We start from the raw sequence: 144,179 nt of genomic DNA, 5'->3' as shown, positions 1-144,179 counted from the left end.
GTAAACAAACAGGGGTTTGCCAGGGGTTGGAAAATACTGAACAACTCAGAAAAAGTCCCTATGTATTGACTGTGGCCTCCAGTATTTTTAATGGTGTTCATCGTCAAGATCTTGGTTGCCATGGTGTCTTTTTTGCTTTTGCTAGTTCCGCCTCTGAAAAATTGAGTTGGTGCTCACTTTGTTGCTCAATTGCGCCAGGGCATTTTTAGTTCATTTGCGTTTATCAACTCAGCTTGTTGGTTAGGATTCCCAAAGATCAGCATTTGACCCTTTGCACTGTCACACCGCACCCCCTGCTGTGTATCTTGTGCCGGATCATACCTGTCTCAGGACTGGATTGCTGCTTTTTCTTTTCTTTCCCTGTCTCACCTTGCCAGTGTGCTGAACTCTGCATTGAGGTGCAAACGACAAATCAACTGCGTTTTCCCTATGCATCACCCTGGGGAAACTCCGCATAATAATTCCATTCAAGAGAGGTTATTAAAATATTATATAATTAAAAAATAAAAATGTACTATTTTTGTATTTTTGAAACATCAGTTTATATTTATTTATAGTTTATACTGTCTTAAATAATTTAATTTCATGTTACATTATTTCCTATGGGGTTTTGATAGAAGTTCCTACTTCCGGTATTTTCTATGGGAGGGTGTTGCAGTACCAGTGGCTGGCCATGTGTAGTGCTGGACTTACTATTGCTTTGTAGGTCTCGCTGAGTCAGCGCGCATGCACTGCTCGGAGAGACTTTAGTAGGTGAGTTTTCAAAGTGCTGCTGGCTGGCCACAAGCTTGCGTTCTAAGAGATGAGCGCGTCTCTGCGATTAGCACACCCTCCGAGGGCTTTGCGAGGTCTGAGAGAGCAGATGGTTTTAGTGCCCGCTCCCTCGCGCCTTAGACGGCGAATTGTGTTCGGGCTGCCAGCTGTGCCGACGGCCCCACGCTGGGCCGGCGCTCATCTCCTAGCAACCTGATGCTACCCCGTTCGCGGCTGCCTTGTTTACAGCCAGTTTCTACTTTTCCAATACGCGCAGCCGGAGTGACGGATGACTTCGTTTTTCCGTGCGCAGCTCTGCGTGTTCACCGCTCCTACATATTAAATATTCAACGCCTCGTCAGGGGTAGTAAGAGCTATGTAAATACAGTTACAATATCGAAATCAGCTTTGTAATGTCTCCAGGTCAAGCTTATAATGTACAGCAAAACCGCAGAAACCTGAAAACAATAGGTTGCAGTCCGCTTTAACACAGCTATTTTCCATACCGGCTGCTTTTAAACTATAGGTAATGCTCAATGCTGTTAGGGCATATCTCACTTAATGATTTCTAGGTTGTATGCACATGTAGGTTCATAACGGGAGGTATAGGGGAAAAGAAGCTTAAGAAACTTTATCAGCGCAAAGAGTGCTCCTTGGGGGTCGCTTTGCGGCTATTTACTTCTCGTGCGCAAAGCTTGCATTGTGCGCCATACAAGAGACATGTATCTTTCCAAGCATTACTGTGTGCACGAATGGGCCGAAGACAGCGGGTACTCACCGGTGTCCTCGGACAGCAGGCAGGCAGTGAGCAAAGAAATGAGCAGCAGAAACTGGCAGGTGAAGAGGCCAGGCACGTTACTCAGCGCCCCGGGTTTATTGTATGATTCCATTAACTTAGACATAAATAGGACATTACAAGTGGGCCATACAGTGTACACCTGTGCAATCGCTGCGCGAGACACAATTATTTACACAACCACACACACAAACACAACAACACACACAACCACACACACACAACCACACACACAACCACAACCACACACACAACCACAACAATACACACAACCACACACAACCACACACACAATCACACCCAACCACACCCATACCCATAACCACACCCACACACAACCACACACACACACACACAACCACACACACAACCACAACCACACACACACAACCACGCACACAACCACAACCACACACACAAAGGGAGGAGACAACTGCAGCAGGACCTTCGGCTTGATCAGGACAGCCGAACCACCGGAAAAGGAACCCCTCGGCACGACCTGCGCAGCAAGAAGTTATCACTGGAGACATCGTGATCCTATGAACAATAGTGTCATCAATAATCTAATCCAAACTGTAAACTGTGACAAATAACATCCTTATATATTGCAGTACCACAAAAACAGCAACAAGCATTGGCATAGCCAATAGGTCTCGCTTTTGGGACCTTATAAGTGTTTTGCCATGCAACAGTTGTTACACCAAGGATATTGTGCTGCATAACTAAATACTTATAAGGTCCCAAAAGCAAGACCTATTGGCTATGCCAATGCTTGTTGTAGTAGTAACTCACTAGGAGTTTGTGAATATCAAAAATTGTACACTTACTCAAAAGCGGCACTTATTTTCTGAATCAGGCCCCCGTTGTGTGTGGAGGAAGGGTGGTGGCACTTTGATCTCTAATAAGCCAAACCACACGGTGAGATCCTCAAATATTATGGCTACCTGGTACTATGCCTGTAATTGTAGTGCTGGCTGCGATGAAGTAGGTGTTCGAGTACGAGTCTGAGTTTGTGTTTTCTCGTGTGTCTGTATTAATCAGCTCATTTGAATACGTTATCAAGCTGTCCCTTTCCACCACCCTGTTTCCGTTGATTCTGTTGTACTTCAGGTGGAGTATGTCAGGCCATTGTCAGAAAACCTAGTTTCGGTGAGGCCAAGAATGCGGAATGTATTGACCATTTATTTTATTTAGCAGTATTTATAAAGTGCAAACAGTCCTCCCAGAATGGATATCACATCGCTATCAGAAGCTACACATTCAATTACTATCTTACGGGGAGGAGAATAGAGGTTAAGATGATCACTCAGGGAATAGCCACGTTTTGAGCTTCTTTCTGAAACTGAGATAATCGTCTGTGTGGCGAAGGTCCACGGGTAACAAATCCCCGTGTGCCAAGTAAGTGAAAGAGTGACCCTGGGTCTGACTCTTCTGGGCTGTGTAGTCTTAGCCAAAGCTAGATTGATGCATCTCAGATTTCTGGAGGGAGTGTGAAAAGATCAGACCCTTTTTAATACTCTCTACACAGTGTGGTGCATGTTTATTCTGCACTGAGGGAAAGGTCAGTGTTGGCTGGTGTTAGTTTGTATTGTATTTAACCTGTTTCCCTGGTGTAGCCCGTATAGTGTATGATCTATCATGTATCCTGCATTTTACGTAATGTGTTTCTAGTTGGAAACTATTTTAAGTGTTTGTCCCATTGCAACCTATACCATATTTGATGTGTTTGTCTTTTCGTAGCTCGTTCAGTATTGAATGTGTTTCCTACTTGAGTTTGTATTCTAATATTTAACAAGGTTGTCCAATTGTAAGTATTATGTTTAGCATAATTGCCTAGCTTTAGCCTGCATAAAAGTTCATATATTTACATATAGTTGTTGTGAATCTGTCTTTTCTCTGGGGCCACACAATTTTTTCCACCTTTAATAGACCCTTTTTTGCTGTTATTAGGACTCTGTCCTCCTAATTGGTACAGTTAACTTTCACATAAGGCCTTTGTGGGTTGACACAGAACTTGCACCAGTGGTGTGGAAGTTAAGTGTCGTATGTGATCTGTAGTGCGTACTGACACAACAGACATATGTTGGGATGGAAATGTCCTCTGCATGGTAACGGACATGCACCCCTGCCCTGAGTGCCCCAGCTGTACTGACATCTGGATCCCCAATGCTGAATTTGTTGTGAGAGGCAAACACGGATATGTGTGTGTGCCATGACATAGGCCTGTCTCACGGACTGCAGCCTTGTTGGACTGGGAGGAATGCCCAAAGCACTATCCTGGTAGTGGTCAAAGTCTACTGCCTCACCAGAAGCTAAGCAGCATGAGCGCTGTGGTGGCAGCACGCCGTGGAGTGATCAGTAGGAGTGAATAGGTCCTTGTTAACCTGTGTCACTGGATTTAGTCCTGCAGGCGCACTCATTCACAGTTCCGCCGCTGTGTGCTTACCTCACCACTTGGCCTCCATCGGTTTGTTGTAAAATGCTACTCAGCCCATGAGTGATGTATCTGCACTGGGGGTGTGTCTGCCTGGGAAGGGTACAGGGCACGGATAATACAGTACTGTGCAGTGTGCATGTTGAATGCATGTGCTGGATGTATAGGTGTCTGTCAGTAGTACAGTACATGGAGGATGTAATGCCATACAGTGTGTGCCTATTGAATGCATGTGCTGCATGGATGTGTGCCTGTGAGCGCTACAGTACATGAAGGGTACAGTGCTGTGCATGTGTGTTAAATGCATGTACTGGGTGGATGCGTACTTGTAAATGGTACAATGACTCTCAACTGCTACAGTCCGTATTCGTGGTCCTAACGGCGTCCGCCGGACGAATACTGACTGTAACGATGAACAGACCGCATTATGATTTAGCAGTTGAGAGACTGTTGAACCTGTACGCCCATATTTTTGAATTGAAGAACAGTTATGAACTAACTGTAAGCCCTGAGGAAGCCCTGGTCCGAATGACCATATAGGGGCGAAACACGTGTTGGCTTTGTGAAGGCTTTGTAAAAATCTCTCTAAATTTTGAACAAAGAACCGAGATCTAAAACCACAATCAGAATCCTGGAAGCACTTTTTTTCTCAAGAATGAACGAAAATAAGATGGAGGAGGTACTCGCTTACTCTTGACATTTCCCAGGAACAGGCCCGGTTACTAAAAAAATACATTTTCGTTTACATCTAGGCATTAGAAAATTCTAAAGCTGTTATTAAAAGTTCTTTTCCACATAGTTTTAAAAATCGAATTACTTGCGAAAGTAGACTTTAGTAGAAAAGTAACATCAGGAAATTGTATTTTATGCTGCCAAATAGTACGCTGGTTTATAACTGTTTTGCTGACAAACGACTGCCCCAAACAACTGACTTGGTTGTAGCAGGAGGTGCGGTGAGATTCCAGCATGGGAGATTACTGACGCTGCCCTGACCTCCCAGCCTCTGTGAGGCAGACACCTTTGCTGGTAACTTTTCTCTGTCTTCATTTCTGGGGCACGAGCAGCCTCCGAAGGATGTTTTTGGGTAGTGCAGATAAACTGCAAGAGCTCTTCGGATCTCCAGTGTTCCCATGAACGTGTCTGACCATTTCGCCTTAAAACATTAATAATCTCTATAGCTGATTCTCCATATTCAATGTTAGCCATGTTTGGGCCCTTTATCTTTTTATTGTTTCTTTATTTGGCCAAATTGGCTTGTGAGATGTGTTAATTGTGTTGTTAACTTCAATGTTGTCTGGTGATGACTGAACAGAGATATGATTTGTAACAGGTGCTGCATTGGGACGCATTTGGGTCTGGCTCCTGAATATTGATCATCAGAATTTCGCTGGCAAAAAAATTGTAAACAGAACTTTTAGAAACAAAACATTGAACGGTGCGTCCAGACTTTCTATAACAAACTATAAAAAATAGATATCTCCAAGGTACATAGAAGTGCAATTGAGAATATTAAATCTATACTTCCCCAGATGCACTCACCTTCTGATGTTTTGTCTCTCGATAGAGAATCAAGGCTCCGGGGAGTCCGGGCCCAGGAGAATCTAGGCACAGGAGAAAGAAAGCACAGGAGAATCTAGGCACAGGTGAATCTAGGCACAGGAGAATCTAAGCCAAGTAGAATCTAAACCCAGGGAGGTGCAGAAGAATGGAGGTGCAGAAGAATCTAGGCACAGGAGAATCTAGAGCACAGGAAAATCTGGGAACAGGAGAATCTAAGCCTAGTGGAATCTAAACCCAGGGAGGTGCAGAAGAATCTACGCACAGGAGAATCTAGGCACAGGTGAATCTAGGCACAGGAGAATCTAAGCCCAGGGAGGTGCAGAAGAATCTAGGCACAGGAGAATCTAGAGCACAGGAGAATCTAGGCACAGGAGAATCTAAACCAAGTAGAATCTAAACCCAGGGAGGTGCAGAAGAATCTAGGCACAGGAGAATCTAGAGCACAGGAGAATCTAGGCACAGGAGAATCTAAACCCAGGGAGGTGCAGAAGAATCTAGACACAGGAGAATCTAGGCACAGGAGAATCTAAGCCAAGTAGAATCTAAACCCAGGGAGGCGCAGAAGAATCTAGGCACAGGAGAATCTAGAGCACAGGAGAATCTAAGCACAGGAGAATCTAAGCCAAGTAGAATCTAAACCCAGGGAGGTGCAGAAGAATCTAGGCACAGGAGAATCAAAGCCAAGTAGAATCTAAACCCATGGAGGTGCAGAAGAATCTAGGCACAGGAGAATCTAAGCCAAGTAGAATCTAAACCCAGGGAGGTGCAGAAGAATCTAGGCGCAGGAGAATCTAGAGCACAGGAAAATCTGGGAACAGGAGAATCTGGAGCACAGGAGAATAGCGTTTCTCCAAGCAAAGTGTAATGAAGATCAAGATTTCATTAAAGACACTGAGGCTAACATTATGCATTATATCTTTGAATGTTACTCCCTGCAGCATCTTTAAAGAACCTTAGAACAATTAAAAAACACTAGAACCAGTCCGCTGGGGCCCATAAATATTTCTTTCACTGAACATTCCTCCTCTTTTAATTTTGCAAACATCCTTTCTCCTTTCCATGGATGTCTTCCTATCCACCAAGAAGCCTTCCAAAGCGTCCTTCTTGCTTGGTTTCACATAAGATATCACTAACTGACTCTCCCTATGCTTTCTGTATTCCAAAACTCTGCTCTCATATTCACTCATACATTCCACTACATACACTTCCTTTCCTCTGGCAATCTTGGACAATAAATTGACTCTGACATTGTCTTTGTCTTCTTTCAGATCTCAAAATACACCCATCCACACCTTTTATCTTGTTCTTACCTCTAAGGCTTTCACATCTGAAACCCTGTGTTGGAAAGTAGGATCTGCTTCTTATGGTTACTGTAGGAGAGTAGGGTCTGCTATCCTATGGTCACCCCAAATTTTTGCTTTTTGCTTCACTGGTTTTTGCATATTGAGGCTGTGGGCCTGCTAATCAGACCCCCAGCCTGCTGTTCTCTCTAACTAAATTGACACTATGCACCCTAGGTGTATTACCCATTGGAATTGGATCACCCTGTGAGCCCCTGTACCAGTGTACACTAGGTACCCAGGGCATTGGTGTATCTAAGGCCTACCAGGGGCTGAAGCATGTATTGTGCCACCCCTGGCCTGGCCCTAACAATTTGACACAACTGGCTGATCACTCAGCTGGGGTAAGTTGGTGTAACCACCTCTTACTTAGGTGTAGTATACCTATACCTAACCTTAAATGGGACACATGTTAACCTATAAGTCACTCCTATGGCAGGCCTTAACAATCCTGAAGGCAGAGTGCTTGGTTCCATGTGAGATGGTGCTCTGGCATGAGCTGAGCCCGTCTGCAGTGGTCGGAACAACTTCCTTCTACCGTTTCCAAGTATCGTCATACCATATACTCTTAAGTGCGTTATGAACCTCGCGGTTAAATGCTATCTTTGGTTTGGCTTTACCAAAACATGTCGAGTAAGGTGTCATACGAATTGGAATACTAACCCCTCGCCAATTCTGGAGACGGGGTTAGCATTCCACCCTTCTAGAGGGACACGACATGTACAGTACCTGAAACCCGGGTAAAATCAGACATAGCCTCAGCTCCACAAAATGGCTGCTGCCACCACAGACACAAGTCTGCCCTCCTGCTGCTGGGAGTCCTTCCAGCTTGGGAGACGTGGACAAAGGGTTTCCTGCCAGGGGAGGTGTGAGCACCACCCCAGACAGGATTTTGTGTATTGGTCAGGTAGGGCTTGAATGGAATCAGACATGCCTGAGGCTCACAAGGAGCCTCGGTGCATATGCCAGTTCAAACCGGTCCTGGGTGCACACCAGCCCCGGACCTGGGGCGAGCTGGACAAAGGATTGGGGGTGTAACCACCCCCCTTCCTGGTCCCACCCTTAGGGAGGGACCTAGCAGGTAGTCCGGCCCCTAGAATCCGCTTAAAGGTAGGAGCTGTGTCCTAAGACTTCAGACATCCTGGAATCAACTTACCACAAAGAAGAAGACGGGAACTTCAATGCTCTGCTGCACAGAGGACAGAAGGAAATCTCCCCTATGGTCAGGGAGTGACCATCTTGCTAACGCAAGCACCAACCAGCTACTCGATGTCTGCTTTGCCGCTGCCTCCTGCCAGAGCCCGAGCCCAGAGCCTGACAAGACCTGGACCTCCAGACCTCTCACCGCCTGATCCACAGTCCCTGAAAAGAAGGAACCCGTGGAGGCACCGAGACACGTGGAGCCAGCCATCTTGAAAGACCCACGACAAGCTGCAAGCGCGACAACAGAGGCTCTCTCCAAGTTGTGCTTTGGGTCCTGAGAAGCCCAATATCTGAGCAGCATCTGCACCAAAGGTGAGCCCTCCAGCATCTCCACGATCTGCGTGGGGCCCCTCTGCACTTTGCATCTTGACGCGCCTGCCCAGTCACTGGCCCGTTGGCTAGTGGCCATTTTGGCAACGAACCTTGAAAACTACGATGCTGGTCTGGTTGCTCCAGACTGGCCCCTGCTGCCCTCCAAAGGAGCAGCCCCTCTGACCTTGCTGGTCAGAACAATCAGCTTTCTTTACTTTCCACGACTCCTGCCTTTGCCAAGGCTTGTTTGCTTCCTTCGAGTTGTCGACACCGCCGACAGCGAGAGCCTGCATAGGACAGCTCGTGAACCGACTCCTGGATGTCGTCAACCTTCAGGGACCACGTGGCTGTGGAGACAAGCTACCCCTCATCACCTGTTTGCACCCGACATCGCCTAGTACCTACCTGGTGCCACGCCGGTCACTGGCTAGTGACTGGGAACACTGTCCCCTCTGCTTTCAGGTCTTCTACAACTCCGATCCACCCTTGGATCCACCGCATCTCTTCTGGACCGACCGCCTGCAGCATCTTTGTCATCAGGCTCCATTGAACAGATAGACGAAACCCGACGCACTTCGAGACCTATGCATCCGCTTCCTGTGGGTGAGGTAAAGCTGGCACTCCGGTGCCCAAGTGTAGAGAAACATCTCTAGTGTCTGTGTTTTAAGTCTTAAGTTCGTAGTCCATCCAGAAGACCCTTCTAGCAGTAACTTTTGAACTTTTACGCACCCATTGAAAACCTATGGGAGCCCGCGTGTAACTTTCCTCACTGCACATGCGACCCGTGGACCTCCTGGTCACTAACTATCGTTAGCTCCTTGTAGGCCCAGCGATTCTAGAGGCCCTAGGCCTTTTCCCTTTCCTAGTCGTGGTACTTATACCACTATTTTAGTATATGGTTTGAGTGGCCACCAGGGCCCATCCATATAACGTACAACTTCTGTATATTGTAATACTTTCTTGTTTAACGATTTGTGCTCCTGTGCTCATAAAGAGTCTAGGGGATGCTTTGAGTAATAAATACATATATATTTTGACTATATATCTGTGTGGTGTCCTTTCATTGGTATAAAGGGGGGTTACATATGGTAAAATAGCCTGCTTTACACGCTTTTTACGAGTTTAGCCTCAAAGACTGCTTAGCCTACGCTACCACTAGGGCAGCTAGTCCGAAAAGGTTGACTTACAACCACACCATAAGGGTTGCTTGGCATGGTACAAGGTGGTCACTTTAACTAGTGAACATCATATACCAGGCCAACTTCTCACATTGGTGGCAGCGGTGGGATTTGAGCTTGCTGTGTTTTACCGTTGTAATCTCTTTGTTACCAATTGAAAGATCACATAGGTACCTGTAGGTACATATAAAACAAGATTAGATATACTTAAGTTCTACTGAACTTAGTTGTTGTAGAGCAAAGGGAGTAGCACACCCTGACTACAACTACTAGATAGGTTTAGTAGGAAAACCCAAGTGTAGGTAGTTGCAACACATTCACCCACACTTAAGAGCAATGGCTGGGGCAGAGGGGTCCAATGTACCCATCTCTGTCGAGAGTGACCCCCAGAGGGCACCAACCATCTTTGCTACCCTAAACCAAAATGAGCTCAGGCAGTTGGCAAATATCAGGGGCCTTAAACAGCCCAAGAACCCTACCTCTGCTGAACTCAGAGAACTCTTACAAGCTGATGAAGATCAGAGAGCTCTCAAGAAAGCCTCCCAGTTAGGCCCCTTAGGGACTGGAACAGGAGGCCCCCCTTCTGAAGATGCTACTGTGGTACCCCTTTCCAATAGTCACCCCTTAGATGAGAATCATACTACAGAGGATGAAAGTGAGAAGGGTACTGATACAGATGGTAGTGGGGATGAAGGGAGAATTAGCCCAGTGCCAAGTGTTATACGTGGCCCAGCTAACTTAAGGCTACTGGGGACTGACAATGGGATCACCCCATTGGATCTCCCTAGTGGACTTAACCAGGGGCTTGGGAGGCAGAGGAATCACTCAGGTGACTCTAATGCTTCTCATGCCTCTAGAGGCTCTCAAGGTCGCCCCAGAAGGGGGATGACCAGCCCTCAGAGGAGGGAGCATGAGGCCAGAATGAAGGAAGCTCAGCTGAGGATCAGGAGACAGGAGCTAGAAGTAGCCCTGATGGAAGAAAAACTGAACAAGGCTAGGCAACCTAGAGAGAGTGGGTCTATACCCACTGGTGGCAGCATTGTCCCTAAGGACAAAGATAGGGTCTTTGACAATAGGAACCTGTCCAAGGTTGTGCCCCCCTACAAAAGTGGGGATGATATCTACAAGTGGATGACTGCTCTTGAGAGAGCCTGCAAAGTGCAGCAGGTTCCTGAAGACCAGTGGGCAGCAATCCTATGGCTCTCCTTTGAAGGAAGAGGCAGAGATAGACTCCTCACTGTTAGGGAGGAGGATGTCAGAAACTACAGAGCCCTGAAGAGTGTCCTAGTTGATGGGTTAGGCTTAACCACTGAACAGTACAGGTTAATGTTCAGAGATACCCAGAAGACACAGACTCAGGACTGGTCTGAATACATTGAATGTGCCACTAAGGCTTTGGAGGGTTGGTTGCTGGGAAGTAAGGTATCTGATTATACAGGATTGTACAATTTGATGATGAGAGTACAGATTTTAAATAACTGTCAGAACCAGCAACTGCATCAACACTTGGTTGACTCAGATCTGACCTCTCCCCAAGAATTGGGAAAGAAGGCAGACAAATGGGTCAGAACCAGGGTTAAGCAAAAGAACCAGAACCAAGGCCAAGGGGGTGATCAGAAGAAAACAGACCAAAAGGGTGGAGATCAGAAATCTAAAGACCAGAAGTCTTCAACAGGGCCCCAAACTAGTACTAACGAGGGTGGGTCCCAACAACCTAAAGGGAAGAAGAAAGAAGGTCCAAAGAAACCCTGGTGCAAATCTTGCAAGAATACAACTCACTGGACTAGTGATTGTAAGAAGGGTGGAGCCCCCAACACTGTTGCCCCTAAGGCACCTGCTCCCAGTACTACTGTTAGCAGTGTTGGTCCCCAGACAAAGGGTGTAGTGGGAATCACTATGGGAACTGAAGGAGATTCTGACTTAGACAGAACCCTGACACAGGCAGTCTTGATCTGTGATGGGGACATGGATTTGTCCCTGACTGTGAGCCCCAGTAACCTGGGCAAGTACAGACAGACTCCTTTAATAAATGCAAAAGTGGCTCAAGCCTACAGGGACACATGTGACAGTGTCACTATGGTGACACCAGGCTTTGTGGACCCTGGACAGTACATATCAGGTGAGAATTACCTGGTGACCAATGCCAGCAATGCCACTACTTCACATAGTGTGGCTATTGTTAACTTCTCATGGGGAGGGGTAACTGGCCTCAAAAGGGTTGTGGTTAGTGCAGACCTCCCAGTAGAATGTTTGTTGGGCAATGACCTAGAGAGTTCTCTATGGTCAGAAGTGGAGTACAGGACACATGCAGAGATGTTAGGTATATCACCACATGTCCTTGCTGTGACCAGGTCACAGGCCAAAAAGTGCCTCACTGAACCACAGGTCTTGGATCCTGGAACAATGGACCAAGCACCTACCAAGAAGAAGAACAGGAGGGTTAAGGCTGTGCCTTCCCCCCTGCCTCCAAGTGATGATCAGCCTTCCCAGGAAGATGATCTAGAGAACCCTGAAGGAACTGTCCCTGAGGAGCTTGAACCTGATCAGGTTGAGTTTCTGGGGGAAGGGGGACCTTCCAGGGCTGACTTGGGGCAGGCTCAGTTAACCTGTCCATCTCTTGAACCCCTCAGACAGCTGGCTGCTGCTGAGGCTGCTGGGAATGCTCAAGGTACCCATAAAGTGTATTGGGATGATGGGCTCCTTTATTCAGAGGCTAGAGACCCAAAACCTGGTGCAACCAGGAGGTTGGTTATACCTCTGCAATTTAGGGGCTTCCTTCTAACCTTGGCCCATGATATTCCTCTAGCAGGACACTTAGGCCAGAACAAGACTTGGGACAGGCTTGTCCCTCACTTTCACTGGCCTCACATGAATGAAGATACCAAGGAGTTTTGTCGCTCCTGTGTAACCTGCCAAGCCAGTGGCAAATCAGGTGGCACAACAAAGGCCCCCCTAATACCACTACCTGTGGTGGGGGTTCCCTTTGAAAGAGTGGGAATAGATATAGTGGGTCCCATGGATCCTCCCACTGCATCTGGGCACAGATTTATACTGGTGGTAGTGGATCATGCCACCAGGTATCCAGAGGCAATTCCCCTAAGGACCACTACAGCTCCAGTTGTGGCCAGGGCCCTGCTAGGAGTATTCTCCAGAGTGGGGTTTCCTAAGGAGGTGGTTTCTGACAGAGGTACCAACTTCATGTCAGGATACTTGACAGCTATGTGGAAGGAATGTGGTGTCAACTACAAGTTCACCACACCTTATCACACACAATGCAATGGGCTTGTTGAGAGATTCAACAAGACCCTAAAGGGTATGATCAAAGGATTACCTGAAAAGCTCAGGCGAAGATGGGACATCCTTCTACCCTGCCTTCTGTTTGCTTACAGGGAGGTCCCACAAAAAGGAGTTGGCTACAGCCCCTTTGAATTGTTGTTTGGGCACCCTGTAAGAGGCCCACTGTGTTTAGTGAAGGAAGGATGGGAGTTACCTCTCAAAAAGCCTAAACAAGACATAGTGGACTATGTACTTGGTCTCCGCTCCAAGATGGCTGAGTATATGGAGAAGGCATCCAAAAAACTTGAGGCAAGCCAGGCCTTACAGAAAGCTTGGCATGACCAAAAGGCTGTCTTGGTTGAGTTTCAGCCAGGACAGAAGGTATGGGTGTTGGAGCCAGTGGCCCCAGCAGCACTCCAAGACAAATGGTCTGGACCCCATACAATCCTGGAAAAGAAGGGAGAGGTTACCTACTTGGTGGACCTAGGAACTCCCAGGAGTCCCCACAGGGTACTCCATGTTAACAGGTTAAAAGCATATGTTGACAGGGCAGACATGGGCTTGCTCATGGCTACAGATGAGGGACAGGAGGGAGAGAGTGACCCTCTCCCAGACTTGTTGTCTCAGAACCCTGAGGATGGTTCAGTTGAAGGAGTGACCCTTGGAGGCAACCTCACTGATCATCAGCAGATTGAATGTAGACAGGTTCTACAATCATTTCAACATATGTTCTCACTGATACCTAGTCAAACTGACTGGTGTACCCATGTGGTGGACACTGGTAACAGTCTGCCTGTGAAGAACAAACTTTACAGACAACCTGACCACGTCAGGGACTGTATAAAGGCTGAGGTACACAAAATGCTGGAACTGGGTGTCATTGAGCCCTCAGAGAGCCCCTGGGCTAGCCCAGTGGTTCTGGTCCCCAAACCTCACACCAAAGATGGCAAGAGAGAGATGAGGTTCTGTGTGGATTACAGAGGACTCAATGCTGTCACTAGGTCAGATGCACATCCTATTCCAAGGGCAGATGAGCTCATAGATAAACTGGCTTCTGCTAAGTTTTTGAGCACATTTGATCTGACAGCTGGCTATTGGCAAATCAGATTAGCTGAGGAGTCTAAGGCCAAAGCAGCATTCTCAACCCCAGGTGGGCATTATCAATTTTTGGTGATGCCCATTGGTCTGAAGAATGCACCTGCCACCTTCCAAAGGTTGGTGAATCAAGTCCTTACTGGGTTGGATGACTTTTGCGCAGCATATCTTGATGACATTGCTGTCTTTAGCTCCACCTGGGAGGATCACCTGATCCACCTGAAGAAGGTACTTGAGGCTCTGCAAAAGGCGGGCCTCACTATCAAGGCTACTAAGTGCCAGATAGGGCAGAGTAAGGTTGTGTATTTGGGCCACCTTGTAGGTGGTGGCCAAGTTCAACCACTGGAGAGTAAGATACAATCCATCAAGGACTGGTCTCCTCCAACCACCCAGACTCAAGTTCGAGCTTTCTTGGGCTTGACTGGGTACTACAGGAAGTTTGTTAAGAACTATGGGTCCATTGTGACTCCTCTTAATGATCTGACATCCAAGAAGATGCCCAAAAAGGTTCAGTGGACAGTAAGCTGTCAAAAGGCATTTGATGACCTGAAGAAGGCCATGTGCTCTGCACCTATCCTGAAAAGTCCTGACTACTCCAAAGAGTTTATTGCCCAAACAGATGCTTCTGAGTTGAGTGTGGGAGCTGTGCTGTCACAACTTAATGTAGATGGTCAAGACCAACCCACTGCTTTTATTAGCAGAAGGTTGACCCCCAGAGAGAAGAATTGGTCAGCTATTGAGAGGGAGGCCTTTGCTGTGGTGTGGGCCCTGAAGAAGCTGAGGCCATACTTGTTTGGCACTCACTTCAAGATTCAGACCGACCATAAGCCCCTCTTGTGCCTAAATCAGATGAAGGGTGAAAACCCCAAACTGCTTAGGTGGTCCATTTCCCTACAGGGGATGGACTTTACAGTGGAGCACCGGCCAGGTACTGACCATGGGAATGCAGATGGTCTCTCCAGGTACTTCCACTTAGGACATGAAGACGAGACTGGTCAAGGCTAGTTTAATGTCCCTGCGTTTGGGGGGGGTTGTGTAGGAGAGTAGGGTCTGCTATCCTATGGTCACCCCAAATTTTTGCTTTTTGCTTCACTGGTTTTTGACATATTGAGGCTGTGGGCCTGCTAATCAGACCCCCAGCCTGCTGTTCTCTCTAACTAAATTGACACTATGCACCCTAGGTGCATAACCCATTGGAATTGGATCACCCTGTGAGCCCCTGTACCAGTGTACACTAGGTACCCAGGGCATTGGTGTATCTAAGGCCTACCAGGGGCTGAAGCATGTATTGTGCCACCCCTGGCCTGGCCTAACAATTTGACACAACTGGCTGATCACTCAGCTAGGGTAAGTTGGTGTAACCACCTCTTACTTAGGTGTAGTATACCTATACCTAACCTTAAATGGGACACATGTTAACCTATAAGTCACTCCTATGGCAGGCCTTAACAATCCTGAAGGCAGAGTGCTTGGTTCCATGTGAGATGGTGCTCTGGCATGAGCTGAGCCCGTCTGCAGTGGTCGGAACAACTTCCTTCTACCGTTTCCAGGTATCGTCATACCATATACTCTTAAGTGCATTATGAACCTCGCGGTTAAATGCTATCTTTGGTTTGGCTTTACCAAAACATGTCGAGTAAGGTGTCATACGAATTGGAATACTAACCCCTCGCCAATTCTGGCGACGGGGTTAGCATTGCACCCTTCTAGAGGGACACGACATGTACAGTACCTGAAACCCGGGTAAAATCAGACATAGCCTCAGCTCCACAAAATGGATGCTGCCACCACAGACACAAGTCTGCCCTCCTGCTGCTGGGAGTCCTTCCAGCTTGGGAGACATGGACAAAGGGTTTCCTGCCAAGGGAGGTGCGAGCACCACCCCAGACAGGATTTTGTGTATTGGTCAGGTAGGGCTTGAATGGAATCAGACATGCCTGAGGCTCACAAGGAGCCTCGGTGCATATGCCAGTTCAAACCGGTCCTGGGGCACACCAGCCCCGGACCTGGGGCGAGCTGGACAAAGGATTGGGGGTGTAACCACCCCCCTTCCTGGTCCCACCCTTAGGGAGGGACCTAGCAGGTAGTCCGGCCCCTAGAATCCGCTTAAAGGTAGGAGCTGTGTCCTAAGACTTCAGACATCCTGGAATCAACTTACCATAAAGAAGAAGACGGGAACTTCGACGCTCTGCTGCACAGAGGACAGAAGGAAATCTCCCCTATGGTCAGGAAATGACCATCTTGCTAACGCAAGCACCAACCAGCTACTCGACGTCTGCTTTGCCGCCGCCTCCTGCCGGAGCCCGAGCCCAGAGCCTGACAAGACCTGGACCTCCAGACCTCTCACCGCCCGATCCACAGTCCCTGAAAAGAAGGAACCCGTGGAGGCACCGAGACACATGGAGCCAGCCATCTTGAAAGACCCACGACAAGCTGCAAGCGCGACAACAGAGGCTCCCTCCAAGTTGTGCTTTGGGTCCTGAGAAGCCCAACATCCGAGCAGCATCTGCACCAAAGGTGAGCCCTCCAGCATCTCCACGATCTGCGTGGGGCCCCTCTGCACTTTGCATCTCGACGCGCCTGCCCGGTCCCTGGCCCATTGGCTAGTGGCCATTTTGGCGACGAACCTTGAAAACTATGACACTGGTCTGGTAGCTCCAGACTGGCCCCTGCTGCCCTCCAAAGGAGCAGCCCCTCTGAACTTGCTGGTCAGAACAATCAGCTTTCTTTACTTTCCACGACTCCTGCCTTTGCCAAGGCTTGTTTGCTTCCTTTGAGTCGCCGACACCGCCGACAGCGAGAGCCTGCGTGGGACAGCTCGTGAACCAACTCCTGGGCGTCGTCAACCTTCAGGGACCACGTGGCTGTGGAGACAAGCTACCCCTCATCACCTGTTTGCACCCGACATCGCCTGGTACCTACCTGGTGCCACGCCGGTCACTGGCTAGTGACTGGGAACACTGTCCCCTCTGCTTTCAGGTCTTCTACAACTCCGATCCACCCTTGGATCCACCGCATCTCTTCTGGACCGACCGCCTGCTGCATCTTTGTCATCAGGCTCCATTGAACAGCTAGACGAAACCCGACGCACTTCGAGACCTATGCACCCGCTTCCTGTGGGTGAGGTAAAGCTGGCACTCCGGTGCTCAAGTGTACAGAAACATCTCTAGTGTCTGTGTTTTAAGTCTTAAGTTCGTAGTCCTTCCAGAAGACCCTTCTAGCAGTAACTTTTGAACTTTTACGCACCCATTGAAAACCTATGGGAGCCCGCGTGTAACTTTCCTCACTGCACACGCGACCCGTGGACCTCCTGGTCACTAACTATCGTTAGCTCCTTGTAGGCCCAGCGATTCTAGAGCCCCTATGCCTTTTCCCTTTTCTAGTCGTGGTACTTATACCACTATTTTAGTATATGGTTTGAGTGGCCACCAGGGCCCATCCATATAAAGTGCAACTTCTGTATATTGTAATACTTTCTTGTTTAACGATTTGTGCTCCTGTGCTCATAAAGAGTCTAGGGGATGCTTTGAGTAATAAATACATATATATTTTGACTATATATCTGTGTGGTGTCCTTTCATTGGTATAAAGGGGGGTTACATATGGTAAAACAGCCTGCTTAACACGCTTTAACGAGTTTAGCCTCAAAGACTGCTTAGCCTACGCTACCACTAGGGCAGCTAGTCCGAAAAGGTTGACTTACAACCACACCATAAGGGTTGCTTGGCATGGTACAAGGTGGTCACTTTAACTAGTGAACATCATATACCAGGCCAACTTACCCCCACGTTTTGCTAAATGTGATACTGTTTTGACTATTCTGACTGGGATCCTGCTAATAAGAACCTAATCTATCTGCTTTCTCCTTCAACGGTTATGCTTTGTATTTAGGTACACTCCAGATTCAATGCTGGAGTACCCTTGTCAGCCCCTAGTATATGGTACCCATGTACCCAGGGCATAGGTACCCCAGAGGCCTCCCATGGGCTGAAGCATGTAGTATGCAACCCATGAGACGCCATGCAAAATGGAACTACAGGCCTGCCATTGCAGGCTGTGTAAGTTGGTGCATGCACCACTTACTTAAGATATAGGTTTACTATATCTAAGGGTCACTGCACTTAAAACCTATAAGTCACCCCTATAGCAGGCCTTAACAATCCTGAAGGCAGGATGCTTGGTTCTAAGTGAGAGGGTGCCACTGCATGAGCAGGACACCCCTGAAGCCTATGGAGTGCATTATCTCGGGTTGTCAGTGAGTCAGCCATTTATGACATATAGAGTAGCATTATGCGACCGCGTGATGACCAAATCTGAAACGGCTGAAACAAACCCTATTTATTTTTTGTGTTTGGTGTCAAACATGTTGGAAACATATGTGGGAGGTATGATTCCACCCCTCAGAAGCGAGTTTTGTGGGGTCCCTGGTGTTCACGGTACCAGCCTTCTAGTCCCGGACAGCACAAAATGGTTGCTGCCGACCAGAGACACATTTCTGCCCTCCTGCTGACGAGCCAAGCTCCAGCAGGGGAAGGCAGAACAATATGTATCCTGTCACAGGGAGGTGTGACCACCTCCCAGACAGGATTTAGTGTATTAGGGCTGGGTGGGTGCGCTTTCCAGTCTGCATGAGGGGCACATTTGGTGTCCCTGTGCATAGTCCAGTTCAAATCAGTCCTGGGAGCTGTTGGCTCCCGCTCTGGTGCGAAACTGGACAAAGGACATGGGAGTAACCTCCCCACTGTCCAGACCCTCCCTTGGGAGGGTACCCTGAATCTTGCCAATCCTCTTCCTTGGGTACTTAAGGGCTTACCTGGCTGTAGGAGCTTAGATTCGACGTGGACAAGATTCTGAACCAGAAACCACTGAACTTCGACCGTCTGGGCACTCTGGACTTTGCTGGACTTCATTTGCGCCCAACTTTGTCTCCCTCTCAGGACCTGTGGAGCATCAAGGACAACCAAAGATATCTCCCTTGGAGTGAAGGAGTCACTCCATTGCATTCGCAGACACCGCAATACTGCTGTCTGGTCTGCTGATCCTGAGCTCCTATGGACTTCAAAGGCATCGGCAACACAGGAGGTGGGTTTATACATTTCCCGAGGCCCGAGCTGCCCTCTCACCAAGTTTGAGGTCAGAATCCCTTGTGGGGGCTGCAATACCTGAACCCCTGTGGACAGCATACATTTGCAAGTGCATATGCTTGTTGGCATTTCCCAAACAAGTGCATTGGGCTCTGAGTAGCCCCAACCTCTGGCACCATTTCCTACCAACAACTTTGACCTCCTTGTACCGAGTGCTCTGTGGAGCTGTTGTTTGGTGAAATTGCTCAAGGTCCTCTCACAACTCCTGTGCCTCTGGCCTGTGGGTCAACTTGAGGGTCAACTTTGATTTTCTTGGGCTCCCCTGAATGCTCCAGGCCTTCCCGGACTCTCCTGTGTTTGGTGAGTCTACTGGATCTTGCTGATCAGAACCGTATACATCCTTGACCTTCTGCCTGGGTTTCCGTTGCCAAGGCTTGTTGGTGCTCCCACCGGACAATGACCCCTTAGTACTCGACATCCTTTGGGGGACAGCTCATATCTGGCTCCTAGTTATCCTCGACATCTCCTGGTCCCAGTAGCTGCAGAGTCAAGTACTCCATCAACCAACCTGAAGCACCTGGCATCGGTGGGCATTTGTCTACCGAGCCCGTTGTCACTGCTAAGTGACCCAGACTTTCAGGTATGCTTCGACATGAATACACCTTTGAATTCCAACAGACACTTTTCTTTCTTCCAGCAGTGGCTCTTCCTTGAAGTCCTCCATTGGGTTTGACAGCGGTTTCTGACGCCACTTCAGACTTATGCACCCGGCTTCCCTGGGTAAGGTAACTTGGGTAACTCGGTATCCACGGGTGGGGTGGCTCTCCAACCTCCTATCTTCCACAGCTTTTCTTTGAACTCCACTGGTGAGGGTCCTTAAACTCTAAAACCTCAACCGCAACTTTCCCATAGAATTTTACGGAGCATGCGGTCATGTTCCCACACTGAACCCGTCCTCTGTGGGGTCACTATCTACTCACCCTGGGTGGTTCCTTGGGGTCCCAGTGAGTCTATGTCTGTGTGGTTCTCCTTTCATTTAACCAATACTATAAGGTTGCATTCTGGTAAAACAAGCTGCTTGACATTCCTTCAAGACTTAGCCTGGAGGCTGCTCTCCACAGCTCTAGCTTGGATAGCTTTCTAAGGCTATCTTTGACCTCTTAAATCACCATAAGGGTTGTTTGGACTGGTGCAAGGTGCCCATTTAAATTAGTGGACAACATATACCAGGCCATCTTCTCACACCCTCCTGTATGACACCAAACATAACAAAGTTGCCAACTTCTCAGAAAGTGTCTTTAAATCCAAATACCTATTTGCAGGCCAACACCAAGAACAGTGCCAACACTGCATTGACATCTCGCAGCACACTGTGACGTGCTTTAGGAAGTCTTTTCAACCTCATACTCTTTAGAATTCTACACACCATAACATGTATGCCCACACTTCTATCAACAAGTACATGACCTGCAGATATTGCTGAACTGTAGCAATTAATTGTCTGATATCCTAACCCCTCTTCAAACCTCTCCAATAACCAATCCTTCTCCATCAACAGATCTCGCAAACAATGAATACCCTCCATCTTGAAATGTCTGTATATTAAATACCTGTTCAGTTCTCAGAGATTTATGACCGGCCGACATCCTTTGTCCTTCTTTACTAAAAATATATTCCTCACTAACCCTCCTGCAGACTCTTTATGCGCTCTATTGCACTTTTTTGAATCAATGATTCTATTTCCAAATCTACGATTAACTCCTGTCCCTTTGACATTTTTATTTCCCCTATTTCTTCTCCTTGATGAGGACAATCCATTAATTCTATCACATTCACTTGTATTACTTCTAATTCCCAAGGATGCTGCAATATCTTTTTCTATTCCTCTGTGAAAAATCTCAGTTGTCCCCATACTTTTGCTCAGATGGAACGAATAAATGTCTCCGTATCCACCTTGCAACTGGCCTCGTCCTCTCAAAAATCTTCCTTGGCCTAGTCTACCCAATCTTCCTCTGTTTGGATAAAATCCTGTGGCTGACTGGAAACCTCTTCCTCTAAAAGAGTTGCCATACCGGGAATAATATTGAGAACTATACTGAGACCTTAAACCCCTTGGCCAGTAGTATGTCCCCTCCTACTGGCCCTCCCCAAAACACCACTGAACACCTTACTCATGTTTCCTTGTGCCTTATTCAAGGCAGTGGAAGTACTCACATACTTTCCAATAATCTTTACAAGACCGTTTCCAAAAAGCGACCCTTTAGCATCTTTGCTAGTCTCCTTCTGTGCCATGCCCCCCAGTTTGGAACATAAGGATTGCCCTTCTCTGCCAACAACCCGGCATTAGCATTCCCTAGCATGCCCACAGCTTCCTGGCTCCAACCTATAAGTAAATCCATATTAACTGCTTCCTCATTGTGTATGCTTCCTCTGCCATATCCAATATTCTGGCCAAGGGAACTATATCATCTAAAGGCTTGCCTTGGCAAATCTTTAATGACCTTTCCAGGTCTTTCCTAAGATCCCTGCCAAGGCGGAACAAAAAAAATAATGAAATGCGGATCTAAATTTGGTGTAATGCTTACTTTTTCATCTATGACTGGCCTTGCACACTTGGCCCACATCACTCTCCGCACTTCACTATCCAAGGGTTTGCGGATCCATGATGAAATACATTTTCCAACGTGATCCACAGGCCACCAATCACCACTTCGCGGGTGCCTAATATTCAAAGGAGTGAACATGTCTCCTCCAAACAGACCCTTAATTGCATCAGTTGAGCATGACCCTTCAACATCTGCAAAATCCTCATTAAAATCATCATCCTGGTGCAAATCGAAAATATACTCATCCTATAACTTCTCATTACCCATACCAGTCATGTTCATTTCCCCTTCGAAGTCTTCTTCCTCTTGTGTGCCGCTGAGGGCAACCTTCCGTACGTGCCACCACGGGCACTCTTCTTTGTAATGCATACAAGCCATCCTTTCCCCCCTTTGATACCACAATGTCCTCTACATGCCTTGTATTTTTTGTTCTCTTTCTTCCTACTTCATCACTTGCACCTTCTCCTTCAGAAAGGGAATCATATTCTCCCTCACACTCAAACTCTCTTTTCCTGTTCTTCAGAACGCCATGCACAGCCTCCTTCACATGTTTCCTCATCTCATGCTATATCAGCCTCTTCACTACTTCCTCATTCATCATCTCACCTGTACTGCGTAGCCACTGCCCTGCTCTTCTGTCATACTTCCTTAAATCCTAGAATCCAAACCCATTCACTACTTAAAAGCTAACTAGCACCAACTATAAGTCTTTCTAGTGCTCCTCAATCACTTTCCTGCCTCTTTCTATGCCAAAGAGGGCACCTGACAAAGTTTGTTATGTCTTTGGCCATTCAGCAGTTTCCATGCTAGCGTGTTTTTACTTCTGTTAACCTATTACAGCCCATTCTTAAATGGCTGCCTACCTCTCACAAGAAATTGTAAGTTACTATAACCATTCACACGCGCTGCCCATGTGTGTCCGGCTGCTTTCCATGCTCTGCTCGCGACGGAGCTCTGAGCCGAAATTAAAGCTGCCTAAAACGAGCTGCGCTTGCAGCGGCTGATGGCAACAGCACAGGCAAACTCGTGCCAAACCAGTGGCTGTTTCCTTTTTAGGTCTCGCCTAGCGTGGCAGCGCATGCGCTGTACGCTCGGCAAGATTTATTGCTAAGGAGGACTTTCAGAAAAGGGCTTGAAGCCCTGCCCCTCATTTCCATTGGCTGGCGTCACCGTTTATGCTAAACGGTGGCCTGCCATTGGAAATGAGGGTTTTGGGTTCACACCCTTTAGCCTCCGATCTGGACTTGGTAGCCTGCTTTGCTGCTGTCGCAAAGCACTTTCTTATCTTTATGGGGCCATGTGTTTCTAAAACACATGGCCCCATAAAGACAAGAGATCCCCATGCTCCGGCTGCAATGCAGTCCTCTTTCACTTTCAGGACCGCGCTTGCTTTATTAGGGGGGGTTATAGTGTAGGAATAAGGTAGTCCAGGCTCAGCTGAGAGGAGAAATCCGTGTTTGAAGAGTCCCCAGCGTTTAAAGTACTTTTCCATACAAGGAAGCGGCAGTGTTGTAGGTGTAATGTTACTTGCTTTATCAGTATTATATATCTGTATGCAATGACAGAAGCTGCAAAATACAAGTTCTCGTACACAACCACCATCAATGCTCTGCTTAATGGCGCTGTGCGTCTTAATCTCCATGTCTGTCCAGATGCAGGGTTGACTGTGGCGTTACAACCAGAGCTGCAGAATTTGGAATTTGAGAACAATGATTGAATCTCGGCATGCTCAAAATCCTTTGATTCTGGGCACATCACTTCTCCCCGTGCCTCAAAACATGAATGTGATCTTGTGTAATTTAACCGGTGCTCATGCACAGTAATCCAATATCTTTTTGTGGAGTTCACGCTATCTAAAACTGCAATAAACGCTACCCCATCATGGTTTTACATTTGTTTTCATCTTGTTGGTTGGCCTGATGGGGTTGCCTTCCGTCCTACCTAATCTTGCTTGTAGTAGCGTGCGCAGAGCTCTGGGCCTCTGTGTGAACTGACCTGCACCAAAACTGACTCAGTGTCGCCGTTAGTTATCTAGTCCCCTACAGATGCAGGGGCACAGCTGGCTAGGACATGCTTTTACTGCCAGTGTTGTGTGTGCTGCGTGATCACAAGTGCATCAGGAGCTGTGGTCCCTGCTGGGTTCCATCCTCCTACAGGTGAGAGCCAGGGCTTTAAGTGGGCCGGGCCTATAAAGCAGTTGCCAAACGTGGTCTCTATCGTGCTCTCCATTTTTGCCCTCGGGGTGAAAAAAATATCATACCTCTGCAGCAGTGCCACTCGTCACTGCTTTTGAGGTAACTTCAAGGAGACTCGTTATAGTTCTTTCAGTCTCATCATTTCAGAACCAAAGCATTTTCAATGTTATATACAAGGAAGCCGTAGTTGTTGCGGATTTATCTTACACAAACAACAACCATTGGCTAAGCCAATAGCCCTGGTTTGCTGTAGGTGTAATGTTACTTGCTTTATTAGTATTATATATCTGTATGCAATGACAGAAGCTGCAAAATACAAGTTCTCGTACACAAACACCATCAAGGCTCCGTTTAATGGCGCTGTGCGTCTTAATCTCCATGTCTGTCCAGATGCAGGGTTGACTGTGGCGTTACAACCAGAGCTGCAGAATTTGGAATTTGAGAACAATGATTGAATCTCTGCATGCTCAAAATCCTGTGATTCTGGGCACATCACTTCTCCCCGTGCCTCAAAACATGTATGTGATCTTGTGTAATTTAACCGGTGCTCCTGCACAGTGATCCAATATCTTTGTGTGGAGTTCGTACTGTATAAAACTACAATAAACGCTACTCCATCATGGTTTAACATTTGTTTTCATCTTGTTGGCTGGCCTGCTGGGGTTGCCTTCCGTCCTGGCTAACTTGCTTGTAGTAGCGTGCGCAGAGCTCTGGGCCTCTGTGTGAACTGACCTGCACCAAAACTGACTCAGTGTCGCCGTTAGTTGTCCTAGTCCCCCACAGATGCAGTGGCAGAGCAGGCTAGGGCATGCTTTTACTGCCAGTGTTGTGAGTGCTGCATGATCACAAGTGCATCAAGAGCTGTGGTCCCTGCTGGGTTTCATCCTCCTACAGGTGAGAACCAGGGCTTTAAGTGGGCCGGATCCAGACGCTGCTCTGCACTGGCAGTTCTATAAAGCAGTTGCCAAACCAGGTCTCTATCGGGCTCTCCATTTTTGCCCCCGGGGTGAAAAAAAAAATCTTACCTCTGCAGCAGTGCCACTCATCACTGCTTTTGAGATAACTTCAAGGAGACTCGTTATAGTTCTTTCAGTCTCATCCTTTCAGAACGGAAGCATTTTCAATGTTATATACAAGGAAGCCATAGGTATTGCTGATTTATCATACACAAACAACAACCATTGGCAAAGCCAATAACCCTGGCTTGTTGTAGGTGTAATGTTACTTGCTTTATCAGTATTATATATCTGTATGCAATGACAGAAGCAGCAAAATACAAGTAGTCGTACACGACCACCAGCAAGGCTCCGTTTAATGGCGCTGTACATCTTAATCTTCATGTCTGTCCAGCTGCAGGGTTGACTGTGGCGTTACAACCAGGACTGCAGAATTTGGAATTTGAGAACCATGATTGAATGATTAATCTCGGCATGCTCAAAATCCTGTGATTCTGGGCACATCACTTCTCCCCATGCCTCAAAACATAAATGTGATCTTGTGTAATTTAACCGGTGCTCATGCACCGTGATCCAATATCTTTGTATGGAGTTTGCACTATATAAAACTGCAATAAACGCTACTTCAGCATGGTTTTACATTTGTTTTCATCTTGCTACTTAGAGGAGTCGAGCAAAATGCTGCGCATGGGCGGCCTGCCGTGCCACTTCTTTTCAATCTCCTAGTATTTGAGCCGGCTCCTCAGGCATCTCTCCCGGCTCCAGCTGCACGAAAAACCTCCTGTGTGCCTGCGCAAGTAGCCGCTCTTCCTCACACTTTTCAGGTTACTGCTGCTGCACTTTGACTCAAGGGAGCACTTCAGCTGAATGCTGCAGATCCTCACTGCCCCCCTGCTATCCCACTGCCGGGGTCTTTAATAGTGCACTTGTGTGTGCCCCCGTCCAAGGCTAACAGAGGGCACCTTGGCCCCAGTACTGCAGTGGTTCGTATTCCTCGAAAGCGTTTGCCTCGAGGTTAACTGCAAACGTGAAGCACTCTTCAAAATCTCACCACGCAGCATGCTGCTTATTTGCTGTCTGTATCCATTATTGTGTGCCACTGTGCTTGTGCAAATTAACAAAGCAGTGCTTTCTTTTAGCTACATAAATAAAAACATTCCGATTTTGAAACGCAACGGTCACTTTATTTTCAGGCGCCATTTACCGGTGCTTTTTTGTTGTACATGTTTTGTGTTGAACGCACTAGTCATTTATTGATAGCCTGTAAGATATATTGCTCAATGTTTCTCATTTTTGTGCTGGAATGAGGGGAAAATGACTTAATTGGCATTGGTTCAGCCCCGATGCGCAGCAGCAGGGCTGTTTCAGAGGTCTCCCTTCTGTTGCTCTTCCCCCCACAGCTGTGCGTTTATGGCTCTCTCGCCAGTGTGCCTCTCTGCTCTGTGCACTTCCCCCACATGACGGACCTGGCATGCTGTCCTGCTCCTCTGTATTTTTTCTGCTCTGCCACACTTTTCACACACAACAGCTATTTATTTTCTCACATGAGCACCTGCCAAGCTGGGCCTCTTTGCTTCGCTAGATGGCTCTTTTCCATAAATGAGCTCCCAGCCGAGATTTATGGCTGCGTCTGCTACTCCACCCTCCTACAGTGAGCCATTAGATTTCACATGTAATGTCACCAGGGCAGTGTCATAAACCCAGCACACTAGCAGATCACGACTTAGTATTTAGATTACTGTGCACTTTGTATGTCTGAGGTCTAATCCTATTTCAAGAAACATGTTTAGAGTTTGCATTTTTAAACATTTGAAATGCTGATGGAGCTTTAATAATTAAATCTGCATTAGCCACCTAAATTATGTTTAAAAAGTTATTTCTTTTCCAGGTCATGGGCAAGTGCTGCATCCAAATTGTAATATCACCTGAAACCCTTCATTTAAGTCCTCTTTCTGGCAGCATCTCCAGGATCTGTGTTTATTTATTTTTTGGAAATGTTGTGGTGGCTTCTGTCTGGTAACTTTGCATCCAACAACTTACTAAGGCTAAAACAGGCCCTGCAAACACATATAATTTTGACAGTCCTCCTGCAGCTGTTTTTACCTTTATTCATAAAGGATAATGAAGTACATTCAATGTAGACTTTGCACATAGGTGCACATTAATTATTGCCACCTAATTACACTCAACTAAATACCAGATAAATACATCCCACATAAAACCACTATGCCACATAGCAACCATCCATACAAATACACTCCGAACCATGCCACATAATTCCCATCAGCATAATTTCAATCAAAATACCACACAGTTCCACACCACACAATTCAGCTCCACGCATTTCCATTCTGCACCACATAATTCAACAACAAACCACATAATTCAAATCAACACACTTACACAACAAATGTATCCAATCCACACCTCAAAATTCAACATCATGTCACACAATTCAACAGCTCACCACATAATTAAATTCCACTATATACCACGCCACAAGACAACATACCAATACACATATTTACACTCCATTACACTCAATCCCATTCTACATAATTCCAGCTAATTTAATACCACATAATTACTATCCACATAATTCCACTACACAAATACACACACACACTATTCCACCCCCACACAATTCCACAGCTAAAAAAGTTCAATCCAATCCATATAATTAAACTCCACACTACATACATCCACTCCATAAACAAAAGACATTGTCATTCACAAAACCATTAACTCCAACTTTCACTAATGGGAGCCCAATTGCATTGCAAACGCTTGTGTTATCGTACTTTGTGGCAGATCTGTTCCACTGTATCTCTTGGGGCTCTACAAACAAATTTGGTGATGAAGAGTAAATTGTAGTTTTCTTAACAAATTTTTAATTAAAAAGTTCTTCTCTTTAATTTCCTGTAATTCCCATAGTTGAAAAAAACAAGCATTTGCAATGCAATAGGTCTCGCATTTCGCGAGTTTAAGCTATTGGCAAGTGGGCTGCTAGATGCTGTTGGGGTAGGAGTGGTTGATCATAAAAACTTGCAGGAGACACGTGTGAACTCTCGTTCACCGTCGTGAGGTGCAGTGTGGCAGCAGTGCGGTAAGCAGCAGCCAGGCCTGAAAGCACAGAGGAGTGCATCACGGTAGCGGGGCTTGGGACAGAACCAGGGTCCCTGGTGCTGGACACGGTGCAGGTCCAGATATGCATAACTGTGTCTGTTTCACGCATCCTTTCATCATCCGTTTTGCAGTTGCCATTAAGTAGTTCTAGGGAAAGAGGAGGAGTGCAGGGTGCCGTGGGCAGGAAACGGAAATCAGTTATGTCACTTCCTGTACGATGGATGACCGGAAATCCACTGACGTCCCTTTCTGTGCAGATGGTTGATAGGAAATTAAGTTCTCTTTTTAGGTTTCTTTTACTGCCTAGATACAAGCCCTCATTTATTCCCCATGCTTGCAGTGCAATACACAGGTTAAACATTCACACTACACATATAGCCAGCGAACCTTTGTGCATGATGGCGTTTACATGCATGAGCACATTGAAGCTTGGCTCAATCAGACTACAGCATTAGTTCTGTATTGAAGAGATAAAAGTTGAAGACATTGCGGCTCTTCTTGAGAGTACATATGGAAAGATAAACTGTTTTCAAAGCCTGCGTTCTATACGTTTTATCTTGAGTAACACAGATGCAGGCCATGGAACTGCTAAGCTCGGCGTTTCATTATTGCAAAATTTCCAAGATAAGGATTGACTGAAAACTGGTAAATACAAAACTTTGCATCACTTTGCAATTAACACGAAGGTGTGTTATTACCATAAGTGCTTGGCACTGGACCTGTGTGCATTCCATCAGTGCTTGGCGCTGCACTGTAATGGCATTCTTGTAAAAAAAACATCTCCGGGGTAAAAATCTTTCACAACAGGGCACCTAATTTGACAGATTATTTTCCCCGTCTTACTACCATACTCCCGTCGGTGCACTGTAGTCAGCAGCAAGCCACTTTCGTCCTCATGAGAAGGAATGACGGCAGCCGTTTCACCAACTCTCTGAGGAGTACGACTAGGTTTGGCAGGTACGATGCATGCAGTCGGAACACCTCGCAAAAAAACCAAAATACATTAGAAATGTAATAAAAGACAATTGCTTTGCTATACAATACCATTAGCAAAGCAAATGGCTATAACTTATTCACAGGCGAAACCGATTGCATTTTCAATGCTTGTTTAAAAACGCTTCCTAGCTGCCTGTCACAAGCCGCAGCGGAAGTGGCTCCTAAACCAAGGTAAACAGCGGTCTAATACAATATTGTTATAGCGCTCAAAAGAAATTGCGCTTCACTCTAAACCTTCACGTTTGTTCTCATACAATTCCCAGCATTTCCTCTATCGTACTTTAAAAAATTAACATGAACAACTAACAAACCATCCATAAATTAGAATCTTAGACTGACACAAACAATGCTCAAATCATGCCTACTTATTGATTTATCATACACAAATCTCCTCCTACAACTCAAAAGGCAAAAAATATAGTGCTTGAAATAAATCTGAAAGAAGCTCATCTCTTGTGGAGCAGCAATTAAAAGAGGCGGGTTCAGTGAAAGGAATATTTATGGATTGGAGCGTTCTAGATCTAGTGTATTTTAATTGTTGTAAGGTTCTTTAAAAGTGCTTCAGGGAGTAGCATTAAAAGATATAATGCATAATCGTAGCCTCCGGTCTTGAAATGAAATGAAATCTAGACTCAGGAAAATCTAGATAAAGGATGGCACAGGAGAATATAGGCACAGTAGAATCTATACTGATGAAATCTAGGCACAGGAGATTTGAAGCACAGAAGAATCTAGGGACAGGAGAATCCAGAGCCAGGAGAATTTAGATCAAGAGAGGCACAGGAGAATCTAGGTTAAGTAAAGTCTAAACCCAGGGAGGCTCAGGAGAATCTAGGCACAGGAGAATTTAGGCCCAGGTGAATCGAAGCAAAGGAGAATCTAGGCCAATCCGAATCAAAGCACAGGAGAATCTAGGCACAGAGGAATCTAGGACAAGTAGAATCTAAACCCAGGGAGGTGCAGAAGAATCTAGGCACAGGAGAATCGAAGCACAGGCGCATCTGAGCCCAGGAGAATCAAAACCAAGGGAGGTGCAGAAGTATCTAGGCACAGTAGAGTCTAGGCCCAGGCAAATTGAAGCACAGGAGAATCTAGGGACAGGAGAATCGAAGCACAGGAGTATCTAAGGTGAGGAGAATTGAAGCACACGATAATCTAGGCACAGGAGAATCTAGGCCAAAGAGAATATAAACCTAGTGAGGCACATGAGAATTTAGGCCCAGGCGAGTCGAAGCACAGGAGAATCTAGGCCCAGATGAATCAAAGCACAGGAGAATCTAGGCACAGAGGAATCAAGGCCAAGTAGAATCTAAACCCAGGGAGGCGCAGAAGGATCTAGGCACAGAAGAATCGGAGCACAGGAGAATTTAGGCACAGGAGAATTTAGGCACAGGAGAATCTAAACCCAGGGAGGAGCAGAAGTATCTAGGCACAGGAGAGTCTAGGCCCAGGTGAATCGAAGCACAGGAGAATTCAGGGACAGGAGAATCTAGGCACAGGAGATTTCGAAGCACAGGAGAATCGAAGCACAGGAGAATCTAGGAACAGGAGAATCTAGGCACAGGAGTATCGTAGCACAGGAGAATCTAGGCACAGGAGAATCTCGGCCAAATGGAATCTAAACCTAGTGAGGCACAGGAGACTATAGGCCCAGGCGAATTGAAGCAAAGTAGAATCTGGGCACAGGAGAATTGAAGCACAGGAGAATCTAGGCACAGGAGAATCTAGGCCAAAGAGAATATAAACCTAGTGAGGCACATGAGAATTTAGGCCCAGGCGAGTCGAAGCACAGGAGAATCTAGACCCAGGTGAATCAAAGCACTGGAGAATCTAGGCACAGAGGAATCAAGGCCAAGTAGAATCTAAACCCAGGGAGGCGCAGAAGAATCTAGGCACAGAAGAATCGGAGCACAGGAGAATCTAGGCCAAGTAGAATCTAAACCCAGGGAGGAGCAGAAGTATCTAGGCACAGGAAAGTCTAGGCCCAGGTGAATCGAAGCACAGGAGAATTCAGGGACAGGAGAATCTAGGCACAGGAGATTTCGAAGCACAGGAGAATCGAAGCACAGGAGAATCTAGGAACAGGAGAATCTAGGCACAGGGGTATCGAAGCACAGAAGAATCTAGGCACAGGAGAATCTCGGCCAAATGGAATCTAAACCTAGTGAGGCACAGGAGACTATAGGCCCAGGCGAATTGAAGCACAGTAGAATCTGGTCACAGAAGAATCTAGGCACAGAAGAATCTAGGCCAAAGAGAATCTAGGCCCAGGAGAATCAAAGCACAGGAGAATAGAATCTAGGCACAGAATAATCTAGGCCAAAGAGAATCTAAACCCAGGGAGGCACAGGAGAAGCTAGGCCCAGGAAAATTGATGCAGGAGGAGAATCTATGCACAGAAGAATCGAGGCCAAATAGAATCTAAACCCAGGTAGGTGTGGGGGAATCTAGCCACAGGAAAATCTAGGCCCAGGAGATCGAAGCACAGGATAATCTAGGTACAGAAGAATCTAGACCAAAGGCAATCTAAACCTAGTGAGGCAAAGGAGAATCTAGGCACAGGAAAATCTAGGCCCAGGAGAATCCCAGGGAGTAAGCGGCAGACAAATCTACTTCCCAGGCAGTATCTGCTTCCACATGGCAGCCAGCAGACTCTCCTGATAAATACACCTACCTGAGTGGATCCTAGGTGAAGGGGAGGTGATGGTAGTTAGAGCTGACAGGAATTGAAGTGTTTTAACTTCTGGATTGGCCTAGGTGTCAGGTTTCAAGGTAGGGTTTGCCTCAGGATGCTACATGCATGACCACATCATTCACCTCGCTAATGTGCCCAAAGTGGTTACCAGAGTGCGGGGCCTCACCCCACGTTCCCTGTCTCTCTGCCTATGCTCTTGGATTAGAAAAGGCTTGAGTTCTATTTTATGTGTGTGTCTGGGTGTTGAATGTGTCATAATTTGTATTTGCATAGTTTTAGTTTGAACATTATTTGTGCGTGCGGGGCAGTAGGTCCAACATCATGTGATTCTGGGTAAATCATTTAATCCCCCTGCGCCTAAATGTGAGTTAAATGTATTTGTGTCATCCCCACATGATGTACATGATCTATGGTCATCTCCCTTTGCTCCATGTAATGTACAGCGCTTCGTTGCATCACAGGTAGGTTCACTCCGCTTCTTATATGAAATAACCCTATGTCCTCTTCAGCTCTAGGCCCGCCTCTTTCTCCTAGTCTCATAAACGCATTACCCATCATGCTGTGCACCGAGTAGCAGGCTGTCTCTGAGGTGAGAGGACACCAGCATGAGCATATTTCTTGGATTTGTTTCAACTCCTGTCCTTTTGACCCAAGTTGAGTTCTTGAGGCTCTCTCTCTGTGCAGCCTCTGTCCCTCCACTGCCCGGGGTGCAGTACAGTTGGGCACCTCGCCACACAGGGTGTCAGCGGTGGGACTTGAGAATCTATGTGCAGTGCGTGAGGCTAGAGCTGGCCTGTAAGGCTTCCTCGTGTGGAGGAAACCATTGATCTGTTCCAGAGAGAGAGTTTATGGTAGGCACATGTGTTTGCACCAGCAGAGGAGGAGTTGCAGTGCTGCACTATGCTTACAGATGTGCCCGCCACAGACGTCCCATTCTTCATGTGAACATGTGTGAGGGGGAAGTGAAACTTCCCTCATAGGTTATTCACCTGTTGCTGCACATTGTACATGTAGCGTGGGAGTCCATCTTAGAGTCATGTTCAAGATCCTCACACACACCTATAAAGCTCTCCATGACACTGGCTCAGCATACCTAAACCAGCGCCTCATTCCACTTACCCACCAGTGACCTCTGCTCCACTGAACTGGGCCTGGCCACGGTCCCCCGGATCTGCACACCCAGGACCGGAGGAAGCTGCTTCTCCAACGTCACTGCCAAGACCTGGAACACCCTGCCCCTCCACCCTGCCCCTCTACCTCAGGCTATCCCTGTTGCTGAGCCAATTGAGGAAGGATCTCATGACCTAGCTCTTTGACTGAACCTCAACATACATTATGAAATGCAAACCCCCATCCCAGCGCCTTGAGACCCTAGCGGGTGAGTAGCTGCGCTTAGCAAATACTGATTGACTGATAGGTATAGGTCTGTCTGGTCCAGTTGTCACAAAATGGATGCCGGCAATGTATTGCAGAAGTAGCCAATCCATCAAAGGATTCCTGTAAAACACTGGGGTGGGGGGTTATTTATGAGAGGCTTGCGCTGCCGGAGCGTCACTTTTTATGACACTCCAGCGAGACAAGCCTCTCAATCATATCTATGAGGACACACATGACTTTACATGATCTCATAGATATGGACCTTGCCTTACTCTGCATCAAGAAGGTGTTCCATGGCCGTTGTGGTGGGTTTTCCCATGAAACACCCGTCGGGCCCGATTCACAGAACTAACTTAAGACAAAATCCTAAACTTACTACCATTTTGGTATTCACAGAAGGCACTTACTCATTTTGGTATTCACAGAAGGCACTTACTCATTTCGGTATTCACAGAAGTTAGGAGTCCTAACTTTAGGACTCCTAAATGCCTTCTGTGAATACCGAAAGTCTTAAAATTAGGATTTTTCTCAATTTAGTAGTCCTAAATTTAGGACTCCTAACTTTAGGACTCCTAAACGCCTTCTGTGAATACCGAAAGTCTTAAAATTAGGATTTTTCTCAGTTTAGTAGTAGTATAGTTAGGACTCCTAACTTTAGGACTCCTAAATGCCTTCTGTGAATACTGAAAGTCTTAAAATTAGGATTTTTCTCTATTTAGTAGTCCTAAGTTTAGATTTAGGACTACTAAACTGAGAAAAATCCTAATTTTAAGACTTTCGGTATTCACAGAAGGCATTTAGGAGTCCTAAAGTTAGGACTCCTAACTTCTGTGAATACCGAAATGAGTAAGTGCCTTCTGTGAATACCAAAATGAGTAAGTGCCTTCTGTGAATACCAAAATGGTAGTAAGTTTAGGATTTTGTCTTAAGTTAGTTCTGTGAATCGGGCCCATAGATTTTGATGCTGCCCCAGATTTGCCTAATCACGTAAACCTGCGGCAGAGCCAAAACCGTACGCCTTTCTGGAGCAGGCGTAACAAGGAGAAATATTTTTATTTCTCCTCCTTTCGTCCTCTTTCCTTTCCATCTGCAGCACACATAAAAGGAAGAAAATACCTCTCAGGATTGTCTTAGTGCAGAAAGGAGAAGTACGGCGCATTCCTCCACTTTCCCTGTGACGCAGGGCTGCATAGCCAGGTGACTTGCTGCACTGCCCTGCGCCACAAAGGTCATGAATATGGCCCTCAGTCTGTTTAATATGTGGTAGATTTAGCCTGTTCGGTTTGAGGTGGACTCAGTCTGTTAGATGTGGGAGGAGTCAGCCTGCTTGCTGTGGGAGGAGTCAGCCTGCTTGCTGTGTGGTGTAGATGAGGTCTGTTTAATTTGTGTCAGCCGCAGCCGTTGCAGGTAAGAGTGGTAGGGCCATAGAGAGGGTGGGGGGTGGAGGAGTCGACACACAACGACAAAGGGAGAATAACATTTAAAAAAAAGAAAAACACCTTGCGCTCACCACATCGCTGACTTGGCGATGCGGAGAGCGCAAGGTGAGTCTTTTTTATTTATTTTTACATTTTATTCTCCCTCGTCATCGTATGTCGACTCCCCCATCCCCCGCCCACCGCTCTTATCTGCACTGCACCAGCCGTGGCTGATATATGGTAGACTCAGGCTGTTTACTGTGTGGTAGATTCAGGCTGTTCAGTTTATTGTGGACTCAGACTCCATGATGTGTGGGGGGAGTCAGCCTGCTTGGTGTGTGGTGTAGACTCAGGGGCAGATTTACAAGCCTCCTGCGCCACCAGTACGTCCCTTTTCGTATTAATAAGGAGAGGAAAACCCACCCTGCATGGCTTTATCTGTCCTTGTAAATATGGCCCCTTCACACGCAGCACTTTGCGTTGAAGGGGCGTTCCATGGATGTTGCTGTGGGTGTTCTCACGCAGCACCCATTGAACAAGACTCATCTCCAGATTTACGATTCCTCGTAAATCTGGAGATGCGTCTGAATGCTACGCCACCCTAGAGGTGGTGTAGAGAGGTGCAATGAGGAAAAATGTTTTCATTTTTCCTCGTTTTTTCCTCTTTCTATGCATGCTGTATTCAACAGGACGCATTGAAAGAGGAAAATGCCTGTAGTGATTGTATTTTGCAGGAAGGTACACCTGCCTGCACAAAAACAAACTCTCTACGATGCAGGCATCCTTGCACCATGGTGCAAGGCTGCCTGGGCCAGCGCATGGCTGCAGTGTGTGCACCAGCGCAGGGGGAAGCACAGTGATGCAACATATTCTTGTAAAAATGTTGCATTCTGTGCTTCGGAAGTGCCACAGTGTTGCGCAGCCAAAGGGCTTGCGGTGCCACCGTGCGGCACTTCCTTGTAGATCTGCCCCTCAGTCTGTTTACTATGTGGTAGCTTCAGCCTGTCCAGTTTGAAGTGGACCCAGTCTGTTTGATGTGGGGTGGATTCAGCTTGTTTGCTCTTGAGCTGGCGGGTTTAATTTGCAGCTATTGAGGGGGAAGGGGCGGGACTTGTTGCAGTTTTGCTTTGAACCTACCTGACTCGGGGCTCTGACAGCTTCACCTAGACTGTCTGCTGTCAGTGGTCTGCAGGAATACTTCCAGATGCAGCGCTCTCTAATGCCAGCTGCATTCAAAGTGAACAATCTGGTGCACCTGGCTGTGCATCCTCTTAACTGTTTATTATCACATCACTTATTCCTGCATGTGGCAGGCCTTTTGTGGGTGAATCAATGTTTTTGATCAATTTTCTGTTTTCTGTCTTTACACAAATCAGCTCCTGACCTTTGTCAGAGCTAGTGCCTATGATCAGGAGAGGGCTTCAATGGAGGGATTGCTCAAACCTAGTCAAGGGGGCTTGAGACAGAGCCCCCCATGGAATCAATCTACATTCTATTGCATCTCTGCCGGAGAATTTATTTTGGCTTTCTGGTATTACTTAGCAACAAGATCAGGTAGTTTCCAAGATTACAAGCAGGCGGTGTGGATTCTATCGTGGTGCAGGATCCCTTGATCTGTTGGGTCCTGCTCAGTGTTAGGCTCCAGTGCAGCTGCAGACAGGCACACAGTGCCGGGGCACTGGATCTGACGGATCCTATCCAATGTCACCGTCTGGAGCAGCTGTGGAGCCTTGTAGAGTGCAGGATCACAGTCCAGTGGATCCTGCGCTGGATTGAAGGCTGGGGTGACAGTGCGGGATCCCTGAGCCTGGAGTGTCCCGCTCTGGATTATAGGCTACAGTGGCTGTGAAACCGCATTCAGTTCAGGATCGCTTGGTCACAGTCATGAGCATCTGTGGAGGTACATGCAGTGCAGGATCTCTGGGTCCACTGGATCCTGCTCTAGATTAAATGTTGGAGTAGCTAGGGAGCTGCAATCAGTTCAGGATCACTTGGTTTAATGGATCTCCTTAAGGTCACAGTCTTGAGCAGCTCTGGAGGTTCTTGCAGTGAAGGATCTCTGAGTCCAGTGGATCCTGCTATGGATTAAGGCTGGGATGACAGTGCAGCCACGTGCACTGCGGGATCTCTGAGTCCATTGGATCCTGCTATGGATCAAGGCTGGGGTGGCTAGGGAGCTGCTAGGGAGCTGCAATCAGTTCAGGATCATTTGGTTTAATGGATCTCCTTAAGGTCACAGTATTGAGCAGCTCTGGAGGTTTTTGCAGTGAAGGTTCTCTGAGTCCAGTGGATCCTGCTATGGATTAAGGCTGGGATGACAGTACAGCCATGTGCACTGTGGGATCTCTGAGTCCAGTGGATCCTGCTATGGATCAAGGCTGGGGTGGCTAGGGAGCTGCTAGGGAGCTGCAATCAGTTCAGGATCGCTTGGTTTAATGGATCGCCTTAAGGTCACAGTCTTGAGCAGCTCTGGAAGTTCTTGCAGTGAAGGATCACTGAGTTCGGTAGATCCTTCCATGGATTAAGGCTGGGGTGACAGTGCAGCTACGTGCACTGCGGGATCCTGAGTTTGGAGTATCCTGTTATCGATTGTCGGCTGGAGTGGCTGTGGAGCCACCTGCAGTGAAGGATCGCTGGATCCTATGGATCTCACCCAGTGTCTCTGCCTGGAGCAGATCTGCCACCCATTGTGGCGCAGAATCATTGGGTCTGATGGGTTCCCCTCTGAAGAATGTGTAGAACCTATCAGTGAGCAGGTGCAGGGTCTCCTAGAGTCTGATTACTCAAGATAGGGATTACACTATGAACAAAGAGGTGCCCGGAGCGTTGCAGGGTACTCTGTAGTCCATCATTCACTTCTGGATTACAATCTAGCTTTGGTGAAGCGGCTGTGCTACTACAGGATCCATTGAGATCTGTGCATCTCCTCTAGATTACATTCTAGCTGTGGTAAGGTGGCTGTGGTGCTGCAGGATCCACTGAGATCTGTGCATCTGCTCCAGATTACATTCTAGCTGTGGTAAGGTGGCTGTGATGCTGCAGGGTCTGTTGAGGTCTGTGCATCTGTTCTAGTTTAGAGTCTGGCTGTTGTGAGGTGCCTGTAGTGCTGCAGGATTCTCTCAGCTTCACGGGCACCACTCAGATATGCTCCATGAGTAGTGGTGTAGTAGTTGATGTGCGTAGCTTCACCAGCAAACAGCAACTGTAGGGGCTAAAGGTCAAAAGAAGGACAAGATTAAGTCTGAAACTTCAATGTGGCATCATCTCAGTGTGGCATCATCTCAGTGTGGCATCATCTCAGTGTGTCATCTCAGTGCGGCATCACAGGGTTGAATCTCATGTGACATCTCAGTGTGGCATCATCTCAGTGTGGCATCTCAGTGTGGCATCTCAGTGTGGTATCAGTGTGGCATCATCTCAGTGTGGCATTAGTGTAGCATCTCAGTGCGGCATCTCAGTGTGGCATCATAGTGTGGCATAATCTCAATGTGGGATCATCTCAGGGTGGCATCATTTCAGGGTGGCATCTCAGTGTGGCACCTCTGTATGGCATCTCAGTGTGGCAACTCAGTGTAGGGTGAAACTTTGTTGTCAGAGAAAGAGTAAATTAAAGAAATTAATTGGCAGCAAATATTAAATCTTGCCCACAACTGCGATTGTGAATAACTTAACTAAGTACTGTAATAAATCCCCTGAAGGCATATTTACTCGTTCATTTACTTTGCCCAAGCCCTAAAGGGTAGATTGGGTTGCCAATTACACTTACCATCATCTCAGGGTGGCATCTCAATGTGGCACCTAAGTGTGACACCTAAGTGTGGCATCTCAGTGTGGTACTGCAGTGTGGCATCTCAGTGGAGCACCTTAGTGTGGCAACTCAGTGCAGCATCTGAGTGGGGCATCTCAGTGTGTGACATCTCAGTGTGGCATCTCAGTGTAGCATCATCTCAGTGTGTGGCCTCTAAGTGTGGCACCTCAGTGTGGCATCTCACTGAGTAACATCTCAGTGTGTGGCACCGCAGTGTGGCATCTCAGTGTGGCATCTTAGTGTAGCATCATCTCAGTGTGTGGCATCTCAGTGTGGCATCATCTCAGTATGTGGTATCTCAGTGTGGCATCTCAATGTAGCATCATCTCGGTGTGTGGCATCACAGTGTGGCATATTAGGGTGGAATCTCAGTGTGGCCCGATCTCAGCGTGGTATCTCTCTGCGGCACCACAGTGTACCATCTCAGTGCGGCCTCTCAGTGTGGCATCTCAGTGTGGAATCATCTCAGTGTGGCATCTCAGTGTGGCAGCTCAGTGTGACATCATCTAAGTGTGTGGCATCTCAGTGTGGCATCTCAGTGTGTGGCATCTCAGTGTGGCATCATTTCAGTTTTTGGCATCCTGAGTGTGGCATCCCGGGGTGGCATCTCAATGTGGCATCATCTCCGTGTGGCATCTCAGTGTGCCATCATCTCAGTGTGTGGCATCTCAGTGTGGCGTCTCTGTGTGGTGTCTCAGTATGGCGTCTCAGTGTGGCATCTTCTCAATGTGGCATCTCAGTGTGGCATCTCAATGTGGCATCATCTCAGGGTGGCATCTCAGTGTGGCATCTCAGGGTGGCATCTCAGTGTGTGGCAGCATCTTAGCATGTGGCATCTCATTTGTCATCTTAGTGTGGCATCAGTGTTGCATCATTTCAGTGTGTGGCATCTCAGTGTGGCATCTCATGTGGCATTTCAGTGTGGCATCAGTGTTGCATCTCAATGAGGCATCTCAGTGAGCCATCTCAGTGTGACATCTCAGTGTGGCATCTCAGGGTGGCATCTCAGTGTGCCATCTCAGGGTGGCATCTCAGTGTGGCATCTCAGTGTCGCATCAGTGTGGCATCATCATCCCATTGTATGGCATCTCAGTGTGGTATCTGAGTGTGTAGCATCTCAGTGTGTGGCACCTCAGTGTGGCTGCTCAGTGTGGCATCTCAGTGTGGGATCATCTCAGTGTGTGACATCTCAGTGTGGCATCTAAGTGTGGCATCTCAGTGTGGCATCATCTCAGTGTGTGGCATCATCTCAGTGTGTGGCATCTCAATGTTGGATCTCAGTGTGGCATCTCAGGTGGCATCGTCTCAGTGTGACATCTCAGTGTGGCATCATCTCAGTGTGGCATCTCAGTGTGCCATCATCTCAGTGTGTGGCATCTCAGTGTGGCGTCTCTGTGTGGTGTCTCAGTATGGCGTCTCAGTGTGGCATCTTCTCAATGTGGCATCTCAATGTGGCATCATCTCAGGGTGGCATCTCAGTGTGGCATCTCAGGGTGGCATCTCAGTGTGTGGCAGCATCTTAGCGTGTGGCATCTCATTTGTCATCTCAGTGTGGCATCAGTGTTGCATCATTTCAGTGTGTGGCATCTCAGTGTGGCATCTCATGTGGCATTTCAGTGTGGCATCAGTGTTGCATCTCAATGAGGCATCTCAGCGAGCCATCTCAGTGTGACATCTCAGTGTGGCATCTCAGGGTGGCATCTCAGTGTGCCATCTCAGGGTGGCATCTCAGTGTGGCATCTCAGTGTCGCATCAGTGTGGCATCATCATCCCATTGTATGGCATCTCAGTGTGGTATCTGAGTGTTTAGCATCTCAGTGTGTGGCACCTCAGTGTGGCTGCTCAGTGTGGCATCTCAGTGTGGCATCATCTCAGTGTGTGACATCTCAGTGTGGCATCTAAGTGTGGCATCTCAGTGTGGCATCATCTCAGTGTGTGGCATCATCTCAGTGTGTGGCATCTCAATGTTGGATCTCAGTGTGGCATCTCAGGTTTCATCGTCTCAGTGTGACATCTCAGTGTGGCATCATTTCAGTGTGGCATCTCAGTGTGTGGCATCTCTCTATAGCACCTAAGTGTGCAATCTCAGTGTGGCATCTCAGTGTGGCATCAGTTTGGCATCTCAGTGTGGCATCTCAGTGTGGCATCTCAGTGTGTGGCATTCCAGTGTAGCATCTTAGTGCGGCATCTCAGTGCGGCATCTCAGTGTGGCATCTCAGCGTGGCATCATCTCAGTGTGTGGCATCTCAGTGTAGCATCTTACTGGGGCATCTCAGTGTGGCACCTCAGTGTGTCAGCTCAGTGTGGCATCAGTTTGGCATCTCAGTGCAGCCTCTCAGTATGGCATCTCAGTGTGGAATCATCTCAGTGTGGCACCTGAGTATGGCTTCTCAGTGTGGCATCTCAGTACAGCATCTTAGTGTGTCATCTGAGTGTGGCATCATCTGAGTGTGGCATCTCTGGGTGGCATCTCAGTGGGGCATAATCTCAGTGTGGCATTTCATGTGGTATCTCAGTGTGGCATCTCAGTGTGGTGTCTCAGTGTGGCATCCCAGTGTGCCATCATCTCAGTGAGGCATCATCTCAGTTTGACATCTGAGTGTGGCATCTGAGTGAGGCTTCCCAGTGGGGCATCTGAGTGTGGGATCTCAGTGTGACATCTCAGTGTTGGCATCTCAGTGTGGCATCATCTCAGTGTGGCATCTCAGTGTGGCATCTCAGAGTGGCATCTCAGGGTGGCATCTCAGTATGGCATCTCAGGGCAGCATCATCTCAGTGTGGCATCTGAGTGTGGCATTTGAATGTTGCATCTCTGTGTGGCATCTCAGTGTGGCATCTCAGTGTGGCATTTCTGTGCAGCATCTCAGTGTGGCATCATCTCAGTGAGGCATCTGCGTGTGGCATCTGAGTGTGGCATCTCTGTTCAGTATCTCAGTTTGGCATCTCACTGTGGCATCTCAGATTGACATCTCAGTGTGGCATCTCAGTGCAGCATCATCTCAGTGTGGCATCTTAGTGTGGCATCTCAGTGTGCCATCTCAGTTTGGCATCTCAGTGGGGCATCTCAGTGTGGCTTCTGAGTGTAGCATCTGAGTGTGGCATCTCAGTGTGGCATTACCTGAACACAATGACAGAATGGCCAGTAGAGGCACATGACACATTTTGTTTCATTCTTAGGCACACAGAGGAGTCAACCACACCACAGAACATGAGATCATGGCATACATGGGGCACCTTCTTTCATCACAGGTGGTGGATGTACCCATGGGGGGATTGCCAACACCATGTGACTCAGTCTACAAGGGGTCTCCATCACCTCAAGCAAAGCAATCAGCGGTAGCCCTGACTCACAGTGATCATAAGGACAGGGCATAATATGGGATGTCACTGTGGTGTCCATCATCTCTGCTTGCTTTTTGTAACAATTCTTTATTGGTTTAATCTTTGCACAGTTTCCGAGTATATACTTGGACTAGCAGAAAATAAGGAACATAGTAACACTACTTATGGTAACACAGAAAACAGCTGCCAGTGATGTGTTATTAAACCACCTATACAGGGAGGGGGAGGTGACTAACACCTGAGAAGATGGTGGCCTAGCTTCAATGCTCTGTCGAGCACTTTCCCAATAATATCTTTACCCACCGTCCAGAAGGGCATTCCAGCGCGTACACGGAGGCATATGACTCGCTGAACATGCAGTGCACCTGAGCCCTGCTCATCTGCTGCCCTTCTGTGCCGATGCTTCACCCCTGCCCCAAGGCTACTACCTGGCCTTGCTCCTTGAGGCAGAGGGAGGACACGTGCCTGACCTCAAGATGGCCACCAATGGGACATTTTTCTAACAAGTGCAACTCCTCATGCAGCTTCTTACTGCATTGGACCTCAAGCAGTCCCCACACAGCGTGTGATCAGGCCCCAGAGTCCACTGTATGGTAGGTGTTGTCCTACCTGTGTTGCTACCCACAACCTTACTGCTTGAAAATTGGAAGGTCAAGCCTGGCCTTAAGATGGCCACCTCAAGGATTGATATCTCAAACTAATGTTATCCTGGCCATCCTGGAATCACGTAAACCTCTCAATCTGTCATAACATTATTCTACTCCATCTCAAGTTTGCATTTTTTTACGGTGACTTTTCAAAGCAAAGCCTCAAACTTAGCTCTGACACCTACAAAGGTGACAGGCCTGCTGGCGATTTTTATGCCCTGTTCACCTGGCATGCGTGTCTTTCCCTCTCCTTCCATTGAACCATAATACTCACAGAATTTCCTCCTCCCTGCAACCTGGATCCAACTGAAGCCTAACACAGTGCCAGTGTCTAGAAACACACTCTCTCATTGCGAGCATCTTTCAACCTCCTATTTTCTTTATCCTGGGATTGACACCAATTTATGAAGACAGTTACTTTCAACACTAACATAGCCATCCCTTGAACATATGATACTAGGGTGTCCAGTGCTGGTCCAAAAGATTTTAAACCAGCACAAAAGAGTTCAAAACAGGACCCCCCCGCCCCGCCTCATCCCGGACTCCCAAATCAAACCAAAAACAGACAATAATGCAGCCTTGAACCAAATTATGATGAACCTCAATACCTCACATGACATTGCCCAATGTACGAAAGCCACCACCAAATCCATGCAGAACTACCTCACATCATAAAACAATATACTCTCTATCTAGGGGGTAGAGTTACTAAAACAGAATGACGCATTAGCCTCCTCGAAGACCACAAGCAGAACTCTTCAAAGATGTTTGTAACCGCCACCACAAGGCTAGCCCGAGTGGAAAGAAACATTACAGAATTAGAAGACAGAGACAGAAGAGGCAACCTGTGGATCTTTGGGCTCCCTGAGGGCGTGGAGGGACATGCACCATGCTGAATCATCTTCATGGAAAAATTGATTTTCTTGGGCATAAACTACTCAAAGGGCTTTGAAATTACACGGGCACACAGACTGCCTACTGTCAAATGAAAACACAGCAACCCACCCAGAGGTCTTATTTTAGACCTCTCCAATACTCACATACTGAAGAAATACTTACGCAGATTTATAAAAAGGTGCAAGGGATCAACTGGCAAGGCGCCTCCATTGGAACCTCCCAGGACTACTCAAAAGACACTGTCAAAAATGTAAAGCATTCCTATTGCAACAAAAACTCTTAAAGACTTAGCAATACAATTCTCTTTCATAGGAACAGCACAACTTAAAAAGGAAAAATAACCATCTTTGAAGCACACAACGATTTGGACTCATTCATTGATGAGGTCCGGGCCTAAGCAAGAGCACTTAAGAATATTTCCACACTTATGTTACATGTGCTTCCTCCACCAACCTCTAGTAAACTCTACTCTCCATGATGCGTTTAGCCACCAAACCTCACACATATGTAGTACGACTCATGACCTTTGCGCCTTTCTGTCAATAGGATAGACCTTCCCCGTCTTACAACCCCCTAAGCTGTCGCTAATGACATGCCTATATAGCCATACGATTCACACACAAAGCAGAGAGTGATGGCGACTTTACCCTGTGAATGCACATTGACCCTACCAATAAAAATACCTGAAATGCCGTCCTGAGATGGTGAATTGCTTTAAATATTTGTTGATAAGCTCTAAATCATGACTCACAACTGTGACCATGACCAGGTCACTGAATACCAGCCATGCTCACTACGACTCCGCCAAGATAACTTAACCAGGACAGATTTAACTGGTACTTACTGGGAGGTCACTCTTTTGGTGGGTTGAGGGCACAGGCTCTGCTAAGGCTGTTTGCTCCTTCACCGCATCCACCCCGACTGGCACATTGGTGTAGGAGCCGCGGATAAAAGGGTTACTGTGCCAGGTGCTCTTCATCACACGCCGCAGTCTTGTCACTTCCCATCCAGTGAACTTCTTTAACAACCTACAGAAAAGAACACCAAAAATTAAAGAATACTTGAGAAAGGGCTCAGTGCCTTGAACAGAACGAGCACAGATCTAATTATAGTTTGTAGGTCACAGAGCTGACTCAGCCTTTCATCCTTCTGTGGCTGATACAACAATGATAACTTACTAAAACTGCTCAGTGCCTTAAAGACCTGCTGTAGAGATCCGTTTCTAGCTCACAGAGCCAACTCAGCCTTTCATCCTCTTGCAGCTGATTCAATGATAACTTAATAGAACAGCACTTGGGCATTATGCAATGACTGGGCAACATGGAACCTGGGCATGATGTGCTGGCTGGGCCACATGGAACTTGGAGATGATGTGCTGACTTGGCAACATGGAACCTGGGCGTGATGTGCTGACTGGGCAACATGGGACCTGTGCATCATGCGCTGACTTGGCAACATGGAAACTGGCCGTGATACGCTGACTGGGCAACATGGAACCTGGCCGTGATGTGTTGACTGGGCAACATGGAACCTGGGCATGATGCGATGACTGGGCAAGATGGAACATGGGCATGATGTGCTGACTGGGCAACATGGAACCTGGACGTGATGTGCTGACTGGGCAACATGGAACGTGCGCATGATGTGCTGACTGGGCAACATGGAACCAGGGCATGATGTGCTGACTGAGCAACATGGAACCTGGAGATAATGGGCTGACTGAGCAACATGGAACCTGGACGTGATGTGCTGATTGGGCAACATGGAACCTGGATGTGATGTGCTGACTGGGCAACATGGAACCTGGGCGTGATGTGCTGACAGGGCAACATGGAACCTGGGGGTGATGTGCTGACTAGGAATCATGGAACCTGGGTATGGTGCATGGACTGGGCAACACTGAAACTGGATATAATGCACTGACTGGGCAACATGGAACATGGGTATTGTGCACTGACTGGGCAACATGGAACCTGGGTATTTTGTACTGACTGGGCAACATGGAACCTGGAAGAGATGCACTGACTGAAAAAAACATGGAACCTGGGCGTGATACACTGACTGAGCAACATGAAACCTGGGCGTGATGTGCTGACTGAGCAACATGGAGCCTGGGTGTGATATGCTGACTGGGCAACATGGAACCTGGGCGTGATGTGCTGACTGGGCAACATGGAACATGGGTATTGTGCACCGACTGGGCAACATGGAACCAGTGTATTGTGCACTGACTGGGCAACATGGAACCTGGTCGTGATGCACTAGCTGAGAAACATGGAACCTGGGTGTTATACACTGACTGAGCAACATGGAACCTGGACATGATGTGCTGACTGAGCAACCTGGAGCCTGGGTGTTAATGTTATTGATATTTATAGAGCGCACTGTTACCCAAAGGTGTCCTGGCGCTATGAAAAGTCCTACAAAGGCCTAAAAGCAGAGGGAGGGTATAATCAAATTTATGCAGAAAAGAGCCATGTTTTCATGGTCTTCCTGAATGCAAGTACATTTGTCATGCTTCTAAGATGTAGTGGGAGACCATTCCAGGCCTTAGCTGAGCCAACTACAAAGCTTTTGCCGCCCCCAGCTCATTTTACGCACAAAGGGCACCTATACCAGCTTTGCTTCTGAGGAGCGCAGTGATCTTTTTGGTACATACCAATGAAATTGCTGTTTTAGGAACTCAGGCCCAGTTCCTTGAAGGGCTTTGAAAACCAGGCATAGGGCCTTAAACTGAACCCGTTTCCTAACGGGCAACCAGTGAAGACTTCTTATCTCAGCCGAGATTGAGGCATATCTAGGTATACCAGTGAGCAATCTGGCAGCTGCGTTCTGTAGAAGTTGTAGTCTGTTCATAAGCCCTTCCTGCAGATTTATAAAAAAGGCTATTGCAATAGTCCAACCTGGACATGGTTAGAACAGAAAATACAGTTTTCTGACTTTCTTTTGGCAGGAATGGTATTACTTTTTTGCAGGATCTAAGGACATACGATGTGGATGAGACCACTGCATTCACTTGATCCCTAAGGAGGAGACTGTTGTCTATACAGACTCCTAAGTTTTTCACCTTCTTAGTGGGAATGGGAAGAGGACCCAGTGTATCCGGCCAACAATCAGGGGTCCAGAAGCTGGGGTCATTGCTGAAAAGCACAATCTCAGTTTTCCCGGAGTTGAGTTTAAGGCAATTTCGGGCCATCCAAATTCCAACAGCTGTCATACAGTCATGAAACCGTGAAGCTGTTCCCAACGACTTTCCAGGTATCAACGACACCACAATTTGGGTGTCGTCCGTGTAGGACATCAAACTAAAGCCGAAGGATTCAATTAGGGGAGCAAGCAACAAAACATAGATGTTAAAAAGTGTCGGGCTCATGGATGACCCTTGAGGGACTCCACACGGCAGTGAAAATGGTTTGGCCGAAAATTCACCAAGAGAGACCGTTTGAGTTCTATTAAGTAGGAAGGATTACAATAGTTTCCAGGCAGTGCCCTGGACTCCAATCTCTTGCAGCTGGTCCATCAACAAACGTGATGGACCGTATCAAGGGCTGCTGAGAGGTCCAACATAATCAGTGCGGCGTTACCTCCCTGATCAAGAGTCGTCCTAATCTCTTCTGTGGACTTCAAAAGAGCCGACTCCGTGCTGTGCCCCCCACTGAAACCATACTGGGTGGGGTCCAGTGCTTCTGTTTCTTGTAGAAACAAGCTAAGTTGAACATTCATGTTTTTTTCCGCGGTTTTCGCAGGAAGAGGGAGCCTAGAGATAGGTCTAAATTTGTTGGAATCTTTAGGATCCAAACCCGGTTTCTTGAGCAGGGACAGTATTGAAGCACTCTTCCAATATTTGGGAAAGTACCCTTCAGGAAACACGGCACTTATGACGGAGGTCAATGCAAATGTAACTGGTTCAGAAGCTAGTTTTAAAATAGACACTGGGCAGGGATCGTATGGGGAGCCTGATTTAGCCGTCATGAGCAGATTCATGGTCTCTTCGGCCGTTATAGGTGCAAATTTATCAAACTGTGCCGCAGCGCTCATATTTAACTTACGACCTTAAGTCTGAACAGAGGTAGTTTTAGTCGTTACGTCTGTAAAGGTGGAAAAAATGGTCTCAACTTTGTCAAAGAAAAAAATTGCAATTTTGTCACAAAGTTCCTGACTGGCAGTAATAGAAGGGGAGGTTGGATGTGCCAGGGTGGTGACTGTTTTAAACAGTTCCTTCATTGAGTTTTTTGCAGAGTTGATTTTATTGGTGAAAAACTCTTGTTTAATTTTTGATGTGCTGACTGGGCAACATGGAACCTGGGTATGATGCGCTGACTACGCAACATGGAACATGGGCATGATGTGCTGACTGGGCAACATCGGACCTGGGCGTGATGTGCTGATTGGGCAACATGGAACCTGAGCATGATGTGCTGACTGGGCAACATGGAACCTGGGTATTGTGCACTGACTGGCCAACATGGAACCTGGACGTGATGCACTGACTGAGAAACATGGAACCTGGGCTTGATACACTGACTAAGCAACATAGAACCTGGGCGTGATGTGCTGACTGAGCAACATGGAACATGGGCATGATGTGCTGACTGAGCAACATGGAACCTGAGCGTGATATGTTGATTGGGCAACATGGAACCTGGGTATGATGTGCTGACTGGGCAACATGGAACATGGGCATTGTAGGAGAGTACGATCTGCTTCTTATGGTTACCCCCACTTTTTGCTGATGTAACACTGTTTTTTGACTTTAGTCTAGCTGGGGCCCTGCTATTCAGGACTCCAGCCTAGCTGCTTCCTCTCTAAATTGATTCCTAGTTCCTTAGGTACACAACAGATTGGATTCTGAGGTGCCCTTATAAGTCCCTATTATATGGTATACTATGTACCCAGAGCATAGGTACCCCAGAGGCCTACCAGGGGCTGAAGCATGTACTATGCCACCCCTGGGAAGCCCTCCAAAATGATACCACAGGTCTGCTACTGCAGGTTGAGTAAGGTGGTGCATGCACTCCTTACAGAGATATAGGTTCACTATATCTCACCTATCACTGCACATAGAAACCTATCAGTCACCCCTATGGCAGGCCTTACCAATCCTGAAGGCAGGGTGCTTGGTTTTGTGTGAGAGGGTGCCCAGGCATGAGCAGAGCCCCTCTGCAGCCTTCGGAATCTCTTCTCTAGGGTTGGCTGTGATGCAGCCTGATCATATCCTCTTAAGTGCATTATAACCAACCGGTAAATGCTAACTTTGGACTGGTTGCACGGAAACATGTTGTGTTTGGTGTCAAACACCTTGGAATCATACCCCCACACCAGTAAATCATGTGGGAGTATGATCCCCCCCTTCTAGAGGGAGAGACATGACAGCACCGGTATACCCGGTACCAGCTTAAAAGAGCCCTGGCATCACAAAATGGATGCAGCAGCCACAGACTCGAGTCTGGCCTCCTGCTGCTGACAGAAACTCCATCAGGGGAGGCCTGGACAATAGGTTTCCTGTCACAGGGAGGTGTTACCACCTCCCAGACAGGCCTTAGTGGATTAGGGCTGTGTGGGAGCACTCCAGGAGTGCTTTGAAGTCCTGCACTGGGGGCACATTTGGTGTTCCTGTGCATAGTCCAGCTCAAACCGGATGCAGGGGCTACCACCGCCTGCTCTGGTGCGAAACTGGACAAAGGAAATGGGTGTAGCCACCCCTCTTTCCAAACCCTCCCATAGGTGGGTCGCCTGAGTTAGTCCAACCCTTTCCTTGGGTATAAAGAAGGAACCTCTGTAACCAGAACTTTAGATATCCCTGGACGAAACTCTGAAACGGAATCCTGGAACTTCGACAATCTGTTCAACACCAGATGACTGAAGAATCTCCCTTGGAGTAAAGGAGTTACTCCCCTGCTTGGCAGGCACCAAAGACGCATCTGTACGGTCTGCAACTCCGAAGCTCCCGCCGGACGCCGAAGGCTTTGCAACACCAGATGTGGATTTCCAGACTTCCGAGAGGCCGAACCGAGTCCCCAGCAAAGCTGAGAACTGTAGCCGTCGTGGGTACAGTGGAACCGGAATCCCTGGACACCGAGCACATTGGCAAGTTCATCAGCTTCTTGACGTCCCTTGAGGCTGTGCATTGGGTTACCTGTAGCCCAGACCCCGAGCAGAGAATCCACCGAAGATTGTCGGCCTACCTACTCCGAGTGACCCGTGGCCCGCCATTTTGTGATTCCTCTCGAGGTCCCTTCACGAACCCTGGTCCGTCGACTGGTTGGTCCCTGTGAAGGTAACTCTGACTTTCCTTGGGCTTCCCTGGTTACTCCAGACTTGCCCTCACTCCTCCTAGAAGCATCTTTCTCCTTTCTGCGTGGGTTGCTGTTGCCAAGGCTTGTTGTGTCCAATCCTGGTACCGATGCTGCAGCACTCGACATCCTTCATGGGGCAGCTCGAATCCAGCTCCTGGTCATCCTCACGCCTCCTGGTCCTCGTGGTTGAAGAGTCAAGCTTCACCTCTTTTCACCTAAAACACCCGACATTGGTGGGCATTCGTCTATCGTTCCCCTGGTCACTGGCAAGTGACCCAGACTCTGTTCCCTCTGCTTTCAGGTTCTTCACATCTCCGATCCAGGCTTGGATCTCTTCAGACACTTCGCATCTTCCCGGCAGCAGCACTTCTTCGCCAGTGCCCTTTGAAAACGACTACGCAACCCGACACCATTTGACACCTATGCACGCGGCTGCCCTGGGTGAGGTAACTCGAGTACTCCAGTGCTCCCGTGGGTGTTGACCCTAGAACTGTCTAAGTCCAAGAGGGTTTGGTCCTAGTCCATTCCTAAGTGTCCTTTAACTCTAAAAACCTAACCGCGACTTTCCCCATTGAGGCTAAAGGGAGCTTGCGGCTGTGTTCTCACGTTGCACACGGCCTTCGTGGGTCCCCTGTGTCACTACCTTGGGTGGTTCCTTGGGGTCTCAGCGATTCTACAGGCTCTCGGCCTTGTGTCTAGTTAAGTCACGGTTCTTATACCACTTTTTTGATATATGGTTGGGTCCGCCCCTAGGGCCTAACGTATATTGAAACATATAAGAAACAACGAAAGGAGGACTAGGACCTGGCTGAGGACCATGGCCAGGAGGGCCACAACCAGGAGGACCACAACCAGGAGGGCCACAACCAGGAGGGCCACAACCAGGAGGACCACAACCAGGAGTGCAACAGCCAGGAGGACCACAACCAGAAGGGCCACAGCCAGTAGGACCACAACCAGGATTACCACAACCAGGAGGGCCACAACCAGGAGGACCACAACCAGGAGGGCCACAACCTGGAGGACCACAACCAGAAGGGCCACAGCCAGGAGGACCACAACCAGGAGGGCCACAACCAGGAGGGCCACAACCGGGAGGGCCACAACCAGGAGGGCCACAACCAGGAGGGCCACAACCAGGAGGACCACAACCAGGAGGGCCACAACCTGGAGGACTACCAACCAGGATCGCCACAACCAGGAGTGCAACAACCTGGAGGGCCACAACCAGGAGGGCCACAACCGGGAGGGCTACAACCAGGAGGGCCACAACCAGGAGGGCCACAACCAGGAGGGCTACAACCAGGAAGACCAGAACCAGAAGGGCCACAACCAGGAGGGACACAACCAAGAGGGCCACAACCTGGAGGACCACAACCAGGAGGGCCACAACCAGGAGTGCAACAACCTGGAGGACCACAACCAGAAGGGCCACAACCAGGAGGACCACAACCAGGAGAGCCACAACCGGGAGGGCCACAACCAGGAGGGCCACAACCTGGAGGACCACAACCAGGAGGGCCACAACCAGGAGTGCAACAACCTGGAGGACCACAACCTGGAGGACCACAACCAGAAGGGCCACAACCAGGATGGCCACAACCAGGAGGGCCACAACCAGGATTACCACAACCAGGAGGGCCACAACCAGGAGTGCAACAACCTGGAGGACCACAACCTGGAGGCCCACAACCAGAAGGGCCACAACCAGGAGGACCACAACCAGGAGAGCCACAACCAGGAGGGCCACAACCAGGATTACCACAACCAGGAGGGCCACAACTAGGAGGGCCAGGGAAATAGGCTCAGGAGGGCAAATGTGAAGAAACACCAGGGAAACCACGGTTAGGAGTACCAGGGGGACCGGGAGTGGGAGGCAGAAGAGGATGACCAAGAGGCAAAGAAGTAGTAACAGGACCAGGATGCAGACTAGGAGGAAGAAGAGGAAAACTTGGACCAGGAGAGGGAGGGACAGAATAGGGGCTTGGGAGAAAGGACAAGGGAACAGAGGAGGGCCAGGAGTATAAGGAGGCAAAAGAAGCATGAAGGCTCAAAAGAGGACCTGGGGCAAGAGAAGCACCACAAGGAAGCCAGGAAGAGTAGAAGAGGACCGAGAATAGGCTGAGGGGAGACACAAAGAATAATCTGGCGGAGGGTAGGAAGGACCAGGAAGTCGAGAAGGAGGATGATGAGCAAAAGTAGGACTGGGAGGAGGAGGAGAACCTGGAATGAAAGGAGGAAAAGGACCAGAAGAGTGAGGAGTCCAATGTGACCTTAGGAATGGGAGGAGGAGGAGAACCTGGAATGAAAGGAGGAAAAGGACCAGAAGAGTGAGGAGTCCAATGTGACCCTAGGAATGGGAGGAAGAGGAGAACCTGGAATGAAAGGAGGAAAAGGACCAGAAGAGTGAGGAGTCCAATGTGACCTTAGGAATGGGAGGAGGAGGAGAACCTGGAATGAAAGGAGGAAAAGGACCAGAAGAGTGAGGAGTCCAATGTGACCTGAGGAATGGGAGGAGGAGGAGAACCTGGAATGAAAGGAGGAAAAGGACCAGAAGAGTGAGGAGTCCAATGTGACCTTAGGAATGGGAGGAGGAGGAGAACCTGGAATGAAAGGAGGAAAAGGACCAGAAGAGTGAGGAGTCCAATGTGACCTGAGGAATGGGAGGAGGAGGAGAACCTGGAATGAAAGGAGGGAAAGGACCAGAAGAGTGAAGAGTCCAATGTGACCTGAGGAATGGGAGGTGGATACAAATAATATAATGAAGAGATTAATGAGGCGGAGGGTGGGGGGCAGGAATAGAAGGGGGGAGTGCACCTTAGGTCACATGAATAAGGACATGGCCTTAGGAACAGAACCTTCTCCTTGTACAAACCATTCTTATGCCACAACCCTTTAAAGAGACCTCCCTCCGCCCATTCTTTCCATCACATGCTACTTCACCCTTTGAGCTGTGTTAAGCTGCAGGAAGCCTGCACTGCTTCGTTATCATGGTGTTTGTAAAAAACATAATGCATAGACTGTCAGTGGCTGCACCCCTCATGACCCACCCATCAAAAGTCTACACATCCTGAATCCGCCCCTTTCTGTAGAACCCACTTATTGCTTCCCAGGGTGCATGTTTTCCTTTTCCAACAATAGCAGTGGACAGAAGGGTGCATGTGAGCTGTAGAGTAGCAGCGCATAAGCTCTTTGCAGCACTGGCAGAGTGCAGATGTTTGCATATCAGGTGTGCAGTAGCAGTGCATAAGTCTCTGTAGGATTGGCGGTGTTCAGATATGTGAATGAGAGGTGTATAGTAGCATTGCATACGTTTTTTGCAGCATTGTCAGTCTGCAGAATTGTTCAGGAGTGGTGTATAGTAGCAGTGCATAAGCTATTTGCAGCACTGGTAGTGTGCAGGTATGTGCATGTCAGGTATGCAGTAACAGTGCATAACCTATTTGCAGCACTGGTAGTGTGCAGGTATGTGCATGTCAGGTATGCAGTAACAGTGCATAAGCTATTTGCAGCACTGGTAGTGTGCAGGTATGTGCATGTCAGGTATGCAGTAACAGTGCATAAGCTATTTGCAGCACTGGTAGTGTGCAGGTATGTGCATGTCAGGTATGCAGTAACAGTGCATAACCTATTTGCAGCACTGGTAGTGTGCAGGTATGTGCATGTCAGGTATGCAGTAACAGTGCATAAGCTATTTGCAGCACTGGTAGTGTGCAGGTATGTGCATGTCAGGTATGCAGTAACAGTGCATACGCTATTTGCAGCACTGGTAGTATGCACGTATGTGCATGTCAGGTATGCAGTAGCAGTGCATAAGCTATTCGCAGCACGGGTAGTATGCAGATGTGTATATGTCAGGTATGCAGTTGCAGTGCATGAGCACTTGGCAGCACTGGCAGTGTGCAGACATGTGCATGAGAGGTGTATCGTAGCAAAGCATAAACTCTTTGCACCATTGACAGTGTGAAGAAGTGTGCATGAGAGGTATTTAGTAGCAGTCCATAAGCTGTTCGCAGAACTGGCAGTGTGCAGAAATGTGCATGAGTGATGTTCTGCAGCAGTGCATAAGCTCTGCACAGCATGGGCAGTGTGTAGAAGTGTACATGACAGGGGTATAGTAGCAGTGCATAAGTTCTTTGCAGCATTGTCAGTGTGCAGAAAGGTGTATGAGAGGTGTATTGCAGTAGTGCATAAGCTCTTAGCAGCATTGGCAGTGTACAGAAGTGTGCATGAGAGGTGTGTAGTAGCAGTGCATATGCTCTGCGTATAAATAAAGTAGCAGAGCATAGGCTCTTTGCAGCATTGAAAGCATGCAGAAGTGTGCATAAGAGGTGCATAGTAGCAGTGCCTAAGTTCTATACAGCATTAGCACAGTGCAGACGTGTGCATGAGGGGTGAATAGTATGTGTGCATAACTGATTCGTAGCATTGGAAGTGTGTAGAAGTGTGCAGGAGAGTTAGCAGTGCATAAGCTCTTCGTAGCATTGGCAGAGTGTAGAAGCATGTAAGAGAAGTCTATAGTAGCACTGCATAAGATCTTCACAGTATTGGCAGTGTGTAGAAGTATGTATGAGAGATTCATAGTAGCAGCACATAAGCTCTGAGCAGCATTGGCAGTGTATTGAAGTTTGTATGAGAGATGCATAGTAGCAGCACATAAGCTCTGAGCAGCATTGGCAGTGTGTAGAAGTTTGTATGAGAGATGCATAGTAGCAGCACATAAGCTCTTCACAGCATTGGCAGTGTGTAGAAGTTTGTATGAGAGATGCATAGTTGCAGCACATAAGCTCTTCACAGCATTGGCAGTGTGTAGAAGTTTGTATGAGAGATGAATAGTTGCAGCACATAAGTTCTTCACAGCATTGGCAGTGTGTAGAAGTTTGTATGAGAGATGCATAGTAGCAGCACATAAGCTCTGAGCAGCATTGGCAGTGTGTAGAAGTTTGTATGAGAGATGCATAGTAGCAGCACATAAGCTCTGAGCAGCCTTGGCAGTGTGTAGAAGTTTGTATGAGAGATGAATAGTTGCAGCACATAAGCTCTGAGCAGCATTGGCAGTGTGTAGAAGTTTGTATGAGAGATGCATAGTAGCAGCACATAAGCTCTGAGCAGCCTTGGCAGTGTGTAGAAGTTTGTATGAGAGATGCATAGTAGCAGCACATAAGCTCTGAGCAGCCTTGGCAGTGTGTAGAAGTTTGTATGAGAGATTCATAGTAGCAGCACATAAGCTCTTCACAGCATTGGCAGTGTGTAGAAGTTTGTATAAGAGGTGCATAGTAGCAGCACATAAGCTCTTCACAGCATTGGCAGTGTGTAGAAGTTTGTATGAGAGATGCATAGTTGCAGCACATACGCTCTTCACAGCATTGGCAGTGTGTAGAAGTTTGTATGAGAGATGCATAGTTGCAGCACATAAGCTCTTCACAGCATTGGCAGTGTGTAGAAGTTTGTATGAGAGATGCATAGTTGCAGCACATAAGCTCTTCACAGCATTGGCAGTGTATAGAAGTGTGCATGAGAGGTGTGATGTGCATAAGCTCTGCATAGCATTGGCAGTGTACTGAAAAGTGTGCCACTGGTGTGCTCTAGCAGTACATAAGCACTGCACAGAACCTACCCCGGCGACTGGTTGGATATCCTAGTTTTGAGTTTACCTGATACACGTTTCGCCTACTTCCGTCTCTGGAAGGGTCTCCATGTGCTCTGCCGCCAGTCCTGTTATCCACCCACACAGGACACTCTGATGTCGTGCCACCCGGTCGAAGCCGCCAATCTTCTTGAACCAGTCGCTCGTCCAATCGCCTTCCTTCTTGTGAGTGTTATACACTTCCTTATCTTCCGGGCCCTTCTCCCAGAGCAGCTGAATCCCCATGCAGTCCTCGGGCCAGAAGGGCTCCTCAAACTCCAGGAAGATCTTGGCCACTGTCCCAAAGCCCAGTCTGCCTATGGCCTCCATCTTGCCATGGGGTAGAAGAGGCGTGAACATGGTCTGAGCCCGCTCCTTGAGGCAGCCGAGAGACACCGTGACAATGGTATGGTCGGCATGGAACTCATCGCCATCGTTGCAGACCACCCTCACTGGGTGGCGAGTCCCATCAGCGTCCTTCTGAGATGAGCCTGACCATTGGATGCACTTCACAGGTTTGCCAAGTCGAAGAGTGGTGGGTGGAAGGGTCTCCACAAGGAAGTCTACAATGGCCTGGTAGCCCCCGGCTCCCAAGCTGTTGAAGAAAGGGCCGTCCAAGCGAGTGTAGAGCCCGAGCTGGCTTAAGGCAAACTCATACATGGAGTTGACGGCTTCATCGACGCACTCTATCCTCTTACACCACTCAAAAACCAAGTCCACACCCGCTGGCTCTGACAAGCCCGATGCCAAAAACTCCTGGTCCAGGAAGTCTCCCAGTGACCAGGAGTTGAAGTCCGTCTTGAAGCCCTGCTCCATTATCCTGGTGATCAACGCAGCAAAGAACGCGGAGACCTTCTGTACGTCCTCCTTCTGCACCTGTTCCCCGTGCTCAGTGAAGAAATAATGCTCAGGGCCCACCACACCCGGTTGGCAAGATGTCATCTGGAAGCCGTCTTCGGCTAGTAGACCCTGGCTCTTGGCTAGTTGGTAAAGAGGATTGTTCTTCTGCCCGTGGATCCAGGTGGCCCCCATCTCAATGATGTTTTCCCCAAAGGGACTCACTGTATGTGTCCGCCCCCCGGCATAGTCCATCGCCTCAAGGATGACCACATTTTTTAGTCCGCTTTTCACCAATGTTGTAGCCGCTGCTAACCCAGCAAAGCCAGCGCCAACGATGACGATGCGGGGCTCGTTGGAAGTGGAACTGGAAGCCATGGGTGATGTGACTGGAGTGACGGGGAGGTGTCTGCAAGAAAAGATGAAGAGGTCTCAATAAAAAGATGACCACAGCCAGCTGATCATAGTCACTTTAGGATACCCTAGATGGGCCTTGTCCTTAAGCCGTGGACAGTAGCAGCCACCAGGGCAGGAGGAGACAGCAGGCCTAGCCAAGTATACCACAGGGAGTGTGAGGAGGGACTTCAACTCTGAGTCCTACTCCTTGACTCCCGACCAGACATGTTTCCTTCAAGAACTGATCCCTCCCTGAGCCTGTGCCTTACCTGCCTAATCTAACCCATGTCGAGTCAAGACCACAACGACAGCTGGACTCGAAGTCCTACCATAGTCTCCAGGATAGGGCGAGGTGAGAGCTGGACTCAAAGTCACCAAAGTGTTCTTATTCCTCAACTGAGCTATTCACCCCTGCCAGGTGTGACCTGGATCTAAAACCACACAGATGTGGCCATGGGAGTCCAGGGCAGCCCTCTTTCCAGAAGACTCATCCAATCTCTGAGGCTGTGCCTTTCCCAGCCAAGACCCCAGAGACAGAGGGGGGTTGGGCTCCAAGTCCCACCAGTGGACACCCAGTCCTGCACGGCTAGCCTCCTTCCAACAATACCAGCCTCCTCTGCAGCCAGGACCACACAGATCGGGAGAGATGGCCATGACGCGCCACCATAGGAAGGCCAGCCCAGCCTCTGAGTCTTCTCTGACTAGCCTCCTCTGTAGCCAGGACCACAGAGAGGGGTGATGGCCATGACATGGCACTGTGGGAAGCCTAGCTGCTCAGCCTCTGAGGCCTTCTCTGACTAGCCCCCTAAGTAGCCAGGACCACAGATAGGGGTAATGTCCATGACATGGCACCGTGGGAAGCCTAGCTAAGCCTCTGAGGCCTTTTCTGACTAGCCTCCTCTGTAGCCAGGACCACAGAGAGGGGTGATGGCCATGACATGGCACCGTGGGAAGCCTAGCTCAGCCTCTGAGGCCTTCTCTGACTAGCCTCCTCTGTAGCCAGGACCACAGAGAGGGGTGATGGCCATGACATGGCACCGTGGGAAGCCTAGCTCAGCCTCTGAGGCCTTCTCTGACTAGCCTCCTCTGTAGCCAGGACCACAGAGAGGGGTGATGGCCATGACATGGCACCGTGGGAAGCCTAGCTCAGCCTCTGAGGCCTTCTCTGACTAGCCCCCTAAGTAGCCAGGACCACAGATAGGGGTAATGGCCATGACATGGCACCGAGGGAAGCCTAGCTAAGCCTCTGAGGCCTTTTCTGACTAGCCTCCTCTGTAGCCAGGACCACAGAGAGGGGTGATGGTCATGACATGGCACCGTGGGAAGCCTAGCTCAGCCTCTGAGGCCTTCTCTGACTAGCCTCCTCTGTAGCCAGGACTGCATGGAGAGAGATGGTCACAATGCGGCACTGTGGGAAGACTCTCCCAGCCGCTGAGGCCTTATCTGACTAGCCTCCTCCATAGCCAGGACCACAGAGAGGGGGAGAGATGGCCACGAAACACCACCATAGAAGACTAGCCCAGTGTCTGAGGCCTTCTCTGACCCAGCCTCCTCTGTATCCAGGACGACAGAGAGCGGGAGAGATGGCCATGACATGGCACCATGGGAAACCTAGCTCAGCCTCTGAGGCCTTCTCTGACTAGCCTCCTCTGTAGCCAGGACCACAGAGAGGGGGAGATGGCCATAACGTGGCAAGCCTAGCTCAGCCTCTGAGGCTGTGCCTCGACGCCCAGATCTGACGCAATCCCATGCTTCCACCCGAGGGAGCCAGAAGAAAATCCCCTCTTACTACTGCGCAGGAATCTCCTCTTTCCCCCAGACGAGCCCGCCCAGAGCCGGGCCTTACCTGCCAGATATGACCCATGACAGAGGCGCTCATATTCGGGACAGGGTGTTCAGAGTGTCCCACGCAGGGCTGCGCGTCCAGCTAACGGGACAAGCTCAGGCATTCGGGTCCCACTTCCAGGATAACTCCTCCGGCAGTGCCTTAGGAGGCGGTTGCTAGGTGACGGCGTTGCTATGGAAGCTAAAGGTTGCCAGGAATCTGGAAGGCGGACACTCTCTAGGGCTAGGCAGTAGGCTGTTCATCTCAGGGATAGAACTCGGCTCTGAGGGCACGCCGCTGCCCAAAGGGCACAACTCTGTCCTGAAGGCACACTTGTGCTCTGAGGCCACACCTGTGGCCTGAGAGCATACCTCTGTCCTGAAGGCACACCTGTGCTCTGAGGGAATCCTCTGTTCTGGGGGCACACCTGTGCTATGACGCACACCAGTGCTCTGAGGGCACACCTCTGTCCTGAAGGCACACCTGTGCTCTGAGGGCACACCTGTGGCCTGAGGGCATACCTCTGTCCTGAAGGCACATCTGTGCTCTGAGGCCACACCTGTGGCCTGAGGGCATAACTCTGTCCTGAAGGCACACCTGTGTTCTGAGGGCATCCTCTGTCCTGAAGGCACACCTGTGCTCTGAGGGCACACCTGTGTCCTGGAGGCAAACCTGTGCTATGAGGACACACCTGTGGTCTGAGGGCACAGCAGTGCTCTGAGATCAGACGTCCGTTCTGAGAGGTGCTCTAAGGACACACTGATGCTCTGAGACACACCAGTGCTCCGAGATCAGACGTCTGTCCTGAAGGCACACCTGTGCTCTGAGGGCACGCCTGTGGTCTGAGAGCACTCCTGTGCTATGACGAACACTAGTGCTCTGAGGGCACACCTGTGCTATGACGCACACCCGTGTTCTAATGGTATACCTATGCTTTGAGGGCACACCTGTGCTATGACGCACACCAGTGTTCTAATGGTATACCTATGCTCTGAGGGCACACCTGTGGCCCGGAGCATACCTCTGCTCTGAGGGCACACCTGTGCTCTGAGGGCATACCTGTGCCCCGAGGGCATCCCTCTGCTCTGAAAGCACCCCTCTGCTCTAAGAGAACACCTGTGACCAGAGGGCACACCTGTGACCAGAGGGCACACCTCTGCTCCAGTGCTTTAAATGGGCCGGTACTCACCGGTACGGAGTACCGGCCCTTCCAAATTTTCTAGCCCTCAGTGCCGGCACTTTTCTTTAGTCAGGGAGAGTACCGGTGCCCTGGTTGATCGTAGGGCAGGTTCATGTTCCGTATCCCTTCCAACGCAGGACAGATGCCGCTCTGCTTCCGGATCTCGCAATCACACCGAGCCTCTGAAGAAGATGCTGCTAAAGTCCAGAGGCGCCCCTTTGAATTTCCCCCCACTTCAGGGGTTCGAGAGGGCTTGCATCACGCTGTGATTAACAGGACCGGGTCTAGGCAGACCCTGCACTGTTAATTAGGCGTGCAACGAGCATTCAGGTGAAAGTGCTAACTGCCAGCATGAGGTCTACACCTTGCATGTCTAGAAGCGCCTGGCTCAGCTGACTGGCGTCTCCCTGGTGGCTGGGCACCGCGGAAGCTCACGCGGAAGCGGTGAGGTTTGGTCGGCCTGTTCGTTTGTTTACTGGCCTCCTTCGACCCGTACTTGTGACCTTCACAAATGCTATTTTATTTGCTGCTTTTCGGAGTGGGACATTGAGACACTTTGGCATTTCCCCTGAAAACGTCGGAAGTTGTGAGTTGCCGTTTTTCCCGCTATGATTGCTTGCCAATTACCGGCATAAGGAATTCAATGAGACAATCATGTTTACTGAGGAAATGCGGTTTAGCATTCGGCTTCTACTGACTTATTGCTATGATAAAATTGCCCTGTACATAAGGCCTATGCTAATTTGTAGTAGGTTATGCCTCATATTTGACTTTTTTTCAGGTCGAGACTTACATAATTTACATAACTTAACCTGGGGCATTATGGGACTAGTAGTCCCGGTCGTGTTATGAATGTTAACATGCAGGCCGACAATTTGGTCTGTCAGTTCACACAAATTGTGTTTTTCAGCCTCTTGCACGTTGTTCTTTAAGCTTAATATTAGACTGCCCCTACCTGTAGAGTGAGAATGTGTAGTATCTTGCAGCACGCGGTTTATTGGGCGCTTCAGAATATCGCTCCCCTCTGCAATGCATAAGAAGGAATTCGAAGCAGCCGGGTCAAAGGAGACTGCACCACCAGAGTCAGTTACTAGCAATATGCAATATTGCCCACCTCAAACGATCTGCTGCTTGTAGATCGTAAATATATACTGGAAAATTGACTGGATGAGAGGCAATATGATAACACAAGTAATCAAAATAAACAATAGTGTTACGACATAAAACCTTTCACATAGGAATGTTTCGTTTCTTCCGTCTTTTTATTTTCCTTGTTGCACTTTATAAAAACAGCCAGCCAACGCGTTTCGCCCAAACATGGGCTTCTTCAGGGCAAGATAATGTAAATGTGAGGCGTGTCTTCTGGAAAGTGAGTCAACGAGCAACTGGACACGGATTCTAAAGTATGATGATATGGCTCACAGTAAAGCAAGAGTATTCGACCAATGTCTGTGGATAGAATTATTGAATGTCGGTATTTGCCGCATCCAAAAGACTGTCAGGAGCCGTCTCCGTTTTCAGTGTCCCGCAACCGGCACAATAAACAAGCTTTGCGGGACACTGAAGACGGAGACGGCTCCTGACAGTCTTTTGGATGCGGCAAATACCGACATTCAATAATTCTATCCACAGACATTGGTCGAATACTCTTGCTTTACTGTGAGCCATATCATCATACTTTAGAATCCGTGTCCAGTTGATCGTTGACTCACTTGCCAGAAGACACGCCTCACATTTACATTATCTTGCCCTGAAGAAGCCCATGTTTGGGCGAAACGCGTTGGCTGGCTGTTTTTATGAAGTGCAACAAGGAAAATAAAAAGACGGGAGAAACAAAACATTCATATGTGAAATGTTTTATGTCGTAACACTATTCTTTATTTTGATTACTTGTTATCATATTGCCTCTCATCCAGTCAATGTTCCCCTCTGCAATGCATTAATAAGAGAGTAAGCCTTATTGGTAGGTCATTTTCAGATTTTATTCCAAATGAAATACTGTCTCCTTTTCATTGGTGTAATTCTATATCAGCAGCATGTTTTTACTATATGTTTTAACACGTTTTTTTATTGAGGTTACATTCACTGACGGGATCAGCGCCATCTTATGACTCCATTCATACACATTTTTGTGTTTTTAATAGTATATGCCCAACCCTTTGGCAGGGAATTTGGTCTTTCCTGTGCTCCTCCATAGTCACTGGTAATGTGGACTGATTACGTCCCACGCAGTCAAATGCATTTTATAATTTTGCAGCTTGTTTAATTATGTTTTTGGCGATTTTTCATCTAAACAGCCACACTATTTGAGTGCCGAGTTGTGAATTATTCACTTTGTGTGTCTGAAGCACGACGGAACGTCTCATTTCTGTTTGCCATGCCCAACAGTGGGGGAAGGGCTATGTAAGCTCACATGTGTATGGCGCAGGCTAGATTGAGAGGGGCGGCAGTGGTGGCCTACACGTTTCTCTTCAGTTGTAGGGTCGAGGGAGACCCGAGAAAATAAAGAGCGCCACTTACCTTCAACCCTGGAGCGCGCGCCTTCTTCTGATGGGAGCAGGATGGATCGTGGAGATACATACATATATATTTATTAACATATCCTGTTTGGCTTTCATTTTGTGTAATGAGGTAACCTGTTTTGTTAGCATAAACACATTTCTCGTGTTTTAATATGCACTGCAACTTGCGTAGACGTCATTATGTATAATTATGCCTTGCCCTTAGCCCCGCCCCTAGCCCCGCCCACCTGCCGCACCTCTAGCTCATTTTAATGAGTACCTGCACTTATTTTTTCCCAGTTAAAGCACACCTCTGCTGTGAGGGCACACCTGTGCTATGACGCAAACCAGTGCTCTGAGGACACACCCCTGCTCTGAGGGCACACCTGTGGAATGGGGCATACCTCTGCTCTGAGGGCGCACCTCTACTCTGAAAGCAAACCTCTGCTCTAAGAGAACACCTGTGACTAGAGGGCACACCTCCACACATGTGCTCTGACGGCACACCTCTGCTCTGACGGCACACCTGTGCTCTGACGGCACACCTGTGCTATGACGCACACCAGTGCTCTGAGGACACACCCCTGCTCTGAGGGCACACCCGTGGCCTGAGGGCACACCTGGGGCATGAGGGCATGCCTCTGCTCTGATGGCACGACACTGCCCCAAGGCCACACCTCTGCTTCGAGGGCACACCTGTGCTCTGAGATCAGACGTCTGTCTTGAAGGCACACCTGTTCTCTGAGGGCACGTCTGTGGTCTGAGAGCACTCCTGTGCTATGACGAACACTAGTGCTCTGAGGGCATCCTCTGCTCTGAGGGAACACCAGTACTCTGAGGGCACACCAGCTCTCTGATATCAGACGTCTGTTCTGAGGGTACATCTGTGGTCTGAGTGCATGCCTCTGCTTTGAGGGCAAGACCCTGCCCCAAGGCCGCACCTCTGCCCCAAGGCCACACCTGTGCTCTGAGATCAGAATTCTGTTCTGAGGGCACACCTGTGCTCTGAGAGGACACCAGTGCTATGACGCACACCAGAGCTCTGAGGGCACATCCCTGCTCTGAGGGCACACCTCTGCTCTAACGGCACACCTGTGCTATGACGCACACCAGTGCTCTGAGGGCACACCCCTGCACTGAGGGCACACCTGTGGCCTGAGGGCATGCCTCTGCTCTGAGTGCATGCCTCTGCTCTGAGGGAACAACAGAGATTTGAGGGCATACCAGTACTCTGTGGTCAGACCTCTGTTCTGGGGCACAGCTGTGCACTGGTCGGCACGCCACTGCTCCTAGGACACACCAGAATTCTGAAGGCACAACTCTGATCTGAGGGGACACGGCTTCTTCGAGGGCACACCTGTGCTATGACGCACACAAGTGCTCTGAGGGCATACCTCTGCTCTGAGGTTAGACATCTGCCCCAAGGGTCTACTGTGAAGGCACACCAGTGATCTACGGACACCCCTCTGCTCTGAGGGCAGGTGTCTCCTGTGAAGGCACACCAGTGATCTGAGGGCACCCTCTGCTCTGAGGACAGGTGTCTACTGTGAAGGCACACCAGTGATCTAAGGGCACCCCTCTGCTCTGAGGGCAGGTGTCTACTGTGTAGGCCCACCAGTGATCTGAGGGTACCCTTCTGCTCTGAGGGCAGGTGTCTACTTTGAAGGCACACCAGTGCTCTGAGGGCACACCAGTGCTCTGAGGTAACACCTCTGCTCTGAGGGCAGGTGTCTGCTGTGACGGCACACCAGTGCTCTGAGGGCAGGTGTCTGCTGTGATGGCACACCAGTGATCTGAGGGCATCCCTCTGCTCTGAGGGCAGGTGTCTACTGTGAAGGCACACCAGTGATCTGAGGGCACCCATCTGCTCTGTGGGCACGTGGCTATTGTGAAGGCACACCAGTGCTCTGAGGGCACACCGCTGCTCTGAGGGGAGGTGTCTGCTCTGAGAGCACACCTCTTCTGCGAAGGCACACGGGTGATCTGAGGGCACCCCTCTGCTCTGAGGGCAGGTGTCTACTGTGAAGGCACACCAGTGATCTAAGGGCACCCCTCTGCTCTGTGGGCAGGTGTCTACTTTGAAAGCATACCAGTGCTCTGATGGCACACCAGTGCTCTAAGGTAACACCTCTGCTCTGAGGGCAGGTGTCTGCTGTGACGGCACACCAGTGCTCTGAGGGCAGGTGTCTGCTGTGACGGCACACCAGTGATCTGAGGGCACCCATCTACTCGGAGGACAGGTGTCTACTGTGAAGGCACAACAGTGATCTATGAGCACCTCTCTGCTCTGAGGGCAGGTGTCTACTGTGAAGGCACATCCGTGATCTAAGGACACCCCTCTGCTCTGAGGGCAGGTGTCTACTGTGAAGGCACATCCGTGATCTAAGGACACCCCTCTGCTCTGAGGGCAGGTGTCTACTGTGAAGGCCCACCAGTGATCTGAGGGCACTCCTCTGCTCTGAGGGCAGGTGTCTACTGTGAAGGCACATCCGTGATCTAAGGACACCCCTCTGCTCTGAGGGCAGGTGTCTACTGTGAAGGCACACCGGTGCTCTGAGGGCACACCAGTGCTCTGAGGTAACACCTCTGCTCTGAGGGCAGGTGTCTGCTGTGACGGCACACTAGTGCTCCGAGGGCAGGTGTCTACTGGGAAAGCACACCAGTGCTCTGAGGGCACACCTGCTCTGAGGGCAGGTGTCTGCTCTGAGGGCACACTCTGCCATGAGTAGACACCAGTGCTGCTCTGAGGCGAGCCCTCTGTTCTGAGAGCACACCTCTGCTGCGAAGGCACACCAGTGCTCTGAGGGCACACCAGTGCTCTGAGGGCACACTCTGCTCTGAGGGCAGGTGTCTACTGTGACGGCACACCAGTGCTCTGAGGGCAGGTGTCTGCTGTGACGGCACTCCTCTGCTCGGATGGGACACCTCTGTTCTGGGGGCACACCTGTCCTCTGAGGGACCACCTCTGCTGTGAGGGGACACCACTGCTCTGCGGGCAGGCGTCTGCTCTTAGAGGACAGCCCTGCCCCAGTGGGGTCACCCCAGGGGGCTATTGATGTGCTCTCTGCACTGATTCCATCTCCGAGGACAGACGGATCCCTTGAGAGAAGACCCTCCAATGAGAGCAGGCCGTTCCTGTTTGCCTCCGAGGGCCCTCTGCTCCTTTGTAGCAAGCGGTCTGAGGGAAGGCAGGGCTGGCGACTGAGGGCGAGCTAGGCCTTTTCATGAAGACCTCTCCGTCAGTGAGGGCAGAGCCCTCCCATGGGTGAGGCTGTGCCTCTGGGGGCAGACAAACAATATCCCAGGGGTCCGACCACTCCTCTGAGGGCAGACAAACAATATCCCAGGGGTCCGACCACGCCTCTGAGGGCAGACAAACAATATCCCAGGGGTCCGACCACGCCTCTGAGGGCAGACAAACAATATCCCAGGGGTCCGACCACGCCTCTGAGGGCAGACAAACAATATCCCAGGGGTCCGACCACTCCTCTGAGGGCAGACAAACAATATCCCAGGGGTCCGACCACGCCTCTGAGGGCAGACAAACAATATCCCAGGGGTCCGACCACTCCTCGGAGGGCAGACAAACAATATCCCAGGGGTCCGACCACGCCTCTGAGGGCAGACAAACAATATCCCAGGGGTCCGACCACGCCTCTGAGGGCAGACAAACAATATCCCAGGGGTCCGACCACTCCTCTGAGGGCAGACAAACAATATCCCAGGGGTCCGACCACGCCTCTGAGGGCAGACAAACAATATCCCAGGGGTCCGACCACGCCTCTGAGGGCAGACAAACAATATCCCAGGGGTCCGACCCCACGCCTCTGAGGGCAGACAAACAATATCCCAGGGGTCCGACCACTCCTCTGAGGGCAGACAAACAATATCCCAGGGGTCCGACCACTCCTCTGAGGGCAGACAAACAATATCCCAGGGGTCCGACCACGCCTCTGAGGGCAGACAAACAATATCCCAGGGGTCCGACCACTCCTCTGAGGGCAGACAACAATATCTGTGAGGGCAGACCACTCCACTGGGGGCAGACAAACAATATCTGTGAGGGCAGACCACTCCTCTGAGGGCAGACAGTGTCTGTGAGGGCAGACCACTCCTCTGAGGGCAGACAAACAATATCTGTGAGGGCAGACCACTCCTCTGAGGGCAGTCAAACAATATCTGTGAGGGCAGACCACTCCTCTGAGGGCAGACAGTATATGTGAGGGCAGACCACTCCTCTGAGGGCAGACAAACAATACCTGTGAGGGCAGACCACTCCTCTGAGGGCAGACAAACAATATCTGTGAGGGCAGACCACTCCTCTGAGGGCAGACAAACAATATCTGTGAGGGCAGACCACTCCTCTGAGGGCAGACCACTCCTCTGAGGGCAGACAAACAATATCTGTGAGGGTAGAGGCAATACCTTTGAGGGCAGACCACTCCTCTGAGGGCAGACGATATCTGTGAGGGCAGACCACTCCTCTGAGGGCAGACAATATCTGTGAGGGCAGACCACTCCTCTGAGGGCAGACAAACAATACCTGCGAGGGCAGACCACTCCTCTGAGGGCAGACAGACAATATCTGTGAGGGCAGACCACTCCTCTGAGGGCAGACAAACAATACCTGTGAGGGCAGACCACTCCTCTGAGGGCAGACCACTCCTCTGAGGGCAGACAGCGCTATGAGACCTTCGGGTGATATATGCGCCTTACAAATTCCAATACATAGACATAGACATAGACAAACAATATCTGTGAGGGCAGACAAACAATACCTGTGAGGGCAGACCACTCCTCTGAGGGCAGACAAACAATACCTGTTTTATGAAGAACATTTTTCTGCACTTTAAATTTCTCCCATTTAAAAAGATGATTTTATGTTTGTGTTCTATATGTAACTATGAAACATAGGCTGAAAGGTATGCCCTGTGCTGCAAGTGCATATGACACAAGCTCAGTCACCCATACAAATATATTCCATTCAAACATTGCCAAAACCACGCTCTCTCCGAGACATGGCGTCCCTGTCATAGTGCCCCTAGTCAAAGTATTTTGTTTAGACCACGGGTACTCGCAAACATTTTCCAAGGGGCCACAAAGCTTTTTCTGTGGTGTAAAGGAGGGCCGCACTGATGCCAGCAGGGTGGCGGTTGGGAGTTTGGGGGCCTTGGCAATAAAGTGGGTATAGGGGAAGCGAAGCATATATATCTAGCGTCTGAATTGCACAATATGAAACCAAAGCTTCTCCGCTTAACAAAATTGATTCTTAGTTAATTAATGGCATTGTTGTGGGGGAGGGGGTGTTTTGGAGAATGAAAAATTCTAAATTAATATTTGAAAAATATCACTTTAAAAAAATAGATACACACTGATATAATATGATGTACTAAGGTGAAACGGTTCTGCATGTTAATGATATAAACTTTTTGAATTTTAAACAGACATTATCGTATTTCTAAACTTCTGCTGCAAGAGGTCTTTGAAAATAAAGGTGTTTACAAATTTAAAAAAATAATAAAAGAAAGGAGATAAGGCTATCCTTGCTCAGTTGAGCCTTTATTGACTATGCGGCCATATACGGAAGCACCTGAACTAGCATGGTTGCCCCCTGTCTTATTGTCCACTAAGCTATTCCTCACCCAAAGGGCATTAGAGGATCTCCACCGTGGGGAATGACTACCTGTGGTGTGTTTTGGCAAAGTAGAAGGCTGGTGAGGTGTCTGAGTAGAGAAGTGAGGCCCTAATAAAGTTGGCCTCAGCTTCCTCAGGTCACTTGTCACCATGGAGGCCTTACTTTCCATGACTGAGTTGTACTTTGCTGTAAGTGTCAACCTTTGGCTGTCTCTAGCTGCAAGTTTGGGGACACTGCCACTCTCTTTGGGCCCCTCCCCAGCTGAGATTGACTGTGGCCATGGGATGATCTGTCCTGATACCATCAATGTTGGTCACCTGGTATTTAAACTCAGGTAAAAGCTGTTGAGGGGGGACTAGTTTCCCTGTCACCATTGTGACACTAGCCCCTGTGTCCCTGAATGCCAGAGTTTTTAGACCATTGATTAAGGGCTCCTGTCTGTACTTGTCCAAAGGATTGGGACCCATGGTAAAAGTGGCAAATCTGATGCCACCATCACAGACTAAGTGAGGGGGGCCTGTCTAAACTAGGACCCACCTCTGTTCTCCATGAGAATGCACCTAACTTTTTGGGTGCAATACTACCGCCTGGGGGATTACTACTAGTAGTACCAGGAGGAGTGGTAGTATTAGTTGGAGGAACATTTTCTTTATTGCCAATCCTGGGGCAGCTGGGACCAGTTTTCCAGTGGCCAGGCTTTTTACAGACATGGCAATATGGTTTTTTTTCAGGAGAGGAAGGAGTTTGGGACCCACCCGCAGATGAGGACTTTTGGGGCCCTGTAAGGGACTTATCTTTAGATGTATCCCCACCTTTCTCTTGGGACTTGGGTAGAATATTTCTTCTGGTCACCACCCTCATTCTTAGGCCTTACCCTGGTTCTGACCCATTTGTCTGCCTTCTTTCCCAATTCTTGGGGAGAGGTCAGATCCCGAGTCCACCAGGTACTGGTGTAAAAGCTGTTTTTGACAATTATAAAGGATCTGCTCCCTCATAATCAAATTGTACAATCCTACAAAGTCATGCACTTTGCTGCTATGTATCCAACCTTCCAGAGCCTTAGTAGCACAATTTACAAAGTCCACCCAGTCTTGAGTCTGAGCCTTTTGGGTATCTCTGAACTTCAACCTGTACTGCTCAGTGGTTAAGCCAAACCCATCTATTAATGCACTCTTCAGGACTTCATAATCATCAGCATCCTCTTCTCTAACAGTGAGGAGCTTGTCTCTACCTTTGTCTGCAAAGGAGAGCCACAAGATTGCTGCCCACTGCTCCTGGGGGACCCTTTGAACTTTACAGGCCCTTTCCAGTGCAGTCATCCGTTTGTGGATGTCATCCCCACTCTGGTAGGGAGGAACAATCTTATTTAGGTTTCTATGGTCATGAGACCTCTCCCTATCAATAGGGATGTTGCTGCCACCATGGAACTCTAGTCCCGTCTTTTTTCTAGCTCTGTAGAGCTCTAGGGCTTCCCTATCTAAGGCCATCTGCTGCTTTCTGATTTTGAGCTGTGCTTCCTCATACTTCAGCAGTCTCTCTCTCCTCGCCTGGGAGGTTTCCCTCCTATGAGCAGAGATAGAGGTCCCTATAGATGAACCAGAATGGCTAGACTCCACTATGGGAGATTTAGATCTTCTAGGCCCACCACCAACTCTTCCAGAAGGGACAAAGAGGGGACCATTGTGGCCCTCCCCCTCATCTTCCAGAGGAGCTGGGTTTTCCAGATCAAGATCATTGTCATCTTCCTGGTCAGCATCAGAGGTCAGGTCATGGGGAATTTCACCCCTAGGCCCTTCCACGTGTGCTGTCTCACCCACTCTGCCTACCCCTTCAGACCCTATAGGTCTTCTGAGATCATCTAGCCTGAGTTCCTCTATGAGATGCTGGGTGGTTGCACTTTTGCCTGTCTTCAGTCTCCTAGTACTGCATAATGCTCTCAATTCCAAGAATGGGAGGTTATCATACTTGGAGGGAAGAAGCCCATTGGCTCCTGGCAGGGACCCACTGGTTCCTGGCCTTGAAGAGATTACTAGTGTGGTATGGTGTATGCACTACCTACTCTAGTGTGGCCTACTAAACTCTCTTGGGTTGTAGAAAGGGTGTGCTAAGCCCTTGACACACAACTCTAAGTTCAGTAGAACTTACTGTATACTAAGCTTGTATTATATGTACCAAGGGTACCTTTAGTGGTTTTCAGTTAGTCAATTCAATTGAGATTATCTGGTAAAACAATGGCAAGCTGTAATTCCACACGCTGCACACCAATGTGAGAAGGTGGCCTGATATATGCTGTCCACTACTTCTAGTGGGCACCTTGCACCAGTCCAAACAACCCCTTATTGATGATAGGTTTAAAGACAACCTTTATTGAAAGCTATCCTAGTGGTAGCTATGGAGAGCAGCCTTCAGGCTAAATCTTGAAGGAATGTAAAGCAGCGTGTTTTACGAGTCTATAATCTCCTGAATGACCAAATTAAAGGGAACCACACCAGGTATATATATAAAATATATGTATTTTTTACTAAACACACCCCTCTAGTCTCTTTGCGAGGCTAGAGGCAAAAGCACATAAGTTACACTTCAATATTATAGTAAAGCAGCACAAATACACGTCAGGCCCTAGGGACGAGCCAAACCATAGTCTAAGAAAGTGGTATAAGAACCACAACTTGACTAGACACAAGGCCTAGAGCCTGTAGAGTCGCTGGGACCCCAAGGAACCACCCAAGGTAGTGACACAGGGGACCCACGGGGGCCGTGTGCAATGTGAGAACACAGCCGTGAGCTCCCGTTAGCTTCTATGGGGAAAGTCGCAGTTAGATTTTTAAAGATTAGGGACACTTAGAGAGGGACTAGGACCAAACCCTTTTGGACTTAGACAGTTCTAGGGTCAACACCCACGGGACCACTGGTGTTCCTCACCCAGGGACGCCGGTGCATAGGTGTCAAATGGTGTTGGGTCGGGTCGTCGTTTTCAATGGAAGCTGGCGAAGAAGTGCTGCTGCTGGGAAGATGTGAAGTGTCCAAAGATATCCAAGCCTGGATCGAAAAACAAGAAGATCCTGAAAGCAGAGGGGACAGAGTCTGGGTCACGAGCCAGTGACCAGGGGCACGATAGACGAATACCCACCGATGTGGGGTGCTTCAGGTGAAGAAGGTGAAGCTTGACTCTTCAGCCACGAGGACCAGGAGGCAGGAGGCATCGAGGACAACCAGGAGCTAGATTCGAGCTGTCCCATGAAGGATGTCGAGTGCTGCGACATTGGTACCCGGATTGAACCCAACAAGCCTTGGCAACAGCAACCCATGCAGAAACAAAAAAGATGCTTCGGTGCAAACCAGCAAGGTCTGAGGGACTCACCACATGGTGGGGAGTCAGGGCACATCTGGAGCAACTAGGGAAGCCCAAGGAAAATCAGAGTTGCCTTCACAGGGACCCATCATTCGAAAGACCAGGGATCACGAAGGAGCCTCGAGCGGAAATACAATAAATGGGCTCATGCAACACTCATGGAGTGTGGGCCAACAATCTTCTGTGCAAAAGGTGTTCAGGGCTTGGGCTACAAGTAACCCAAAGCACAACTTCAAGAGTCGTCGAGAAGTCAATGCACTCGCAAATGTGCACGGTGTCCAGGGGTTCCAGTTCCACGTCACTCATGAGGGCTGCGGGTCTCAGCTTTGCTGGGGACTCGGGTCAGCCTCTGAGAAGTCTGGAAATCCTATTCCTGGACGGCAGATACTTCGGAGTCCGTCGGGAGCTTCGGAGATGCAGACCGGCAATTGCTTTGTTGGTGTCTGCCAAGCCGGGGAGTCACTCCTTGACCCCAAGGGAGATGTCTTCAGTCGTCTAATCTTGAGTAGAGCGTTGAAGTTCCAGGATTCAGTTGCAGAGTTTCATCCAGGGATATCTAAAGTACTGTTGCCAGGGGTTCCTTACTTATACCTAAGAAAGGGGTTGGACTAACTCAGGGGACCCACCTATGGGAGGGTTTGGAAAGAGGGGTGGCTATACCCATTTCTTTTGCCCAGTTTCGCACCAGAGCAGGGGTGGTAGCTCCTGCCACCGGTTTGAACTGGACTATGCACAGGGACACCAAATGTGCCCCCAGTGCAGACTTCAAAGCGCTCTTGGAGTGCTCCCACCCAGCCCCAATACACTAAAGCCTACCTGGGAGGTGGTGACACCTCCCTGTGACAGGAAACTAATTGGCAGGCCTTCCTCTGCTCAAGCTTGACTCAGCAGCAGGAGGGCAGACTCGTGTCTGCAGCATCCATTTTGTGATGCCAGGGCTCTGTTAAACTGGTACCGGGTATTCCGGTGCTGTCATGTCTCTCCCTCTAGAAGGGTGGGATCATACTCCCACACCAGTTACTGGTGTGGGGGTATGATTCTAAGGTGTTTGACACCAAACACGACATGTTTCCGTGCAGCCAGTCCAAAGATAGCATTTACTGTTTAGTTATAATGCACTTAAAAGTATATGGTCAGGCTGCACTACTGACAACCCCCGAGGAGAGATTCCGAAGGCTGCAGAGGGGCTCAGCTCATGCCTGGGCACCCTCTCACATATAACCAAGCACCCTGCCTTCAGGATTGATAAGGCCTGCCATAGGGGTGACTGATAGGTTTCTTTGTGCAGTGATAGGTGAGATATAGTGAACCTATATCTCTGTAAAGGGTGCATGCACCCCCTTACCCAGGCTGCAGTAGCAGACCTGTGGTGTCATTTTGGAGGGCTTCCCAGGGGTGGCATAATGCATGCTTCAGCCCCTGGTAGGCCTCTGGGGTACCTATGCCCTGGGTACATAGTATACCATAAAATGTAAATTTTATACTTGTATAGCGCACTACTCACCCGCAAGGGTCTCAAGGCGCTTGTACGAATACCGCTGTGGAACCCATCCTGGCTTTCCCTGTGAGGTGTCCACTCCTGGGCACCCCCAAGGTGGAGGCCAGGCATCCTTAGCGTTGTGGGGGCTGTTGTGGAGATTAAGCAAGCTATTGCCCAGAGTTGCAGAGTGGGACTCCATGATTGGAATCGGCACCGAGGCGAGAATTATCAGGTCTGTGGAATTTTTGAGCCCAAGACCCACCGAGGCGGGGAATTGAACCCTGGTTCCGGGCTAGACCTCTGCATCAGGGTCTGCCGCTCTAATCATTGAGCCACACTTCTCCACTATACCATATACTAGGGACTTATAAGGGCACCTCAGAATCTGTTGGACAGGCCACATGAAGGGCTTGCTCCCTCCCCGCATGACAGGGCCCAAGCCCCGGACTCCCAGGTGTTACCCACAAGGACAACCCGCACCCCGTCTCCCAACGGAACTCCTGCCCCCGGACAGCCATGTATCATGGGGCCGAACCACTACCGGCTCCCCCGGCCGGATCAGCCACCATCTTGGACACTGCGCCACGAGGCCGCGTGGCCTCAGCTCGACCCTAACCCTGGGCCTGGCCGGCCCCGACATCCCGGCACCACCATCCACCCCGGAGGTGAACGGACCACTTGGCAGGTCAATGGGAGAAGAAGTGTCGATGGCTCTCCCCCGCCAGGTGCCGATCGCCCTCCAACTCCCCCAGGCGCTGGCTCCACCCCCTGCTGGGTGTCTGGACTCCCTCATCCCGGACCCCCCGACCTCCAAGTGCGAGGGTCCGGACATCAAAGGGCGCCAGACCTATAACTAGGGCAGCTCCAGAGCAGGAAGGCAGTTGTATCCTGGAGTCGAGAGACACCGAGAAGAACTCAGCCTTGACGGACTACTGGCGCTGCCGTAGCCCTGCCTTGTGAAATATCGTCCTGCCTGCTGGCGCTGCCTTGGCCTTCTGCATCATCCATCCTCGTCGGGACCTGCTGGCGCTGCCGCGGACCGTTGTAACGAACCACCTTCATCGGGACTTGCTGGCGCTGCCGCGGACCGTGTAACGACCACCTTCATCGGGACCTGCTGGCGCTGCCGCGGACCGTGTAACGACCACCTTCATCGGGACCTGCTGGCGCTGCCGCGGACCGTGTAACGACCACCTTCACCGGGACCTGCTGGCGCTGCCGCGGCCCGTCCAAGCTAGAACACCGAGCTCGAGGATTGTGAGCTATCCACCATACCATCTCAGCTACCAGATTGGTAACCAGACTGTCCCGCTACCCCCTTTTCCCAAACCAAGAGACTAGAATCAAGGGGACCCCTGAGTCCAGACCTCCTTGTACCATTTCATCGTACCTTAAGAAATCACCTTTAAAGAACGGTAAATCCTATCCTTGTGTGGTGTATATCTGTGGGGGGGGGAAGTTATTCATCTGTACGATCGCTGGAGACGGCTCTCCCCGGAGACCTCTCCCCTTGTCCTCGGCCGACCCTCCCGGTCCGTCTAACATTGGTGGCCAGCGGCGCGATCCGAATCAACGCGTAATCGTACAGAGAGTAGCTCACCCCACGACAAAACCACGATGTCAACCAAAGAGAGCGGATCCACCGAGAAATTCCAGATGGATAAATTGGAAGAGTATAGCCATCGTGAACTGAAACAATTCTGCATGGAACTAGGCATTGCTACCACCGGCCTGAGTACCAAAGACGATTTGAAGCACGCCATTGAGTCGTGGGCGGAAACCGGGGTCGCCGGATCCCCAGACCAAAACGGTGCAGCATCGGAGGGGAACGCCACGGCTCCCGAGGAGCGAGGAACGGGCCTCTCGCAGGAAGAGATCCAAGAAAGAGAAAGAAACAGATTACATGAGTTGGAAATGGCACAACTCAAAATGGACGGTGAACTAAAATTAGCCGAGCAAAAACTGAACCTAGAACATCTGCGGCTCCGAGAAGAACGGGAAGAAAAACAGAGGCAGAGAGAGCTCGAAGAAAAAAGACTAACATTCGAACACGAGCGCAAACTGGCAGAAATAGAACTACGGAAACAGAATAAAGAACCGGAGGTGCCTGAGCGACCGCGCACCCCGGGAGCAACCGAAAAGAAAGTCCACATCCCCAAGGATGTTGTCCGAGAGTATGTCCGAGAGGACGACATACAACAGTGGTTCAAAGCCTACGAGATCGCCATGACCTCCCACCGGATCGATCGAAGTGACTGGGGAGCCGGCCTATGGGGGAGGTTCGTCAACGAAGGCCGCGATGCCCTACTGCAGCTCCCAGACCATCAGATGTCATCCTATGACCACATGAAGGCTGCCCTCCTCACCCGATATGGGCTCACACCCGAAATGTACCGCCAGAGGTTCCGAGACTGCACCCGGATCCCGGGTACAACTTGGGTGGAATATGTCAACTATTTCAGCCGAGCCTTCGAGGGTTGGATCAAGGGAAGCCACGTAACGACCTACGAGCAACTCTTTAATCTCATGGTGTGGGAGCACCTGTCTAACAACTGCTTCGTCGAGCTCAGGCAGCACCTCCTCGACAGTAAATTGACTGACCCACGGCAACTCGCCGCCGAAGCTGACCGGTGGGAAAGCACCCGAGTGGGCCGGAGAGGCCCACACGAGCAAAACCGGAACAACCAAGGTCAGCACCGTCCCCGAGGAGGAGGAGGAGGCCAGGGGCGAGGGCGAGACACCGTCCCGGCCACTCCCGCGGCCAGCACCCCGCCCCCGGCCGGCCGGGGCAACCCCCCGATGCGCCCGGGGTTCCGAGCCAACGTCACGTGTCACCGATGCCAGCGAGTCGGCCACTACGCCAATGACCCGAACTGCCCGCAGAACCAAACGCCAAAACCCCGCCAGGTAGCTGCCGCCGCCCTGGGGGGAGAACAAATCTCCGAGGAACAGGAAGAATATGAGCAGGCACAACAAGAGTGGGAACCAGCCGCCATGGTTCTAGCGTGCCTAGGGGGAAAAGACATGGTCCCGCGGGCTCCCCTACCCGCCAACACCAGAAAGTATAGCCAGTCGGTGAACATTAATGGGCGCCGGGCCGAAGCCCTACGTGACACAGGGGCCAGTGTGACGGCCGTCCGCTGTCACCTGGTGAAACCAGAGCAGATCCTGCCGAACATTCTCTGCCCCGTCCGCTCAGCCGACAATTCCGAGAGTCTATGTCGGATGGCCTGCGTCCCCTTCGAATGGGGAGGGGTCTCCGGCATGTTGAAGGTGACGGTCCGGGATGATGCCCCCGTGGACTGTCTCCTGGGGAATGACCTTGAGAGTTCCCCGTGGGCCGCCGTCGAAAGAAGAGAGCACCTGGGGATGCTGGGCCTCCCGGACTGGGCGTGCGTAACCACCCGGTCCATGGCCGCCCGTGCCATCCCCCGACCAGAAGAACCAGAATGGCCAGCACCTCCTCCCCCGATCGCTCCAGTAGAGGACACCGACTATACCGACCCCCCAGAGCCAACCCCCGAAGGGGTCGCCCAGCCCCAGGACCTTCCCGGCCTGGCTCAGTGGCGTCAAGAAGGGGGGCCCACCCAGGAACAGTTCCGCCAGGAGCAGAAGACCTGTCCCTCCCTCGAGGGACTCCGCCAGCAAGCCATCGCCCAGAGCGCAGGGGACTCCACCGGAGCCCATTGGGTCTATTGGGATAACGACCTGTTATACAGCGAACAAAGAATCGCGGAGTTAGGGGCCAGTCGAGTGCTGGTGGTGCCCCTCCGTTTCAGAGACTTCCTGCTAAATTTGGCCCACGATGTCCCCCTGGCTGGACACCTGGGCCAGGACAAAACCTACAGTCGCCTGGTGACCCACTTTTTCTGGCCGAGGATGCGAAACGACGTCCTCAACCACTGCCGGTCCTGCCCCACGTGCCAGGCCAGCGGGAAGAGCGGCCGCAAGCTCAAAGCACCTCTGCAACCCTTCCCAGTGGTCACCACCCCGTTCGAGAGGGTAGGAATAGACATTGTGGGGCCCCTGGACCCCCGCACAGCACAAGGACATCGGTTCATCCTGGTACTGGTGGACCACGCCACCCGCTACCCCGAGGCTGTGCCCCTGCGAACTGTAACAGCTCCGGTGGTCGGCCGGGCCCTAATGGGGATCTTCTCCCGGGTGGGCTTCCCCCGAGAAGTCGTCAGCGACCGAGGCACAAACTTTATCTCGAAATATATGAAGTCCCTCTGGCAACAGTGCGGGGTCACCTACCGATTCACGACCCCCTATCATCCTCAAGGGAACGGACTAGTTGAGCGATTCAACCGCACACTCAAGGGAATGATTGGGGGATTGGAAGAGCCCCTCCGTCGCCAGTGGGATGTACTACTTCCGTGCCTCCTCTTCGCCTATCGAGAAGTTCCCCAGAAGTCCCTCGGTTTTAGCCCTTTCGAACTCCTGTACGGGCACCCTGTGCGAGGGCCCCTCAGCCTAGTCAAAGAAGGTTGGGAGATGGCCCCCCTAAAGACCCCTCCAGACGTCTTCAAGTACCTCCTGGCACTACGCAATCAGACCCGGCGATTCAGGGAAATGGCAAAAGCGAATCTTGAGGCCAGTCAGGAGGACATGAAAAAATGGTACGATCAGAATGCCTCCTCCGTCGAATTCGAACCTGGTAAACAAGTGTGGGTGATGTCCCCCACCGAACCATGTGCCTTGCAAGATAAGTGGACGGGGCCCTTCAAAGTGGTCGAACGCAAGAGCCCCGTCACCTATCTCATCGATATGGAGTCCCCCCGGAACCCCCTCCGGGTCCTCCACACCAACAGACTCAAACCCCACTTTGTGCGCTCGGAACTCAGCTTCCTGATGGCTACAAACAGTGGGGCGGAAGAAGACTCCGAGCCTCTCCCTGATCTCCTGAAGACTCAGGAGAAAGACGGTTCCGTGGACGGGGTCCGGCTCTCCGATGCCCTCACCCCAGAGCAACGCCAGGGCTGCCGGGACCTCCTGCTGCAGTTTGCTACTCTGTTTTCCCTCACCCCAGGGATCACCCCTTGGTGCTTGCACGACGTGGACACTGGGGACAGTCCCCCTATCCGACACCGGGCCTACCGCGTACCAGATCGGGTGCGGGCCTGCATCCAAGAGGAAGTATCCAAGATGCTCACGCTCGGGGTCATCGAGCCCTCGGACAGCCCCTGGGCCAGCCCGGTCGTGCTGGTCCCCAAAGCCGCTGCCCCCGGCACCACTCCTGAACTCCGATTCTGCGTCGACTATCGGGGCTTGAACGCTGTCACCAGGACCGACGCACATCCCATCCCCCGAGCGGATGAATTGATCGACTGCCTGGGGGCTGCCCGCTACCTCAGCATCTTCGACCTGACAGCGGGCTACTGGCAGATCGGTCTCACACCCCGGGCCCAAGAACGGTCCGCCTTTTCTACCCCCGATGGCCACTACCACTTCAAGGTCATGCCCTTGGGCATGAAGAATGCCCCAGCTACTTTTCAGCGTCTAGTGAACCAGGTCTTGGCGGGGCTCGAAGAGTTCAGCGCCGCCTACCTGGACGACATCGCTGTATACAGCCGCCACTGGTCCGACCACCTCCACCACCTCCGAGAGGTCCTGCAAGCCCTCCAGCGGGCCGGCCTCACGATCAAGGCCGGCAAATGCCAAATTGGTCAGGGGTCCGTGACCTACCTCGGACACCAGGTGGGAAGTGGTCTGGTGGCCCCTCTGCAACTCAAAATTGCTGCCATTCAGTCCTGGCAACCCCCAGTCACGCAGACCGAGGTCCGAGCCTTCTTGGGACTCACCGGCTACTACCGGCGGTTCGTGAGGGACTATGGCAGCATTGTGGGGCCCCTCACGGGTCTCACGTCCAAAAACCACCCGAAGAAGATTAACTGGACCCCCGACTGTCAAGCGGCCTTCGAGAAGCTGAAAGCCGCCCTGTGCACCGCCCCTATGCTCCAGGCCCACGATTACAGTCGGGAATTCATTGTGCAAACGGACGCCTCCGACCACGGCATCGGGGCGGTTCTTTCCCAGCTGAACCCCGAGGGTCTTGACCAGCCGGTGGCCTTCATCAGCAGACGCCTCCTGGCCCGAGAACAGCGCTGGAGCACAATCGAGAGGGAGGCCTTCGCAGTAGTATGGGCCCTCAAAAAGCTCCGGCCCTATCTCTTCGGTACCCACTTCCGGGTGCAAACCGATCATCGACCCCTGCAGTGGCTAATGCAGATGCGGGGGGAAAACCCAAAACTATTGCGCTGGTCCATCTCCCTGCAGGGAATGGACTTCACTGTGGAACATCGACCGGGCCAAGACCACGCCAACGCAGATGGCCTGTCACGCTTTTTCCGCCTCGACGAGGAGAGTCCCCAAGAGGATGGGTGACTCTCCCCGCCTTCAGCTGGGGGGGACGCATGTTGGACAGGCCACATGAAGGGCTTGCTCCCTCCCCGCATGACAGGGCCCAAGCCCCGGACTCCCAGGTGTTACCCACAAGGGCAACCCGCACCCCGTCTCCCAACGGAACTCCTGCCCCCGGACAGCCATGTATCATGGGGCCGAACCACTACCGGCTCCCCCGGCCGGATCAGCCGCCATCTTGGACACTGCGCCACGAGGCCGCGTGGCCTCAGCTCGACCCTAACCCTGGGCCTGGCCGGCCCCGACATACCGGCACCACCATCCACCCCGGAGGTGAACGGACCACTTGGCAGGTCAATGGGAGAAGAAGTGTCGATGGCTCTCCCCCGCCAGGTGCCGATCGCCCTCCAGCTCCCCCAGGCGCTGGCTCCACCCCCTGCTGGGTGTCTGGACTCCCTCATCCCGGACCCCCCGACCTCCAAGTGCGAGGGTCCGGACATCAAAGGGCGCCAGACCTATAACTAGGGCAGCTCCAGAGCAGGAAGGCAGTTGTATCCTGGAGTCGAGAGACACCGAGAAGAACTCAGCCTTGACGGACTACTGGCGCTGCCGTAGCCCTGCCTTGTGAAATATCGTCCTGCCTGCTGGCGCTGCCGCGGCCTTCTGCATCATCCATCCTCGTCGGGACCTGCTGGCGCTGCCGCGGACCGTTGTAACGAACCACCTTCATCGGGACCTGCTGGCGCTGCCGCGGACTGTGTAACGACCATCTTCACCGGGACCTGCTGGCGCTGCCGCGGCCCGTCCAAGCTAGAACACCGAGCTCGAGGATTGTGAGCTATCCACCATACCATCTCAGCTACCAGATTGGTAACCAGACTGTCCCGCTACCCCCTTTTCCCAAACCAAGAGACTAGAATCGAGGGGACCCCTGAGTCCAGACCTCCTTGTACCATTTCATCGTACCTTAAGAAATCACCTATAAAGAACGTTAAATCCTATCCTTGTGTGGTGTATATCTGTGGGGGGGAAGTTATTCATCTGTACGATCGCTGGAGACGGCTCTCCCCGGAGACCTCTCCCCTTGTCCTCGGCCGACCCTCCCGGTCCGTCTAACAGAATCCAATCTGTGGTGTACCTAAGGTACATGTAATCAATTTTGAAGAGAGCACCCCCGCTCCTTAAGGACTGAGACCCCACACAGCTGTATCAATGCACCTCACTCCTGACCCGCAGCACCCTGCTCCTTCAGTTCTGAGTCTGAGACCCGGCACAGCTGTATGAATGAGCCTCAGTCCTGGCCTGCGGCACGCCGCTAATTCAGTGCTCAGACCCCACACTGCTGTATCAATGTACCTCAGACAAGACCTGAATCACCCCCCGCTCCTTAAGTACTGAGATCCCACACAGCTGTATCAATGCACCTCAATCCTTTATGGCGGCACCCCCACTCCTTCAGTACTGACCCCACACAGCTGTATCAATGCACCTCAATCCTTTATGGCGGCACCCCCACTCCTTCAGTACTGACCCCACACAGCTGTATCAATGGACCTCAATCCTTTATGGCGGCACCCCCACTCCTTCAGTACTGACCCCACACAGCTGTATCAATGCACCTCATTCCTGACCTGCGACATTCCCTGCTTTTCCGGTTCCAGCTCCGGGGCCCCTGCCAGCTCTGCCGATGCACCTCACCCCGTACCTGCAGCGCCCCCTGCTGGTCCGGCTCTGGGGGCCCACTGCCTGCTCCGTCAATGCACCTCACCCCGTACCTGCAGCGCCCCCTGCTGGTCCGGCTCTGGGGGGCCCCCTGCCTGCTCCGTCAATGCACCTCACGCTGTACCTGCAGCACCCTCTGCTGGTCCAGCTCCTTCGATGCATCTCACCCCGTACCTGCACCGCCCCTTGCTGGTCCAGCTCTGGGGCCCCTGCCAGCTCTGCCGATGCACCTCACCCCGTGCCTGCAGCGCCCTCTGCTGGTCCAGCTCCTTCGATGCACCTCACCCCGTACCTTCAGCGCCCCCTGCTGGTCCAGCTCTGGGCCCCCCTGCCAGCTCTGCCGATGCACCTCACCCCGTACCTGCAGCGCCCCCTGATGGTCCTGCTCTGGGGCCCCTGCCAGCTCTGCCGATGCACCTCACCCCGTACCTGCAGCGCCATCTGCTGGTCCAGCACTGGGCCCCCCTGCCAGCTCTGCCGATGCACCACACCCCGTACCTGCAGCGCCCCCTGCTGGTCCTGCTCTGGGGCCCCTGCCAGCTCTGCCAATGCACCTCACCCCGTACCTGCAGCGCCATCTGCTGGCCCTGCTCTGGGGCCCCTGCCTGCTCTTTCGATGCACCTCACCCCGTGCCTGCAGCGCCCTCTGCTGGTCCAGCTCTGGGGCCCCTGCCAGCTCTACCGATGCACCTCACCCCATACCTGCAGCACCCTCTGCTGGTGCAGCTTTGGGGCCCCTGCCAGCTCTGCCGATGCACCTCACCCCTTGCCTGCAGCGCCCTCTGCTGGTCCAGCTCCTTCGATGCACCTCACCCCGTACCTGCAGCGCCCCCTGCTGGTCCAGCCCTGGGGCCCCTGTCAGCTCTGCCGATGCACCTCACCCCGTACATGCAGCGCCCCCTGCTGGTCCAGGTCTGGGGCCCCTGCCAGCTCTGCCGATGCACCTCACCCCGTACATGCAGCGCCCCCTGCTGGTCCTGCTCTGGGGCCCCTGCCAGCTCTGCCGATGCACCTCACCCCCTACCTGCAGCGCCATCTGCTGGCCCTGCTCTGGGGCCCCTGCCTGCTCTTTCGATGCACCTCACCCCGTGCCTGCAGCGCCCTCTGCTGGTCCAGCTCTGGGGCCCCTGCCAGCTCTACCGATGCACCTCACCCCATACCTGCAGCACCCTCTGCTGGTGCAGCTTTGGGGACCCTGCCAGCTCTGCCGATGCACCTCACCCCATACCTGCAGCGCCCCCTGCTGGTCCGGCTCTGGGGGCCCCCCTGCCTGCTCCGTCAATGCACCTCACGCCGTACCTGCAGTGCCCCCTGCTGGTCCAGCTCCTTCGATGCATCTCACCCCGTACCTGCAGCGCCCCCTGCTGGTCCGGCTCCGGGGTCCCTGCTAGCTCTGCCGATGCACCTCACCCCGTACCTGCAGCGCCCCCTGCTGGTCCGGCTCTGGGGGCCCCTGCCTGCTCCGTCAATGCACCTCACGCCGTACCTACAGCACCCTCTGCTGGTCCAGCTCCTTCGATGCATCTCACCCCGTACCTGCAGCGCCCCCTGCTGGTCCAGCCCTGGGGCCCCTGTCAGCTCTGCCGATGCACCTCACCCCGTACATGCAGCGCCCCCTGCTGGTCCAGGTCTGGGGCCCCTGCCAGCTCTGCCGATGCACCTCATCCCGTGCTTGCAGCGCCCTCTGCTGGTCCAGCTCCTTCGATGCACCTCACCCCGTACATGCAGCGCCCCCTGCTGGTCCTGCTCTGGGGCCCCTGCCAGCTCTGCCGATGCACCTCACCCCCTACCTGCAGCGCCCTCTGCTGGTCCAGGTCTGGGGCCCCTGCCAGCTCTGCCGATGCACCTCACCCCTTGCCTGCAGCGCCCTCTGCTGGTCCAGCTCCTTCGATGCACCTCACCCGTACCTGCAGCGCCCCCTGCTGGTCCAGCTCTGGGCCCCCTGCCAGCTCTGCCGATGCACCTCACCCCGTACCTGCAGCGCCCCCTGCTGGTCCAGCCCTGGGGCCCCTGCCAGCTCTGCCAATGCACCTCACCCCCTACCTGCAGCGCCCCCTGCCAACTCTGCCGATGCACCTCACCCCGTACCTGCAGCGCCCTCTGCTGGTCCAGGTCTGGGGCCCCTGCCAGCTCTGCCGATGCACCTCATCCCGTGCTTGCAGCGCCCTCTGCTGGTCCAGCTCCTTCGATGCACCTCACCCCGTACCTGCAGCACCCTCGTCTGGTGCAGCTCTGGGGCCCCTGCCTGCTCTGCCGATGCACCCCACTCCGTGCTGGGCCCCACTAGTGTCTCCTCTTTATAGCTAAGCATTTCCGAGCTGCCTTCCGGCCCCGCGGCTATTCTCGTCGCAGCTCACACATGGCGCTCACCTGTCATGCACTGCTCGTCCTCAGCTGTGTCCTGGAGTCGTGCTGCTCTGGTCGCCGTGCCAGGGGCCCTGTGCTCTCTCCGCAGGGCAGGGAGCGGGCAGGCCGGACTTTGAGCGGTCTCTGCCATTGATAAGAGAACCGGGCGCTGCACCTGAACTTTGAAAAGATGAGCGTGCCACAGTCAGGGAGGGGCGACAAGAAGGGTTCAGTGGCAGGGCCGCCCTCCCCTGGCACCAGCTGGCCTCCCTGGCAGTCTTGGCACGACCATCCCACCCAGCCTGGCCTGAAAGGGACAGCTTCCTCGGGTGTAACCGCGCTCATTCAGCCCGCACTAGGGGGCCAGGCCGCGTCTGTGCCCCATCCGTGCCCACCGCCATGCACGGGCACACTCACAGACCGCGCCGGATCCCGCGTCTCTTATTCAGCCGGATGCTGGCCAGCACCGGTGAAACATGCTGACTTTGTCCCAGTGTCATTTACAGACACCGGGACACTCAGAAGCAAAATGCCAAGGTGTGGGGGGGAGGGGAGAGGGGGGAGGGGGTTTCTCTGCTTCTCGCTTCCAGGCGGGCCCAACACAAAGGCCTCACTTCAAGGGCCATCAGCACCCTTGTGCTCCAGTCTAATCCATGCTGGAGCCTCACATGTCGTTGTCACTTCACAACCCCCGTAGGTAAGAAATCCTCATTGTTAGACGGCGACCTCAGAGGAGCCCGGAAAGGGGGTCCTGACTACCCTGAGACCCACCCTCAAAGTATCGTAGCCGGGTACTGGCGGGAGACTCCCCAGGGGGAGGAATCTCGCAGCTAGGATCGTACTTCTGGCGCCACACGACACAGAGTAATCACACCGGTTATTCTCAGAAACAATCTTTATCAAGTAGGCTATCACGGCAAATATGTACACGGTGTGCACGGGTGCAAGAGTCTCGGAAAGGTAGGGGGGTAGCGGGACAGTCTTTGGCAAAAGTTCAAGCAGGGACGTATCCGGCGCACAGCTCACAATCCTCGAGCCGGGGGATACGGGGTCGTAGTCGGGGTCCGGTGGGGCCGTGAGAATCTGGGGGAGCCGCGAGTCTCTCAGCAGGCTTAGGCGCAAGTTCAGAGATGTTACGATCTTTCAGGAGCCGCGAGTCACTCAGCAGGCTTAGGCGTAAGTTCAGAGATGTTACGATCTTTCGGGAGCCGCGAGTCACTCAGCAGGCTTAGGCGCAAGTTCAGAGATGTTACGATCTTTCAGGAGCCGCGAGTCACTCAGCAGGCTTAGGCGCAAGTTCAGAGATGTTACGATCTTTCAGGAGCCGCGAGTCACTCAGCAGGCTTAGGCGCAAGTTCAGAGATGTTACGATCTTTCAGGAGCCGCGAGTCACTCAGCAGGCTTAGGCGCAAGTTCAGAGATGTTACGATCTTTCAGGAGCCGCGAGTCACTCAGCAGGCTTACGTTGTTCCAGCGTCGAATCTCCGGACCGGCCCGGAGCACCCCTTGTTATAGGTCGACCCCTCTTTGATGTCCGGGGTCGGTGGAGGCAGGGGTCTTGTCACCTGGGGGTCGCTTGTCGGGGTTTCCTGCTATTGTCTTTTGATCTCGTTCAGGGCCGGGCCGGGAGGAGTCCCAGACACCCAGCAGGCGTGGAGCCAGCTCTCAGGGAGGCCGGAGGGCCGATCGAAACCCATCGTCCCAGGGGAGTCCAGAGGTGCGATAGAAACTGCTCCTCCCTCTCTCATCCCCCTGGAAGTGTGATGTCCTCCAGCCGGAGTGGCGCCTCTAGGCCAGGGTCGCGCTGGGGCCGGGCGGCCATCTTGACGCATGAAGTGGGCATGCGGGCCCGGGGTGGCCGAAAGGAGGGAGGCCATGGACGGGGATGTCCGGGCCGGGTGCGGGTGTTCTGGTAGGAGGGGCCGGCTGGGCCGGGTGGTTGGGGCTGCAGGTACCAGGTTTCGGTGGTGCGGGTGCACGGAGGGCCGTTCTGCGAGGCCGGGTCCAACACGCGTCCCCCCCAGCTGAAAGCCGGAGAGAACTGCCCATCATCTTGGGGGGTTCTCTTCGCTGAGGCGGAAGAACCGGGAGAGGCCGTCGGCGTTGGCGTGGTCCGTACCAGGGCGGTGTTCTACGGTGAAATCCATCCCCTGGAGGGAGATTGACCACCGCAGTAGCTTGGGGTTTTCTCCTCGCATCTGCATGAGCCACCGCAAGGGCCGATGGTCAGTTTGGACTCTGAAATGCGTGCCGAACAGGTAGGGTCGTAGCTTCTTGAGTGCCCAGACCACGGCAAAGGCTTCGCGCTCTATGGTGCTCCACCTCTGCTCTCGGGGCAGCAGCCGCCGACTGAGGAAGGCGACGGGCTGGTCTAGGCCTTGGTCATTCACTTGGGACAGGACGGCCCCAATGCCATGTTCGGAGGCATCGGTCTGGACTAGGAACTCCTTGGCATAGTCGGGAGCCTGGAGGACGGGAGCAGTGCACATGGCCTTTTTTAGAGCATCGAAAGCCTCTTGGCAGGCAGCCGTCCACTGCACCTTCTTTGGCTGTTTTTTAGATGTGAGTTCGGTGAGAGGGCCGACCAGGCTGCCATATCCCCGAATGAAGCGTCGGTAGTATCCTGTGAGTCCCAGGAAGGCTCGGACCTCCGTCTGGGTGATGGGTGGTTCCCAGGCCAGGATGGCGTCGATCTTTGGTTGTAGAGGGGCTACCTGGCCGCTCCCGACCCGGTGCCCCAGGTAGACTACGGAGCCTTGCCCGATCTGGCACTTGCTAGCTTTTACTGTGAGGCCTGCCTGGCGCAGGGCGGTTAGCACCCTCCGGAGGTGCTGGAGATGCTCACTCCACTCCGAACTGAAGACGGCGATATCGTCTAGATATGCCGCGCTGAACTGTTCCAACCCGGCCAGGACCCTATTCACCAGTCGCTGGAAAGTTGCCGGGGCATTTTTCATCCCGAAGGGCATCACGCGGAAGCGGTAGTGCCCGTCGGGGGTGGAGAAAGCGGACCGCTCCTTGGCTCCTTCGGTGAGCGCAATCTGCCAGTATCCGCAGGTGAGGTCGAATGTGCTGAGGAACCGAGCTGCCCCTAGTCGGTCAATGAGTTCGTCGGCTCGTGGAATGGGGTGGGCATCGGCTCGGGTAACGTCATTGAGCCCCCGGTAATCCACGCAGAATCGGAGCTCGGGGGCGACACCGGGGGCCGCTGCCTTCGGGACCAGGACCACGGGGCTGGCCCAGGGACTGTCAGAGGGCTCAATCACCCCCAGGGTCAGCATCTTCGAGACCTCATCTTGAATGCAGGCCCGGACCCGGTCAGGAACCCGGTAGGCTCGGTGTCTCACCGGCGGGCTGTCCCCGGTGTCCACGTCATGAACACACCAGTTGGTGACCCGGGGGGTCAGAGAGAAGAGATCGGCAAATTGTCTTAGGAGCTGGCGGCAGTCCGCTTGTTGTTGGGCCGTGAGGGCTGGGGAAAGGTTCACTCCCTCCACGGAGCCATCCTGCTCCTTGACACACAGGAGGTCCGGGAGGGGATCCGACTCATCTTCGGCCCCGTCATCGGTGGCCAGCAGGAGGCTCAGTTCTGTCCGCACGAAGTGAGGCTTGAGTCGGTTCACATGCAGGACCCGGAGGGGGTCCCGGGGCGACTGGACGTCCACCAAGTACGTAACTGGACTCTTTCGCTCCACCACCTTGTACGGCCCAGTCCATCGGTCCTGGAGGGCGCCAGGCTTCACGGGGGCCATGACCCACACCTGCTGGCCCGGCTGGAACTCAACCAGAGTGGCATTCTGGTCGTACCAGCGTTTCATCTCTTCTTGACTCGCCTCCAGGTTGGCCTCGGCCAGTTCTCGGAACTTCCTGGTCTGGTTCCGGAGGGCCAAGACGTATGGGAACACATCTCGGGGGGTGGTCTGGGGTGCCGCCTCCCACTCTTCCTTTACCAAACTGAGGGGACCTCGGACGGGGTGCCCATAGAGTAACTCAAACGGGCTGAATCCTAGGGACTTCTGGGGGACCTCTCTATACGCGAACAATAGGCAAGGGAGCAGGACGTCCCACTTCCGCCGGAGGGGTTCGTCTAGGCCAGCGATCATCCCTTTCAAGGTCCTATTAAATCTTTCTACTAGGCCGTTTCCTTGGGGATGGTACGGGGTGGTGAACTTATAGGACACTCCACATTGTTGCCACAGGGACGTCATATACTTTGAGATAAAATTAGTGCCGCGATCGCTCACGACCTCGCGGGGAAACCCCACCCTGGAAAAGATCCCCATCAGGGCCCGGCCCACCACAGGGGCCGTAATGGTGCGCAGGGGGATAGCCTCTGGGTAGCGGGTGGCGTGGTCCACTAGGACCAAGATAAAACGGTGGCCTTGGGAGGTGGGGGGGTCCAGTGGTCCCACGATGTCGATCCCGACTCGTTCGAAGGGGGTACTGACGACCGGGAAGGGTTGGAGGGGAGCCTTGAGTTTCCCTCCACTCTTTCCACTAGCCTGGCACGTGGGGCAGGACTTGCAATGGGCCTCTACCGCTGCTCTCATCTTAGGCCAGTAAAAATGGGTCACAAGACGGTTGTACGTCTTGTCCTGTCCCAGGTGACCGGCGAGGGGGACGTCGTGGGCTAAACCCAGGAGGAAACCTCGGAAGCGGAGGGGTACCACCAGTACCCGTCCCGATCCCAGCTCCACCGACTTCTGCTCACTGTACAGGATGTTATTCTCCCAATAGATTTGGTGCGTCCCGGTCTGGCCACCTGCGGCTTGGCCCTCGGCTAGGCGCCGCAGCCCGACCAGGGACGGACAAGTGGCTTGCTCCCTGCAAAACTCCTCCCGAGTGGGTCCGCCCTCGTGGCGCCATTGGGCCAACTCGGGTAGATCGCCTAACTCAGGGACTGGGTCCGGGTCGGATGGTGTGGGTTCATCGCTAGCGACGGACCCTTCTGATGGGGGGACGGAAGGACCCTCGGCGGGGACTGTTCTGATCTCTTCGATCGGGATGCTCTCGACCTCCCTCTGGGGAGTGAGTCGGGCGGACATAGATCGGGTGGTGGCGCACACCCACTCGGGGAGTCCCATCATTCCCAGGTGGGCCTTACGCTCTACGTGCTTCCATGGGGAACTCTCTAGGTCGTTCCCTAAAAGGCAGTCGACCGGCTGGGAGGTTCTTACGGCCACCTTGAGTTTGCCTATCACCCCTCCCCACTCAAATGGCACCAGGGCTACCTGGCACATGCTCTCTCTATTGTCTGCGGATATCACAGGGCAAAAGACGTTGGGGAGGATCTGCTCTTCGGGGACTAGGTGCCTGAGGACACCGGTGATACTGGCCCCGGTGTCTCGCAGGGCCTCTACTTGGTGGCCATTGATTTTGACAAGCTGCCCATACTTCTGGGTGTTGGAGGGGAGGAGGCTACCAGGGACCATCTCCCTATCTCCCAGGGATACTAGGGCCATTGCTGCGGGTTCCCACTCTTCGGATTCCTCTACCCCCTCCCCCAGGGCTACGCTGGCCATCTGTCTCATCGGGGGGACTTGGGGGGCCATGGGGCACTCTGGGTCATTGGCGTAGTGCCCGGGTTTCTGGCAGCGAAAACATGTGACGGTCACCCGGTGTCCCCGTTTCCCAGGGGGCCCGGTTACTGGTGGAGGGGGCGCCGGGAAAGGTGGAGGTGGTGTCTTCGGGGGGCTAGGCTGGGACTCTCTCGGCCCTCCCTGGTTCCCTCCTCCTCTCTGGCGGGGTGGTCCCTGACTGGTTCGGGGGTACTCTCCTACCATGCCCCGGGAGACCCGGGTGTTGGTCCAGCGGTCGGCCTCCACAGCCAGCTTCCGGGGATCTGTGAGCTTACTGTCCAGCAGATGTTGACGTAGCTCTACGAAGCAGTTCGCAGCTAGATGTTCCCACAACATGAGATCAGTGAGTTCGGCCAGGGTGGTGACCTTGCTGCCCTTGGTCCACCCATCGAAGGCCCGACTGAAAAAGTTTACATATTCCACCCATGTGGTGCCCGGGATCTTCCTGCAGTCCCGGAACCGCTGACGGTACATTTCTGGGGTGAGGCCGTATCTTGTGAGTAGAGCCTCTTTCATGTGGCTGTAGGAGGTCTGCAGGGAGAGGGGTAGGTCGAGCAGGGTGTCCCTTCCTTCGCTCAGAAACCGCCCCCACAACCCCGCCCCCCAGTCCTTCTCCGGGATCCGATGGGAGGTCATGGCGACCTCATAGGCCCGAAACCATTGCTGAATGTCATCGTTTTTATAATATTCCTTGACCACATCCTTCGGGATGTGGACCTTCTGTTCCGCTGGGGAGACCGTCTCTCGGTTACTTGGGGGCCTCCCTTCCTCGTTTCGGGCCTTGAGCTCGAGTTCCTTTAAGCTGCGTTCGTGCTCCAGCTGGAGCTTCCTTCCTTCGTGCTCCCGTTGGAGCTTTTTCTCCTCCAGTTCGCCTTGTACACGCATTTGTTCTACCGCTAGTTTTTTTTCCGCTAACTTCAACTCGCCCTCAATTTTGAGTTTGGCTAGCTCTAGTTCATGATTGCGGCTTCTCTCTCTGTCCGCGAGTTCTTCTGGGGAGAAGCCCCCGTCTGGTACGCCTCCTCGCACCTGATTGCTGCTGCTTTCACTTTGGGGAGGTTCGGTTTCGTCGGGGCGCTCCCCCGTGCCTTCCGGGCGGGAGGCCCCGGTCTCCACCCAAGTTTTCAGTGCTTTCTGCAAATCTTCCTTCGTGTTGAGACCAGTGGTAGCGATTTTAAGTTCTTTGCAAAACTGCTTCAGCTCCTTGTGTGTATATTCTCCTAGATGCTCCACCTGGAACACCCTGTTGGCGTTGGTTTCTGCGGGGCTCATGGCGCTTCCTTCTGCCATCCTTGTCGGTGGTGCGTCCGTTGTTCACGGTACGATCTCTAGGTGATGGGCCCGAATCCCGTCGCTTGCCACCAATGTTAGACGGCGACCTCAGAGGAGCCCGGAAAGGGGGTCCTGACTACCCTGAGACCCACCCTCAAAGTATCGTAGCCGGGTACTGGCGGGAGACTCCCCAGGGGGAGGAATCTCGCAGCTAGGATCGTACTTCTGGCGCCACACGACACAGAGTAATCACACCGGTTATTCTCAGAAACAATCTTTATCAAGTAGGCTATCACGGCAAATATGTACACGGTGTGCACGGGTGCAAGAGTCTCGGAAAGGTAGGGGGGTAGCGGGACAGTCTTTGGCAAAAGTTCAAGCAGGGACGTATCCGGCGCACAGCTCACAATCCTCGAGCCGGGGGATACGGGGTCGTAGTCGGGGTCCGGTGGGGCCGTGAGAATCTGGGGGAGCCGCGAGTCTCTCAGCAGGCTTAGGCGCAAGTTCAGAGATGTTACGATCTTTCAGGAGCCGCGAGTCACTCAGCAGGCTTAGGCGTAAGTTCAGAGATGTTACGATCTTTCGGGAGCCGCGAGTCACTCAGCAGGCTTAGGCGCAAGTTCAGAGATGTTACGATCTTTCAGGAGCCGCGAGTCACTCAGCAGGCTTAGGCGCAAGTTCAGAGATGTTACGATCTTTCAGGAGCCGCGAGTCACTCAGCAGGCTTAGGCGCAAGTTCAGAGATGTTACGATCTTTCAGGAGCCGCGAGTCACTCAGCAGGCTTAGGCGCAAGTTCAGAGATGTTACGATCTTTCAGGAGCCGCGAGTCACTCAGCAGGCTTACGTTGTTCCAGCGTCGAATCTCCGGACCGGCCCGGAGCACCCCTTGTTATAGGTCGACCCCTCTTTGATGTCCGGGGTCGGTGGAGGCAGGGGTCTTGTCACCTGGGGGTCGCTTGTCGGGGTTTTCTGCTATTGTCTTTTGATCTCGTTCAGGGCCGGGCCGGGAGGAGTCCCAGACACCCAGCAGGCGTGGAGCCAGCTCTCAGGGAGGCCGGAGGGCCGATCGAAACCCATCGTCCCAGGGGAGTCCAGAGGTGCGATAGAAACTGCTCCTCCCTCTCTCATCCCCCTGGAAGTGTGATGTCCTCCAGCCGGAGTGGCGCCTCTAGGCCAGGGTCGCGCTGGGGCCGGGCGGCCATCTTGACGCATGAAGTGGGCATGCGGGCCCGGGGTGGCCGAAAGGAGGGAGGCCATGGACGGGGATGTCCGGGCCGGGTGCGGGTGTTCTGGTAGGAGGGGCCGGCTGGGCCGGGTGGTTGGGGCTGCAGGTACCAGGTTTCGGTGGTGCGGGTGCACGGAGGGCCGTTCTGCGAGGCCGGGTCCAACACTCATGCACTGTAAGAGGGCCAGATGTGTCAGTCTGTAGGAGTGACTATACGACCGAGAATGGTTACAAGAGCATTCACTCATGACTTTTCCTTTCATTTCTTGTAGAGCGCCAGTTTAGGGTCTCACAGCGCTTTACATCACACACAGTGAGTGTACAGACACAATCATACAAGTGTGCACATCAGGGCAGGGTGTAGGAGTCCCATCTCGTCCCTACTGGTGGCCTTGCATGTTAAGAGCGCTTGGCAGCACAAACACAAAGGCCTAAGGAAGAGTCTAGCAGCCAGGGGCTCACCTACAACGTGTCACACACAGTGCCTGTGCCTGAAACACCCAAAGGGGATGGGAGGCGGCTTGCAAGACGTCTACTCTGGAACAATCGCTCGGGTAGCACTAGTCTCCAACCCATCGTTCTTTCGCTCACTTCGCCACCTCAGTTTGGGGCCAAATGTATGCAAATCAGTTTTGACCCTGTGCCTCATGGGAACAGTCCAGCCCCAACTGCCAGGCCAGGTGCTCCCTGGACCGGAAACAAGCATCCTGGGACCGGATTCACTTTCGTTATGGGCTCCTAAGCCGGGTACAGCTTGGTTCAAGTGACACAGTGTACACAGGACCCACGTCTGGGCATACCCATGCCACTTAGGGCGGTACACGAAACACACAAAAGGTGATGGGAGGCGGCTTGCAATAAGTTTAACCACTGGCAATCGCTTGGGTAGCACTCCAACCCATCGTTCTTTCGCTCACCAACCGCCACCTCAGTTTGGGCCCAGCTGTATGCAAATCAGTCTTGACCCTGCTCCAATCCGAACAGTCCAACCCGAACTGCAAGGCCAGGTCTTCCCTGAACCGAAACACAAGAAAACTGGGACCGGTGTCTGTCAACGTGTTGGTTTGTCCACTATACTTCGAGTCAGGTGGACGTGATGTGTTCGATGGGGGGCCCCTACTACGTCTGTCCACCGATGTCACAACATAGTTGAGGCCGTCGGATTCAGTGCATCCCTCTTACTTAGAGCAGTAGGGGGACGGTATGATGTATTTTTAAGTGTTTGCAACTTCCAGGGAAAGCCTGGTGGCCAGGAATCGACAAAACAGAATGATTCCAACCACCTGGGAGAAAATCCCCTATGTGTCAGGGTCATTAGCTTCATGTTTTTCAAAAGCAAATCCCTGCTTTGAGAGTTTTTTATGAAATAAAAAAGGTTGCTGAACGGCTGCATGAATCATGGCAGCCACCCAGCAACCTCCCAGTGTCTTCAGTAGAGCCTCTGCTGAAGGCACATACATCTACACAGGCCTAGATCTCTAAACACGGCGGCCACCCGGCAACCTCCCAGTGTCTTGAGAAGAGCCTCTGTTGAAGGCACATACATCTACACAGGCCTACGATCTCTAAACACGGCGGCCACCCGGCAACCTCCCAGTGTCTTGAGAAGAGCCTCTGTTGAAGGCACATTCATCTACACAGGCCTGGCAGCGATCTCTAAACATGGCGGCCAGCCGGCAACCTCCCAGTGTCTTGAGAAGAGCCTCTGTTGAAGGAACATACATCTACACAGGCCTGGCAGCGATCTCTAAACACGGCGGCCACCCGGCAACCTCCCAGTGTCTTGAGAAGAGCCTCTGTTGAAGGCACATACATCTACACAGGCCTGGCAGCGATCTCTCAACATGGCGGCCACCCAGCAACCTCCCAGTGTCTTCAGAAGAGCCTCTGTTGAAGGCACATACATCTACACAGGGCTGGCAGCCATCTCTAAACATGGCGGCCACCCGGCAACCTCTCAGTGTCCTCAGTAGAGCCTCTGTTGAAGGCACATACATCTACACAGGCCTGGCAGCGATCTCTAAAAATGACGGCCACCTGGCAACCTCCCAGTGTCTTCAGAAGAGCCTCTGTTGAAGGCACATACATCTACACAGGCCTGGCACCGATCTTTAAACATGGCGGCCACCCGGCAACCTCTCAGTGTCCTCAGTAGAGCCTCTGTTGAAGGCACATACATCTACACAGGCCTGGCACCGATCTCTAAACATGGCGGCGACCCGGCAACCTCTCAGTGTCTTCAGAAGAACCTCTGTTGAAGGCACATACATCTACACAGGCCTGGCAGCGATCTCTAAACACGGCGGCCACCTGGCAACCTCCCAGTGTCTTGAGAAGAGCCTCTGTTGAAGGCACATACATCTACAAAGGCCTGGCAGCGATCTCTAAACACGGCAGCCACCCGGCAACCTCCCAGTGTCTTGAGAAGAGCCTCTGTTGAAGGCACATACATCTACACAGGCCTGGCAGCGATCTCTAAACACGGCGGCCACCCGGCAACCTCCCAGTGTCTTGAGAAGAGCCTCTGTTGAAGGCACATACATCTACACAGGGCTGGCAGCCATCTCTAAACATGGCGGCCACCCGGCAACCTCTCAGTGTCCTCAGTAGAGCCTCTGTTGAAGGCACATACATCTACACAGGCCTGGCAGCGATCTCTAAACATGACGGCCACCTGGCAACCTCCCAGTGTCTTCAGAAGAGCCTCTGTTGAAGGCACATACATCTACACAGGCCTGGCACCGATCTCTAAACATGGCGGCCACCCGGCAACCTCTCAGTGTCCTCAGTAGAGCCTCTGTTGAAGGCACATACTTCTACACAGGCCTGGCACCGATCTCTAAACATGGCGGCCACCCGGCAACCTCTCAGTGTCTTCAGAAGAACCTCTGTTGAAGGCACATACATCTACACAGGCCTGGCAGCGATCTCTAAACATGACGGCCACCTGGCAACCTCCCAGTGTCTTCAGAAGAGCCTCTGTTGAAGGCACATACATCTACACAGGGCTGGCAGCGATCTCTAAACATGGCGGCCACCCGGCAACCTCCCAGTGTCTTCAGAAGAGCCTCTGTTGAAGGCACATACATCTACACAGGCCTGGCAGCGATCTCTAAACATGGTGGCCACCAGCAACCTCTCAGTATCCTCAGTAGAGCCTCTGTTGAAGGCACATACATCAACACAGGGCTGGCAGCGATCTCAAAAATGGCGGCAACCCGGCAACCTCCCAGTGTCTTCAGTAGAGCCTCTGTTGAAGGCACATACATCTACACAGGGCTGGCAGCGATCTCTAAACATGGTGGCCACCCTGCAACCTCCCAGTGTGTTCAGAGGAGCCTCTGTTGAAGGCACATACATCTACACAGGCCTGGCAGCGATCTCTAAACATGGCGGCCACCCGGCAACGTCCCAGTGTCTTCAGAAGAGCCTCTGTTGAAGGCAAATACATCTACACAGGCCTGGCAGCCATCTATAAACATTGCGGCCACCCAGCAACCTCCCAGTGTCTTCAGAAGAGCCTCTGTTGAAGGCACATACATCTACACAGGGCTGGCAGCCATCTCTAAACATGGCGGCCACCCAGCAACCTCCCAGTGTCTTCAGAAGAGCCTCTGTTGAAGGCACATACATCTACACAGGCCTGGCACCGATCTCTAAACATGGCGGCCACCCGGCAACCTCCCAGTGTCTTCAGAAGAGCCTCTGTTGAAGGCACATACATCTACACAGGCCTACGATCTCTAAACATGGCGGCCACCCAGCAACCTCCCAGTGTCTTCAGTAGAGCCTCTGTTGAAGGCACATACATCTACACAGGCCTGGCAGCAATCTCTAAACATAGCGGCCACCCGGCAACCTCCCAGTGTCTTCAGTAGAGCCTCTGTTGAAGGCACATACATCTACACAGGCCTGGCAGCGATCTCTGAACATGGCGGCCACCCGGCAACCTCCCAGTGTCCTCAGTAGAGCCTCTGTTGAAGGCACATACATCTACACAGGGCTGGCAGCGATCTCTAAACATGGCGGCCACCCGGCAACCTCCCAGTGTCTTCAGAAGAGCCTCTGTTGAAGGCACATACATCTACACAGGCCTACGATCTCTAAACATGGCGGCCACCCAGCAACCTCCCAGTGTCTTCAGTTGAGCCTCTGTTGAAGGCACATACATCTACACAGGCCTGGCAGCGATATCTAAACATAGCGGCCACCCGGCAACCTCCCAGTGTCTTCAGTAGAGCCTCTGTTGAAGGCACATACATCTACACAGGCCTGGCAGCGATCTCTAAACATGGCGGCCACCCGGCAACCACCCAGTGTCTTCAGAAGAGCCTCTGTTGAAGGCACATACATCTACACAGGCCTGGCAGCAATCTCTAAACATGGCGGCCACCCGGCAACCTCCCAGTGTCTTCAGAAGAGCCTCTGTTGAAGGCACATACATCTACACAGGCCTGGCAGCGATCTCTAAACATGGCGGCCACCCGGCAACCTCCCAGTGTCTTCAGAAGAGCCTCTGTTGAAGGCACATACATCTACACAGGGCTGGCAGCGATCTCTAAACATGGCGGCCACCCGGCAACCTCCCAGTGTCTTCAGAAGAGCCTCTGTTGAAGGCACATACATCTACACAGGGCTGGCAGCCATCTCTAAACATGGCGGCCACCCGGCAACCTCTCAGTGTCCTCAGTAGAGCCTCTGTTGAAGGCACATACATATACACAGGCATGGCAGCCATCTCTAAACATGGCGGCCACCCGGCAACCTCTCAGTGTCCTCAGTAGAGCCTCTGTTGAAGGCACATACATCTACACAGGGCTGGCAGCGATCTCTAAACATTGTGGCCACCCAGCAACCTCCCAGTGTCTTCAGTAGAGCCTCTGTTGAAGGCACATACATCTACACAGGGCTGGCAGCGACCTCTAAACATGGCGGCCACCCAGCAACCTTTCAGTGTCTTCAGTAGAGCCTCTGTTGAAGGCACATACATCTACACAGGGCTGACAGCGATCTCTAAACATGGCGGCCACCCAGCAACCTCTCAGTGTCCTCAGTAGAGCCTCTGTTGAAGGCACATACATCTACACAGGGCTGGCAGCGATCTCTAAACATGGGGCCACCCAGCAACCTCCCAGTGTCTTCAGTAGAGCCTCTGTTGAAGGCACATACATCTACACAGGCCTGGCAGTGATCTCTAAACATAGCGGCCACCCGGCAACCTCCCATTGTCTTCAGTAGCGCCTCAGTTGAAGGCACATACATCTACACAGGCCTGGCAGCGATCTCTAAACATGGCGGCCACCCGGCAACCTCCCAGTGTCCTCAGTAGAGCCTCTGTTGAAGGCACATACATCTACACAGGCCTGGCAGCGATCTCTAAACATGGCGGCCACCCAGCAAACTCCCAGTGTCTTGAGAAGAGCCTCTGTTGAAGGCACATACATCTACACAGGCCTGGCACCGATCTCTAAACATGGCGGCCACAGGCAACCTCTCAGTATCCTCAGTAGAGCCTCTGTTGCAGGCACAAACATCTACACAGGCCTGGCAGCAATCTCTAAACATGGCGGCCACCCAGCAACCTCCCAGTGTCTTTAGAAGAGCCTCTGTTGAAGGCACATACATCTACACAGGCCTGGCAGCGATCTCTAAACATGGTGGCCACCAGCAACCTCTCAGTATCCTCAGTAGAGCCTCTGTTGAAGGCACATACATCAACACAGGGCTGGCAGCGATCTCAAAAATGGCGGAAACCCGGCAACCTCCCAGTGTCTTCAGTAGAGCCTCTGTTGAAGGCACATACATCTACACAGGGCTGGCAGCGATCTCTAAACATGGTGGCCACCCTGCAACCTCCCAGTGTGTTCAGAGGAGCCTCTGTTGAAGGCACATACATCTACACAGGCCTGGCAGCGATCTCTAAACATGGCGGCCACCCGGCAATGTCCCAGTGTCTTCAGAAGAGCCTCTGTTGAAGGCACATACATCTACACAGGCCTACGATCTCTAAACATGGCGGCCACCCAGCAACCTCCCAGTGTCTTCAGTAGAGCCTCTGTTGAAGGCACATACATCTACACAGGCCTGGCAGCAATCTCTAAACATAGCGGCCACCCGGCAACCTCCCAGTGTCTTCAGTAGAGCCTCTGTTGAAGGCACATACATCTACACAGGCCTGGCAGCGATCTCTAAACATGGCGGCCACCCGGCAACCTCCCAGTGTCCTCAGTAGAGCCTCTGTTGAAGGCACATACATCTACACAGGGCTGGCAGCGATCTCTAAACATGGCGGCCACCCGGCAACCTCCCAGTGTCTTCAGAAGAGCCTCTGTTGAAGGCACATACATCTACACAGGCCTACGATCTCTAAACATGGCAGCCACCCGGCAACCTCTCAGTGTCTTCAGAAGAACCTCTGTTGAAGGCACATACATCTACACAGCCCTGGCAGCGATCTCTAAACATGACGGCCACCTGGCAACCTCCCAGTGTCTTCAGAAGAGCCTCTGTTGAAGGCACATACATCTACACAGGGCTGGCAGCGATCTCTAAACATGGCGGCCACCCGGCAACCTCCCAGTGTCTTCAGAAGAGCCTCTGTTGAAGGCACATACATCTACACAGGCCTGGCAGCGATCTCTAAACATGGTGGCCACCAGCAACCTCTCAGTATCCTCAGTAGAGCCTCTGTTGAAGTCACATACATCAACACAGGGCTGGCAGCGATCTCAAAAATGGCGGCAACCCGGCAACCTCCCAGTGTCTTCAGTAGAGCCTCTGTTGAAGGCACATACATCTACACAGGGCTGGCAGCGATCTCTAAACATGGTGGCCACCCTGCAACCTCCCAGTGTGTTCAGAGGAGCCTCTGTTGAAGGCACATACATCTACACAGGCCTGGCAGTGATCTCTAAACATGGCGGCCACCCGGCAACGTCCCAGTGTCTTCAGAAGAGCCTCTGTTGAAGGCAAATACATCTACACAGGCCTGGCAGCCATCTATAAACATGGCGGCCACCCAGCAACCTCCCAGTGTCGTCAGAAGAGCCTCTGTTGAAGGCACATACATCTACACAGGGCTGGCAGCCATCTCTAAACATGGCGGCCACCCAGCAACCTCCCAGTGTCTTCAGAAGAGCCTCTGTTGAAGGCACATACATCTACAAAGGCCTGGCACCGATCTCTAAACATGGCGGCCACCCGGCAACCTCCCAGTGTCTTCAGACGAGCCTCTGTTGAAGGCACATACATCTACACAGGCCTACGATCTCTAAACATGGCGGCCACCCAGCAACCTCCCAGTGTCTTCAGTAGAGCCTCTGTTGAAGGCACATACATCTACACAGGCCTGGCAGCAATCTCTAAACATAGCGGCCACCCGGCAACCTCCCAGTGTCTTCAGTAGAGCGACTGTTGAAGGCACATACATCTACACAGGCCTGGCAGCGATCTCTAAACATGGCGGCCACCCGGCAACCTCCCAGTGTCCTCAGTAGAGCCTCTGTTGAAGGCACATACATCTACACAGGGCTGGCAGCGATCTCTAAACATGGCGGCCACCCGGCAACCTCCCAGTGTCCTCAGTAGAGCCTCTGTTGAAGGCACATACATCTACACAGGGCTGGCAGCGATCTCTAAACATGGCGGCCACCCGGCAACCTCCCAGTGTCTTCAGAAGAGCCTCTGTTGAAGGCACATACATCTACACAGGCCTACGATCTCTAAACATGGCGGCCATCCAGCAACCTCCCAGTGTCTTCAGTTGAGCCTCTGTTGAAGGCACATACATCTACACAGGCCTACGATCTCTAAACATGGCGGCCACCCAGCAACCTCCCAGTGTCTTCAGTAGAGCCTCTGTTGAAGGCACATACATCTACACAGGCCTGGCAGCAATCTCTAAACATAGCGGCCACCCGGCAACCTCCCAGTGTCTTCAGTAGAGCCTCTGTTGAAGGCACATACATCTACACAGGCCTGGCAGCGATCTCTAAACATGGCGGCCACCCGGCAACCTCCCAGTGTCCTCAGTAGAGCCTCTGTTGAAGGCACATACATCTACACAGGGCTGGCAGCGATCTCTAAACATGGCGGCCACCCGGCAACCTCCCAGTGTCTTCAGAAGAGCCTCTGTTGAAGGCACATACATCTACACAGGCCTACGATCTCTAAACATGGCAGCCACCCGGCAACCTCTCAGTGTCTTCAGAAGAACCTCTGTTGAAGGCACATACATCTACACAGCCCTGGCAGCGATCTCTAAACATGACGGCCACCTGGCAACCTCCCAGTGTCTTCAGAAGAGCCTCTGTTGAAGGCACATACATCTACACAGGGCTGGCAGCGATCTCTAAACATGGCGGCCACCCGGCAACCTCCCAGTGTCTTCAGAAGAGCCTCTGTTGAAGGCACATACATCTACACAGGCCTGGCAGCGATCTCTAAACATGGTGGCCACCAGCAACCTCTCAGTATCCTCAGTAGAGCCTCTGTTGAAGTCACATACATCAACACAGGGCTGGCAGCGATCTCAAAAATGGCGGCAACCCGGCAACCTCCCAGTGTCTTCAGTAGAGCCTCTGTTGAAGGCACATACATCTACACAGGGCTGGCAGCGATCTCTAAACATGGTGGCCACCCTGCAACCTCCCAGTGTGTTCAGAGGAGCCTCTGTTGAAGGCACATACATCTACACAGGCCTGGCAGCGATCTCTAAACATGGCGGCCACCCGGCAACGTCCCAGTGTCTTCAGAAGAGCCTCTGTTGAAGGCAAATACATCTACACAGGCCTGGCAGCCATCTATAAACATGGCGGCCACCCAGCAACCTCCCAGTGTCTTCAGAAGAGCCTCTGTTGAAGGCACATACATCTACACAGGGCTGGCAGCCATCTCTAAACATGGCGGCCACCCAGCAACCTCCCAGTGTCTTCAGAAGAGCCTCTGTTGAAGGCACATACATCTACAAAGGCCTGGCACCGATCTCTAAACATGGCGGCCACCCGGCAACCTCCCAGTGTCTTCAGACGAGCCTCTGTTGAAGGCACATACATCTACACAGGCCTACGATCTCTAAACATGGCGGCCACCCAGCAACCTCCCAGTTTCTTCAGTAGAGCCTCTGTTGAAGGCACATACATCTACACAGGCCTGGCAGCAATCTCTAAACATAGCGGCCACCCGGCAACCTCCCAGTGTCTTCAGTAGAGCGACTGTTGAAGGCACATACATCTACACAGGCCTGGCAGCGATCTCTAAACATGGCGGCCACCCGGCAACCTCCCAGTGTCCTCAGTAGAGCCTCTGTTGAAGGCACATACATCTACACAGGGCTGGCAGCGATCTCTAAACATGGCGGCCACCCGGCAACCTCCCAGTGTCCTCAGTAGAGCCTCTGTTGAAGGCACATACATCTACACAGGGCTGGCAGCGATCTCTAAACATGGCGGCCACCCGGCAACCTCCCAGTGTCTTCAGAAGAGCCTCTGTTGAAGGCACATACATCTACACAGGCCTACGATCTCTAAACATGGCGGCCATCCAGCAACCTCCCAGTGTCTTCAGTTGAGCCTCTGTTGAAGGCACATACATCTACACAGGCCTGGCAGCGATATCTAAACATAGCGGCCACCCGGCAACCTCCCAGTGTCTTCAGTAGAGCCTCTGTTGAAGGCACATACATCTACACAGGCCTGGCAGCGATCTCTAAACATGGCGGCTACCCGGCAACCTCCCAGTGTCTTCAGAAGAGCCTCTGTTGAAGGCACATACATCTACACAGGCCTGGCAGCAATCTCTAAACATGGCGGCCACCCGGCAACCTCCCAGTGTCTTCAGAAGAGCCTCTGTTGAAGGCACATACATCTACACAGGCCTGGCAGCGATCTCTAAACATGGCGGCCACCCGGCAACCTCCCAGTGTCTTCAGAAGAGCCTCTGTTGAAGGCACATACATCTACACAGGGCTGGCAGCGATCTCTAAACATGGCGGCCACCCGGCAACCTCCCAGTGTCTTCAGAAGAGCCTCTGTTGAAGGCACATACATCTACACAGGGCTGGCAGCCATCTCTAAACATGGCGGCCACCCGGCAACCTCTCAGTGTCCTCAGTAGAGCCTCTGTTGAAGGCACATACATATACACAGGCATGGCAGCCATCTCTAAACATGGCGGCCACCCGGCAACCTCTCAGTGTCCTCAGTAGAGCCTCTGTTGAAGGCACATACATCTACACAGGGCTGGCAGCGATCTCTAAACATTGCGGCCACCCAGCAACCTCCCAGTGTCTTCAGTAGAGCCTCTGTTGAAGGCACATACATCTACACAGGGCTGGCAGCGACCTCTAAACATGGCGGCCACCCAGCAACCTTTCAGTGTCTTAAGTAGAGCCTCTGTTGAAGGCACATACATCTACACAGGGCTGACAGCGATCTCTAAACATGGCGGCCACCCAGCAACCTCTCAGTGTCCTCAGTAGAGCCTCTGTTGAAGGCACATACATCTACACAGGGCTGGCAGCGATCTCTAAACATGGGGCCACCCAGCAACCTCCCAGTGTCTTCAGTAGAGCCTCTGTTGAAGGCACATACATCTACACAGGCCTGGCAGTGATCTCTAAACATAGCGGCCACCCGGCAACCTCCCATTGTCTTCAGTAGCGCCTCAGTTGAAGGCACATACATCTACACAGGCCTGGCAGCGATCTCTAAACATGGCGGCCACCCGGCAACCTCCCAGTGTCCTCAGTAGAGCCTCTGTTGAAGGCACATACATCTACACAGGCCTGGCAGCGATCTCTAAACATGGCGGCCACCCAGCAAACTCCCAGTGTCTTGAGAAGAGCCTCTGTTGAAGGCACATACATCTACACAGGCCTGGCACCGATCTCTAAACATGGCGGCCACAGGCAACCTCTCAGTATCCTCAGTAGAGCCTCTGTTGCAGGCACATACATCTACACAGGCCTGGCAGCAATCTCTAAACATGGCGGCCACCCAGCAACCTCCCAGTGTCTTTAGAAGAGCCTCTGTTGAAGGCACATACATCTACACAGGCCTGGCAGCGATCTCTAAACATGGTGGCCACCAGCAACCTCTCAGTATCCTCAGTAGAGCCTCTGTTGAAGGCACATACATCAACACAGGGCTGGCAGCGATCTCAAAAATGGCGGCAACCCGGCAACCTCTCAGTGTCTTCAGTAGAGCCTCTGTTGAAGGCACATACATCTACACAGGGCTGGCAGCGATCTCTAAACATGGTGGCCACCCTGCAACCTCCCAGTGTGTTCAGAGGAGCCTCTGTTGAAGGCACATACATCTACACAGGCCTGGCAGCGATCTCTAAACATGGCGGCCACCCGGCAATGTCCCAGTGTCTTCAGAAGAGCCTCTGTTGAAGGCACATACATCTACACAGGCCTACGATCTCTAAACATGGCGGCCACCCAGCAACCTCCCAGTGTCTTCAGTAGAGCCTCTGTTGAAGGCACATACATCTACACAGGCCTGGCAGCAATCTCCAAACATAGCGGCCACCCAGCAACCTCCCAGTGTCTTCAGTAGAGCCTCTGTTGAAGGCACATACATCTACACAGGCCTGGCAGCGATCTCTAAACATGGCGGCCACCCGGCAACCTCCCAGTGTCCTCAGTAGAGCCTCTGTTGAAGGCACATACATCTACACAGGGCTGGCAGCGATCTCTAAACATGGCGGCCACCCGGCAACCTCCCAGTGTCTTCAGAAGAGCCTCTGTTGAAGGCACATACATCTACACAGGCCTACGATCTCTAAACATGGCGGCCACCCAGCAACCTCCCAGTGTCTTCAGTTGATCCTCTGTTGAAGGTACATACATCTACACAGGCCTGGCAGCGATATCTAAACATAGCGGCCACCCGGCAACCTCCCAGTGTCTTCAGTAGAGCCTCTGTTGAAGGCACATACATCTACACAGGCCTGGCAGCGATCTCTAAACATGGCGGCCACCCGGCAACCTCCCAGTGTCTTCAGAAGAGCCTCTGTTGAAGGCACATACATCTACACAGGCCTGGCAGCGATCTCTAAACATGGCGGCCACCCGGCAACCTCCCAGTGTCTTCAGAAGAGCCTCTGTTGAAGGCACATACATCTACACAGGCCTGGCAGTGATCTCTAAACATGGCGGCCACCCGGCAACCTCCCAGTGTCTTCAGAAGAGCCTCTGTTGAAGGCACATACATCTACACAGGGCTGGCAGCGATCTCTAAACATGGCGGCCACCCGGCAACCTCCCAGTGTCTTCAGAAGAGCCTCTGTTGAAGGCACATACATCTACACAGGGCTGGCAGCCATCTCTAAACATGGCGGCCACCCGGCAACCTCTCAGTGTCCTCAGTAGAGCCTCTGTTGAAGGCACATACATATACACAGGCAAGGCAGCCATCTCTAAACATGGCGGCCACCCGGCAACCTCTCAGTGTCCTCAGTAGAGCCTCTGTTGAAGGCACATACATCTACACAGGGCTGGCAGCGATCTCTAAACATTGCGGCCACCCAGCAACCTCCCAGTGTCTTCAGTAGAGCCTCTGTTGAAGGCACATACATCTACACAGGGCTGGCAGCGACCTCTAAACATGGCGGCCACCCAGCAACCTCTCAGTGTCTTCAGTAGAGCCTCTGTTGAAGGCACATACATCTACACAGGGCTCACAGCGATCTCTAAACATGGCGGCCACCCAGCAACCTCTCAGTGTCCTCAGTAGAGCCTCTGTTGAAGGCACATACATCTACACAGGGCTGGCAGCGATCTCTAAACATGGGGCCACCCAGCAACCTCCCAGTGTCTTCAGTAGAGCCTCTGTTGAAGGCACATACATCTACACAGGCCTGGCAGTGATCTCTAAACATAGCGGCCACCCGGCAACCTCCCATTGTCTTCAGTAGCGCCTCAGTTGAAGGCACATACATCTACACAGGCCTGGCAGCGATCTCTAAACATGGCGGCCACCCGGCAACCTCCCAGTGTCCTCAGTAGAGCCTCTGTTGAAGGCACATACATCTACACAGGCCTGGCAGCGATCTCTAAACATGGCGGCCACCCAGCAAACTCCCAGTGTCTTGAGAAGAGCCTCTGTTGAAGGCACATACATCTACACAGGCCTGGCACCGATCTCTAAACATGGCGGCCACAGGCAACCTCTCAGTATCCTCAGTAGAGCCTCTGTTGCAGGCACATACATCTACACAGGCCTGGCAGCAATCTCTAAACATGGCGGCCACCCAGCGACCTCCCAACGTCTTTAGAAGAGCCTCTGTTGAAGGCACATACATCTACACAGGCCTGGCAGCGATCTCTAAACATGGTGGCCACCAGCAACCTCTCAGTATCCTCAGTAGAGCCTCTGTTGAAGGCACATACATCAACACAGGGCTGGCAGCGATCTCAAAAATGGCGGCAACCCGGCAACCTCCCAGTGTCTTCAGTAGAGCCTCTGTTGAAGGCACATACACCTACACAGGGCTGGCAGCGATCTCTAAACATGGTGGCCACCCTGCAACCTCCCAGTGTGTTCAGAGGAGCCTCTGTTGAAGGCACATACATCTACACAGGCCTGGCAGCGATCTCTAAACATGGCGGCCACCCGGCAACGTCCCAGTGTCTTCAGAAGAGCCTCTGTTGAAGGCAAATACATCTACACAGGCCTGGCAGCCATCTATAAACATGGCGGCCACCCAGCAACCTCCCAGTGTCTTCAGAAGAGCCTCTGTTGAAGGCACATACATCTACACAGGGCTGGCAGCCATCTCTAAACATGGCGGCCACCCAGCAACCTCCCAGTGTCTTCAGAAGAGCCTCTGTTGAAGGCACATACATGTACACAGGCCTGGCACCGATCTCTAAACATGGCGGCCACCCGGCAACCTCTCAGTGTCCTCAGTAGAGCCTCTGTTGAAGGCACATACATCTACACAGGCCTACGATCTCTAAACATGGCGGCCACCCGGCAACCTCTCAGTGTCTTCAGCAGAGCTTCTGTTGAAGGCACATACATCTACAAAGGCCTGGCAGCGATCTCTAAACATGGCGGCCACCTGGCAACCTCCCAGTGTCTTCAGAAGAGCCTCTGTTGAAGGCAAATACATCTACACAGGGCTGGCAGCGATCTCTAAACATGGCGGCCACCTGGCAACCTCTCAGTGTCCTCAGTAGAGCCTCTGTTGAAGGCACATACATCTACACAGGCCTGGCAGCGATCTCTAAACATGGCGGCCACCCGGCAACCTCCCAGTGTCTTCAGAAGAGCCTCTGTTGAAGGCACATACATCTACACAGGCCTACGATCTCTAAACATGGCGGCCACCCAGCAACCTCCCAGTGTCTTCTGTAGAGCCTCTGTTGAAGGCACATACATCTACACAGGCCTGGCAGCGATCTCTAAACATAGCGGCCACCCGGCAACCTCCCAGTGTCTTCAGTAGAGCCTCTGTTGAAGGCACATACATCTACACAGGCCTGGCAGCGATCTCTAAACATGGCGGCCACCCGGCAACCTCCCAGTGTCCTCAGTAGAGCCTCTTTTGAAGGCACATACATCTACACAGGGCTGGCAGCGATCTCTAAATATGGCGGCCACCCGGCAACCTCCCAGTGTCTTCAGAAGAGCCTCTGTTGAAGGCACATACATCTACACAGGCCTACGGTCTCTAAACATGGCGGCCACCCAGCAACCTCCCAGTGTCTTCAGTAGAGCCTCTGTTGAAGGCACATACATCTACACAGGCCTGGCAGCGATCTCTAAACATAGCGGCCACCCGGCAACCTCCCAGTGTCTTCAGTAGAGCCTCTGTTGAAGGCACATACATCTACACAGGCCTGGCAGCGATCTCTAAACATGGCGGCCACCTGGCAACCTCTCAGTGTCCTCAGTAGAGCCTCTGTTGAAGGCACATACATCTACACAGGCCTGGCAGCGATCTCTAAACATGGCGGCCACCCGGCAACCTCCCAGTGTCTTCAGAAGAGCCTCTGTTGAAGGCACATACATCTACACAGGCCTACGATCTCTAAACATGGCGGCCACCCAGCAACCTCCCAGTGTCTTCTGTAGAGCCTCTGTTGAAGGCACATACATCTACACAGGCCTGGCAGCGATCTCTAAACATAGCGGCCACCCGGCAACCTCCCAGTGTCTTCAGTAGAGCCTCTGTTGAAGGCACATACATCTACACAGGCCTGGCAGCGATCTCTAAATATGGCGGCCACCCGGCAACCTCCCAGTGTCCTCAGTAGAGCCTCTTTTGAAGGCACATACATCTACACAGGGCTGGCAGCGATCTCTAAATATGGCGGCCACCCGGCAACCTCCCAGTGTCTTCAGAAGAGCCTCTGTTGAAGGCACATACATCTACACAGGCCTACGGTCTCTAAACATGGCGGCCACCCAGCAACCTCCCAGTGTCTTCAGTAGAGCCTCTGTTGAAGGCACATACATCTACACAGGCCTGGCAGCGATCTCTAAACATAGCGGCCACCCGGCAACCTCCCAGTGTCTTCAGTAGAGCCTCTGTTGAAGGCACATACATCTACACAGGCCTGGCAGCGATCTCTAAACATGGCGGCCACCCGGCAACCTCCCAGTGTCCTCAGTAGAGCCTCTGTTGAAGGCACATACATCTACACAGGGCTGGCAGCGATCTCTAAACATGGCGGCCACCCGGCAACCTCCCAGTGTCTTCAGAAGAGCCTCTGTTGAAGGCACATACATCTACACAGGCCTGACAGCGATCTCTAAACATTGCGGCCACCCGGCAACCTCTCAGTGTCCTCAGTAGAGCCTCTGTTGAAGGCACATACATCTACACAGGGCTGGCAGCGATCTCTAAACATGGCGGCCACCCGGCAACCTCCCAGTGTCCTCAGTAGAGGCTCTGTTGAAGGCACATACATCTACAGAGGGCTGGCAGCGATCTCTAAACATGGCGGCCACCCGGCAACCTCCCAGTGTCTTCAGTAGAGCCTCTGTTGAAGGCACATACATCTACACAGGGCTGGCAGCGATCTCTTAACATGGCGACCACCCAGCAACCTCTCAGTGTCCTCAGTAGAGCCTCTGTTGAAGGCACATACATCTACACAGGGCTGGCAGCGATCTCTAAACATGGCGGCCACCCAGCAACCTCCCAGTGTCTTCAGTAGAGCCTCTGTTGAAGGCACATACATCTACACAGGCCTGGCAGCGATCTCTAAACATAGCGGCCACCCGGCAACCTCCCAGTGTCTTCAGTAGAGCCTCTGTTGAAGGCACATACATCTACACAGGCCTGGCAGCGATCTCTAAACATGGCGGCCACCCGGCAACCTCCCAGTGTCCTCAGTAGAGCCTCTGTTGAAGGCACATACATCTACACAGGCCTGGCAGCGATCTCTAAACATTGCGGCCACCCAGCAACCTCCCAGTGTCTTCAGTAGAGCCTCTGTTGAAGGCACATACATCTACACAGGGCTGGCAGCGACCTCTAAACATGGCGGCCACCCAGCAACCTCTCAGTGTCTTCAGTAGAGCCTCTGTTGAAGGCACATACATCTACACAGGGCTGGCAGCGATCTCTAAACATGGCGGCCACCCGGCAACCTCCCAGTGTCCTCAGTAGAGGCTCTGTTGAAGGCACATACATCTACACAGGCCTACGATCTCTAAACATGGCGGCCACCCAGCAACCTCCCAGTGTCTTCAGTAGAGCCTCTGTTGAAGGCACATACATCTACACAGGCCTGGCAGCAATCTCTAAACATAGCGGCCACCCGGCAACCTCCCAGTGTCTTCAGTAGAGCCTCTGTTGAAGGCACATACATCTACACAGGCCTGGCAGCGATCTCTAAACATGGCGGCCACCCGGCAACCTCCCAGTGTCCTCAGTAGAGCCTCTGTTGAAGGCACATACATCTACACAGGGCTGGCAGCGATCTCTAAACATGGCGGCCACCCGGCAACCTCCCAGTGTCTTCAGAAGAGCCTCTGTTGAAGGCACATACATCTACACAGGCCTACGGGCGATCTCTAAACATGGCGGCCACCCGGCAACCTCTCAGTGTCTTCAGAAGAACCTCTGTTGAAGGCACATACATCTACACAGCCCTTGCAGCGATCTCTAAACATGACGGCCACCTGGCAACCTCCCAGTGTCTTCAGAAGAGCCTCTGTTGAAGGCACATACATCTACACAGGGCTGGCAGCGATCTCTAAACATGGCGGCCACCCGGCAACCTCCCAGTGTCTTCAGAAGAGCCTCTGTTGAAGGCACATACATCTACACAGGCCTGGCAGCGATCTCTAAACATGGTGGCCACCAGCAACCTCTCAGTATCCTCAGTAGAGCCTCTGTTGAAGGCACATACATCAACACAGGGCTGGCAGCGATCTCAAAAATGGCGGCAACCCGGCAACCTCCCAGTGTCTTCAGTAGAGCCTCTGTTGAAGGCACATACATCTACACAGGGCTGGCAGCGATCTCTAAACATGGTGGCCACCCTGCAACCTCCCAGTGTGTTCAGAGGAGCCTCTGTTGAAGGCACATACATCTACACAGGCCTGGCAGCGATCTCTAAACATGGCGGCCACCCGGCAACGTCCCAGTGTCTTCAGAAGAGCCTCTGTTGAAGGCAAATACATCTACACAGGCCTGGCAGCCATCTATAAACATGGCGGCCACCCAGCAACCTCCCAGTGTCTTCAGAAGAGCCTCTGTTGAAGGCACATACATCTACACAGGGCTGGCAGCCATCTCTAAACATGGCGGCCACCCAGCAACCTCCCAGTGTCTTCAGAAGAGCCTCTGTTGAAGGCACATACATCTACAAAGGCCTGGCACCGATCTCTAAACATGGCGGCCACCCGGCAACCTCCCAGTGTCTTCAGACGAGCCTCTGTTGAAGGCACATACATCTACACAGGCCTACGATCTCTAAACATGGCGGCCACCCAGCAACCTCCCAGTGTCTTCAGTAGAGCCTCTGTTGAAGGCACATACATCTACACAGGCCTGGCAGCAATCTCTAAACATAGCGGCCACCCGGCAACCTCCCAGTGTCTTCAGTAGAGCGACTGTTGAAGGCACATACATCTACACAGGCCTGGCAGCGATCTCTAAACATGGCGGCCACCCGGCAACCTCCCAGTGTCCTCAGTAGAGCCTCTGTTGAAGGCACATACATCTACACAGGGCTGGCAGCGATCTCTAAACATGGCGGCCACCCGGCAACCTCCCAGTGTCCTCAGTAGAGCCTCTGTTGAAGGCACATACATCTACACAGGCCTGGCAGTGATCTCTAAACATGGCGGCCACCCGGCAACCTCCCAGTGTCTTCAGAAGAGCCTCTGTTGAAGGCACATACATCTACACAGGGCTGGCAGCGATCTCTAAACATGGCGGCCACCCGGCAACCTCCCAGTGTCTTCAGAAGAGCCTCTGTTGAAGGCACATACATCTACACAGGGCTGGCAGCCATCTCTAAACATGGCGGCCACCCGGCAACCTCTCAGTGTCCTCAGTAGAGCCTCTGTTGAAGGCACATACATATACACAGGCATGGCAGCCATCTCTAAACATGGCGGCCACCTGGCAACCTCTCAGTGTCCTCAGTAGAGCCTCTGTTGAAGGCACATACATCTACACAGGGCTGGCAGCGATCTCTAAACATTGCGGCCACCCAGCAACCTCCCAGTGTCTTCAGTAGAGCCTCTGTTGAAGGCACATACATCTACACAGGGCTGGCAGCGATCTCTAAACATGGGGCCACCCAGCAACCTCCCAGTGTCTTCAGTAGAGCCTCTGTTGAAGGCACATACATCTACTCAGGTCTGGCAGTGATCTCTAAACATAGCGGCCACCCGGCAACCTCCCATTGTCTTCAGTAGCGCCTCAGTTGAAGGCACATACATCTACACAGGCCTGGCAGCGATCTCTAAACATGGCGGCCACCCGGCAACCTCCCAGTGTCCTCAGTAGAGCCTCTGTTGAAGGCACATACATCTACACAGGCCTGGCAGCGATCTCTAAACATGGCGGCCACCCAGCAAACTCCCAGTGTCTTGAGAAGAGCCTCTGTTGAAGGCACATACATCTACACAGGCCTGGCACCGATCTCTAAACATGGCGGCCACAGGCAACCTCTCAGTATCCTCAGTAGAGCCTCTGTTGCAGGCACATACATCTACACAGGCCTGGCAGCAATCTCTAAACATGGCGGCCACCCAGCGACCTCCCAACGTCTTTAGAAGAGCCTCTGTTGAAGGCACATACATCTACACAGGCCTGGCAGCGATCTCTAAACATGGTGGCCACCAGCAACCTCTCAGTATCCTCAGTAGAGCCTCTGTTGAAGGCACATACATCAACACAGGGCTGGCAGCGATCTCAAAAATGGCGGCAACCCGGCAACCTCCCAGTGTCTTCAGTAGAGCCTCTGTTGAAGGCACATACATCTACACAGGGCTGGCAGCGATCTCTAAACATGGTGGCCACCCTGCAACCTCCCAGTGTGTTCAGAGGAGCCTCTGTTGAAGGCACATACATCTACACAGGCCTGGCAGCGATCTCTAAACATGGCGGCCACCCAGCAACCTCCCAGTGTCTTCAGTAGAGCCTCTGTTGAAGGCACATACATCTACACAGGCCTGGCAGCAATCTCTAAACATAGCGGCCACCCGGCAACCTCCCAGTGTCTTCAGTAGAGCGACTGTTGAAGGCACATACATCTACACAGGCCTGGCAGCGATCTCTAAACATGGCGGCCACCCGGCAACCTCCCAGTGTCCTCAGTAGAGCCTCTGTTGAAGGCACATACATCTACACAGGGCTGGCAGCGATCTCTAAACATGGCGGCCACCCGGCAACCTCCCAGTGTCCTCAGTAGAGCCTCTGTTGAAGGCACATACATCTACACAGGCCTGGCAGTGATCTCTAAACATGGCGGCCACCCGGCAACCTCCCAGTGTCTTCAGAAGAGCCTCTGTTGAAGGCACATACATCTACACAGGGCTGGCAGCGATCTCTAAACATGGCGGCCACCCGGCAACCTCCCAGTGTCTTCAGAAGAGCCTCTGTTGAAGGCACATACATCTACACAGGGCTGGCAGCCATCTCTAAACATGGCGGCCACCCGGCAACCTCTCAGTGTCCTCAGTAGAGCCTCTGTTGAAGGCACATACATATACACAGGCATGGCAGCCATCTCTAAACATGGCGGCCACCCGGCAACCTCTCAGTGTCCTCAGTAGAGCCTCTGTTGAAGGCACATACATCTACACAGGGCTGGCAGCGATCTCTAAACATTGCGGCCACCCAGCAACCTCCCAGTGTCTTCAGTAGAGCCTCTGTTGAAGGCACATACATCTACACAGGGCTGGCAGCGACCTCTAAACATGGCGGCCACCCAGCAACCTCTCAGTGTCTTCAGTAGAGCCTCTGTTGAAGGCACATACATCTACACAGGGCTGGCAGCGATATCTAAACATGGGGCCACCCAGCAACCTCCCAGTGTCTTCAGTAGAGCCTCTGTTGAAGGCACATACATCTACACAGGTCTGGCAGTGATCTCTAAACATAGCGGCCACCCGGCAACCTCCCATTGTCTTCAGTAGCGCCTCAGTTGAAGGCACATACATCTACACAGGCCTGGCAGCGATCTCTAAACATGGCGGCCACCCGGCAACCTCCCAGTGTCCTCAGTAGAGCCTCTGTTGAAGGCACATACATCTACACAGGCCTGGCAGCGATCTCTAAACATGGCGGCCACCCAGCAAACTCCCAGTGTCTTGAGAAGAGCCTCTGTTGAAGGCACATACATCTACACAGGCCTGGCACCGATCTCTAAACATGGCGGCCACAGGCAACCTCTCAGTATCCTCAGTAGAGCCTCTGTTGCAGGCACATACATCTACACAGGCCTGGCAGCAATCTCTAAACATGGCGGCCACCCAGCGACCTCCCAACGTCTTTAGAAGAGCCTCTGTTGAAGGCACATACATCTACACAGGCCTGGCAGCGATCTCTAAACATGGTGGCCACCAGCAACCTCTCAGTATCCTCAGTAGAGCCTCTGTTGAAGGCACATACATCAACACAGGGCTGGCAGCGATCTCAAAAATGGCGGCAACCCGGCAACCTCCCAGTGTCTTCAGTAGAGCCTCTGTTGAAGGCACATACATCTACACAGGGCTGGCAGCGATCTCTAAACATGGTGGCCACCCTGCAACCTCCCAGTGTGTTCAGAGGAGCCTCTGTTGAAGGCAAATACATCTACACAGGCCTGGCAGCGATCTCTAAACATGGCGGCCACCCGGCAACGTCCCAGTGTCTTCAGAAGAGCCTCTGTTGAAGGCAAATACATCTACACAGGCCTGGCAGCCATCTATAAACATGGCGGCCACCCAGCAACCTCCCAGTGTCTTCAGAAGAGCCTCTGTTGAAGGCACATACATCTACACAGGGCTGGCAGCCATCTCTAAACATGGCGGCCACCCAGCAACCTCCCAGTGTCTTCAGAAGAGCCTCTGTTGAAGGCACATACATCTACACAGGCCTGGCACCGATCTCTAAACATGGCGGCCACCCGGCAACCTCTCAGTGTCCTCAGTAGAGCCTCTGTTGAAGGCACATACATCTACACAGGCCTACGATCTCTAAACATGGCGGCCACCCGGCAACCTCTCAGTGTCTTCAGCAGAGCCTCTGTTGAAGGCACATACATCTACAAAGGCCTGGCAGCGATCTCTAAACATGGCGGCCACCTGGCAACCTCCCAGTGTCTTCAGAAGAGCCTCTGTTGAAGGCAAATACATCTACACAGGGCTGGCAGCGATCTCTAAACATGGCGGCCACCTGGCAACCTCTCAGTGTCCTCAGTAGAGCCTCTGTTGAAGGCACATACATCTACACAGGCCTGGCAGCGATCTCTAAACATGGCGGCCACCCGGCAACCTCCCAGTGTCTTCAGAAGAGCCTCTGTTGAAGGCACATACATCTACACAGGCCTACGGTCTCTAAACATGGCGGCCACCCAGCAACCTCCCAGTGTCTTCAGTAGAGCCTCTGTTGAAGGCACATACATCTACACAGGCCTGGCAGCGATCTCTAAACATAGCGGCCACCCGGCAACCTCCCAGTGTCTTCAGTAGAGCCTCTGTTGAAGGCACATACATCTACACAGGCCTGGCAGCGATCTCTAAACATGGCGGCCACCTGGCAACCTCTCAGTGTCCTCAGTAGAGCCTCTGTTGAAGGCACATACATCTACACAGGCCTGGCAGCGATCTCTAAACATGGCGGCCACCCGGCAACCTCCCAGTGTCTTCAGAAGAGCCTCTGTTGAAGGCACATACATCTACACAGGCCTACGATCTCTAAACATGGCGGCCACCCAGCAACCTCCCAGTGTCTTCTGTAGAGCCTCTGTTGAAGGCACATACATCTACACAGGCCTGGCAGCGATCTCTAAACATAGCGGCCACCCAGCAACCTCCCAGTGTCTTCAGTAGAGCCTCTGTTGAAGGCACATACATCTACACAGGCCTGGCAGCGATCTCTAAACATGGCGGCCACCCGGCAACCTCCCAGTGTCCTCAGTAGAGCCTCTTTTGAAGGCACATACATCTACACAGGGCTGGCAGCGATCTCTAAATATGGCGGCCACCCGGCAACCTCCCAGTGTCTTCAGAAGAGCCTCTGTTGAAGGCACATACATCTACACAGGCCTACGGTCTCTAAACATGGCGGCCACCCAGCAACCTCCCAGTGTCTTCAGTAGAGCCTCTGTTGAAGGCACATACATCTACACAGGCCTGGCAGCGATCTCTAAACATAGCGGCCACCCGGCAACCTCCCAGTGTCTTCAGTAGAGCCTCTGTTGAAGGCACATACATCTACACAGGCCTGGCAGCGATCTCTAAACATGGCGGCCACCCGGCAACCTCCCAGTGTCCTCAGTAGAGCCTCTGTTGAAGGCACATACATCTACACAGGGCTGGCAGCGATCTCTAAACATGGCGGCCACCCGGCAACCTCCCAGTGTCTTCAGAAGAGCCTCTGTTGAAGGCACATACATCTACACAGGCCTGACAGCGATCTCTAAACATTGCGGCCACCCGGCAACCTCTCAGTGTCCTCAGTAGAGCCTCTGTTGAAGGCACATACATCTACACAGGGCTGGCAGCGATCTCTAAACATGGCGGCCACCCAGCAACCTCCCAGTGTCCTCAGTAGAGGCTCTGTTGAAGGCACATACATCTACAGAGGGCTGGCAGCGATCTCTAAACATGGCGGCCACCCGGCAACCTCCCAGTGTCTTCAGTAGAGCCTCTGTTGAAGGCACATACATCTACACAGGGCTGGCAGCGATCTCTTAACATGGCGGCCACCCAGCAACCTTTCAGTGTCCTCAGTAGAGCCTCTGTTGAAGGCACATACATCTACACAGGGCTGGCAGCGATCTCTAAACATGGCGGCCACCCAGCAACCTCCCAGTGTCTTCAGTAGAGCCTCTGTTGAAGGCACATACATCTACACAGGCCTGGCAGCGATCTCTAAACATAGCGGCCACCCGGCAACCTCCCAGTGTCTTCAGTAGAGCCTCTGTTGAAGGCACATACATCTACACAGGCCTGGCAGCGATCTCTAAACATGGCGGCCACCCGGCAACCTCCCAGTGTCCTCAGTAGAGCCTCTGTTGAAGGCACATACATCTACACAGGCCTGGCAGCGATCTCTAAACATTGCGGCCACCCAGCAACCTCCCAGTGTCTTCAGTAGAGCCTCTGTTGAAGGCACATACATCTACACAGGGCTGGCAGCGACCTCTAAACATGGCGGCCACCCAGCAACCTCTCAGTGTCTTCAGTAGAGCCTCTGTTGAAGGCACATACATCTACACAGGGCTGGCAGCGATCTCTAAACATGGCGGCCACCCGGCAACCTCCCAGTGTCCTCAGTAGAGGCTCTGTTGAAGGCACATACATCTACACAGGCCTACGATCTCTAAACATGGCGGCCACCCAGCAACCTCCCAGTGTCTTCAGTAGAGCCTCTGTTGAAGGCACATACATCTACACAGGCCTGGCAGCAATCTCTAAACATAGCGGCCACCCGGCAACCTCCCAGTGTCTTCAGTAGAGCCTCTGTTGAAGGCACATACATCTACACAGGCCTGGCAGCGATCTCTAAACATGGCGGCCACCCGGCAACCTCCCAGTGTCCTCAGTAGAGCCTCTGTTGAAGGCACATACATCTACACAGGGCTGGCAGCGATCTCTAAACATGGCGGCCACCCGGCAACCTCCCAGTGTCTTCAGAAGAGCCTCTGTTGAAGGCACATACATCTACACAGGCCTACGGGCGATCTCTAAACATGGCGGCCACCCGGCAACCTCTCAGTGTCTTCAGAAGAACCTCTGTTGAAGGCACATACATCTACACAGCCCTTGCAGCGATCTCTAAACATGACGGCCACCTGGCAACCTCCCAGTGTCTTCAGAAGAGCCTCTGTTGAAGGCACATACATCTACACAGGGCTGGCAGCGATCTCTAAACATGGCGGCCACCCGGCAACCTCCCAGTGTCTTCAGAAGAGCCTCTGTTGAAGGCACATACATCTACACAGGCCTGGCAGCGATCTCTAAACATGGTGGCCACCAGCAACCTCTCAGTATCCTCAGTAGAGCCTCTGTTGAAGGCACATACATCAACACAGGGCTGGCAGCGATCTCAAAAATGGCGGCAACCCGGCAACCTCCCAGTGTCTTCAGTAGAGCCTCTGTTGAAGGCACATACATCTACACAGGGCTGGCAGCGATCTCTAAACATGGTGGCCACCCTGCAACCTCCCAGTGTGTTCAGAGGAGCCTCTGTTGAAGGCACATACATCTACACAGGCCTGGCAGCGATCTCTAAACATGGCGGCCACCCGGCAACGTCCCAGTGTCTTCAGAAGAGCCTCTGTTGAAGGCAAATACATCTACACAGGCCTGGCAGCCATCTATAAACATGGCGGCCACCCAGCAACCTCCCAGTGTCTTCAGAAGAGCCTCTGTTGAAGGCACATACATCAACACAGGGCTGGCAGCCATCTCTAAACATGGCGGCCACCCAGCAACCTCCCAGTGTCTTCAGAAGAGCCTCTGTTGAAGGCACATACATCTACAAAGGCCTGGCACCGATCTCTAAACATGGCGGCCACCCGGCAACCTCCCAGTGTCTTCAGACGAGCCTCTGTTGAAGGCACATACATCTACACAGGCCTACGATCTCTAAACATGGCGGCCACCCAGCAACCTCCCAGTGTCTTCAGTAGAGCCTCTGTTGAAGGCACATACATCTACACAGGCCTGGCAGCAGTCTCTAAACATAGCGGCCACCCGGCAACCTCCCAGTGTCTTCAGTAGAGCGACTGTTGAAGGCACATACATCTACACAGGCCTGGCAGCGATCTCTAAACATGGCGGCCACCCGGCAACCTCCCAGTGTCCTCAGTAGAGCCTCTGTTGAAGGCACATACATCTACACAGGGCTGGCAGCGATCTCTAAACATGGCGGCCACCCGGCAACCTCCCAGTGTCCTCAGTAGAGCCTCTGTTGAAGGCACATACATCTACACAGGCCTGGCAGTGATCTCTAAACATGGCGGCCACCCGGCAACCTCCCAGTGTCTTCAGAAGAGCCTCTGTTGAAGGCACATACATCTACACAGGGCTGGCAGCGATCTCTAAACATGGCGGCCACCCGGCAACCTCCCAGTGTCTTCAGAAGAGCCTCTGTTGAAGGCACATACATCTACACAGGGCTGGCAGCCATCTCTAAACATGGCGGCCACCCGGCAACCTCTCAGTGTCCTCAGTAGAGCCTCTGTTGAAGGCACATACATATACACAGGCATGGCAGCCATCTCTAAACATGGCGGCCACCCGGCAACCTCTCAGTGTCCTCAGTAGAGCCTCTGTTGAAGGCACATACATCTACACAGGGCTGGCAGCGATCTCTAAACATTGCGGCCACCCAGCAACCTCCCAGTGTCTTCAGTAGAGCCTCTGTTGAAGGCACATACATCTACACAGGGCTGGCAGCGACCTCTAAACATGGCGGCCACCCAGCAACCTCTCAGTGTCTTCAGTAGAGCCTCTGTTGAAGGCACATACATCTACACAGGGCTCACAGCGATCTCTAAACATGGCGGCCACCCAGCAACCTCTCAGTGTCCTCAGTAGAGCCTCTGTTGAAGGCACATACATCTACACAGGGCTGGCAGCGATCTCTAAACATGGGGCCACCCAGCAACCTCCCAGTGTCTTCAGTAGAGCCTCTGTTGAAGGCACATACATCTACTCAGGTCTGGCAGTGATCTCTAAACATAGCGGCCACCCGGCAACCTCCCATTGTCTTCAGTAGCGCCTCAGTTGAAGGCACATACATCTACACAGGCCTGGCAGCGATCTCTAAACATGGCGGCCACCCGGCAACCTCCCAGTGTCCTCAGTAGAGCCTCTGTTGAAGGCACATACATCTACACAGGCCTGGCAGCGATCTCTAAACATGGCGGCCACCCAGCAAACTCCCAGTGTCTTGAGAAGAGCCTCTGTTGAAGGCACATACATCTACACAGGCCTGGCACCGATCTCTAAACATGGCGGCCACAGGCAACCTCTCAGTATCCTCAGTAGAGCCTCTGTTGCAGGCACATACATCTACACAGGCCTGGCAGCAATCTCTAAACATGGCGGCCACCCAGCGACCTCCCAACGTCTTTAGAAGAGCCTCTGTTGAAGGCACATACATCTACACAGGCCTGGCAGCGATCTCTAAACATGGTGGCCACCAGCAACCTCTCAGTATCCTCAGTAGAGCCTCTGTTGAAGGCACATACATCAACACAGGGCTGGCAGCGATCTCAAAAATGGCGGCAACCCGGCAACCTCCCAGTGTCTTCAGTAGAGCCTCTGTTGAAGGCACATACATCTACACAGGGCTGGCAGCGATCTCTAAACATGGTGGCCACCCTGCAACCTCCCAGTGTGTTCAGAGGAGCCTCTGTTGAAGGCACATACATCTACACAGGCCTGGCAGCGATCTCTAAACATGGCGGCCACCCAGCAACCTCCCAGTGTCTTCAGTAGAGCCTCTGTTGAAGGCACATACATCTACACAGGCCTGGCAGCAATCTCTAAACATAGCGGCCACCCGGCAACCTCCCAGTGTCTTCAGTAGAGCGACTGTTGAAGGCACATACATCTACACAGGCCTGGCAGCGATCTCTAAACATGGCGGCCACCCGGCAACCTCCCAGTGTCCTCAGTAGAGCCTCTGTTGAAGGCACATACATCTACACAGGGCTGGCAGCGATCTCTAAACATGGCGGCCACCCGGCAACCTCCCAGTGTCCTCAGTAGAGCCTCTGTTGAAGGCACATACATCTACACAGGCCTGGCAGTGATCTCTAAACATGGCGGCCACCCGGCAACCTCCCAGTGTCTTCAGAAGAGCCTCTGTTGAAGGCACATACATCTACACAGGGCTGGCAGCGATCTCTAAACATGGCGGCCACCCGGCAACCTCCCAGTGTCTTCAGAAGAGCCTCTGTTGAAGGCACATACATCTACACAGGGCTGGCAGCCATCTCTAAACATGGCGGCCACCCGGCAACCTCTCAGTGTCCTCAGTAGAGCCTCTGTTGAAGGCACATACATATACACAGGCATGGCAGCCATCTCTAAACATGGCGGCCACCCGGCAACCTCTCAGTGTCCTCAGTAGAGCCTCTGTTGAAGGCACATACATCTACACAGGGCTGGCAGCGATCTCTAAACATTGCGGCCACCCAGCAACCTCCCAGTGTCTTCAGTAGAGCCTCTGTTGAAGGCACATACATCTACACAGGGCTGGCAGCGACCTCTAAACATGGCGGCCACCCAGCAACCTCTCAGTGTCTTCAGTAGAGCCTCTGTTGAAGGCACATACATCTACACAGGGCTCACAGCGATCTCTAAACATGGCGGCCACCCAGCAACCTCTCAGTGTCCTCAGTAGAGCCTCTGTTGAAGGCACATACATCTACACAGGTCTGGCAGTGATCTCTAAACATAGCGGCCACCCGGCAACCTCCCATTGTCTTCAGTAGCGCCTCAGTTGAAGGCACATACATCTACACAGGCCTGGCAGCGATCTCTAAACATGGCGGCCACCCGGCAACCTCCCAGTGTCCTCAGTAGAGCCTCTGTTGAAGGCACATACATCTACACAGGCCTGGCAGCGATCTCTAAACATGGCGGCCACCCAGCAAACTCCCAGTGTCTTGAGAAGAGCCTCTGTTGAAGGCACATACATCTACACAGGCCTGGCACCGATCTCTAAACATGGCGGCCACAGGCAACCTCTCAGTATCCTCAGTAGAGCCTCTGTTGCAGGCACATACATCTACACAGGCCTGGCAGCAATCTCTAAACATGGCGGCCACCCAGCGACCTCCCAACGTCTTTAGAAGAGCCTCTGTTGAAGGCACATACATCTACACAGGCCTGGCAGCGATCTCTAAACATGGTGGCCACCAGCAACCTCTCAGTATCCTCAGTAGAGCCTCTGTTGAAGGCACATACATCAACACAGGGCTGGCAGCGATCTCAAAAATGGCGGCAACCCGGCAACCTCCCAGTGTCTTCAGTAGAGCCTCTGTTGAAGGCACATACATCTACACAGGGCTGGCAGCGATCTCTAAACATGGTGGCCACCCTGCAACCTCCCAGTGTGTTCAGAGGAGCCTCTGTTGAAGGCAAATACATCTACACAGGCCTGGCAGCGATCTCTAAACATGGCGGCCACCCGGCAACGTCCCAGTGTCTTCAGAAGAGCCTCTGTTGAAGGCAAATACATCTACACAGGCCTGGCAGCCATCTATAAACATGGCAGCCACCCAGCAACCTCCCAGTGTCTTCAGAAGAGCCTCTGTTGAAGGCACATACATCTACACAGGGCTGGCAGCCATCTCTAAACATGGCGGCCACCCAGCAACCTCCCAGTGTCTTCAGAAGAGCCTCTGTTGAAGGCACATACATCTACACAGGCCTGGCACCGATCTCTAAACATGGCGGCCACCCGGCAACCTCTCAGTGTCCTCAGTAGAGCCTCTGTTGAAGGCACATACATCTACACAGGCCTACGATCTCTAAACATGGCGGCCACCCGGCAACCTCTCAGTGTCTTCAGCAGAGCCTCTGTTGAAGGCACATACATCTACAAAGGCCTGGCAGCGATCTCTAAACATGGCGGCCACCTGGCAACCTCCCAGTGTCTTCAGAAGAGCCTCTGTTGAAGGCAAATACATCTACACAGGGCTGGCAGCGATCTCTAAACATGGCGGCCACCTGGCAACCTCTCAGTGTCCTCAGTAGAGCCTCTGTTGAAGGCACATACATCTACACAGGCCTGGCAGCGATCTCTAAACATGGCGGCCACCCGGCAACCTCCCAGTGTCTTCAGAAGAGCCTCTGTTGAAGGCACATACATCTACACAGGCCTACGATCTCTAAACATGGCGGCCACCCAGCAACCTCCCAGTGTCTTCTGTAGAGCCTCTGTTGAAGGCACATACATCTACACAGGCCTGGCAGCGATCTCTAAACATAGCGGCCACCCGGCAACCTCCCAGTGTCTTCAGTAGAGCCTCTGTTGAAGGCACATACATCTACACAGGCCTGGCAGCGATCTCTAAACATGGCGGCCACCCGGCAACCTCCCAGTGTCCTCAGTAGAGCCTCTTTTGAAGGCACATACATCTACACAGGGCTGGCAGCGATCTCTAAATATGGCGGCCACCCGGCAACCTCCCAGTGTCTTCAGAAGAGCCTCTGTTGAAGGCACATACATCTACACAGGCCTACGGTCTCTAAACATGGCGGCCACCCAGCAACCTCCCAGTGTCTTCAGTAGAGCCTCTGTTGAAGGCACATACATCTACACAGGCCTGGCAGCGATCTCTAAACATAGCGGCCACCCGGCAACCTCCCAGTGTCTTCAGTAGAGCCTCTGTTGAAGGCACATACATCTACACAGGCCTGGCAGCGATCTCTAAACATGGCGGCCACCCGGCAACCTCCCAGTGTCCTCAGTAGAGCCTCTGTTGAAGGCACATACATCTACACAGGGCTGTCAGCGATCTCTAAACATGGCGGCCACCCGGCAACCTCCCAGTGTCTTCAGAAGAGCCTCTGTTGAAGGCACATACATCTACACAGGCCTGACAGCGATCTCTAAACATTGCGGCCACCCGGCAACCTCTCAGTGTCCTCAGTAGAGCCTCTGTTGAAGGCACATACATCTACACAGGGCTGGCAGCGATCTCTAAACATGGCGGCCACCCGGCAACCTCCCAGTGTCCTCAGTAGAGGCTCTGTTGAAGGCACATACATCTACAGAGGGCTGGCAGCGATCTCTAAACATGGCGGCCACCCGGCAACCTCCCAGTGTCTTCAGTAGAGCCTCTGTTGAAGGCACATACATCTACACAGGGCTGGCAGCGATCTCTTAACATGGCGGCCACCCAGCAACCTCTCAGTGTCCTCAGTAGAGCCTCTGTTGAAGGCACATACATCTACACAGGGCTGGCAGCGATCTCTAAACATGGCGGCCACCCAGCAACCTCCCAGTGTCTTCAGTAGAGCCTCTGTTGAAGGCACATACATCTACACAGGCCTGGCAGCGATCTCTAAACATAGCGGCCACCCGGCAACCTCCCACTGTCTTCAGTAGAGCCTCTGTTGAAGGCACATACATCTACACAGGCCTGGCAGCGATCTCTAAACATGGCGGCCACCCGGCAACCTCCCAGTGTCCTCAGTAGAGCCTCTGTTGAAGGCACATACATCTACACAGGCCTGGCAGCGATCTCTAAACATTGCGGCCACCCAGCAACCTCCCAGTGTCTTCAGTAGAGCCTCTGTTGAAGGCACATACATCTACACAGGGCTGGCAGCGACCTCTAAACATGGCGGCCACCCAGCAACCTCTCAGTGTCTTCAGTAGAGCCTCTGTTGAAGGCACATACATCTACACAGGGCTGGCAGCGATCTCTAAACATGGCGGCCACCCGGCAACCTCCCAGTGTCCTCAGTAGAGGCTCTGTTGAAGGCACATACATCTACACAGGCCTACGATCTCTAAACATGGCGGCCACCCAGCAACCTCCCAGTGTCTTCAGTAGAGCCTCTGTTGAAGGCACATACATCTACACAGGCCTGGCAGCAATCTCTAAACATAGCGGCCACCCGGCAACCTCCCAGTGTCTTCAGTAGAGCCTCTGTTGAAGGCACATACATCTACACAGGCCTGGCAGCGATCTCTAAACATGGCGGCCACCCGGCAACCTCCCAGTGTCCTCAGTAGAGCCTCTGTTGAAGGCACATACATCTACACAGGGCTGGCAGCGATCTCTAAACATGGCGGCCACCCGGCAACCTCCCAGTGTCTTCAGAAGAGCCTCTGTTGAAGGCACATACATCTACACAGGCCTACGGGCGATCTCTAAACATGGCGGCCACCCGGCAACCTCTCAGTGTCTTCAGAAGAACCTCTGTTGAAGGCACATACATCTACACAGCCCTGGCAGCGATCTCTAAACATGACGGCCACCTGGCAACCTCCCAGTGTCTTCAGAAGAGCCTCTGTTGAAGGCACATACATCTACACAGGGCTGGCAGCGATCTCTAAACATGGCGGCCACCCGGCAACCTCCCAGTGTCTTCAGAAGAGCCTCTGTTGAAGGCACATACATCTACACAGGCCTGGCAGCGATCTCTAAACATGGTGGCCACCAGCAACCTCTCAGTATCCTCAGTAGAGCCTCTGTTGAAGGCACATACATCAACACAGGGCTGGCAGCGATCTCAAAAATGGCGGCAACCCGGCAACCTCCCAGTGTCTTCAGTAGAGCCTCTGTTGAAGGCACATACATCTACACAGGGCTGGCAGCGATCTCTAAACATGGTGGCCACCCTGCAACCTCCCAGTGTGTTCAGAGGAGCCTCTGTTGAAGGCACATACATCTACACAGGCCTGGCAGCGATCTCTAAACATGGCGGCCACCCGGCAACGTCCCAGTGTCTTCAGAAGAGCCTCTGTTGAAGGCAAATACATCTACACAGGCCTGGCAGCCATCTATAAACATGGCGGCCACCCAGCAACCTCCCAGTGTCTTCAGAAGAGCCTCTGTTGAAGGCACATACATCTACACAGGGCTGGCAGCCATCTCTAAACATGGCAGCCACCCAGCAACCTCCCAGTGTCTTCAGAAGAGCCTCTGTTGAAGGCACATACATCTACAAAGGCCTGGCACCGATCTCTAAACATGGCGGCCACCCGGCAACCTCCCAGTGTCTTCAGACGAGCCTCTGTTGAAGGCACATACATCTACACAGGCCTACGATCTCTAAACATGGCGGCCACCCAGCAACCTCCCAGTGTCTTCAGTAGAGCCTCTGTTGAAGGCACATACATCTACACAGGCCTGGCAGCAATCTCTAAACATAGCGGCCACCCGGCAACCTCCCAGTGTCTTCAGTAGAGCGACTGTTGAAGGCACATACATCTACACAGGCCTGGCAGCGATCTCTAAACATGGCGGCCACCCGGCAACCTCCCAGTGTCCTCAGTAGAGCCTCTGTTGAAGGCACATACATCTACACAGGGCTGGCAGCGATCTCTAAACATGGCGGCCACCCGGCAACCTCCCAGTGTCCTCAGTAGAGCCTCTGTTGAAGGCACATACATCTACACAGGGCTGGCAGCGATCTCTAAACATGGCGGCTACCCGGCAACCTCCCAGTGTCTTCAGAAGAGCCTCTGTTGAAGGCACATACATCTACACAGGCCTACGATCTCTAAACATGGCGGCCACCCAGCAACCTCCCAGTGTCTTCAGTTGAGCCTCTGTTGAAGGCACATACATCTACACAGGCCTGGCAGCGATATCTAAACATAGCGGCCACCCGGCAACCTCCCAGTGTCTTCAGTAGAGCCTCTGTTGAAGGCACATACATCTACACAGGCCTGGCAGCGATCTCTAAACATGGCGGCTACCCGGCAACCTCCCAGTGTCTTCAGAAGAGCCTCTGTTGAAGGCACATACATCTACACAGGCCTGGCAGCGATCTCTAAACATGGCGGCCACCCGGCAACCTCCCAGTGTCTTCAGAAGAGCCTCTGTTGAAGGCACATACATCTACACAGGGCTGGCAGCGATCTCTAAACATGGCGGCCACCCGGCAACCTCCCAGTGTCTTCAGAAGAGCCTCTGTTGAAGGCACATACATCTACACAGGGCTGGCAGCGATCTCTAAACATGGCGGCCACCCGGCAACCTCCCAGTGTCTTCAGAAGAGCCTCTGTTGAAGGCACATACATCTACACAGGGCTGGCAGCCATCTCTAAACATGGCGGCCACCCGGCAACCTCTCAGTGTCCTCAGTAGAGCCTCTGTTGAAGGCACATACATATACACAGGCATGGCAGCCATCTCTAAACATGGCGGCCACCCGGCAACCTCTCAGTGTCCTCAGTAGAGCCTCTGTTGAAGGCACATACATCTACACAGGGCTGGCAGCGATCTCTAAACATTGCGGCCACCCAGCAACCTCCCAGTGTCTTCAGTAGAGCCTCTGTTGAAGGCACATACATCTACACAGGGCTGGCAGCGACCTCTAAACATGGCGGCCACCCAGCAACCTTTCAGTGTCTTCAGTAGAGCCTCTGTTGAAGGCACATACATCTACACAGGGCTGACAGCGATCTCTAAACATGGCGGCCACCCAGCAACCTCTCAGTGTCCTCAGTAGAGCCTCTGTTGAAGGCACATACATCTACACAGGGCTGGCAGCGATCTCTAAACATGGGGCCACCCAGCAACCTCCCAGTGTCTTCAGTAGAGCCTCTGTTGAAGGCACATACATCTACACAGGCCTGGCAGTGATCTCTAAACATAGCGGCCACCCGGCAACCTCCCATTGTCTTCAGTAGCGCCTCAGTTGAAGGCACATACATCTACACAGGCCTGGCAGCGATCTCTAAACATGGCGGCCACCCGGCAACCTCTCAGTGTCCTCAGTAGAGCCTCTGTTGAAGGCACATACATCTACACAGGCCTGGCAGCGATCTCTAAACATGGCGGCCACCCAGCAAACTCCCAGTGTCTTGAGAAGAGCCTCTGTTGAAGGCACATACATCTACACAGGCCTGGCACCGATCTCTAAACATGGCGGCCACAGGCAACCTCTCAGTATCCTCAGTAGAGCCTCTGTTGCAGGCACATACATCTACACAGGCCTGGCAGCGATCTCTAAACATGGTGGCCACCAGCAACCTCTCAGTATCCTCAGTAGAGCCTCTGTTGAAGGCACATACATCAACACAGGGCTGGCAGCGATCTCAAAAATGGCGGCAACCCGGCAACCTCCCAGTGTCTTCAGTAGAGCCTCTGTTGAAGGCACATACATCTACACAGGGCTGGCAGCGATCTCTAAACATGGTGGCCACCCTGCAACCTCCCAGTGTGTTCAGAGGAGCCTCTGTTGAAGGCACATGCATCTACACAGGCCTGGCAGCGATCTCTAAACATGGCGGCCACCCGGCAATGTCCCAGTGTCTTCAGAAGAGCCTCTGTTGAAGGCACATACATCTACACAGGCCTACGATCTCTAAACATGGCGGCCACCCAGCAACCTCCCAGTGTCTTCAGTAGAGCCTCTGTTGAAGGCACATACATCTACACAGGCCTGGCAGCAATCTCTAAACATAGCGGCCACCCAGCAACCTCCCAGTGTCTTCAGTAGAGCCTCTGTTGAAGGCACATACATCTACACAGGGCTGGCAGCGATCTCTAAACATGGTGGCCACCCGGCAACCTCCCAGTTTCTTCAGAAGAGCCTCTGTTGAAGGCACATACATCTACACAGGCCTGGCAGTGATCTCTAAACATGGCGGCCACCCGGCAACCTCCCAGTGTCTTCAGAAGAGCCTCTGTTGAAGGCACATACATCTACACAGGGCTGGCAGCGATCTCTAAACATGGCGGCCACCCGGCAACCTCCCAGTGTCTTCAGAAGAGCCTCTGTTGAAGGCACATACATCTACACAGGGCTGGCAGCCATCTCTAAACATGGCGGCCACCCGGCAACCTCTCAGTGTCCTCAGTAGAGCCTCTGTTGAAGGCACATACATATACACAGGCATGGCAGCCATCTCTAAACATGGCGGCCACCCGGCAACCTCTCAGTGTCCTCAGTAGAGCCTCTGTTGAAGGCACATACATCTACACAGGGCTGGCAGCGATCTCTAAACATTGCGGCCACCCAGCAACCTCCCAGTGTCTTCAGTAAAGCCTCTGTTGAAGGCACATACATCTACACAGGGCTGGCAGCGACCTCTAAACATGGCGGCCACCCAGCAACCTCTCAGTGTCTTCAGTAGAGCCTCTGTTGAAGGCACATACATCTACACAGGGCTCACAGCGATCTCTAAACATGGCGGCCACCCAGCAACCTCTCAGTGTCCTCAGTAGAGCCTCTGTTGAAGGCACATACATCTACACAGGGCTGGCAGCGATCTCTAAACATGGGGCCACCCAGCAACCTCCCAGTGTCTTCAGTAGAGCCTCTGTTGAAGGCACATACATCTACACAGGCCTGGCAGTGATCTCTAAACATAGCGGCCACCCGGCAACCTCCCATTGTCTTCAGTAGCGCCTCAGTTGAAGGCACATACATCTACACAGGCCTGGCAGCGATCTCTAAACATGGCGGCCACCCGGCAACCTCCCAGTGTCCTCAGTAGAGCCTCTGTTGAAGGCACATACATCTACACAGGCCTGGCAGCGATCTCTAAACATGGCGGCCACCCAGCAAACTCCCAGTGTCTTGAGAAGAGCCTCTGTTGAAGGCACATACATCTACACAGGCCTGGCACCGATCTCTAAACATGGCGGCCACAGGCAACCTCTCAGTATCCTCAGTAGAGCCTCTGTTGCAGGCACATACATCTACACAGGCCTGGCAGCAATCTCTAAACATGGCGGCCACACAGCGACCTCCCAACGTCTTTAGAAGAGCCTCTGTTGAAGGCACATACATCTACACAGGCCTGGCAGCGATCTCTAAACATGGTGGCCACCAGCAACCTCTCAGTATCCTCAGTAGAGCCTCTGTTGAAGGCACATACATCAACACAGGGCTGGCAGCGATCTCAAAAATGGCGGCAACCCGGCAACCTCCCAGTGTCTTCAGTAGAGCCTCTGTTGAAGGCACATACATCTACACAGGGCTGGCAGCGATCTCTAAACATGGTGGCCACCCTGCAACCTCCCAGTGTGTTCAGAGGAGCCTCTGTTGAAGGCACATACATCTACACAGGCCTGGCAGCGATCTCTAAACATGGCGGCCACCCGGCAACGTCCCAGTGTCTTCAGAAGAGCCTCTGTTGAAGGCAAATACATCTACACAGGCCTGGCAGCCATCTATAAACATGGCGGCCACCCAGCAACCTCCCAGTGTCTTCAGAAGAGCCTCTGTTGAAGGCACATACATCTACACAGGGCTGGCAGCCATCTCTAAACATGGCGGCCACCCAGCAACCTCCCAGTGTCTTCAGAAGAGCCTCTGTTGAAGGCACATACATCTACACAGGCCTGGCACCGATCTCTAAACATGGCGGCCACCCGGCAACCTCTCAGTGTCCTCAGTAGAGCCTCTGTTGAAGGCACATACATCTACACAGGCCTACGATCTCTAAACATGGCGGCCACCCGGCAACCTCTCAGTGTCTTCAGCAGAGCCTCTGTTGAAGGCACATACATCTACAAAGGCCTGGCAGCGATCTCTAAATATGGCGGCCACCTGGCAACCTCCCAGTGTCTTCAGAAGAGCCTCTGTTGAAGGCAAATACATCTACACAGGGCTGGCAGCGATCTCTAAACATGGTGGCCACCTGGCAACCTCTCAGTGTCCTCAGTAGAGCCTCTGTTGAAGGCACATACATCTACACAGGCCTGGCAGCGATCTCTAAACATGGCGGCCACCCGGCAACCTCCCAGTGTCTTCAGAAGAGCCTCTGTTGAAGGCACATACATCTACACAGGCCTACGATCTCTAAACATGGCGGCCACCCAGCAACCTCCCAGTGTCTTCTGTAGAGCCTCTGTTGAAGGCACATACATCTACACAGGCCTGGCAGCGATCTCTAAACATAGCGGCCACCCGGCAACCTCCCAGTGTCTTCAGTAGAGCCTCTGTTGAAGGCACATACATCTACACAGGCCTGGCAGCGATCTCTAAACATGGCGGCCACCCGGCAACCTCCCAGTGTCCTCAGTAGAGCCTCTTTTGAAGGCACATACATCTACACAGGGCTGGCAGCGATCTCTAAATATGGCGGCCACCCGGCAACCTCCCAGTGTCTTCAGAAGAGCCTCTGTTGAAGGCACATACATCTACACAGGCCTACGGTCTCTAAACATGGCGGCCACCCAGCAACCTCCCAGTGTCTTCAGTAGAGCCTCTGTTGAAGGCACATACATCTACACAGGCCTGGCAGCGATCTCTAAACATAGCGGCCACCCGGCAACCTCCCAGTGTCTTCAGTAGAGCCTCTGTTGAAGGCACATACATCTACACAGGCCTGGCAGCGATCTCTAAACATGGCGGCCACCCGGCAACCTCCCAGTGTCCTCAGTAGAGCCTCTGTTGAAGGCACATACATCTACACAGGGCTGGCAGCGATCTCTAAACATGGCGGCCACCCGGCAACCTCCCAGTGTCTTCAGAAGAGCCTCTGTTGAAGGCACATACATCTACACAGGCCTGACAGCGATCTCTAAACATTGCGGCCACCCGGCAACCTCTCAGTGTCCTCAGTAGAGCCTCTGTTGAAGGCACATACATCTACACAGGGCTGGCAGCGATCTCTAAACATGGCGGCCACCCGGCAACCTCCCAGTGTCCTCAGTAGAGGCTCTGTTGAAGGCACATACATCTACAGAGGGCTGGCAGCGATCTCTAAACATGGCGGCCACCCGGCAACCTCCCAGTGTCTTCAGTAGAGCCTCTGTTGAAGGCACATACATCTACACAGGGCTGACAGCGATCTCTTAACATGGCGGCCACCCAGCAACCTCTCAGTGTCCTCAGTAGAGCCTCTGTTGAAGGCACATACATCTACACAGGGCTGGCAGCGATCTCTAAACATGGCGGCCACCCAGCAACCTCCCAGTGTCTTCAGTAGAGCCTCTGTTGAAGGCACATACATCTACACAGGCCTGGCAGCGATCTCTAAACATAGCGGCCACCCGGCAACCTCCCAGTGTCTTCAGTAGAGCCTCTGTTGAAGGCACATACATCTACACAGGCCTGGCAGCGATCTCTAAACATGGCGGCCACCCGGCAACCTCCCAGTGTCCTCAGTAGAGCCTCTGTTGAAGGCACATACATCTACACAGGCCTGGCAGCGATCTCTAAACATTGCGGCCACCCAGCAACCTCCCAGTGTCTTCAGTAGAGCCTCTGTTGAAGGCACATACATCTACACAGGGCTGGCAGCGACCTCTAAACATGGCGGCCACCCAGCAACCTCTCAGTGTCTTCAGTAGAGCCTCTGTTGAAGGCACATACATCTACACAGGGCTCACAGCGATCTCTAAACATGGCGGCCACCCAGCAACCTCTCAGTGTCCTCAGTAGAGCCTCTGTTGAAGGCACATACATCTACACAGGGCTGGCAGCGATCTCTAAACATGGGGCCACCCAGCAACCTCCCAGTGTCTTCAGTAGAGCCTCTGTTGAAGGCACATACATCTACACAGGCCTGGCAGTGATCTCTAAACATAGCGGCCACCCGGCAACCTCCCATTGTCTTCAGTAGCGCCTCAGTTGAAGGCACATACATCTACACAGGCCTGGCAGCGATCTCTAAACATGGCGGCCACCCGGCAACCTCCCAGTGTCCTCAGTAGAGCCTCTGTTGAAGGCAGATACATCTACACAGGCCTGGCAGCGATCTCTAAACATGGCGGCCACCCAGCAAACTCCCAGTGTCTTGAGAAGAGCCTCTGTTGAAGGCACATACATCTACACAGGCCTGGCACCGATCTCTAAACATGGCGGCCACAGGCAACCTCTCAGTATCCTCAGTAGAGCCTCTGTTGCAGGCACATACATCTACACAGGCCTGGCAGCAATCTCTAAACATGGCGGCCACCCAGCGACCTCCCAACGTCTTTAGAAGAGCCTCTGTTGAAGGCACATACATCTACACAGGCCTGGCAGCGATCTCTAAACATGGTGGCCACCAGCAACCTCTCAGTATCCTCAGTAGAGCCTCTGTTGAAGGCACATACATCAACACAGGGCTGGCAGCGATCTCAAAAATGGCGGCAACCCGGCAACCTCCCAGTGTCTTCAGTAGAGCCTCTGTTGAAGGCACATACATCTACACAGGGCTGGCAGCGATCTCTAAACATGGTGGCCACCCTGCAACCTCCCAGTGTGTTCAGAGGAGCCTCTGTTGAAGGCACATACATCTACACAGGCCTGGCAGCGATCTCTAAACATGGCGGCCACCCGGCAACGTCCCAGTGTCTTCAGAAGAGCCTCTGTTGAAGGCAAATACATCTACACAGGCCTGGCAGCCATCTATAAACATGGCGGCCACCCAGCAACCTCCCAGTGTCTTCAGAAGAGCCTCTGTTGAAGGCACATACATCTACACAGGGCTGGCAGCCATCTCTAAACATGGCGGCCACCCAGCAACCTCCCAGTGTCTTCAGAAGAGCCTCTGTTGAAGGCACATACATCTACACAGGCCTGGCACCGATCTCTAAACATGGCGGCCACCCGGCAACCTCTCAGTGTCCTCAGTAGAGCCTCCGTTGAAGGCACATACATCTACACAGGCCTACGATCTCTAAACATGGCGGCCACCCGGCAACCTCTCAGTGTCTTCAGCAGAGCCTCTGTTGAAGGCACATACATCTACAAAGGCCTGGCAGCGATCTCTAAACATGGCGGCCACCTGGCAACCTCCCAGTGTCTTCAGAAGAGCCTCTGTTGAAGGCAAATACATCTACACAGGGCTGGCAGCGATCTCTAAACATGGCGGCCACCTGGCAACCTCTCAGTGTCCTCAGTAGAGCCTCTGTTGAAGGCACATACATCTACACAGGCCTGGCAGCGATCTCTAAACATGGCGGCCACCCGGCAACCTCCCAGTGTCTTCAGAAGAGCCTCTGTTGAAGGCACATACATCTACACAGGCCTACGATCTCTAAACATGGCGGCCACCCAGCAACCTCCCAGTGTCTTCTGTAGAGCCTCTGTTGAAGGCACATACATCTACACAGGCCTGGCAGCGATCTCTAAACATAGCGGCCACCCGGCAACCTCCCAGTGTCTTCAGTAGAGCCTCTGTTGAAGGCACATACATCTACACAGGCCTAGCAGCGATCTCTAAACATGGCGGCCACCCGGCAACCTCCCAGTGTCCTCAGTAGAGCCTCTTTTGAAGGCACATACATCTACACAGGGCTGGCAGCGATCTCTAAATATGGCGGCCACCCGGCAACCTCCCAGTGTCTTCAGAAGAGCCTCTGTTGAAGGCACATACATCTACACAGGCCTACGGTCTCTAAACATGGCGGCCACCCAGCAACCTCCCAGTGTCTTCAGTAGAGCCTCTGTTGAAGGCACATACATCTACACAGGCCTGGCAGCGATCTCTAAACATAGCGGCCACCCGGCAACCTCCCAGTGTCTTCAGTAGAGCCTCTGTTGAAGGCACATACATCTACACAGGCCTGGCAGCGATCTCTAAACATGGCGGCCACCCGGCAACCTCCCAGTGTCCTCAGTAGAGGCTCTGTTGAAGGCACATACATCTACAGAGGGCTGGCAGCGATCTCTAAACATGGCGGCCACCCGGCAACCTCCCAGTGTCTTCAGTAGAGCCTCTGTTGAAGGCACATACATCTACACAGGGCTGGCAGCGATCTCTTAACATGGCGGCCACCCAGCAACCTCTCAGTGTCCTCAGTAGAGCCTCTGTTGAAGGCACATACATCTACACAGGGCTGGCAGCGATCTCTAAACATGGCGGCCACCCAGCAACCTCCCAGTGTCTTCAGTAGAGCCTCTGTTGAAGGCACATACATCTACACAGGCCTGGCAGCGATCTCTAATCATAGCGGCCACCCGGCAACCTCCCAGTGTCTTCAGTAGAGCCTCTGTTGAAGGCACATACATCTACACAGGCCTGGCAGCGATCTCTAAACATGGCGGCCACCCGGCAACCTCCCAGTGTCCTCAGTAGAGCCTCTGTTGAAGGCACATACATCTACACAGGCCTGGCAGCGATCTCTAAACATTGCGGCCACCCAGCAACCTCCCAGTGTCTTCAGTAGAGCCTCTGTTGAAGGCACATACATCTACACAGGGCTGGCAGCGACCTCTAAACATGGCGGCCACCCAGCAACCTCTCAGTGTCTTCAGTAGAGCCTCTGTTGAAGGCACATACATCTACACAGGGCTGGCAGCGATCTCTAAAAATGGCGGCCACCCGGCAACCTCCCAGTGTCCTCAGTAGAGGCTCTGTTGAAGGCACATACATCTACACAGGCCTACGATCTCTAAACATGGCGGCCACCCAGCAACCTCCCAGTGTCTTCAGTAGAGCCTCTGTTGAAGGCACATACATCTACACAGGCCTGGCAGCAATCTCTAAACATAGCGGCCACCCGGCAACCTCCCAGTGTCTTCAGTAGAGCCTCTGTTGAAGGCACATACATCTACACAGGCCTGGCAGCGATCTCTAAACATGGCGGCCACCCGGCAACCTCCCAGTGTCCTCAGTAGAGCCTCTGTTGAAGGCACATACATCTACACAGGGCTGGCAGCGATCTCTAAACATGGCGGCCACCCGGCAACCTCCCAGTGTCTTCAGAAGAGCCTCTGTTGAAGGCACATACATCTACACAGGCCTACGATCTCTAAACATGGCGGCCACCCGGCAACCTCTCAGTGTCTTCAGAAGAACCTCTGTTGAAGGCACATACATCTACACAGCCCTGGCAGCGATCTCTAAACATGACGGCCACCTGGCAACCTCCCAGTGTCTTCAGAAGAGCCTCTGTTGAAGGCACATACATCTACACAGGGCTGGCAGCGATCTCTAAACATGGCGGCCACCCGGCAACCTCCCAGTGTCTTCAGAAGAGCCTCTGTTGAAGGCACATACATCTACACAGGCCTGGCAGCGATCTCTAAACATGGTGGCCACCAGCAACCTCTCAGTATCCTCAGTAGAGCCTCTGTTGAAGGCACATACATCAACACAGGGCTGGCAGCGATCTCAAAAATGGCGGCAACCCGGCAACCTCCCAGTGTCTTCAGTAGAGCCTCTGTTGAAGGAACATACATCTACACAGGGCTGGCAGCGATCTCTAAACATGGTGGCCACCCTGCAACCTCCCAGTGTGTTCAGAGGAGCCTCTGTTGAAGGCACATACATCTACACAGGCCTGGCAGCGATCTCTAAACATGGCGGCCACCCGGCAACGTCCCAGTGTCTTCAGAAGAGCCTCTGTTGAAGGCAAATACATCTACACAGGCCTGGCAGCCATCTATAAACATGGCGGCCACCCAGCAACCTCCCAGTGTCTTCAGAAGAGCCTCTGTTGAAGGCACATACATCTACACAGGGCTGGCAGCCATCTCTAAACATGGCGGCCACCCAGCAACCTCCCAGTGTCTTCAGAAGAGCCTCTGTTGAAGGCACATACATCTACAAAGGCCTGGCACCGATCTCTAAACATGGCGGCCACCCGGCAACCTCCCAGTGTCTTCAGACGAGCCTCTGTTGAAGGCACATACATCTACACAGGCCTACGATCTCTAAACATGGCGGCCACCCAGCAACCTCCCAGTGTCTTCAGTAGAGCCTCTGTTGAAGGCACATACATCTACACAGGCCTGGCAGCAATCTCTAAACATAGCGGCCACCCGGCAACCTCCCAGTGTCTTCAGTAGAGCGACTGTTGAAGGCACATACATCTACACAGGCCTGGCAGCGATCTCTAAACATGGCGGCCACCCGGCAACCTCCCAGTGTCCTCAGTAGAGCCTCTGTTGAAGGCACATACATCTACACAGGGCTGGCAGCGATCTCTAAACATGGCGGCCACCCGGCAACCTCTCAGTGTCCTCAGTAGAGCCTCTGTTGAAGGCACATACATCTACACAGGGCTGGCAGCGATCTCTAAACATGGCGGCCACCCGGCAACCTCCCAGTGTCTTCAGAAGAGCCTCTGTTGAAGGCACATACATCTACACAGGCCTACGATCTCTAAACATGGCGGCCACCCAGCAACCTCCCAGTGTCTTCAGTGGAGCCTCTGTTGAAGGCACATACATCTACACAGGCCTGGCAGCGATATCTAAACATAGCGGCCACCCGGCAACCTCCCAGTGTCTTCAGTAGAGCCTCTGTTGAAGGCACATACATCTACACAGGCCTGGCAGCGATCTCTAAACATGGCGGCTACCCGGCAACCTCCCAGTGTCTTCAGAAGAGCCTCTGTTGAAGGCACATACATCTACACAGGCCTGGCAGCAATCTCTAAACATGGCGGCCACCCGGCAACCTCCCAGTGTCTTCAGAAGAGCCTCTGTTGAAGGCACATACATCTACACAGGCCTGGCAGCGATCTCTAAACATGGCGGCCACCCGGCAACCTCCCAGTGTCTTCAGAAGAGCCTCTGTTGAAGGCACATACATCTACACAGGGCTGTCAGCGATCTCTAAACATGGCGGCCACCCGGCAACCTCCCAGTGTCTTCAGAAGAGCCTCTGTTGAAGGCACATACATCTACACAGGGCTGGCAGCCATCTCTAAACATGGCGGCCACCCGGCAACCTCTCAGTGTCCTCAGTAGAGCCTCTGTTGAAGGCACATACATATACACAGGCATGGCAGCCATCTCTAAACATGGCGGCCACCTGGCAACCTCTCAGTGTCCTCAGTAGAGCCTCTGTTGAAGGCACATACATCTACACAGGGCTGGCAGCGATCTCTAAACATTGCGGCCACCCAGCAACCTCCCAGTGTCTTCAGTAGAGCCTCTGTTGAAGGCACATACATCTACACAGGGCTGGCAGCGACCTCTAAACATGGCGGCCACCCAGCAACCTTTCAGTGTCTTCAGTAGAGCCTCTGTTGAAGGCACATACATCTACACAGGGCTGACAGCGATCTCTAAACATGGCGGCCACCCAGCAACCTCTCAGTGTCCTCAGTAGAGCCTCTGTTGAAGGCACATACATCTACACAGGGCTGGCAGCGATCTCTAAACATGGGGCCACCCAGCAACCTCCCAGTGTCTTCAGTAGAGCCTCTGTTGAAGGCACATACATCTACACAGGCCTGGCAGTGATCTCTAAACATAGCGGCCACCCGGCAACCTCCCATTGTCTTCAGTAGCGCCTCAGTTGAAGGCACATACATCTACACAGGCCTGGCAGCGATCTCTAAACATGGCGGCCACCCGGCAACCTCCCAGTGTCCTCAGTAGAGCCTCTGTTGAAGGCACATACATCTACACAGGCCTGGCAGCGATCTCTAAACATGGCGGCCACCCAGCAAACTCCCAGTGTCTTGAGAAGAGCCTCTGTTGAAGGCACATACATCTACACAGGCCTGGCACCGATCTCTAAACATGGCGGCCACAGGCAACCTCTCAGTATCCTCAGTAGAGCCTCTGTTGCAGGCACATACATCTACACAGGCCTGGCAGCAATCTCTAAACATGGCGGCCACCCAGCAACCTCCCAGTGTCTTTAGAAGAGCCTCTGTTGAAGGCACATACATCTACACAGGCCTGGCAGCGATCTCTAAACATGGTGGCCACCAGCAACCTCTCAGTATCCTCAGTAGAGCCTCTGTTGAAGGCACATACATCAACACAGGGCTGGCAGCGATCTCAAAAATGGCGGCAACCCGGCAACCTCCCAGTGTCTTCAGTAGAGCCTCTGTTGAAGGCACATACATCTACACAGGGCTGGCAGCGATCTCTAAACATGGTGGCCACCCTGCAACCTCCCAGTGTGTTCAGAGGAGCCTCTGTTGAAGGCACATGCATCTACACAGGCCTGGCAGCGATCTCTAAACATGGCGGCCACCCGGCAATGTCCCAGTGTCTTCAGAAGAGCCTCTGTTGAAGGCACATACATCTACACAGGCCTACGATCTCTAAACATGGCGGCCACCCAGCAACCTCCCAGTGTCTTCAGTAGAGCCTCTGTTGAAGGCACATACATCTACACAGGCCTGGCAGCAATCTCTAAACATAGCGGCCACCCAGCAACCTCCCAGTGTCTTCAGTAGAGCCTCTGTTGAAGGCACATACATCTACACAGGCCTGGCAGCGATCTCTAAACATGGCGGCCACCCGGCAACCTCCCAGTGTCCTCAGTAGAGCCTCTGTTGAAGGCACATACATCTACACAGGGCTGGCAGCGATCTCTAAACATGGCGGCCACCCGGCAACCTCCCAGTGTCTTCAGAAGAGCCTCTGTTGAAGGCACATACATCTACACAGGCCTACGATCTCTAAACATGGCGGCCACCCAGCAACCTCCCAGTGTCTTCAGTTGATCCTCTGTTGAAGGTACATACATCTACACAGGCCTGGCAGCGATATCTAAACAGAGCGGCCACCCGGCAACCTCCCAGTGTCTTCAGTAGAGCCTCTGTTGAAGGCACATACATCTACACAGGCCTGGCAGCGATCTCTAAACATGGCGGCCACCCGGCAACCTCCCAGTGTCTTCAGAAGAGCCTCTGTTGAAGGCACATACATCTACACAGGCATGGCAGCGATCTCTAAACATGGCGGCCACCCGGCAACCTCCCAGTGTCTTCAGAAGAGCCTCTGTTGAAGGCACATACATCTACACAGGCCTGGCAGCGATCTCTAAACATGGCGGCCACCCGGCAACCTCCCAGTGTCTTCAGAAGAGCCTCTGTTGAAGGCACATACATCTACACAGGGCTGGCAGCGATCTCTAAACATGGCGGCCACCCGGCAACCTCCCAGTGTCTTCAGAAGAGCCTCTGTTGAAGGCACATACATCTACACAGGGCTGGCAGCCATCTCTAAACATGGCGGCCACCCGGCAACCTCTCAGTGTCCTCAGTAGAGCCTCTGTTGAAGGCACATACATATACACAGGCATGGCAGCCATCTCTAAACATGGCGGCCACCCGGCAACCTCTCAGTGTCCTCAGTAGAGCCTCTGTTGAAGGCACATACATCTACACAGGGCTGGCAGCGATCTCTAAACATTGCGGCCACCCAGCAACCTCCCAGTGTCTTCAGTAGAGCCTCTGTTGAAGGCACATACATCTACACAGGGCTGGCAGCGACCTCTAAACATGGCGGCCACCCAGCAACCTCTCAGTGTCTTCAGTAGAGCCTCTGTTGAAGGCACATACATCTACACAGGGCTCACAGCGATCACTAAACATGGCGGCCACCCAGCAACCTCTCAGTGTCCTCAGTAGAGCCTCTGTTGAAGGCACATACATCTACACAGGGCTGGCAGCGATCTCTAAACATGGGGCCACCCAGCAACCTCCCAGTGTCTTCAGTAGAGCCTCTGTTGAAGGCACATACATCTACACAGGCCTGGCAGTGATCTCTAAACATAGCGGCCACCCGGCAACCTCCCATTGTCTTCAGTAGCGCCTCAGTTGAAGGCACATACATCTACACAGGCCTGGCAGCGATCTCTAAACATGGCGGCCACCCGGCAACCTCCCAGTGTCCTCAGTAGAGCCTCTGTTGAAGGCACATACATCTACACAGGCCTGGCAACGATCTCTAAACATGGCGGCCACCCAGCAAACTCCCAGTGTCTTGAGAAGAGCCTCTGTTGAAGGCACATACATCTACACAGGCCTGGCACCGATCTCTAAACATGGCGGCCACAGGCAACCTCTCAGTATCCTCAGTAGAGCCTCTGTTGCAGGCACATACATCTACACAGGCCTGGCAGCAATCTCTAAACATGGCGGCCACCCAGCGACCTCCCAACGTCTTTAGAAGAGCCTCTGTTGAAGGCACATACATCTACACAGGCCTGGCAGCGATCTCTAAACATGGTGGCCACCAGCAACCTCTCAGTATCCTCAGTAGAGCCTCTGTTGAAGGCACATACATCAACACAGGGCTGGCAGCGATCTCAAAAATGGCGGCAACCCGGCAACCTCCCAGTGTCTTCAGTAGAGCCTCTGTTGAAGGCACATACATCTACACAGGGCTGGCAGCGATCTCTAAACATGGTGGCCACCCTGCAACCTCCCAGTGTGTTCAGAGGAGCCTCTGTTGAAGGCACATACATCTACACAGGCCTGGCAGCGATCTCTAAACATGGCGGCCACCCGGCAACGTCCCAGTGTCTTCAGAAGAGCCTCTGTTGAAGGCAAATACATCTACACAGGCCTGGCAGCCATCTATAAACATGGCGGCCACCCAGCAACCTCCCAGTGTCTTCAGAAGAGCCTCTGTTGAAGGCACATACATCTACACAGGGCTGGCAGCCATCTCTAAACATGGCGGCCACCCAGCAACCTCCCAGTGTCTTCAGAAGAGCCTCTGTTGAAGGCACATACATCTACACAGGCCTGGCACCGATCTCTAAACATGGCGGCCACCCGGCAACCTCTCAGTGTCCTCAGTAGAGCCTCTGTTGAAGGCACATACATCTACACAGGCCCACGATCTCTAAACATGGCGGCCACCCGGCAACCTCTCAGTGTCTTCAGCAGAGCCTCTGTTGAAGGCACATACATCTACAAAGGCCTGGCAGCGATCTCTAAACATGGCGGCCACCTGGCAACCTCCCAGTGTCTTCAGAAGAGCCTCTGTTGAAGGCAAATACATCTACACAGGGCTGGCAGCGATCTCTAAACATGGCGGCCACCTGGCAACCTCTCAGTGTCCTCAGTAGAGCCTCTGTTGAAGGCACATACATCTACACAGGCCTGGCAGCGATCTCTAAACATGGCGGCCACCCGGCAACCTCCCAGTGTCTTCAGAAGAGCCTCTGTTGAAGGCACATACATCTACACAGGCCTACGATCTCTAAACATGGCGGCCACCCAGCAACCTCCCAGTGTCTTCTGTAGAGCCTCTGTTGAAGGCACATACATCTACACAGGCCTGGCAGCGATCTCTAAACATAGCGGCCACCCGGCAACCTCCCAGTGTCTTCAGTAGAGCCTCTGTTGAAGGCACATACATCTACACAGGCCTGGCAGCGATCTCTAAACATGGCGGCCACCCGGCAACCTCCCAGTGTCCTCAGTAGAGCCTCTTTTGAAGGCACATACATCTACACAGGGCTGGCAGCGATCTCTAAATATGGCGGCCACCCGGCAACCTCCCAGTGTCTTCAGAAGAGCCTCTGTTGAAGGCACATACATCTACACAGGCCTACGGTCTCTAAACATGGCGGCCACCCAGCAACCTCCCAGTGTCTTCAGTAGAGCCTCTGTTGAAGGCACATACATCTACACAGGCCTGGCAGCGATCTCTAAACATAGCGGCCACCCGGCAACCTCCCAGTGTCTTCAGTAGAGCCTCTGTTGAAGGCACATACATCTACACAGGCCTGGCAGCGATCTCTAAACATGGCGGCCACCCGGCAACCTCCCAGTGTCCTCAGTAGAGCCTCTGTTGAAGGCACATACATCTACACAGGGCTGGCAGCGATCTCTAAACATGGCGGCCACCCGGCAACCTCCCAGTGTCTTCAGAAGAGCCTCTGTTGAAGGCACATACATCTACACAGGCCTGACAGCGATCTCTAAACATTGCGGCCACCCGGCAACCTCTCAGTGTCCTCAGTAGAGCCTCTGTTGAAGGCACATACATCTACACAGGGCTGGCAGCGATCTCTAAACATGGCGGCCACCCGGCAACCTCCCAGTGTCCTCAGTAGAGGCTCTGTTGAAGGCACATACATCTACAGAGGGCTGGCAGCGATCTCTAAACATGGCGGCCACCCGGCAACCTCCCAGTGTCTTCAGTAGAGCCTCTGTTGAAGGCACATACATCTACACAGGGCTGGCAGCGATCTCTTAACATGGCGGCCACCCAGCAACCTCTCAGTGTCCTCAGTAGAGCCTCTGTTGAAGGCACATACATCTACACAGGGCTGGCAGCGATCTCTAAACATGGCGGCCACCCAGCAACCTCCCAGTGTCTTCAGTAGAGCCTCTGTTGAAGGCACATACATCTACACAGGCCTGGCAGCGATCTCTAAACATAGCGGCCACCCGGCAACCTCCCAGTGTCTTCAGTAGAGCCTCTGTTGAAGGCACATACATCTACACAGGCCTGGCAGCGATCTCTAAACATGGCGGCCACCCGGCAACCTCCCAGTGTCCTCAGTAGAGCCTCTGTTGAAGGCACATACATCTACACAGGCCTGGCAGCGATCTCTAAACATGGCGGCCACCCAGCAACCTCCCAGTGTCTTGAGAAGAGCCTCTGTTGAAGGCACATACATCTACACAGGGCTGGCAGCCATCTCTAAACATGGCGGCCACCCAGCAACCTCCCAGTGTCTTCAGAAGAGCCTCTGTTGAAGGCACATACATCTACACAGGCCTGGCACCGATCTCTAAACATGGCGGCCACCCGGCAACCTCTCAGTGTCCTCAGTAGAGCCTCTGTTGAAGGCACATACATCTACACAGGCCTACGATCTCTAAACATGGCGGCCACCCGGCAACCTCTCAGTGTCTTCAGCAGAGCCTCTGTTGAAGGCACATACATCTACAAAGGCCTGGCAGCGATCTCTAAACATGGCGGCCACCTGGCAACCTCCCAGTGTCTTCAGAAGAGCCTCTGTTGAAGGCAAATACATCTACACAGGGCTGGCAGCGATCTCTAAACATGGAGGCCACCTGGCAACCTCTCAGTGTCCTCAGTAGAGCCTCTGTTGAAGGCACATACATCTACACAGGCCTGGCAGCGATCTCTAAACACGGCGGCCACCCGGCAACCTCCCAGTGTCTTCAGAAGAGCCTCTGTTGAAGGCACATACATCTACACAGGCCTACGATCTCTAAACATGGCGGCCACCCAGCAACCTCCCAGTGTCTTCTGTAGAGCCTCTGTTGAAGGCACATACATCTACACAGGCCTGGCAGCGATCTCTAAACATAGCGGCCACCCGGCAACCTCCCAGTGTCTTCAGTAGAGCCTCTGTTTAAGGCACATACATCTACACAGGCCTGGCAGCGATCTCTAAACATGGCGGCCACCCGGCAACCTCCCAGTGTCCTCAGTAGAGCCTCTTTTGAAGGCACATACATCTACACAGGGCTGGCAGCGATCTCTAAATATGGCGGCCACCCGGCAACCTCCCAGTGTCTTCAGAAGAGCCTCTGTTGAAGGCACATACATCTACACAGGCCTACGGTCTCTAAACATGGCGGCCACCCAGCAACCTCCCAGTGTCTTCAGTAGAGCCTCTGTTGAAGGCACATACATCTACACAGGCCTGGCAGCGATCTCTAAACATAGCGGCCACCCGGCAACCTCCCAGTGTCTTCAGTAGAGCCTCTGTTGAAGGCACATACATCTACACAGGCCTGGCAGCGATCTCTAAACATGGCGGCCACCCGGCAACCTCCCAGTGTCCTCAGTAGAGCCTCTGTTGAAGGCACATACATCTACACAGGGCTGGCAGCGATCTCTAAACATGGCGGCCACCCGGCAACCTCCCAGTGTCTTCAGAAGAGCCTCTGTTGAAGGCACATACATCTACACAGGCCTGACAGCGATCTCTAAACATTGCGGCCACCCGGCAACCTCTCAGTGTCCTCAGTAGAGCCTCTGTTGAAGGCACATACATCTACACAGGGCTGGCAGCGATCTCTAAACATGGCGGCCACCCGGCAACCTCCCAGTGTCCTCAGTAGAGGCTCTGTTGAAGGCACATACATCTACAGAGGGCTGGCAGCGATCTCTAAACATGGCGGCCACCCGGCAACCTCCCAGTGTCTTCAGTAGAGCCTCTGTTGAAGGCACATACATCTACACAGGGCTGGCAGCGATCTCTTAACATGGCGGCCACCCAGCAACCTCTCAGTGTCCTCAGTAAAGCCTCTGTTGAAGGCACATACATCTACACAGGGCTGGCAGCGATCTCTAAACATGGCGGCCACCCAGCAACCTCCCAGTGTCTTCAGTAGAGCCTCTGTTGAAGGCACATACATCTACACAGGCCTGGCAGCGATCTCTAAACATAGCGGCCACCCGGCAACCTCCCAGTGTCTTCAGTAGAGCCTCTGTTGAAGGCACATACATCTACACAGGCCTGGCAGCGATCTCTAAACATGGCGGCCACCCGGCAACCTCCCAGTGTCCTCAGTAGAGCCTCTGTTGAAGGCACATACATCTACACAGGCCTGGCAGCGATCTCTAAACATTGCGGCCACCCAGCAACCTCCCAGTGTCTTCAGTAGAGCCTCTGTTGAAGGCACATACATCTACACAGGGCTGGCAGCGACCTCTAAACATGGCGGCCACCCAGCAACCTCTCAGTGTCTTCAGTAGAGCCTCTGTTGAAGGCACATACATCTACACAGGGCTGGCAGCGATCTCTAAACATGGCGGCCACCCGGCAACCTCCCAGTGTCCTCAGTAGAGGCTCTGTTGAAGGCACATACATCTACACAGGCCTACGATCTCTAAACATGGCGGCCACCCAGCAACCTCCCAGTGTCTTCAGTAGAGCCTCTGTTGAAGGCACATACATCTACACAGGCCTGGCAGCAATCTCTAAACATAGCGGCCACCCGGCAACCTCCCAGTGTCTTCAGTAGAGCCTCTGTTGAAGGCACATACATCTACACAGGCCTGGCAGCGATCTCTAAACATGGCGGCCACCCGGCAACCTCCCAGTGTCCTCAGTAGAGCCTCTGTTGAAGGCACATACATCTACACAGGGCTGGCAGCGATCTCTAAACATGGCGGCCACCCGGCAACCTCCCAGTGTCTTCAGAAGAGTGTGGAAATATGGATTTTTCCGATCAGTTATGTCCCCTATCTTGGACCCCAACGGTTTCATGTATGAATCACAAGTACATGTATGTTCCCTCCAGTTCCAGTTATGAAGACGCAAACACATGTGCGTCCACCGTCAACATGTCCTCTTTCAGATCCGCCATGAATAGGCCGGATATTCCATTCCTAAGTATGAAAGGCCACCGGCTTTATATGGTTCACTTATGCCATTTTACAGTCCAGGCAAGTAGGCCCTGATTCTGTCATCAAGCTTTTCTTGCCTTCTGCCTCTGAAAGCTCCAGTCTGAGCCTGCATCTGTGACCATGAACTTTGTCTCATTCCCTGCGCGGCCCACGATGCCTGACATCAGCCTGTTGCCTGCCAAAAAACTGTATTTCACCTTCGAAATTATCTGCTCCGCTCCCTGCCCAATGCATTCCTGTCTAGTAGTTTAAGTAAACATTCTTCCAGCTACCGAGCAAAGGCCCGGCTTCTCTGTCTTTATGCAAGTAATTCATAGCCCTATTATTATGGAAGATTTCTGCCCTCGCATCTAGTGTAGACACTTAGACGCTTGTACACGCACTAACAGTCAGTATAGTCAGTATAGAATAAGATTCTACTCTAAGAGACCTCTCTTTTGAATAACATAGTTCTTTAAACATAGGTTGTTAGATATGATTTGGGATTAGGTTGACTTGACCCTCCAGACTTCTGTCGCCACATGTAGAGCTAAATGTCAAGTCCCCTTCACCCCCCTAGTTGCACGTCAATCACACGTCATGCTGCTGCACGCGCATTTCTGCCAAGTATTTCTGCTGACATTGCGAAATTCTTTCATGGAACCACCCTATTATGACATCACACCTGATGACGTTCTTTAGTCACACCCAGTTACGCCTACTTTTGCTACGCATGTATATTTTATCTATACTATCAATTGTTACGCCTCTTGCATTTGCTTCACTGTAATGCCTATTGTATAAAAGTAATAACTTATCAATAAAGTATGTACTTCACTTCCTGAACCTTCGTGGTGATGGAACTTGGAGCAACCGATTCGAATCGTCCATTTGAATAAAGCCCATTCCGAACCTCTAATACCACGGATTTTGCCTCTTATTTATTGAGCTATTTTTATTATGTTTCTGTATCAAATTAAGTCCCGGTAATTAAATTATTTACCACATGAATGGCGCCCGAACAGGGACACTTTCTCATCTCACGCGCCGGCGGTGCGTTGCAGGCCCGGTCTCCTGCCACAGCTGGACGGACAACAACGCGTACCAGCAGGATTTCCTGTATCTCCCTCCGGTCAAGCGGGGGC

The 144,179-nt window shown here is 52.5% G+C and overlaps 1 protein-coding gene across 2 annotated transcripts; it reads right to left on the bottom strand.

Annotated features, from left to right (window-relative positions):
- Nucleotides 1-35,895: 35,895 nt before the first annotated feature.
- On the bottom strand, nt 35,896-83,113 carry LOC146859454 (spermine oxidase-like). Of its 2 annotated transcripts, none has more exons than XM_085650170.1 (4): nt 82,678-83,113; nt 55,045-56,262; nt 43,939-44,122; nt 35,896-37,611 (listed from the first exon to the last, which is right to left on the bottom strand). In XM_085650170.1, exons 2-4 carry the CDS (start codon nt 56,229-56,231, stop codon nt 37,474-37,476), a joined length of 1,509 nt encoding a protein of 502 aa, XP_085506296.1. In that variant the 5' UTR covers nt 56,232-56,262; nt 82,678-83,113; the 3' UTR covers nt 35,896-37,473. The 2 variants fall into 2 exon arrangements, with proteins under 2 accessions (XP_085506296.1, XP_085506297.1); XM_085650171.1 differs by lacking the exon at nt 82,678-83,113 and adding an exon at nt 58,096-58,215.
- Between the last annotated feature and the right edge of the window lie 61,066 nt (nt 83,114-144,179).

The sequence above is a fragment of the Triturus cristatus genome, chromosome 3_2, assembly GCF_964204655.1.
Source record: "Triturus cristatus chromosome 3_2, aTriCri1.1, whole genome shotgun sequence".
Classification (NCBI taxonomy): domain Eukaryota; kingdom Metazoa; phylum Chordata; class Amphibia; order Caudata; family Salamandridae; genus Triturus; species Triturus cristatus.
Note: the sequence above shows the minus strand (reverse complement) of the source record. Positions and strands in the feature narration are given on the sequence as shown.

Bases quoted from the DNA above. Each gene is read 5' to 3' on its own strand.
- LOC146859454 (XM_085650170.1), bottom strand. From the start codon at position 56,231: ATGGCTTCCAGTTCCACTTCCAACGAGCCCCGCATCGTCATCGTTGGC. The intron at 44,123-55,044 runs GTAAACTCAAAA...TCTTTTCTGTAG, and splicing joins GTAGGCGAAACGTGTATCAG to GTTGTTAAAGAAGTTCACTG. The intron at 37,612-43,938 runs GTAAGTACCAGT...TTTGACCTTTAG, and splicing joins ACCAAAAGAGTGACCTCCCA to CCCCTACAGTTGCTGTTTGC.